Genomic DNA, 144179 nt, shown 5'->3' on the forward strand with positions numbered 1-144179 from the left:
TTGGGTAGTCCTCGACTTATGACCGGTTTAGTCCTCGACTTACGACCGGTTTAGTCCTCGACTTACGACCGGTTTAGTCCTCGACTTACGACCGATTGGGGGTCGCGGCATTAAAAAGGTTGAGAACCACTGGCTTAAAACCTTTTGCAAACTGCTGCCTTGCACTTTCCTTGAAAGGACCACCTGTTTGGAGTACTTGTGGGTTGTCTCTGGTCTTCTCCCTTTTTCAGACAGATACAAAGAGCTGGTCTACTCACCAGCTCTTCATTCTTCTATCCCATTGCCAGCTCTACTTTTCATTGAACCATCTTCCATCAACCATATTTTTTTTTCTTCCAGGAGTCTCTGCCCCCATTTTTAAAACAATTATTCTGTACAACTTTTCTGTTTCAGATATTTCATGGCGGAGATTTGAGACAAATGCTTACTACTTCTCTGCAACAGAAGAAAATTGGGAGATGGCAAAAGAAAAATGTGCTGAGCATGATTCTCACCTTCTCATTATTAATACCAAGAAAGAGCAGGTAAACTGTACATATTCCTGCAAGGAATAGCTTTATTCTTTTCTTGTATATCTTCTTTGTAGCACAACTGCCGCATCTTAACCTTTTCCCACTGCTTGCCTCCTGTGCAGAAGCTGAAAAAGGAAACCAAGTATCGGCACTTTAGTTAATAGCACTTAGCAATACCGTAGTACTTAGACTTACAGTATATACTGCTTCACATAGTAATTATTATTTAAAAACTTGACTTTGTGCCATGCTCATATATAAATACTTACCAGTAAAAAAATATTACTAATATTATTTTTATTTAGGCAGGAATTCCATAATCAGGACTAATGCTGTTTTGTCCTTGCCTCTTTTAGCCCAATGCTAGTTGTGTTCATATAGACACGATGAACCATAACTACATTTTAGCTTTGTGCATTGTGAAAATCAGTTTGGGTTGTTAATCTATATTTTAGTATATACTGGATTAACTGAGTCAACTGTGCTTCAGTTAATCATAGCTAAGTGCAACCACAATCTCTTCCTCCTCCACTTGTTCAAGTGCTTCTTCCCAGTTTCTGCTTCCTCCACATAGAACCATTCATTTAGATACATCAAAGTTACAACAGTACTGGAAAAAAATTGATTTACCACCAGTCCTTGCAGTTACAACCATTGCAGCATTTCCAGTCACAGGATCAAAAATTGGACACTTGGCAACCGGCATGTGTTTATGCATTGTCCTGGGGTCACATGATCACCCTTTGCGACTTTCCTAGCTTTCTTCTGACAAGCAAAGTCAATGGAGGAAGGTGGATTTGCTTAAATACCATGTGATTCACTTAACAAACATAGAAAAAAAGTTTTTAAAATTGGGCATGACTCACTTAACAACTGCCTTGCTTAGCAACAAAAATGCCACTCCTGGTTGTGATCATAAGAGGAGGACTGCCTAGTAGTGTTTTTCTTGACCAAAAATATTCTGGGTCCATACAAAGGCATTATTGGCATTCTCTGAAAATAAAAACAGTTGGCAGCTACGGGGATTTGTTTAAACACCTGTTTTATTTGCCTAGAAAGACAACAAATGTCAGCTACATCAATATGGACATTAGCCTGGTTGGGGGAAACAACCTTATTGTTGTTGTTGTGGAGAAACTAAGAGGAGGAAGGAGTATTATGTATGTTTGCTGCCTTGAGTTACTTATAAAGCGTTGGAATAGAGTTTTCTTGCATTTTTATGCTCCAGTATGGGATGGAGACAGCATTGGTTGCAGTCTCATTGTAACCACAGGATAATGAACAGGAGTAGTATGGCCCTACCTGTCCTTTTGGGCTTCTAGGTGACTTTTAATACCTTCAACCATAGTATCCTACCTGGACAATCAGGTTAGAGATTGTTGGCACTAGTACTGCTGATGTTACCTAGTTCAGGCAATTAAACATCTGCAAAAAAACAATCAAGCTCAGATGTCTAAGGGGATTCTCAGTCATCCAGGTCATGGTTATCCCAAAGGTGCTTTTTCAAAAGGCAACTGGACTTTCTTTGTTTTTCTTGAAGACATTTTGCTTCTCACCCAAGAAGCTTCTTCAATTCTGAAGTTCTGTAGTTCTGAAGAAGCTTCTTGGATGAGAAGTGAAACATTTTATAGGAAAAACAAAGAAAGTCTAGTTGCCTTTTGAAAACGCCCCTTTGGACAACCAAGCTCAGAGAGCACTCAGGACCCCTCGTTGTTGGCACGGTTTGCAGTGGTTCCACCTCTTTCTCACTGAGCAGTTTCAGACAGAGGTAATGGGGGATGAGAACTCAACCCATTGGTCATAATAGATGGCTGTCACAGGGGTCAGTCCTCCCTGTTTAATGCTTTAATGCTGTTTAATATTTGCATGAAGTCAGCGTATGAATTTTCAGGAGCTTAGGGTCCATTATCATCAACATGCTGGTGATACTCACTTTTACATTGCCACCCTGGGTAAAGAGTGTCAATATGAAAGTTTGGATGCAAAAGACAGAGATTGTATCCATGTAACATAGAACTGTTGTTTGCACATCAAGATTTGTTGTCAACTCCAATGTTGATCTGCCTGTAGTAATTCATGCCTTCACCACCATTTAGTTGGAGTACTGCAATGTATTTTATATCAAACTGATCCCAATCTATGTAGAAACTGCCACTGGTAACTGATCCAGAATGTGGCAGCTCACATACTTACTTGGTCCAGTGATGGAAGCATGTAACACTGATTTTGTGGGCCTGCACTGTCTCCAGTCTCCAGAGTCTGTCTCCACTGACAGTGGGCCTCCATTGTCTCCAGTTTCCAGTCTCTGGGGACTATTTAAGATCTTTCAGATAGAGGCCAAGCGAGTAGAATCAAAAATTAGAAGGCACTTCATTTCTGTGGCAGCACCAATGTTCTAGAATGGCCTCCCGATAGAAATCAAAGTCATCCCCCCCCTTACAGACTTTCAGAAAACTATTGAAAATGGAACTATTCTGGAAGCATTCTCTTAATTTAAGCATTGCACCACTTTTATTTTTTTCCCCTGTTTGCTTCTTGTCACCACTGAGGCTTTCTCACGTTATTTCTTTAAAAGTGTAGTATGATTTGTTAGTATATTGTATGCTGTTAAAATGCCAAAAATGCAAGATTATCTTATGGTACAAGAGATAAATAGATAGACAGACAGACAATTTCATTTGCATGACATATCTTTTCACCTAGGATTTTGTGACTCAGAATTTAAAATACTCCATCTGGCTTGGCTTAAGTGATACCGAGAAAGAAGGAACTTGGCGTTGGGTTGATGGATCACTACCAGTAGAACGGTATGTGTGTGTGTGTGTGTGTGTGTGTGTATAGATGATTAATAGATAGTCAGGGATTCTAAGAGACACACAGATTAGAAATTTGCTTACTGAACAATCTGAAATCATACTCTAACTTAGCAGCCCCCAACCTTTCTGGCTTGGCGGCCCAGCGGGAGGGGAGAGAGGGGATAGTTCCTTGTGAGTGGCAGGCGGACGTGCACAAACACGTGCAGCTCCATTTGTGTGAGTGGCAGGTGCACACGCCTGTTGCTCATGCAAAGGGAGCTTTGCGCATGAGCCCAAGCGGCCGCTGCTTGCACAAGCGGAGCTTTGTGTGTGAGCGCAAGATGGCCGCTGCTCACACAGGGGGACCTTCGCGTGTGAGGGAAGGAAGCAGCTGCTCATATGAGGGGAACTTCGTGCCAGCACAGTTGCGCACGTGCTCACGCCCTGCCTGCACAGCCTGGTTTCAAACAGCCACGGCCTAGTTGTAGGCTGCAGCCTGGGGTTGGGGACCTCTACTCTAGCTTGAGCTCTTTTGCAGACACTGAAACAAAGAGTATTCATTCAATTATTTACTTTTCTCACACCCTGGGTGACTAACAATAAAAATCAATGCTAAAAATTGCTATACAAGTATATTGTAATTGTTATACAAGCACATAAAAGTATCAACTAAAAGCTGAAGACTGGAGGAAAATTGCCCCTCAACTTAATTACCAACAGCTCTCAAATTGTTCAGAGATCACAACCTCAAGATATCCAGAATATCATGTCCAGTTTAGGTTGTCACAAATGGATATGATAAAAGTCGGAAAAGATGTAGATCTGGGCCAGTGAAATACCTGACCTATGTAAGATGAACAGTGGTTAATTCAGGAATGTTCAGGAGGACATTGTAGGAACATTCTCATAATTAGCTACACTAATTTGAAATTCTCCTATCTTGTCTCATTATGGTGCAGTCTAACACCCTCTTATCCTTTTTGGAGGATTTTCATTTGGATACCACTTCTGGATTTTGTGCTTGTGATTAAAAAAATGTATTTTTGAATTTGGTTTTGTCGTTTAGATAGATTTGCTGTTATAGAAATGGCTAGTTATATAATAATATGTAAAAACAAAAAGTTGAGGCTAGAGTGCTTTTACTTTGTATTGTGAGGTGTGTACCTCACACCTTCTCTTCCCCTTTCCTTTTCCCTCCCTTAATCCCCTATTTCTATTTTTTATTTGTATTTTATATTTTATATAGATCGTTCCTATTTACTTAATATTATTTTTATTTATCCAAACCTGGAAGTTCTATGAAATAGAAGGTATTTATGAAATTATACATGCTATGGAAAAACGGATAGATGACTGGCAAAAACAAAAGGAAATACTCCTTCAACCAGTATTTGGTTTGCAATACTATTCAAGTTATTGATTATACTTTTGTGTAATACCATCTCCCCAGGCAGTATAGATTCTAAATAAAGGAAGATATGATTGCAATCAGCAGAATTTAAGAAAACAATAATGAATTCTGCCCCGTTTTCAGGCGCTGGAGACAAGGTGAACCCAATAATGGTGGGCAAAATGATGAAGATTGTGCTGTCCTATATAAAGAGGGAAAGTGGAATGACATTCGCTGTGATATACAAGTTAAGTTTGTGTGTGAGAAGGAAAACGTCTCTGTGTATTGACTTTCCTTGTATGTGTCTCCTAATCCAAGAGGGTTTTTCCTTTTCCAAATTTGGTACAGAATTCCCAGTATAATATTTATGTGGGTAATTAAGATCAGCACACGTTGCCTATTTAGTAATTCTGTTCAAGCAGGACTTTTAGTGATAGCTCATATATACAGTATACCTTTCATAAAGTTTCTTCTCATAAAACCAGTCCTCTGCATGAAACAACTTTGTCACTTGTTCACTAAGACTGTTTTCAACATCACTATAACTTTGCTGAAATGCAGGTAGAGCAGCTTGGTAGGCAAACATTTAAAGTAAAATGAAAATTGTTGTATTCCCTAAAAAGATATACAATTCCCTACCTTCTTTTTTAAAACTCCAGATTATTTTACACTTTGCTATATACTCCCTAGGCTTTATTTCAGTTGACAGAGCCGTTTAGCAAAGCCATTTGGATTCCGTCTCTCCTACAGGTATCTTATTGTTCTGATCTAAGGAGCATCATCTGTAGCTTTTGGTGGGATAATCGCACAAAAATAATCTTTTTTAAAAGTGCCAACACCATTGACAACACTTCATTGGAACGGTCCTCCATTTTTGATCCAAGATTAATTCTTAAGAATAGAACTGTGGTGTGCACTGGTTAGAATGCAGTATTGCAGGCTAATTCTGTCAACTGCCAGGAGTTCAGTTCTGACTGGCTCAAGATTGACTCAGCTTTCCATCCTTCCAAGGTTGGTAAAATGAGGACCCAAATTGTTGAGGGCAATAGGCTGACTCTGTAAACTGCTTACAGAGGGTTGTAAAGTACTACAAAGCAGTATACAAGTATTGCTCGACTTACAATAGTTTATTTAATGACTGTTCAAAGTTACACTGAAAAAAGTGATTTATGACTATTTTTTACACTTATGACCACTGTAGCATCCCCATGATCACATGATCAAAATTCAGATGCTTGACAACTGACTCATATTATGACAGTCAGCGTCCTGGTTTATGTGAGGTTTTGCAGCCTTCTGATAAGGTCAATGGGGTCATTCCATGTCAAGTGGTCTGATTTCAGAAAAGTGCCCTGCTCGACCATCACGGATTTTGATGAAATTTTGTGTGAACATGCACACATGTCCCCAATGAACATTGGTAAAGTGTTACGTTTGTCGATGCAATACTTGTGGAGATATAGTCATTTGTTTGACCCCATACCGCAGCCTTCTACAGTATGACTCTGAGATTCCAGCAACTTTGAGACATAATATCTCTGGCAATATTTTGTTGAGAGAAACAAAACTTGGCCATCTTGTACAACTTTTTGTGCTCTATTAAACAAAATAATAAACACATTCTCACGAGAGATCTTCATCTAGATAATTTGGAGCAAAGTTGGCTGAAAATATTGTGGCTCAAAAAAAAGTTTAAAGTTTGGCTTTTTATATCTCTGGAAGGAAAGGTATGATAAACGTGAAACTTTGCGCATAATAACTTAGCAACACAAAGTTTTCAAATATAAAATTTCATTCTCCTACTACTTTCCAATAGTTTACAAATTGAGTGTAAAATTGACGTTTTTTGTAAAAACACCAAAAATAGGGTATTTTCAGCCCATTTTTACAAAATAAAAGACCTTCTGGAAACTTTGTTAAATCATTCTCATTAGAAAGAGCATGCTTCAAACCGCCTAAAAAAGTAGGGTTGGTTTTTCATCGCTGACGTATAAAGCCCTAAAAATAGGGACAAGGTTGGGGACATTGCTATGGCAACATCACATGTATTCTATTATTTTTTTTTGTCTTGTTTTACATAGACATCATTACTACTATTATATTGTGTTGGTCCATGGTGACATTGTCACTATCAGTTCAGGCACTTGAACCAGCAACCCCATCGCCATAGGGGGCATGCCTGATAGCTGTGCAACACCAGCCATGGATGTGTTTCTTGGTTTAGGATCCCAAGCCTGTAGTTTGGTTTCTTCCTCGAGGTTCCAAAGCCTTGTGTGGCTGCAACCCATTTGACAAACAAAATCACGTAGCTCAGTGGTTCTCAACCTTTTTAATGCCGTGACCCCAACTGGTCGTAAGTCGAGGACTGAACCGGTCGTAAGTCGAGGACTAAACCGGTCGTAAGTCGAGCACTAAACCGGTCGTAAGTCAAGGACTACCCAACTGGTCGTAAGTCGAGGACTTTCCCTGCCCAGGAGCGCCGCGCATGCATGGTTCCGCCCCCTGCGCCGGCCGAGGCATAGCTGGCAAGCGGCAGAGACGGAGCAGGCCAACCACCAGCTGGCCCAGCCCAAGGGAGGTAAGGCACCCGCCGGAAAAGGGGGAAAAAATGGCGGACAAAAAAAATGGCAGACAAAAAAAATGGCGGACAGCCTTGCTTGGCGACCCCCGTGAAATGGTCGATCGACCCCAAATGGGGTCCCGACCCACAGGTTGAGAACCACTGACGTAGCTAAACATGGCTGTTGAAAGTCGATCTAGCCATGTCCAAACTGGCGAAAACAAATGTGAAGCCAGGTCAAAAGATTTGTTCCAAGTGTAAAGCCAAATATGTTTCCATGGTCCAAAGCATGGTAGACTCTTCGTCATTGGATGACGAATTTAGCCGGATGTGCCCTGGCAAAAAGGATTGTGTTTCCGTTCGGCTTGATGGCATCAAGATTCACAAACAAAAGCGGTTGCTACTGTGCAGTCTGAAAGAACTGTATGTGGCATATCGAAACAAATATGGTACTGAAATTGGTTTCTCCAAATTCTGTGAACTCAGACCAAAGTGATGTGTCACTGTCTGTGCCTCAAGCACACATTCCGTCTGCATCTGCACCATTCATCAAAATATTAAGCTTATGCTACAAGGTGCCAACATTAAAGAGGACTACAAGCTGCTCATGGGAAAGGCAGTTTGCGATCTGAACACCAAAGATTGTATGTTGCTGCGATGCCAAAACTGCCCTGGTGAAGAGGCACTGATAGCGCATTTCGACGAAATATTTGAGCATTGGGATTTGGAAGAATCAATAGAATTCACACAATGGGTTCATACTGACCGCGAACTGCTGGAAACAAATGTTCTCACTGTTGACGGCTTCATTGAAAAACTTGCTAGCAAAATGTGGAAACTGACTGGCCACCACTTCGTTTCAAAACATCAAAGCAAATATTTGAAATCGCTGAAAGCTGGCCTAAAAGAAACCGAACTGATTGTACTAATGGATTTTGCGGAGAATTACTCATTTGTTGTCCAAGATGCTGCTCAAGGCTTTCACTGGGAGAATTCGCAAGCCACAGTGCATCCGTTCGTCGCTTATTATGTCGATAAAGATGGCGCGCTGCAAATTGTCAATTGTTGCATAATTTCTGATTCTATGCAACATGATACGGTTTCCGTGCACGTGTTCATTCGGAAGTTCATTGAGTTTTTGACGACTAAAATGAAGATTACAAGAATATACTACTTTAGTGACGGTTCAGCGGCGCAATACAAAAATTACAGAAATTTCGTCAGTGTGTGCAATCACAAACATGATTTCGAAATTGAGGCTGAATGGAATTTTTTCAGCACGAGTCACAGCAAATCATTATGCAACAGAGTTGGCGGCACGACTAAACGTTTGGCTGCTCAAGCCAGCCTCCAGCAACCATCAACCGACCAAATACTGACGCCGACAGATCTGTTCAACTTTTGCGACAGAAACATTCACGGAATTAAATATATATACATTCTGAAAGAAGAAATCGAAGAAAGCAGGATGCTGCAAGAAGAAAGATGGAAAGTTAGCAGCACAACACCAGTTTGTGCCAGTTGATTCAAATTCTATTTCTGTCAGCAAAGTTTCAAAAGACAAGATTAACTTTGTGGCCAAAATGTCCAATAGTGTTGATCCAAATTTAAAATTGGCCGATATATTTCCCGGTTGTTATGTTGCCTGCATTTATGACAAAAAATGGTGGGTAGGCAACGTCATGGAAATTTCGATCAAACAAAATGATGCGTTGGTAACATTTATGCATCCGTGAGGCCCTGCTCATTCATTTTATTGGCCTGCAAGACAAGATGTTTGTTGGATTCCAGAATCACATCTTCTTTGTGTGCTTCCAGCACCTTCAGTTATGTCATCATAACTGAAGGTCGACAGTATCAATTCCCAAAAGTGTTGCTAAAGAATGTGGCGTGTAAATTCAATAATAAATAAGCAATTGTTGGAATTTGGCAGTTCATACGAACAGTACGGACTTCGGCTTGGGAACCATATAAGATACCCACTTTAGGCTTGGTTCAAGTGCCTGAATTGGTAGTGACAATGTCACCACGGACCAACACAATATAATAGTAGTAATGATGTCTATATAAAACAAACAAGACAAAAAAATAGAATACATGTGATGTTGCCATAGCAATGTCAACTATGTCCCTATTTTTAGGGCTTTATACGTCAGCGATGAAAAACCAACCCTACTATTTTAGGGGGTTTGAAACATGCTCTTTCTAATGAGAATGATTTAACAGAGTTTCCAGAAAATACCCTATTTTTGGTGTTTTTACAAAAAACGTCAACTTTACACTCAATTTGTAAACTATTGGAAAGCAGGAGAATGATATTTTATATTTGAAAACCTTGTGCTGCTAAGTTATTATGCGCAGTTTCACGTTTATCATACCTTTCCTTCCAGAGATATAAAAAGCCAAACTTTAAACTTTTTTTTGAGCCACAATATTTTCAGTCAACTTTGCTCCAAATTATCTAGATGGAGATCACTCATGAGAATGTGTTTATTATTTTGTTTAATAGAGCACAAAAAGTTGTACAAGATGGCCAAGTTTTGTTTCTCTCAACAAAATATTGCCAGAGATATTATCCTTTCAAAGTTGTTGGAATCTCAGAGTCATATTGTAGAAGGCTGCAGTATGGGATCAAACAAATGACTATATCTCCCCAAGTATTGCATTGGCAAACGTAACACTTTACCAATGTTCATTGGGGACATGTGTGCATGTTCACACAAAATTTCATCAAAATCCGTGATGGTCGAGCAGGGACCCCCAGACCACTCGACATGGAATGACCCAATGGGAAAGCCAAAATCACTTAGCAACCATGTTACTTACTGAACAACTACAGTGATCCGTGGCAAGAAAGATCGTAAAATGTGGCAAAATTCACTTAAATGTCTCACTTATCAACACAAATTTTGGATTCAATTGTCATAAGTTGAGGACCACCTATATAACCCCAAGTGCTATTGCTATATTCCTCCAAACCCACATTAGGCAACCTCTTGAACATCAGAAATGCTCAAATGGAGGACCATCACTCACCAATAAGGCAGCCAGAGAGACAGGAATTTCTGACATGTTTCTGTTTCTGTATTCTTTTCAAATTTAGACTTAAGGTGCGTCAGTAAGCCACAAGCAACTACATAAAATTGAATTTTAATTGTAAACAATGCTACAGGGCTATTGCAAACTATTTTTCCTGACCAAGCTTCAACAGGCAAAGGACACTTCCAACTCAAGTTGGACTCTCGGTCGCCAATATATGACATTTTTTTTCACGGCGTTCTTCAACACGCGTCCCAAGGATTATAAACACCATTTTCACTTTGACTTGTCACGACAAGGCTTTAAATGTTGACAAATGAAAAGAAATAAATAATTCGTTGTACATTTTAAAAAATGCATTGTGGTTCGGGAATCCTTCCCCCCCCTCTCCACTCGGGTGAATCTGCAGGCGCCGAATATGGCCAGAACGGAACTCCTCCTGCAGTTTTCTTTCTGTCGCGCAGCAATGGAAACATTAAAACCGACGCCGCCGTTTGATCTGCAGTCAACTGCCCGGGAGCTCCGGTCGTGACGCGCAAAGGCCGTGAAGGAGTCCCCCGCGTTCTAGTCGAGCGCTTTTCAAGCGGACTCCACGCCCGATTCCGGTTCCGGGGGAGGAGAGGCAAACGGAAGCTAGACGAAGCAGGGGCGCAAGTCCGCGGCGGCGATGGGGGCTCATTTAGTCCGCCGGTATTTGGGGGACTCGGAGGTGGAGCCCGACCCCTGCGCCTTGCCCACCTTCGATCCCTTCCTTGGCCTCCAAGAGCGCAAGGAACGCGGTGAGCATCGCCGGGATGGGTCGCGAAGAAGGAAGGTCACCCCGCGCGGAGCTCCGACCTTCTTCTCCCTTTGCGAGTCCCAGGCTTGGCAACCGGGAGCTTTCCGGAGCTGCCTGCAAAACCACCGCGCATTTATCGCGCAGATTTGGCCAGTGGAAGCTGGGATCCAGAGGGTGCCAGGCTCCCTTGGTCCCCCCCCCTTTTTTTTTGTGTGTCCTCCACTGGCTTCCCTCGGAGTGATTGTGTTTCCCCTCTCCTGCGCCACCAGGGGCGCGCCACGGAGCTTGTTCCTCAGGTTGCCTCTTTTTCCACCCGGATTGCCTACAAGAGGCGTAGTTTACGTTCTGCTGAGAGCTAATTCGGTGTGGTGGTCAAGAAGCATGAAGTGGAGCAACCGGGGTCCTGTTCCTCATTCAGCCTACCTTTTCTCACGGGACAAAGTAGGCGAGCGTTGCCTTGGGTTTTTCTGGCTCTCTAGCACAGTGTTTCTCAACCTTGACAATTTTAAGGCATGTGGACTTCAACTCCCAGAATTCCACAGCCAGCATTGCTGGCTGTGGAATTCTGGGAGTTGAAGTCCACATGCCTTAAAATTGTCAAGGTTGAGAAACACTGCGAGGAGAGGATCACCTCTTAATCAGTGCATTGGCAGGAACCTGACCGATTCCGTTGCACCAAAGGTATTTTTCAAGAGGCAAATGGACTTCCTTGTTTTTCTGTGAAGACGTTTCCCTTCTCATCCAAGAAGCTTCTTTAGAAAAGCAAGAAAGTCTAGTTGCCTCTCGAAAAGCATCTCTGGGACAACCATGACCTGAATGATTGAGAATCTCCATAGATGATTCCATCTGCAAATTTCTGTCAAAAAATGAGAACTAAGTAATATTTTGAGCATCCACTAGATGCTTGCTTTCTTCCTTTTGTATTATAAATAAATTTAATACAATCATCCACTCCAATGGACTGGACTCTAGGGAGCTTGCAAAATATAATATTAGATTAAAACAATTTAAACTAACAAAGCTTACAAGTCATCTTGGATTAAAAACAGCCATCCAAACAAAGTACAACAATCCTCTCCTCTCCTAATACAGGCCTGAGAGCAAAGGGAGGTTTTCAGGGCTGTTCCAGAACCCCAGGAGAGAGGGTGCCCTCCATATCTGGAGGCAGTATTGTTCCAGAAGGTGGAAGGCTTTACCGAAAAGGTGCACTTTCTAGATCACACAAGGTGATAATCTTTAATAGAAGAGACCTAGAATTCACCCATTCTAGAATATACCAGGCAAGCAGAAACAGTGGAAGAAATTCCTGCCAGAACTGAATGTGAATCCTTTCTCATAGCCACATCTGCTTATTTAGTTATGTTTACATCCTCACAACAAGTCTTTGTAATAATTTGGGCTGAAAGATAATGATTTTCATTAGCTTTCATATGAATATTAGTCATTGTACATAATGAAATTGATTACTAGCCTTGGTGCAGATTATTGTTCTACTAACAAAACTGGTTAGAAGCTTCTTGCAGAATTCATACATGCAGCCAGTAATACCGTGTTTCCCTGAGAATAAGACCGGGTCTTTTTTTGGGGGAGGGTACCAAAATAACCATTAGGACTTATTTTCAGGGGATGTCTGATGTCTGCCTGTTCCCTCTTACCGTCTGCTTGCCTGCAGCCGCAATAGCTTACAGGGCTTCCCAGGGTAGATGCTTGGGAGGCGAGGGCAGTGCTGGTGGAACATGTGTTAAGGCGCGGACAGGTGGAAGCAGAAGGACTGGGTGGCGCAAACCTCCCCTGCCGCCTCCCTCTACCTGCCCCACTCTTTCCTTTTCACAACCTGTTTTCCTTGTTACCTTCTGGGAGGAGGCTTCGTGGTATCCGTGGCAGAACATCCAGATTCAGCCATAGTTTCATTCCATACAGCATTAACCTTGTGAACTCTCAAGCTTCCTCCTTCCGTTATATATTCAAGATGGACAGTATTTAATATTTATTTGCTACGTATATGTAGGGGTGTGGGTCTATACACATGTTGTACATAGTATGTTTAGGTGTGCGTCATGTATGTCTTTCACTTTGAGAGCGGGCAACTAAATTTCATTTTTGATGTGTGCCGTTATGCCCACAGTAAAAAATGACAATAAAGCTTATCTTATCATCTTATCTTCCTTTTGCAAGCAGACAAAGCTTCCAGATCCCGTCATTTCTCCGTCCAGGCAAAAAGTGTTTGGGTACCTATGGGACGCTTGGAAACTGAGCAAATCGCTCTGTTTCCAAGCACCCCATGGGCGCCCAAATACTTTTCGATGGACGGAGAAATGACTTTGTCTGCTTGCAAATGGGATGCTTAGAAACGGAGACAAAGCTTCCAATCTCCCTCTGGGCAAAAAGTATTTTGACTTCCCCCACCTGTCTGTGCTGCTCTCCTTCTCACCTGAAGGTGCGTTCTGCCGGCACTGTCCTCGCCTCTCGAGCATCTGCCTTGGGAAGCCCTGTAACCCATTGCTGCCGTGAGCAAGCAGAAGGTGGGAGCGGGCGGGCAGGCGGGTGTCTGGTAGGTGAAGGGAGGCAGCAGGGGAGGCACAAGTCACGGCCCAAGCCATGGGAGAATTGGGAGAGAAGGAGGTGCCTGACACCAAGCAGGAGATCTGCGTGGCAAAGTGGGGGCAGCCAGGACCGAAGAAAGCTCCAGCGGCAGATGTGGCTGTTGCGCAGCGGCGGTGGAGCCTTTCTCTGTCACTCCACCCTGGCTCCAAAAGGGCAGAGGGGGACCGGGTAAGGTGACTGAGCCTCCCCCACCCGTCCTCCATAGCATGGCAGTTTGGCTTGGGAGGGGAGTGAAAGGGAAGAGGCGGGAGGACAGCTGGGTCATTGAACGGGCAGGGTAACGTTGCCAAGCAGGGAGTGGCCTGGCTGCAGGGGGCCTGAGGTAAGCGGGTGCGAGGCACGTGGGGCAGCTCCAAGCCCCACCTGCCTCACCTCACCTCGTGGTGGCATCAGTGTGACGCACGCTCTCCTGTCATGTTGAGGTAGCGAGCAATCAGACGGTGGGACGTAGTGGGCGGGCTGTTAACTAGGACTTATTTTGGGGTTTATTTTTCGGTAGGTGCATGCCAAAAAATCAGTCTAGGGGTTATTTTCTGGGTGGGTCTTATTTTTGGGGAAACATGATAGGGTTATATTGCAGAATATCCTGCCTGCACTCAGATTGTATATGGAGTAAGGCAATAGTATACCTGCCTGAAATATATTGATATGAGGCTCAAAGATTTAAGTTTGCTTCCTCATTCTGGTGTCTTCAAGAAAGGCTAAATTCTCACAACCTAAATTCCCAAGTTTGTCCAGCTAATATCCAGCAGGAGAAGACGGATATAAAATGTTTCAATCCCATCTTCTTACATTTGCCATGCACACAATTCAGGGTAGCTTGCAGCACTTAACATTCCTGCTATTTAAATATCGTTAAAAAAAATCTGTATAACTGGAACAACCATATGTTGTAATCATTAACAATGCTGGGAAAGCAGACACAGTTTTAAATTCTCCTTAGCCCTAAAGCTCATTGGCTCTCTGGCTAGTCATTAGATGCATTTGTATGACACATAATAATACTAAAGAGCTGGAAGAGCTCACTTTAGCTATTGAGTTCAACACCTTTCTCCATGCAGGGATCCAAATAAAAGCATCCAGATAAAGACATTGCTATCTTCTGCTTGAACTCATCTAACAGAGGAGCTCATCTCTCTTTGGATAATCTGTTCCTTGCTCTTACTTTTAAGTAGATTTCTGTCTGAATCTGCCTTTCTATATCCTAAAACCTTTCTAGGTCATGATTCTGGAATGAGAAAGAACAAGTCATGATTTGAAATCTGTTGATACATTTGGAGAATATATTATAACACTTAGATTTATATTACTGCTTCACAGTGCTTTACAGCCCTCTCTAAGCGGTTTACAGAGTCAGCATATTGGCCCCAACAATCTGGCTCCTCATTTTACCCACCTCGGAAGGATGGAAGGCGGAGTCAACCTTGAGCCCATGAGTCTCAAACTGCTGAACTGCAGCCAGCAGTCAGCAGAAGTAGCTGCAGTACTGCACTCTAACCACTGCGCACGACCTCGGCTCTTTTATACCTTTTCATTGGCTGTCTTTTTTTACCCCCTTCAAGATTATTCAGCTCCTTCAATTTCTTTCATAGCACTTAATTTCTAGTCCCCCGATCATTACTAGTGTTGCTGTTCTCTAAACCTCTTCCAATATTTTTGGAATAAGTGTGATACATAAACTAAACATCATATTTGAGATAGGAACTGATCTGTGCAGAATAAACTGGAACAACTGTTTCATGTGATTTGGAAATTATACTTTTCTCATTGGTGGTGCAGCCTGAAATTCCATCTGTCCTTTTTGTAACCACATCACACTGCTAGCTCATGTTCAGTTTGCAACTGGCTACTATTCTAACCTTTCTACAAATACTTAGAAATACTCTCCGTCTATATCTGTTCATCATTTTCATAAGTGAAATTCTGCATTTGTCTATGTTAAATTTCATCCTATTACTGTTGGCCATTTTGATTCTCAAATTGCTGATTTTTAGTGGTCTGTGGGGTCCATCAGATTGTCCAGTCAGAGGAGTTAATATAGGCCAGAGCTTACTTGTTGCTTCTATTTTCACTTTCCTGTCTCCTCCTGTTCATCATCAGTCAGCTAGTTCATAACAATGCATCGGCTGACAAGTAGTTTATTGAAGGAAATGAGTGATAATATAATAATGTTACTATTAAAATTCAGAAATCTGACAATAGTGAATATTCAAGGGCATTTGAAGTGCAAATGAACATTTTTATTAGCAAATATGTGCTAATGATGTTATGGAATAGAGCACAAAAAATAACAGGTGATAAACAATTTTTGTATAAAACCTAATTTTAAAAGGCTAGGAAGACATATTTAAATGCAATTATAACCAGTATTTAATTTCCCCCCAAATAGGCAACTTCCATGTTCCTAAAGTCAAAAATAAAGCGTAGGTGCATTGTTTGCAATGCTTGGTCCTTGTTTCTTAATTTTTATTTAATAGATCGCAGTTATAGAAAGTTTTGCAAAACACTGCTCAAACTCTTCAAGATTTTTAATTATGCTTTTGTTTCTTAAGATATTAGCTATCACACCCAGTTTTATATAAGCTTTTCCATCCAAGTCAATTATAATAAAGACTTTGACAAGTACGTTTTGATAGACTAATTCAATTTTTTTCATTGAGCAACTTCTTTAATAAATTTTGGGAGTGATAGAGACATGATACAGTAAAGCACTTAATAAATATGACATTCTTATTGGTAAGATGATTAAGCCTGGGCTGAATGGCATTATAGCTGAATGATTGCATAGCTGATTTCAAAATAATACTCAACACTCTTCAATAATTCCTCATGGAATTATGTGGTCTGTAAATTTTAATTGAACAGGTGCTCTAAATTAACTTGCTGAACATGCTTTCAAAAACACCTTTGGCAGCATCTGTTAGAGCATCCCAAGTGGTTGATCTTGAAGAGCTTCCATTTAGATTTTAATCTCCCTTCTTTCCATCTTTTCCTCCTCCTGTTTTCTCCTACAGTGATGGTGGCAACACATCAAGAGATGAATGATGCCCAGATTCCTTACAAATACCGGGATTATTGTGCCCATCATTACATAATATGGATGAAGTGCAAACGTGACAAATATCCTTTTTCCATCAATGGGTGCAAACATGAGGATCATGAGTGGAAGTACTGTCAGCATCTGGAGTAAGTCAAAGCTATGCCTTTAGTCTAATTTGTTGCTATAGTTTGTCCTTTATTCTTCACTCTGTAAATTAACTGTGTTTCAGGGATTAGAAAGTAACCTGGATTAGAAGTGCTGCCTCTAAATATCCCTGTAGTTCCTTTATGAAATGTGTTCTGTTTCCACCATAAAAATTCAATGAGTCTTCGAAAAAGTAGCATAAGGTATTGGGGTGGGATGGGAGATTATAAACACTACCATGATGTGGATAGAGAAGAGATCATGATAGACAACCAAGTAGTTTTTCCTTAATGCTGATAAACCTTGATGTAATTTTAAAGCACTTTGCCTTGATGGACAAGGGCCATAATCACTGTATTGTCTAAGCATGAAGGTAAATCGTAAATGAATAATTAATCCATTCTTCTCTAGCATGCATAGAGAACTTTAAGAAAAATATCACACTAAAACCTTGACTGTAGAAGTCTGGGGAGCAATCTGTCTCAATGATAAAATGTTTTATACTTTAAATGTGAAATAAAATTATGGCATTCAAGCCAACTAACATGCAGCAAGAAAAGCCTGGTTTTGTAGGGCCAATGGATTTGAACTGACTTATACTTGTATCCTTTGTGTTAGCTATGTTATGCGCATGAAAGAATTTGAACGAGAACGGCGTTTGCTGGCTAGGAAGAGACGCATTGAAGAAAAGGCGAAAGTTACCATAGAAACCTAATTAGTTTGGGGTGCTTCTCCTTCCTCCTCTTAAACGAAACTTCTGGACTTGATATATTGAAAACAATAAAAACATTTATGTCACAGTTGGGTCTCAGATGTTCACTGTGATTCCTACGATATGAATGAATGCACACCTTGGACCTACAGCTAATAAATATTCATAAATGTCAAGGATCTGTAAGTATTTTCTTGTTGGGAATCCTAATGCTGCATTATCAGTTCTGGCAATTGTGCCAATGAGATGAGTCTAGTTAAGTTCAGATGGAACTGTACCATCTAGTTACTTTTATATTTTCTCTGTATTCAGCAACATAAGCTTTCAGTTTCATTCTGGATAAAGGCAGCTGCTTTTGAACATTAAGTTTGTATACGTTCTGTGCATTTACACTTCTTCACACACAAGCAAAGTTCCCTTTACAAACGTTGGAATTTTTGGAAATGATGAGTGCCGGAGTCCAAAGGCCAATAGATTATGCTATACACACAAGAATTGCTCTGCCTCGTAAGAAATAATACTAGAACATGGTCCAAATTGCAGGTCTGGGGACTGTACATCCTGATTGAATTATTTTATTTATCTAATACGGTTGTTTCTTTCCAGGAAGGAAACATTGGAGCAGTTCTAGTAGAATCAGGACATAAATTACTATAGTGAGGCTATCTTAGTCATAATTGATATACTAGCCTGAACTGCTGAAGGTGCCACGTGCCATTTGTGCTACAGAGGATAATTATGCCTGTAATGTCAAAGATGAATACAGAAGCGTTTCTTTGAATTAGATCTTCCAGGTTGAATCCTGTCTTTTATCTTGCCTGGACTGAGCATCTATTTTTTTGGCCTCAGCTAGTCCATTTCTATAGCCAGGCACTGACTTAGCATTTCCAATGCTTCCCTTTGGTGACAAAGGAAATAAAATGTGTCATCACTGTACTATGTTATCCACATACTGTATTGTATACCTTGATTAACTTGTGGAACCTCATAATATTAACATCATGGAGTAAGCGGAAATCCTTTAATGATACTTTCTGGAGATGTCCATCCATGGATAAGTGGAACCACTCTAAGGCTGTTCCACCTATATGAAGCTTAGATAATTTCTCCCAGAAGAATACCATGATTGCTGGGGTCAGGAGCCATCAAGAAGTGTGGCAGAATCAATAAGGTACTTACTATTCAGTGTCTCTCTCTTGGCAGAGAGAGCAACTGAAATAGTTTCAATGCCAAAACAGAGTCAACACTTCTACTGAACTGACCTGGAAAATCTATTTCATTTGTCTGACTCTAATCAGTCACCACACATTTTTAATACTTTGATCAGAAAGAATTTGTCACTCGCTAATGAGACTTTTTTTAAATGAATGGCATGTTTCTACGAGGATGGATCACTCCTTGTAATAAGAAATGTATGAACTGGACTCAGCTGAATACCCCTTTACGGTAGATGTGATAAAACATCAAGGTCAAGTGAAGCTTGGTTACCAGAATCCAACTAGGCACCTTGTACAGATTTTCAGGCTTTAAAACATTAGAATAACTGACCAGTTAGGGCCCTGGATTTTTGTACTGATTGAACTGCTAAGTTCATCTAAGCCATGATGATCTCGATAGGTTTGTTTTTTCAAACTTTAGAGCCAACAGGGGATTCTATATTTCTAGAGCTAGTTTGGTTTACCAGTTCAAACACCAGGCTAGAAAGTGAGAGACCATGAGTTCAAGTCTTACCTTAGCCATGAAAGCCAGCTGGGTGACTTTGGGCTAGTCACACACTCAGTTCAACCCACCTCATAGGCTTCTTGTGGGGGAAATGGGGGGGTTGGTTGGATGTTTGCCACCTTATTTATAAAAATAATAAAGGTGGAAAACAAACAAATACCCCTAGTTAGGACAGACTCCAAAAGCCATGAATTATGGTATTATGCTGGGCACTGCTGACAGCTGATCATGAGATAATACAGAGTATAGGTGTTCAAAATATTTATTTGAAAATACAGCTCATTAGTGATAAGTTTTTAATTCAATGTATTTATAGTCAGTCCTACTTGATGTGTCATTTTTCACATGAGTTATATTTTGTGGCATATTATTCCTCTGCTCATCCCTCTCCCACCTCTATACATCGAGATGAGAAAATCTGAACTGGGGAGCCTTATCCTGTGGACAACCTAAACGTGCAATTTGTAACATAAATCACACAGGACTCTCAAATCCTGACTTTAAATTTTCCTAGCCAGTAAGATCAATTCCATTCTCCTTATGCAACTATAATCTGTTAGGATGTTAGTGTTGTATAAGACTATATAGTTTCTGGTCCAATTAATTTCAAACCAAATGATATTATATCAAATATAACAGAGGTATCCATTTTTACCTATAGTCTTCCCCAATGTATGAAAAAGTCCTTCAATGTATAATTCCATGCTTTAAAAAAAACAATCTGAGACTGTCCATTGGCTGGATTATTTTTTATTGGTTAGTTTAAATAAAGTTCCACATGAAATGGATTATAGCAAAAAGTCAGTGGCTCATTTAACAGCAGCCTTGGAGCCTAGGTTTCAGATATCACTGCTCACATGCAGCATAACCTGAGACTATGACAAACATCTTGATTGTGGACATATTTGTTTCGAAGCAAGTTCCACTCTACTTCAGATGGGGCTTCCTCCAAATTAAATATACAAGTAGTCCTCTTTATTAGCTACTCATTTAGCAACCATTTGAAGTTGGAATGGCGCTGAACAAGTGGAACTTACGACCAATCCTTGAAGTTCAGGCCTTTGCGGTGCTCCAATCATGCGATCATGATTTAGAGACTTGGCAGTTTCTTGTATTACCACAATTGCAACATCCTGTCATCAGATTATTGCCATTTACAACCTTCCCTGCTGGCTTCCCAAATGCAAAGTCAATGGGGAAGCCAGCAAGAAAGATGGAATATTACTCTAGTAAGTCTCCCCCGCCCAAGCCTTCTTGCCATGCCAGGTATCCCACAACCTTCTTGTGCTCACAGTCTGTTGCACCAGCCACCACCTCCCCCCTTCCAACTCACAGCCTGCACCAACCCTCCCAGCTCCCCCATCCCCGGTCATTACATGCAACTCCTGCCACTTCCGACTTACAACTGGCAAGTCTTGAGGTAATGACAGCAAGTGGGAACTGCCAGGATTGTTGTCGCTAAGCGGTGTGGCCACCTGATGTTGCACTTTATAACCACATTGCTTAATAATGGCAATCCCACTCCCAGCTGCCGTCATAATCCAAGGACTACTTGTATGCAGTATCACAACCTTGGTAACAATGACAAACAGAAAAATAAACAACCTCCTCTCAAGAAGACGGTCCAATCCTCAGATGCTTCAATTCTGTAACACTGAATATTTTCTATAGGAGGAATAATAGGCATTTCCTTATCTCTAAGTGCTAGAAATAGTTATAAATGTCAAAGCAGGATCCACCCCCCCAAAAAAATTTCTCAGTGCACTTGTACATATATTATACAAATTGAATAAGTCACTCAAATGATGCAATTTGTAGCATTTACCTAAATACATTGGTATTAATCACTCTTCCATTTAATGGACAACTGGAAGAAACGCCTTCCCCCTTCATCATCTGATCCATTAAATTAAAGTTTCACTTGTATATCTCCATAGTTGCCCTGATGGTGTTTGTAATGTTCACACATCTTTCAGTGGGCCTGTATTACAGAAAGTTACACAAGTGTTGCTAGTTAGGCACAATATTGTATTTGTTAGACTTGCATTTCAAGAACCTCTTAACTACAGAAGTTAACTACTCTACCATCACACAAAAATGAGTCACTTCAAGCATACATTTCTACTTGGAAGATGTTGTTCACTGCTCATAAGATACTACTAAGAAAATGAAAAGCATTTATGCCAATTTGTATGGGGGACAGAACTATGTATCACCAGAGCTACTACTGGATCATAACTGTTTTCCTTTGCTTCACAGCAGGGAATTTACCATGTCATAATTTAGCTTATGGCTGGGATAATTAAATAATGTGTTCTACCCTTATGAAATTACTTATAATGTCATTCAATTAAGCCATTTTCAATTTTGATTTCAAGCACAAATGCCTACTAATTGAACAAGGGTTAAAAAGGGGCACAAGACCATCTACAAAAGAGATGAAGTTAGCATTGCCACTGATCTTAGTTTATTTCCCTCCAGAAAAAATATTACATTTTTTTAGTACCAAGCATCACTCCGCAATAAAAAAAATAATAGCAATAATATTTACTACTAGGAGAATGCCCACAACTGAGTTAATAGGCTGTGCTGTGCTTTGAATACAAATGCAAATGCAAAACAGTGTTCCATACCACACAGGGCCATGATCACTGCATCAGTCTGCAACTTCTTACAGCAGCCATGCCTTTTCCTGGTTTAGGAATGGCACCATGTGTTTCAAGGCATTTTTCTGCTTTCAAATCCAAAGTGCTGCACAAATGTAGTGAACATTTTTTTCTAAAATTATTATTAATAAGGACTGGAGTTAAGACTGCTATTTTACAGCCTCACTTTTGGCCAAAGTCCAGCTGCCTAGGCTCCATTTTATGGTACCTGCTCTTACAGATATGTTTGCCTTCATGGTAACTGTAGGGAGGTGTTGTTCTAAGTCAAATGTAGTTTTGGAATAGGGACAAAGGACAAAGATGATGGAGGAACTTTAAAAAGGAAGGAATTCCAATAAACCCCTCTCAAAACACAATATGGACAGTGAAAAAAACCCCGTTTTAGACTCCAATGTTAGCTGCTCAAGAAGATAAAAAAATGAAGCTACCAGCCCAGTTTGATATCTTAGTGCAGAAAGAGGCTTAGAGCAGAAAAGGGACGATAGGTGAACGTAGCGGTGGGTAATCTCGGAACTCCTTCAGGTAACTTCGGTGTTTTCCCTTTGCCCAAATGGTCATTTGAATAAATCCAACCAAGGAAAACAGAGCCACTGTTGATAAATAAAGTGTGAAACGTTATTAGGTGTTCAGAAAAGCATTTTCCCTCTGGGCAGAAATTTTTCTTTTTTTAATTAACACTGACTCCTTTTCCAAATGTATTACGTCTTTTAAAAAAAGACTACAGAAACAGAAAATAATACCAAGGATCTTTAATATATTAAACTGGATACTTGTCTTGGCGAATGCTATCTAATTTTGCCCGCTGTTTATTATTATTATTATTTTTATAATTTTTTTTATTTTTCTTTTTTCAAACAGACAAAATACACAATACACAATACATGCCCGCTGTTTAATACAGATACTCCAGAGCTAAAGCATCCCTAACAAATGGAAAGTAGATTTTGTAAAATAGGAGGTAAGTCCTCAGGATTACTAACCCAGCAAGAGGCAGCCTCTTTCATTTAGTACCATTATCTCCTATACTACGTAATGCATGAGAACATCTTCAACTCCTATGTGTGCACTGGTAAAACAAAATAAAGACAATGAAGAGACCAAGTAGGAGAGTGCATAGCTGCTGGCTTGCCTCTCACTGTAAGTAGAGGGATGAAGCTTACTGTGAGACAGAAGCTGTAATTTACTGAGCTCTTGTAATCTTATGTTGGTACCATCTTCGCTGAAAGGCACAAGAAATCTCTTCCGTTTTAAATTCATAGACCCTAATCTACTTGGCAATAAAGAACAGTTCTAATAGAAAAATTGGGAAGGATCAGAAAGAATAAAAATACGTAACGGTACTTCATAAACATTGCTTAATAAAATCCTTACTAAAAGTGACTACAGCAAAGATCTAACCTATTACAAGGACTTACCTGGAAGGCACTGAGTCATGATGGCAAAGCCAATCCAAGACCCTACCTGGAAAAGAAAACATCAAGACTATGTCAAGGAAAATATTAAAACTTGGTAGGCCTGAGCATTGCATTCTTCAACTAGAGCAGTGATGGCGAACCTTTTAGAGACCGAGTGCCCAAACTGCAACCCAAACCCCACTTATGCACCATCGAGTGCCGGGTGGGTGTGGCCCATTGGGTGGGTGTGGCCGCAGTGGTAACGGCAGACTGGGTGGGACTAAAAAGTTCAATCAATCAATTCCAACTTTGCAAGAACTTTTTTTTTCCTGCAAGAAGTTGAAATTGATTGATTGAACCTTTTTTTTTTTGCACGTGGTGGAGGCCTGAAAAGGTTTTATAAAACCCAGCTGAAGGCCTAGGACTGGGGCAACGGCATGCGTGCCCACAGAGAGGGCTCTGAGTGCCGCCTCTGGCACCCGTGCCATAGGTTCGCCACCACTGAACTAGAGTAAACATACAGCTCCATCCTACTATGAAGGATGAAGACCCAACTCGTGCACAAATCCTGACTGTGTTTCTGTACTTGCACTGAAAACTTTCCCATAAACTTTCTAGCCCATCTACAGGGCAGATTAGTCTGTAAGTAGAAGAAAGTACCTATCCTACTCTCAATTCAAAAAGCAAATAGCAATGTTCACACGAGTACAGAACAGGCCTGAAGATTTTGTAGTACACATTCTACACTCTTAGCTCAGGGATAGGTACTAGTCTTAGCACCCATGAAACCACTCTGCAAAACCAGAGTGAGAAAAATATACAAGAAATGAGAGTTTAACAAGAAGTTCCAAGGTCATTTTTAGTATATGAACTTAATTTTTAATATTATTTTATAGTTATTGATTTGAGATTATTGCAAGGCACCTTGAGTCTGCTAATTTAGTGGGATATGTTATTAAATATCTAAATAAATTTGGCAAACAATATGTACACAAGACAAAGCGCACACAAATAATACAAATAAAATATACGTCTTGTACTGATGGAACCTTAAAAAAATAAAAATGAGGATGGATTGACTACTGTAGTAATCTATAGTGCTTGTGGCGTGTTGGTACTGTATTTCTGCTTGAAGATCAAAGAAAAAGGCAGAGATAAGAACAGTCATGCGATTGGTGACTGACAATTGGTAGAAATTGAAATTGAAACGAATGTGTGCCAACCATACACGCTGACTTGTAAAGCGTGATGAATGCCATCGTGTACAGTAAGAGTATGTTGAGTGAACAGAGATGTGTGACAGAATTACTTCCAGTCACTGTCAAGTCCACTGACAGTTATCTCTTCCTCCTAATACATGTGAGCACGAGTGGTACTATTAGAAACAAATCCTAATGTCACAATGAAAATCAAAGCAAAATGCTCAAGACCCTGGGGCCATGATAGTGTTTTAATTCATGCCGATAGGAGAGATTTGCTTTTCAGGGACCGTGAGCTGAATTGTCTGGGTCACTGACTGTGTCATGGTTCCGACAGACAAAGACAAATAAAGCAGAACTCAGAGGTTTGCAAATTCTTCAAAGAACATGTTTATTAGCTACAAAGTATCAGCATGTCAAAAGTGAAACCAAGTCTGTAACAATTCTCCAATGCAAAGTTAAGAAATCCCACCCCTAAGGCTATGCAAGCAACTACGTTCCCCAATACATCTTCTTGGCGGGCTTTTCAGTCTTGGGAGCAACCGATGACCTTGGTTCCCACAGGACAAAAGTTTATTTAAACCAGCGAAGCACCTGGCAATCCCCCCCTCCGTCCTTTCAGTGTGTCAACCGAAAATGAATAAGGAAGATAGCCGCAGCGATGCTCATTTGACAAGTTGACAGTTTGTTGATATGATACACACTGTATCACACCAAATACATTTGGTTGAAACAAAGCAAAATTCATCAGTATGGATTTAAACTGAATCCTATGGGTATTAGAAATGTAAACCTAAGATAAAAATGTACACACTGTAGAGGGTGTAAAACATTGATGTAATTTATTTTCTTCCATTCAATTTTGTCTTGTTTTCAGAGACTGCCTGGACAACCGCCTAACCGGTTTTAAAAAATGGTTAGCCAATGCCTCTTTTCTAGGGCTGAGAGAAAGTGACTGACCCAAGATCACCCACTGTGCCAAAGCAGGACTATAACTCACAATCTCTCGGTTTCTAGTTTGATGCCTTAACTACTACATCAAACTGGTAGGACAAATCAGATTCACATCAGAAATGATAATGCCTCATAGCTTTCACTACCTGTGCACTAATGCATAGAAATCTAGAAAATGAGCCACGAGTCCTAGTACTAGAAGAAAAATGTGATTAAATAAATATAGCACAGACTTACTGGCATCAGTCACATATTAGACTATAGCAATTGAAGGGCTGTTCAAAATCAAAAACAACGAAGAGGAAGGAGACACTGGAGAACAAAATCAGCTTTTCAGTGAAAATGGCAAAAAGCCAACTATTACTCAGCTCCTATTTTGTCTCTATTTTCCCCAGAAAAAAGGTATGTGTATTCCACTGGTAAATGTAAAGACAACATGAACAAAGAGGCTTGAGGCTGACAAATATATTGTCTATTCATATATCTATATCTATTCAATATCTATTCATTTCAAATGAGTATACCTTTCATATTCCCTAAAATGCAACATATTTGGACCTGAAAAATGTTGCTGGTGGATTGACTGAACTCTGAGAAATTCTAGAGAATAGATGACATAAGACTCAATGACTCAGATGTGTTCCTATTTCAGGAACAGGGGAAAGGATCCAAGGGATTACACACTAATCTAATAGGTGGGAAGACTTGAGAGCTGATCTTAAAGAGATTAATCCAAAAATACATTGCAAACAAGGTAATTAAAATAATTAAAAGGCACTAGCGTGAATTTGGTAAGAACAAGTTTCATCACACTCATTCTTTTATTGGGTAATGTCCTTAGCCAATCTGGGAATGCTATAGATTTAACGTATCTTGACTTTAGCAAAGTCTTTTGACAGAGTATCCCATGACATTCTGATTATCAAGATAGTTAAGTGTGAAAGGGATGAAGTGACAAGTGGATACACAGCTTCTCAAAAAACAACTTCAAAGAACCATCTATGGTTTCTCTTTAAACCAGAATGATACATTTAAAGGGGTCCAAAATGGGCTCCTGGGCTCTCTTTACTCTTCCATTTTTTAAATTACTTGGGTAACTTAATAAATTTGAAACAATCTCGATAGGTTGCAGAAATGAATAGTTTCTGCTCATGAGTATGAGGTGGGTGCAAAATGGACAAAATCAATTGTCAAAATCAATCATTAAAGGAATATAATTTCCATTTTACTTAGACTCCACTATATCCAATTTATAAAACATAGAATCACAGGGATGGAACAGCATCCTTAGAGCTCTTCTAGCCCAAGCCCCTGTCTAAGGACAAATGGTTGTCCAATCTTTTCTTGAATACCTCCAGCAATGCAGCACTCACAACTCTGGGGGGCAAATTGTTCCATTGATTCTCACTGCAGGAAATTCCTCCTTATTTTCAAGTTGGATTTCCCTCTTGACAAGCTTTTATCCATTGCTTCTTGTCCTGCCCTCAGGTACTATGGAGAATAAATTAACCCCCTCTTTCCACTGACAGTCCTTCAAGTATTGGAAGACTGTTATCATGTCATGCCTAAGTCTTCTCTTTGTTAGGCTAAACATACCGAGCTCCCTTAATCATTTAACCTCCAGACCCTATCACCTCTGTTGCTCTTCTCTGTATTCTTTCTAGGGCTTCAGTATCTTTTTTGTATCCTAGTGACCACAAGTAGACATAGTAATCCAAATTTGGCCTCACTAGTGCAGTAGAAAGAGGTACTATCAATTCCCACAATCTTGATGCAATCCCTCTATTGATGCAACCTAGGACATTGACTATTTTTTTTGGGCAACTGCAGCACGCTGCTGACTCATACTTAAGCAGTGATCCACTAGGACACTAAATCCCTCTCATAGTTAATACTATTGAGCCTATTACTGTCTATCCTGTATCTGTGATTTGGTTCTTCCTGATTAAGTGCAGGATCATGCATTTCTCATCACTGAACTGCAGCTTGTTGGATGGAGCCCAATTCTCAAGTCTGTCAAGATCTGGAATCTTGAACCTATCTTCCAAAGTGTTAACAATTCCCTCCCAACTTGGTGTCATCTGCAAATTTGATGAGTGCAGCTGGGCAGCTGAAGATGATTTTAGAAAATGTTGAAGAGCACTGGGCCCAAGACAGAACCTTAAGGTATCCCTTTGCGTGCTTCCCTCCACATAGATGTATTTCCATTGAGGACCACACGCTGAGAGTGTTTGGTCAGCCAACTGCAAATCCACCTGGTAATGGTGGTGTCTATCCCACACTGTTCTATCTTACCAAGAAGTAGGCTGTGTCTAATGTATCAAATGTCTTATTTAAGTCAGTTCTGGGTATTATGCCTTACAAAGCATTCAGAGAAACTGTAACAGGTTCAAAGAAATTTAAGAAGCATGATCAAGGGACTAAAACAAAGTTATATAGTAAGGATTTGAAGAAACTGAGAAATTTTAACTTTGAGAGGAGAAGACAAGTATACTATCATATCTTCCTTCAAATATTTGAAGGATTATCATATGCAAGATCGCAACCTACTCTCTATCATTCTAGGACACAAAATAATGATTTTAAATTACAAGAATGAATGAATATTCTAGTTGACTTTTTTTTTTTAAAGGGCTTATCTGAAAGAATAAGTCAGCAGTGAAACCAATTACTGAGAGAAGAAATAAGGTCCACTTTGCTGGATGATTTAAGATGAAACTAGATTTCCATCTGTCAGGAAATTTTAATTTAAGTCAAGGGTGGAGGAAGCTCTTGAGCAACAAAAATTAATCATTCAATTAAAAGACAGGTAAAAGTCATGATTTTCAGACTATTTGCCTAGATACTGTCACTATACCTGTATGTTTCCTGTTAAGCAGAATTCATTAACAAAATACAGATTTAAATATCCATAATTTGTTCCAAAACTAAAACACAGCCGTACCTCATAGGTATAATTGGGGCAAGAGACCAGCAGGAAAAGCCATGTGAATGGGTTCTTCGTAGGGAGTGGGATCTTCCTAGTCTTTGAACCTGGAGGAAATCATAAGAATGTTTATTGAGACAAAGAACCAATTTGCATGCGAAAAAAAACCCTTATCATCTAACATTACGCAGAAGAGTTATAGAAAAGCATCAGACTTGTAAAAGTCTCCCTTCTCTTTATCAAAAGTGACAAAAAGAAGGATCTGTATACTTCACAGAATTTAAAAAAAGAGAGATAAACACAGAAGGATTCTAACATGATTTTAGCCCATAACAAAATAACTTCTCGTTCAGCCTGAGGTAGCTTCAAGCCCACTTCCCAAAAAAAAACCCCTGCAAAACTCTTCCTACCCAAACCTGACAGCACTCTCTTCTGTTCCTTGTTTGCCTTTCAGAGGTCAGGTGACTACCTCTGGGCATCTAAGGCTGACTTGTTATTTAAAGGCTCAGCTGTTCCCACTACAGAGCAGAGGGTGTTTTTAATACGGACATCTGCGCTTCCATTTGGCCCTTCTCTGTACTCACCAGCTGGGCGAAGATTCCGCAGAGCAATGTGAATAGAAAAGTTTCCAAACTGACAGAACTGCAGGAGGAAACAAAACCAGTGTTAGCAGGGGAGGGGCAAGAATTGATCTTTTATGCTTACTATCACCACCAGAAGCCAGATAATGGCACAAAAACCTCCCAGAGCTCACCCCATCCGCGATTCAAATAATTTTGTAGAAATATTAGGAATTTGCTTGGAAGAAAACACAAAACTTTTCATGTGCCAATATAACAAGGGATTTTTTTTTTTTATCACTCATGTCTTCTGGTCCCTAGCTCTGCAGCATCACCCCAGAAGAACTTAACAGCTCTGGTACTAATAAAGCTGTTCTACAATTGTGGAAAAATAAGTTCTGGCTCTAAGACAAGAAACTCAAGACTCAGTATTTTCCAGTACTATAACTAAATAAACTTTAAAAATACATTTGTTGCCTTTTTCCCTTCTCCTGCCTATTTTTTTTTCTCCTTTTGTTGTTTCCCTTGAATTTCTTTGGGGCAGGAACTTGTCTTCTCATTCTTTATAATGCATCACATACATACAATCAACAAATAAGATTGCACAGTATGAATATAGCATTTTTCTACAATTCTTTAAAGCAGTCAATTTTTTTTCCTGAGATCACAGAACTGCCTAATGCAGGAGTCAGATGAGTCCAAGAAAAAAGATGGCTGCCTTCAAAACTTGCAGTAGAGTGCTATATTCACATTTTTGCATGTCTAAAGCACCTTTCTTGAACTGAATTTGAACCACTGCAGAGTCCTACTAACATATTGGCCTTAAAACATGAGCACATGTGTAAGGGGAAAAAAACTTTATCTCCAGGCAATAGCAGCACGATCCATTCCCAAACCAGACTGCTTCATGGTCTTTCCATGCACCAAGAAAGAGAAGTATATTTATATATATTTTACTATACATAGTTCTAATTCCATTCTCCCAGATTTCTTTCAATTGCTACAAAAGGCAATTGATCTTTCCCTTATTTGAGGGAACTACCATGATTTGTAAAAAAAAAATCCAATATTATCAATCTGCGTAAGACTTGGTTGTGTACCACAAACAGGTAGTCATAACTTTTGTTTTTAGATAAACAATTTCTTGATTTTTAACACTTGACTTTGCATGGGAAAGCTTCCCACCTTTGATTGGCCTAGGCTCTGTCTGAGACATCTGCCTATTTTCTACTACATATCCCCTATTTTTCAGGTAAAGGGCTATTCCTCAAGAATCTACAAATTATTACCAGGAATATGATAAGCGCCAATTTCACTTGTTCATGTCCATATGCTGAAAAAAAAAAGAAAAAGAAAGAAAAACACAATTGGAGTAACTACAACTGGAGCGCCTAGAATGTTCCTAGAAGAAAAAACATTCCCCAATGATAGATCTCAAGATTTTCTAACTGAATGAAAGAGAATCTCATGACAGCAACTAGACAGTTATATGTGTAACAGCACATTAATATTCATAAGGAAGGGGAATTATATGGTAAAACAAACCAGCAAATGATACAAAGAATACAATTCACCTATACATTTTTGAAGGTGTCAACAAGCATGTTGCCAGGCTAATGCAAGAGATATTGTATACATGTATTTTCATAAAGCCTTTGACAAAGTTTCCTTACTAAAGGCTCATAATAGGATATATAGATGTATGGATTTCCCCCCCCTCTCTCATTACATTGGAATCCTTTAATGTGAGAAGATTTAGCAATAGAAGAGGGGGAAAAAATCATACCTAGCAGTGTTGAAAGGTTATTGCTTATTATTTTATTTAAAATATAAAAAAAATAGCAGCACATTTAAACGTATAGGCTATAATGTGAACTACAAAAATGAAACAAGAATATGTATAAAAATAACTTCAAATATCAAATAACTTTTAATATGAAATATCTTGATTGGGTGGCATATATATTTTAATTAAGACTTGAAATAATTTGCATCAAACTATATCCTGTGTTCTCTGCACAGAGTCCTATATGGCACATCCAGTATGCTGCCTATTCCCCATACTTTTCATCTTCATAACTTGTGAGATTTGTATAACTAACTTATAACAAACAGGCCCAAAATAATGACTTTGATGTCCAAGAAAGTATTTCAATGAGATCTCCCTAGACCTAGACTGAAACTTGAACTGTTTAAAAAGGAGTCAAGTCCAGAGCAGTAACTCAAAAAGAAAGCATCTCTAAGGGAAAGTATGTCAACTGTAATTCTACGTAAATTGGAAGGGAATGAGTGAGGCCACCCTTCTGATAGAAGTCAATTTAAAGAAAGTAAGGTTAGAGAAATTAGATTACATGAAATTACTTGATCTGAGTAATCCTCAGGTGGAAAGATAAAGAAAAAAATACAGATTTGTCCCTCAGCTAAAGAATACACTTATGTATTTTTCCATTCAAGAAGTTATTAGAGGCACTAAGAACTTGCTTTTTGATCTCTTGGAAATCTTGCTCTACTTCAACAAATATTTACTGTTGCTTCTGATCTGAAGAATTTTACCAGACATTGCTTACATATTTTTAAACTAGTATTTTAAATTAAAGGGCCTAGAAACTTTTATTTAAAAAAAGAAAGCTGGAATGCTGCTCAATTATGTATTTATTCCATTTCTCAAAGCTAGAAGTCTGTACCGCTCCAATGACTAGTTCATCATTATGTAAGTCTATTAGCACTCATTCAGTGAGAAGCATATTAGCTAGGCCACGGGTCGGCTCCGGAGCCTCATATGGCTCTTTGAGCCTTCTCCTGCAGCTCCCTATCCTCCTCCGCCATTTGCAGAGAGAGAGAGAGAGAGACAGAGAGAGGCACTTGCGCGTCTTCTCTCTCTCTCTCTCTCTCTCTCTCTCTCTCTCTCTCTCTCTGTGTGTGTGTGTGTGTGTAAAAGAGAGTGGCCTCACACTGTTCTCCGACAAGCTGACAAGCTTATTGGGTGGGGCTCCTGCCTTTGCTGTGTTTCCGCAGGAAGCAGCAGAAAACAGCCGCTCTCGCTCTCGCTCTCTCTCCCTCTCTCTCTCTCTCACACACACACACACTCACTCACTCACTCACACTGAGTGGGGGAAGGGCAGACCAAGGGAAGGAGAGAGCCAGCCCAATAAGAATGTGTGTCAGCTTGTTGGAGAACAGTGTAAAGCCAGCTTGCCAGGTGAGCAGAAGATTGGAGAGAAAAAGAGAGAGGGGGGGGAAGAGAGAGGGAGGGAGAGAGAGAACTCATGCACAGAAGCCTCCATTTCTTCTTAATTAAACTCTTCAATCAAGTCCCTCCTCCGGCGCGAGTTTTGTGGCTCCCAGTGTTTCCTTTTCTGTGGGAAACGGGTCCAAGTGGCTCTTTGAGTATTTAAGGTTGCCGACCCCTGAGCTAGGCAGAACCCCTTCTTATGCAAGCCCATTCTGAGATTCCCCCCTCCCCCATCCAAGTACACACTTCCGGTTAATTACAAGGAAAGAAACATTAATTTCATTTAACACTCAGTTTCTTAGAAATCAAATGGACTTCTTTAATCAACCGATATTCTTCTTTTCTTAGCTTACCAGGTGGGGTATACAATGGGTGATTGATGTAATATGCCATCCAGGCTGCAAAGCCCCAATAGTAAGTGCAATTCTGAGGAAAGAATTAAAAGTATCACGTTAAAGATGTAATAGACTAGTAATAGTATATCAAAAAAAGGACTTGCTGACTGCATCAGTTTCATTGCTCCGTGAAGAGACCCAGCAGAAAAGGAGGGCAGTTTTTAGTCTACAGCTATGTTGCTTGAAAATGTCATTACCTTGAAGATGTTACGTAAAGGCATTGTTCCATGGGAGAATCTGTGGACAAAAAGGGTCTCGAGGAGGCGCTTGACATAATGGAAAGAGTGACAAATGCAAGCCAGGCTAGAAAAGAAAGGAAAACAGAGATGGCTAACAATAGAATCGTTATCTTACCCCCCAAAATATATAGATGCTATTCTACTGTATTTGATTATCATCAGCCAAAGGATAAGGTATATCCACATTTCCAAAGTTAGTTAATCTATTTATTATTTACATTTATATGGCCACCCATCTCAAATTCTTCACTCTAAGTTGCTAGTAGCACATAAAAGCACTACATAACTATACATAACAATAAAAATACCTAATTATTTTTTTAAAAATAATCAGCAGTTCAGGTAAAAACCTAAATAACCAATCAACAAACAAACAAGCACAAGCACTGCATAAGCTTTGGAACACATCCAGCTTCCCAATGGTGGCTCAACCATGACTTTAAGGTAGGGGTGCACAATTAATTTCCCCAAGGGGTCACATGAGAAACTGGGACTCTTGTGGAGGGCTGTTACCACCCCACCTCCTGCTATTGCTGCCCTGCCACTTGCTGCTGCCCCACCCCCCACTGCCCCACTACCCTGCTCCCATCATCCTGCCTCTGCTATTGTGTCGCACCTGACGCCACTGCTGCACGCTGGACGCCTGTGGGCCGTAAAATGCCCAGGCCTGTTTTAAGACCTTACATAAGGCTAGCTGGATTGGGGCAAATCTAATCTCTGGGGGATAATGTTCTAAAGGTCCTCTTCTTGGGCCCTGCAAAATGATATTCCCTAATAGACAGGATTTTTAGCATCTCTCTCCTGCTGGGTATGATGGGATGGGTGGGTATAATTGGAGAGAGGTGATCTCTCAAATACTTGCCTTATGCCATGAAGGGTTTTATTATTTTGGCCATGTCATGGGATCAATAGGAACTCAATGGAAAAGACAGTTTTCAAGTAACTGAGCTGGAGAAGCTAAGATAGACAGAGAGAGTAGCAGCAGAGGCAGCAGAGGCCTTCAAGGATGATGGTGCATCTCATCCCAACCATGATTCCTCATTAATTACAGAAAAATAAAACTCCTTTAGGGTAGGAGGAACTCCACCCATGGAAAAGGAAAGAAAGTTTAAGAAAGAACCCACTCTTTGTGACTGAACACATATATTGCCTCATGGAGAATGCTTCTAGTAGTGAAGAACTTTAGTAGTAGGAATTCTATTATTATTCTATTATTAATTATTCTGTTCTATTATTGAGCTATCCTATTATTATATTTCCATCATCCTTAGACAAATAGAAGTGGAACAGGCTCGTCAACCATATGGGGACTTGTCCTCCCACTGTGAAGATGCAGACATCTTGTGCTATCTAGATAGATAATGCTGGACTAGACCCAGTAGATGGGATGCACATTAGTACTAACAATGTGAAGAAAAGTAGGCAGGCAGGCCTGGAAACCAAATTTAGATTGCTGGGTAAGATGTTGAAATTGAAGACTGCTGAAATGACTCTCTTGGAAAGTTATCTATTCTACACAGATTGCCAAATAGGCAAACAGAATTAAGTCATTATAATGCAGGGATGACATAATAATGTCAGGAGCAGCAGCTTGGACTTGTAAAATAATGAGAAAACCTTTAATATGTACAAAACCAAGCCTGTACAAAACCAGAATCAGAACAGTATCAAAATTCTGGTACATAATATCAAAAAGCTGGTGGGAAAACTTTTCACATGATTCTGATGGGAACGCCAACAAGATGTAAGGAGCGTGGGGTAAGTAAATGTTAATGGAGATCTAACAAAGTCTTGTAAGATACAAAAAGGAACAAGAAAGGGATGTCCACTGTCCTCTCTTACTTATTTTGGTTCTGGTTATTTTGGTTCTGAATAGAAATGACAAGATGAAAGGGTTGTAGGTATAAAATTAAAAAAAAACTTCTTTTTTTAAAATAAATGGTTTTTGCAGATGACTGGCTTTTGAAATAGCCTTTAAAGGGAGTTGAAATATTAATGGGAAAACTAAAAAAAATGGTGCAAGATTTAAGATTAACAAATAGAAGACGTTAACAAAAACATGAAAATAGAACATCAAACAGAACTGAAGAATAAAACAGGCTTTAAGACTGAGAAGTAAAATATTTGGGTATCCCTAGGACAAATATGAACTGTATGTTGTTTCAAAATAACTATGTTAAGACATGGAATGAAGTTTAAAAAGACATTTTAAAATGTAAGAAGCTACAATTGTAAGTGCTGGGAAGAATTTCTATTGACAACAATGAATCTCTTGCCTAGAGTATTTTTGTTTCAGACAATACTGTTTAGACAAATGATGTTCCATTTAAACATGGCAGAAAAATATATCTAAATTTGTGTGACAGAGAAAAAAGAGGGGGGGGGGGAGAGTATTGGAATGCTTTCCAACTTCTGTACAACTGAGATTAGAGATGATCAGTAATGGCCATGTTTGCTGTTCATAACCAATGTTATAAAGAATCTTGTAAATATACTTCAGAATACCAAAAGAAGTTCAGTATAAAAAAGTGTAAAGTAATGTTGCCTCCCCCCTCCCCAAAAAATTCAACTTTTAACTGTTAGCTAAAAGGGACCTGAGTGGAAAGGGAATAAAAAAAGAAAAGCTTTTGGAAGCTTTGGAAGGGTGGCGAGTTAATAAACATGACAACTTTGTATTGCTGCTGAAAAAAGAGAAAATAACGTGTTTGGAATTATTGGGAAGAGAACTGAACATAAAACTATGACTATAATAATGCCTTTATACAAACTTATGATAAGACCATCCCCAACAGTACTGTGTATAATTCTGGTCAAGACACCTTAAAACACTATTACAGAATTAGAAACAATGCATAATCAAAATGATTAGGGCAGCGGTCCCCAACCTTTGCAGCTTGGTAGCCAGCTTTGGGGGAGGGGGAGAGAAGGGAACTGGGCCAGGTAAGTGGCAGGCTGGCATGCATGCACGCAGACCTTGTGCGAATGGCGGGCCAGGCGCACGCACACAGCTCAACTTGTGCGAGCAGCAGGCCGGAGTGTACGCACACGAGTGCCTGCCAGCCCACCACTCGTGCAAGTTGAGCTGTGAACACGCCCGCGCATACTCCGGCCAGCCATTCATGCGGCCTAATTCCGATCAGGCCACAGCCTGGTAGAGGATAGAGTTGAGGACCACTGGATTAGGGCACCGGATGAGTTCTCTTATGAGAAAAGACTATTGCACTTACAGCTGTCACTTGCAATGAAGGTAATGATAACAATATATAAAATCATACATGCCAAGATATAGCCAAAGTGTACGTTTTTTCTTTCTCTCTCACAATCTTAGAAGGTGAGGTTATTGAAACTAAGTTCAGCGAGATTCAGGATTGATAGAAGGAAGTTATTCACATATTGTTGATATGTAGAATTTGCTATCAGGAGTTCTGACAATAAGCACCCAATCTGCATGGTTTTAAAAAAGTCTGGGCAGGTTTATGGAAGATCAGAGTATCGATGATTATCAATATAGAAAGCAACTTATTACCCCCTGAATCCAGTGGTGGGATTCAAATATGTGAACAACCGGTTCTCTGTGTGGATGCCACTTCTGGAAGTCCATTCTGGGCCTGGGCAATAAAAAATTAGCTACCGGTTCTGCCAAAGTGGTGTGAACTAGCTGAATCCCACCACTGCCTGAATCATAGCAGTGTGCTTTCAATACTGATTACTGGAATATATAAGTAGAAGGTGGCAGTTACTCCTACCTAAATTTGTGAGCTTCCAAATGCATCCAGCTGGCTATTTTATTATACAGAATGTACCTTTAGTCTGATGGAGCAAAACTTTATGTCCTTATGTGATATTTCAATAATACCCAAATGCAAAAAGGAATTCAATATTCAGACTAATTCTTTTCTGCCAACTCTAGAAATGTCAGTTGGAATACAGGGAAGTTTTCCTTTACAAGAGTAAGATACAGTATATGAAGGGAAATGTCTAGTCCTAGCAAGGAAGGAAAATGAATTAAGCTTGGGGCTGCCCTTCCTTGGAGAAGATCTCAATTCACTTAGTGGAAAAATATTCCAGTTTAAATTAAATGTAAGCAGTAAAATGGCTGTGGTGGCCTGTAAATACTCACTGAACAACAGAGTACTTGCTGGAGCTGAAGTCATATCTTGAGCCATAAATAAAGGGAACCCGGAAATAAAAGAGCAGGTAAATGAGGAGGGGCCCAGCATACTCTGTGAGGAATACCTGACAGAACAAAAACAGGATGTAGAAAGGCAAAAGGAATTCACAAGGAAGTGTTTTCTTGAGGAGAACTGAAATACCACTCACAGTCACCCAGCTGATCTGTGCACCTAAATCCCGGAAATACAGTGTTGCTGTTGTACCAACTGGCAAATTCTGAAGGATATCTTCATCCTTCAAAGACTTTCCCTCTAGAAGAAAGAGAAATCACACTGAAACTCTGCGGGACTAAGAATCTTGATTTGAACATCAAACACAGTAGTTGCTTGTTTGGCTACACAACAGAGAAGAAATTGTTAGCCTGACATTCTAAAGGACAAATATTTGTACAGTAACCCAAGATGAAAGATGCTTAATTATCTTCTTACTTTATTCGTGAATCAAACAATTAGCAATTAACTATTGGTAGGTAAATATTTCTTTCAAAGAGGCTCTTCTTGTGAATTCCCAAGCCGCAGAATGTTCACACCAATGTTATTCTCTAATACAATCTCATTCAAGTAAATACCAGCTTTTGTTTTGTTCTTTTCCAAATCTTTTACCAAAAGCTTTATCCTAAAGCGAGAAGTCAAGTATTAGAGGAGATATTTTAGCATAGCAACTTACTGGGATCTAGTCGCAGGGACTGCCGGGCTGGATACCATTGAGGGTCTGAGAAAAGAAAAAGAAAAAGTTTTCTTATAATGAGTCAGAACCATTAGCACCATCCATTGGCAGCACTCAAGAGCAATCTAGAGATGTGAAGGTAGACAAAAAATTATTTGCCCCAGAGTTTTCATGAGAAAGAGAATTTAAAAATTAGAGAAAAATTACTCATTCTAGATCAATGAATAACATTTCCAAATAGTGTTTTACAGTATAATCTATACATATTGGGTATATAACTAAACTCATAACTGTTACTATTTCTTTAAAGGTGATATACAAGTTTAGACAGATAACCTACATGGCCATATGGCAGCTGAAGCCCAACAGATCTGGAGAGCACTAGAAAATTGATGAAAACACAAACAAATCTTAGATCCTCTTGTCAGCTTCAGATTCCTTTACCTTTCATAGCAAGTAAAAGTAAAAGTAACCGGTCAAGAAATAAACCAGCATGAGGGGGGAAATACTCTTAATCTAGACATTTTTCTTTCTCAACTCCGTAAAGGGACAAAAAAGTTAAATTCATATGCTGAAGTCATTGATCTTTGAACAGTGATTCTAATCAAAGAAAAATAAAATAGTTATATTTTCAAAGATGTGCCATTTAAGTGATGTAATAAAAGTTTTCAATAGCTAATTTTATTAATAAAGTAAGGTGCTCTGCACTTACAACACTGAAACCCATCACAAAGATATGATAAACAACAAAGATGGTATTTTTCTATACATACGAGACTTGGTAAAGAGATTCTTGATTTCAGCTATGGTAGCATTGGGCTCTACCTGAAAAGGAAACACAGAAAAGGAATCAAAAAACCAATGGATACTGTTCTGTATAATCAAATAAGACTGCTTTGATTCAACTGCTTTCTAGCCTGACAAACAGGCAACAACAACAAAAATGCCTCAGCCATAACAAGTGCATATACAAATTATGCCTAAACTGGAAATATACCACCAGCTTGTATCAGCATGTTAAGCAAAATAACACCAGATGAGTCAATTAGAAAATTTAAAAAGCTGTGATGAAACAATACTCTCTCAGCACCCCAGAAACACTGCTAGAGATAACAAGTAAGAAATGTGCTTCTGTCTCACACACACTTCTATATTCTTATCAGCCTAGTGGCTTGCACCCCATCTAATAGGGTGGTGCAATAATTTGGATTCAGTCCAGATGGAGTCTTTGGAATATTGAAAAGCACGTATGCAACCATTGTCTGTGCATTTGCAACTTTTTCTATGGTTGCATGGCTGCTACAGAAGTTTCTCCACTACAGTCATGCAATCCTAGGGGGAAAATCCTTTAATGAGTTACAAACATCTGGCACATTCATGTTCCCACAAGTTTCAAAGAAAATCCAAAGCACTGCATACACCTAGCTTCTGGTCAATAGGAATCTGTTAGCAAAGGTATTAATCCCTTTATGTTGTTCACAATCACTTTTGTTAAGAACACAACATCAAGAATGTGGTTAGATGTTTTGTTCTCCCTTTCTTAGTAACCTTTGTTGCTGTTATTTTGTATAATTTATTATATCTATTTTAATCATTTTACAGTAAGAAGTGAATGTAAACTTGTTCTCTTCCATCTTGGAAGGCTATTTCTGTGGTCCAGAATAGGTTTGGATGAAATGACTTAACAGTCAAATGATAGTGAAACTAACTTCTTAAATCAACACTGATGTCACCAATACTGACTGCCTAATGTAACTTGAAGGCTAGTGTTCTTTACAGTGTAGTGGCACACTCATAAAATTTATAAAGCAACAAAGCAACTTTACTGCAACCAAGAGACTTCTCATGTAATAAAAACAATTAGCACGTAGACTGTGTTAATTATATTTTCATCCTGCCTGTCATATATATAAATGTTTTGGTCAACTAGAGGTATAGTAAGCATATCTAATACTCCTGCCTCTTATTTTCCCCCAGAGTATATAAAGGCATATTAATATACTAATACATAGTTCATTAATGCCAATATATAATTATAACAGTATCATGAGTTCAAAAAAGACACAAAAAGTTCTCAAAACAGTAAATGGTTCCTACTGTATATGATTTTTTCTTTGATGAAAAAATTTAAGAAGATATAAGAAAAGTGTCAAGTTGGGATTAGCTAAACTTCAAAGAACTGATCAATTCTTGCTGGAAGTTATAAATGTGTCTGGGAACTGTACTTCTTGGAAGCCATAACATGGAATGAATACTTCCTGCTTGATTCTTGAAGAACTCAAACCCAGCCCCAATAGGAAAGATATGCATGTGAATGTGAAGATACCGGTATCAATAGTGTTTACAATCAGAAAAAATAAACTACAAATGTTGTAAATTTTCATTTGTTTCTGTGTGCCAGAATATCTATCTATCTATCTATCTATCTATCTATCTATCTATCTATCTATCTATCTATCTATCTATCTATCTATCTATCTATCTATCTATCTATCTATCTATCTATCTATCTATCTATCTATCTATCTATCTATCTATCTATCTATCTATCTATCTATCTTCTCTTCCTCCCTCCCTCCCTCCCTGTCCATCCATCCATGCATCCATGCATCCATCCAAGCCAGTGCAACATAAGGATCAAAAACTAAGCATTAAAAGAAATCAAAAAGGGAATATGTCCATGGTTAATATAGGCTGGGAAAATCTTTGCAAATCTAGGCACTCTTCCAAATGTTTACAAATAAAGCTTTCCTTTTGTATTATCCAATGTTTTCTAAACATCAAAACCATAGACCAAAAGTTCATTTTTTTCTGTTCCATACAAAAAGTCTATAGGGGGTTTCCCCTCAGAAACAAATGTAGATATTATCTTTTCTCTAATGAAAGAAGTTAATTTAGCCATTTCTGCAAGTTTATTATCTTTTCCAACTATTCCTGCATTACGGGCAGTACTGAACCTTTCCACTTTTGAGCATTTTAATAATCTTACTTTTTAAAACTTCCTTTTTATGACCCTGTAAACTCTATTCGGGGTAGAGTTGGGGCAATTGGATGGAGCTGAGTGTTTACTGGCTGGATGTCCTTCCTGACGCCTAGAGGAGTTTGCATATTTTTTTTCTTTGTGCTTTGTGTTTCTAGGAGAGAAACCTCTCCCACTACCTAGGATTGAACTCTCAACCTTCTGAGTGGGAGGCGAGTGTCTTCACTACTAGGCCACCACGCTGCTCTATATAATCTCACTAACATTATATATATATATATATATATAAAACATAGTTACATGACTTTTTCCAGCTGTTTATTCATCAGTCCCCAGCCTCTGGTTTCAACTGTATATTAATCTTCAAAATCTTTTCTGTTTAAAGTTTTAGAAGGTAAGAATTTTGGAGAGAATTTTATAAAATGGGTGACAATGATCTATAATTCAAAAACAATACAAACTGAGGTTAAATATTTGGATATTATTATGACAAATTTGAATAATTATATCTGTATTAGCCATTATTAGACATAATATCTGAATAATCCAGGAATATCTCAATTCTCTTCCAAAACTCCTCTGGATTTGGGTATAACTGCTTGGTAATTACTGCTGCCAGCACTACTTCTATTGGGACATCTTTACCTGGTATTATCTCTCCTAATCCTGACACATGAGAGAGATAGAACCCCTGCAGCCTATAGATTTATTTCCAAGTTTAAAAAGAAAAAAAATGATAAAAGTGAAATTTATGCAGGTTGAAGTGACTATGTTATATGGCACAGAAGACATTTTAAAGATTTTGTATGGCACAAAAGCATGCAGGATATACGTATGTGAATGCTATGTAGGTGAATAGGAAACAATTAATGCCAGTATATAATTATAACAGTATCATGAGTTCAAAGAAGACTACAAATAGGTTTAAACTCTTGGCTACCTTATTTTTTCATCCATGTGGAGCAGGTGGAAGTTGGGGCTCTGGGCAGTTAGGAATTGATGACATACTTACTTGAGATGAATATGGATGCTGCTTATTCTTGTTTTGCTGTTATTATTGAGTTGAAAGAATTTTGAAAATATATGCTCGTCTTTTTTCTCTGTGGCTGATTTATTGTTATATCCCTTTTGTAAATTCCTTATATTTGCTTGATTAAAGTGACTTAAAAATGCTTGTGATAAACTAATAATAAAATGGGTGTAGGAATGTTGTGCTGGAATTCTGAGTTGCATTTTTATATTTTTAGAATTTTTAGTCATTATGCCTAGCAGCCATACATTCACACACAGAAAAAAGGTTAACTTATTGATTTGTGCTGCCCTACTACAAAATAGTACAGTAAGGTCAATGCATGGCTATGGAAGACAGTAGCACTTTAGTAAAGAAATCTGTTACTGGGACATAAGACTAGGGTCCAAATGCCATACATGGCATACAGCAAAGTGGAAAAAACTAGGATTATGTTTTGCTGACAACTATCGCTATTTGGAAGTTACTCTAGTCTCATCTCTATATTTAGTCTCTTTGCTTCCTCAACAGTTAATGCAGGAGTCTCATTTGTCTGAAAGGATTAACAATACCCATAGGAATCAAAATGAAAAAGGGCAAGCTGCTACTACCACCCAGTGCTGACACAAAACTGAACTGCCATGGTTAGTAAATCTTTGGGACAAAAAAAAAAAAGAAGAAGAAGTGAATTTCCCTCTTTGGTGCTCTCCTTCTCCAAATCTGTTTTTCCTTTCCTTCCTCATAAAACATGTTTCTTACCTTCCCAGTTTATCTCATCCAAAGAATGTACATTTCAGAAAGAATGTCTCTCTGATCCATTTTATTCAGAAAAAGGACTGATAATGCAAATGCAGAGAGCCATTTGTAACTAAGGGGTCACCATATTAAGGGTTCAAAATCCTCCCTCTAATCAGATTGGCTAGCACTTTTGGATGGGATTTATCATTCTTTGCAATGACAAATTCCACCCAGTAGAACCGTGTCTGAAAAATTTACCTATCTTACAGATAGTTTTGGTACTGGGTCTTTGAGTTAGTTCTTGAGCCAAAATGCACTAATATCTATTTTATACAAGAGTCCTTACAGTCCTGAATCTTTAAAGATTGAAAAATTGGCCAATAGGAAATGTTCTGTGGACTGTATTTTTCGAAACAAACAAAAAATTTGAAGTCCACTCATTTATGTTTCCTCAAGCCAACTAGATACATGCGTAAACAATTATAACATTTTGTTTCATTATCTTCTAAACCAAAACAACTTCCATATTTTGGGGATTCGAATATATCCAAAATCTGAAGATGGATCTAGTTACAGTGATAGACATGCAGATCCAGAAGAATTATTTTTTCTGGTAAGTTAACCACTGTCAGTGATTATGTAAGAATGAAAGTGGGATTGAAGATAACAAACTGTTTTCAATGCTTTAAATTTCTGTTTTTCATTTATAATACAAATCCATTTCCATGGAGTTAGGGTTCATGCCTTTGTTCCTTACTTAGGGTCCACATAGAGAAGTATCACATCAGCATTTTTTTTTAAAATAAAAACTCTACTGTTGGTCACATCATATGCTTATTGTTCTCATAATTCTAGAGCTGTCCTACAAAAGGTCTTGATATCAAACAGCCTAAAAAATGAATAACACATTCAGATCAGAAATAGGTGGCCATGATTATAGAGCAAATTGGACTTAAACAGTATATCACACAACTGCAAAACAAAAGTATTTCTTATAATTTTGCAACATGCGTATTTGCATGTTGATAGCAAATATTGATATATTTTGCAATTGACTATAATTTCTTTGCATGAATATCTCACATTGCTAACTACGAGTCCTGCATATGTAGATCTTGCTTTCTAACTGAAGTTCTGACTTCATGTATATTTCATTCAAGCTTTGATTTATGGCAGTTTTTAGTAAATATCTCACTTTTTCAGTATGAAAGTACAATACTATATTTTTTAAAGACTAAAGCAATTCTAAAGTTCTGCAATGACAAAAAGCCAACTTCAGCTTCACATCCCTCTTCCAAGATTAAGACCCTTACCTTATCCAGGAAGCACAGCTTTTCCCGGTTCTTGGCATCCAGGATCTCCACCTCAAAAAAAAGAACACCCCTTTTAGATTTCTTAGTAGAATGATGTGGCCCTAAATCATTGATATTTCTTTTAAGAGGTGGACACCCCTCCACAGACAACAATCTCCCATCCATGCCTCTTCACAAAGCAACAAATCCCAAAGAGTAGGTTCAGTTCAACAAATTTGTTCACAATAACCTTCCTTCCCTATGATCAAAATTTAATTATGGATCATTTCTGATCTGTGTGAAAATTTGAGTCTCAAAAAAAAAAGAAAAAAAAAAGCTCCTGCTGAGATTAATACTCAAGGTTCAGCCTTTCAAGCAATTCAGCTCAGCAAATAAGGGGCCTTCCCTTTTAGTCTATTCTGTAGGTTGTGTTCCAAGGCGTAAGTCGATAGCATGGTAGCTAAACCACTACCCTTCTCAGCTAAATATAAAACTGAGCCCAGCAAAAAAACTTCTTGCAAGCAGCCTCTTGGAGAGTTAAGTCAGATCAGGAAATGTTAAAGCCTTTTATTTTTATTTTATTTATTATGAAATTTATTTGCCACCCATCTTGTTTCAAAGTTAACCTTTCATTCAAAGAGACCATGCCAACACATTCATGTTCAGATTTCACAAGCCATCTTTTGGGGAGGAAAAGATACTCGGAAAATTCTCCCTTCAACTGCACATTAATATAGGGGGGCTGCTTGGCAGAACTAACAGTTTCTAGGATCTTATCCAGCTCTCTAGTGATATTAGAGCCTAGAATTTTTCTCTGCCCAGGAGACCAGGAGTTCCTGTTACAGTAACACAATAATTGAAACAACAACAATTCCTAGGTATTTTTAGGGGTGGGGAGAGAAGTGTATCATGCTAGGACAAATTACTTAATGCTTGCTGTGGCACATGGAGCTGCCATGAATATAATTGGAAATTTCAATAGATACAAAAGATGGCTGCTAAGATGTGGTCAGAAACAAGGCAGTCAGCTTGTGCGACATCAGTCTACAGTGGTTTTATATGTTAATGATCTGTTTCTGGGCTGTCCTAAACACCCTTAATAATAGAAGACATTTAAAAGAAATCTACTACTGGGTTCTCCTAGCAACAGGGGGCATGGCAAGTTTGGCTGACTTGGTCTCAAGAGCAGGAAGACAGAGCAAACCCATTGGTGGATTCTCCATCTCCTGTGCTGGAGAACAGCCAAATTCTTTACAATTCTCTATTGCAATATGATGTATCAAACATCCACATAACTTGAATTATTTCTTAATGCAGAAAATATACATGAAAAAACACATTGACTAGAACTTGTTTACAATAACTATAGATTGTTTGCTGTTTAAAAATAACTAATTATATCATTGTTTTAGAGATATTTCCTTACCAGAGTCCTCAACGCTTTCAACAATGGCAGAGCTTCTAATGCAGGGGTGTCAAACTGCCGGCCCGTGGACCGGATGCGTCATGGCAAAACCGTGCCCACCCCATTGCCGCCAATGGAAAAAAGTTGCAATACGTTGCAACACGTCACGTGACGTTGCGAGTTTGACACCCCTGTTCTAATGTAATTGAAAAGTTATTAAAGGGAGATATTCAGAAATGTATATGCCTTGAAAGTAGCCCACGTTGCACTGTATATCATAATCAAACATCAACAATTGACTTCAGGAAATATTTTATGACATTTTGTATGATGTTATAATATGCTTTATAGTAATTTTTATGATATAATTTTTTTTATAAAATTTGCCAAATTTCAATTCTACAGGAAACATGGGTCCAGGATTTTGGACGCATTCTGTAAGTTAGCTCATTTGAGGTACCATAGTTCAAAAAGTTTTTCTCTATGATGCATTGTTTCACCCAGTTAAAGGTTACAGACACAAGAGTTTTAGTAGTATATATATAAATTTGTAGACTAATTAACAGAATATGCTGAAATATGACTTAAACTAGTTATATAGGACCTAATAACATAAAAGGTTACTTTTACTTTTTAATAACTCTGTTTCAGTATTTCTACTCAAGTTTTGAAATCAGATTTTTTTGGGGCAATTTTAAGATTGCACAATAGTCTGTCTAGAAAAGTGTGTCAAAGTCCTTTGTAATATACTTTTAATCATGCTTTGAGAAGATTTTATTTCAGAAAAATTTTCAATATTTATTTTGTAGTTTGCTACTGTTTTTATCACTATTATCTGTGAGAATGAGGACACCAAGTAGATTTAAAAATGATAGAACTAAAAGTCTATATTCTTATTTCTTTGTATAAACACAGTGCAACAGACAGGATTATAGACCCTTCCCAATTACTTTGCAAAACATAAGGTGACCAACTCTTAAAATGAGACTATAGTATGTGTTCATACAGAATACCATGCCATAATTATTATAATATACTGTATATGCTTATTCTTTTCAGCAAATACTTTGTTAGGTTGCAAGCAAAATTTTAAAAGTTTACCAGCCTGAACAGACAGGTAGTTCTCACTTACCAACTGTAACTGGGATCAGTGACTCTGTCACTAAGTGATGTAGTCATAAAGTGAAATATCATGTAACCACACCCAGCTTACATTCGAATCCCATGCAGTTGTTACATACAATGTCATAGGACCATGACTTGTGATTTCTTGCCAGATTTGCCACTGACATGGTTTGTTGGACGCCAATTGTGAAAATCACAAATCACAATCATGTGTCTGTGGGTTACTGCCACCAGTAAATTAAAAATCCACAATGGGATTCTTTTCTATTTTGTTATGATTTATACACTTTACTTAGCCACTTTAATTATATGAAACCTCCATCTTCAGAGTCTATATACTTCTTTATGTCCGAAGATAAGGACACAATATTAGGGGGGAGTGCTGTTATCTGTTCAATGTTATAAATTACAGGTATGTTATGAACTGGGCTGATCTTTAACTTAATTGTTCAGAACTCTGTTACTTCTACTGGGTCCAATATACCCAGAAGAAGTAGAACCACTCCGATATAATGACTCAATTTTTCAATATTCATAGATATTCCAAAAATATGCTGTTGCCAGCTATACAAAAAGCCACTGAGACACCTTGGAGGTCAAAAATACTCATGTTTCAAGTCCTAAGTCACCTATGAGAATCAATAGTGTTGACTACCTTAACTAGGTCTCTCAGTCCTTTCCCTGCTCACTTTAACTGGCAGAGTTTAAGATCATAGAGAGCAAACATAGCTAAGTTATCAGGTCCTTAAAATTAAATTATCAATCAATCCAAAGGAACAACAATTATGATACTCCAAAAAGCTTTTTAGAAATCAAAGAACCTAGTCCAAAGAAAAATAAATAGAAGAATGTAAAAGCTATCTCCCTGTCTGTTAAGTATGCACCATCATATGTCGAAAATGTCCAAGATTGCTCACATGATCTCTGGAAACTTGATGTGTGAGAGCAGAGGCCATGAGGGATTTAAACTTTTTATAGCAAGTTCATTAGGTCAGGTTATGTTTCTTCTAAAAGTGAAAAGGATCCAATAAAACATTGAAAATTTAAAAAGGGGATCTGCAGTTTGATATTAAGTCTAACATGAGCCTTACTATCATTTCCTGTTCAAACAAAATGAATATTCTGTTTAATTACAAAATACTAAATTCCAATACCCGATACTAGTTTTCTTATTTTATTTCAGGCCCTAGTTTATTACTGTGAATAAAGCAACAGGATTCATCTTCTACTCTGATACGTTAAAATACCTAGAGGACAAGCAAAAGTGAAAGCATGTAGGAGCTATTATTTTGACACAGTTTTAGCCCAATGAGTGACAAGTCCTTTGCAAATCAGCTGTAATTATCTTGCTGTTCATCAAACTGGAAGTGCAATACAGGTCATCCTCAACCTATAACCATTCATTTAGTGACTGTTTGAAGTTATAACGGCACTGAAAAAAAGTGACATGACTGTTTTTCACATGACCATTGCAGCATCCCAATGGTCACGTGATCAAAATCTGGATGCTTGGCAACTGGCATGTATTTATGACAGTTGGTCACGTGATCCACCTTCTGCAACCTTCTGGAAAGCAGAGACAATGGGGAAGCCAGATTCACTTAACTGTAGCAAAAACATTGTAAAATGGGGCAAAACTCACTTAACAACTCCAGTGATTCACTTAACCCAGGGGTAGGCAACCTTGGCTCTTTTATGACTCGTGGACTTCAACTCCCAGAATTCCTGAGCCAGCATGGCTGGCTCAGGAATTCTGGGAGTTGAAGTCCACGAGTCATAAAAGAGCCAAGGGTGCCTACCCGACTTAACCCAACCAAAATTTTGGGCTCAATTTTGGTAAGCCAAGGACTACCCGTAATTGGGCCTCAAACGTTTGCTAATGTTTGTCTCTTAATATTCTATGCTTTCAGAATAAGGTTACTAACAATGGCAGGATCTTGAATTAGATTAATCATACTATTATACTTCACTTTACAAAGCTTTTCTTATATTAAATAAATGTAGCCGTCACTCCTCCCAAAAGACAGAAACATAATCTCCTTCTTCTCTTATTTATATAAGAGCTTAGCTCTTTGAAATTAAGAACTGTCTTGAATGGGACAAACATTTGGAGTCTGTTCAGTATGTCCAACAGATACCAAGGACTAGCTCCAAACAGGGGTATTAATAGAACTGAGCCTCAGAGAGGAATGGTCACTCTCATACCTCAGAGCTTCTAGAACAAAGAATTTATTCCAGTGGAAAGCAACACATAGATCATGCTGACCAAATTAAACCATTGTAAACTACAATCAGTTGCGCAGCAAGAATTGAAGATAATATGATCTACTAAGCGAGAGAGTAAAGCCTTAGAAAAACAACTGGATGCCAGAGAAATGCAAGAAACATTAGAATATATTGAAAACAAAGCAGCTGCCAATTGAAGCCTCACAGTAAGTCTGTGGGAAAAATTAAAAAATCACCATGAAAGTAAGAAGAACTACTAATCCAGACAGAAGCAACTATACAAAAAAAAGCAAGAAGCCCAGGTAAGTAAGTGTTGTTGGGGTGAAGGGTGAGGGAAGCTAGTGGAATATAGAGATCAACATGTGAATTGCTTATCCTAATCAGACCTGCATATACTATAGCACACATGTTACACAAGAAATCTTGCAAATAAGTTGCAAACAAGTTGCTTGGCTAAGCATTGAAGTGAAAATAAAATATAAAAATGCAAAGAGGCATACAGCACATAGGTAGGGTCGTTTTCCCACTATGTAGCCTCAGCTAAAATTGATGTCACTTACAATTCAACACTGAAAACTTTCTAGAAGGCCATTCATAATGAATGTACATTTGAATGTAACATTCCTTTCATGGATGAACTGAATTTTCAGGTGTCCAATTTGCCAACTTTGACCACAGAGATTAAGGATTAAATAAACCTGTACTTCAGCACACAGAAATTCTCTCATAGACAAAATGTTCCCAATTGGCACATCCAATTCTGTACTCAAATGTTGAAATAAATTTAAATAGCTGACTTTGTAACAGCTTACAAAATTCAAGCACACAGTTTAAATATTAATTCTAGTTTCGTAGAAACATTAATAACTCTCTACATCTCTTTAGAGAGACCTGACTCATAAGACGGGTTCACAGACATGACATTTCAAGGTGTGACTCTTCCAATATATGCCCATCTAATCACTAAAATTATCAGAACTTTTCTTTCAGATTCTCTAGAATGCTGCTGTTCAGTGGGATAAATTTAAATTTTCCAAAGAATAGCTTGCTATGTATTTATAGTATAGCATTTATATTATCTAAAAATGCTGCCTTGTGTCTACTCTGTTATCTTTTTAATTCCTGCAAAGATCTTTTTGAGTTCCCAGAGCTTTTAATTTCAGAGGTTTCTTTGTCAAGCTGCATTTATGTGTTATTTACTATGACTATTTCAATTGTTGCTCTAATTAACTGTAGTTTCTGTATACATTTAACGGGCTTTATTTACAAAAAGACAAATATACTGCAGAAGTAAATAAATCTGTTGTACTTAGTGTAGGCTTATGCAGATAACTAAAAACTTATTAAATGCGTATAATCTACTACGGCTGTCTCTGGGAGAGATTAAACATATGCATGGCAAAGTGGCCACTGGCCATCGCACACTCAATCTACTGGAAGAAAGAAAACTGCATCTAAAGTTTCATGGAAAATCAAAAGCTGGATCCAGTTCCATAGTCCTATGGCTAGTGCTTTTAAAAATTCAAGATGAAATTGGACAAGCAGACATAAACAGCAGGCATACCCAGAATCTTTATGCCTGTAAGTAGTATAGCTATAAACCATCCACTCTGGTTTGTTCTGAGGTCTTTATTTGAATATAGCACAGAAGCAGCAGCTGGAGATGGGGGGAGGGGGGCAGAGAGTATATGCTGGCTATGACTACTACATGTGCATGTGCAGTTGCCTAAGATCAGTATGAAGAGTATCAGAAAGGAAATTATGGTTTTGCTCCCTCCCCCTTGCTCTCAGATGCAAGTGAAGACAGTGCAAGAATGTGGTAACAGTATCTCTTAATTCCCCACTGATTGAAAATATTAACAACTCAAACTTGTGTCAGACTGATTCCCTGCTGTTTCTCTCCATCTAACACATTCCCAAAGATACAACTGTTAAGAAGTTTATGTCACAAAAGAAAATTTCATTACTTAATAATTTCATTCCATAACTGACATCAGTTCTTCAAGATACACAATCTACAGTCAATAGCTAAATCAAAAACTAGCAAAATTCCTTGGGCAGTTTTACTTTGGAAACCAAGGTAGCTAAAATATAAAAAGAAATGTGCACTTTATCATAGCTCTAGCGTTCTTGGAATAGTTAGGAAAAGATAGTTGGCAGAAGTCTGGACAATTTCAACACCCTTCAGTAAGAGTGAAGATGTGAAAATAAGTTAGACGTGACCTTCCAATTTATAAAAGGGACAGTAGTGGGGCAGGTGCCAAGAGGCTCTTTGAAAAACATTTGACACCTTTCTGATTAACGCGATGAAGCATCTTTGAGATGTAGCAAGATGGTAATTGACGTTCGGTCATTATAGTGACAGCAAAGATAAATAATCTATAAGCTGACTAAAGAAATGTATGTGGTAACAGAGTAGTTCAACATATTATTAGGGTTGGTTGCACAACCAGCAAGATGTTTAGAACAGATTTGGCATTTTAATCCACCTATCACAGTGATGGCGAACCTTTTAGAGACTGAGTGCCCAAACTGGAACCAAAAACCCACTTATGCATCGTCGAGTGCCGAGTGGGCGTAGCCCATTGGGTGGGTGTGGCCCATTGGGTGGGCATGGCTCATTGGGTGGGCATGGCTGCAGTGGTAACTAGGTGGGACTAAAAAGTTCAATTAATCAATTCCAACTTTGCAAGATCTTTTTTTTCCCCGCGAGAAGTTGAAATTGACTGATTGAACCTTTTTTTTTTTTGCACACTGCGGCAGAGGCCTAAAGCGAAAAGGTTTTATAAAAGCCAGCTGAAGGCCTAGGACTGGGGCGACGGAGCGCGTGCCCACAGAGAGGGCTCTGAGTGCCGCCTCTGGCACCCGTGCCATAGGTTCGCCACCACTGACCTATCAAGTCCTTCCCAAGGACCTGCGATAGGCAGAAGTTGCTGTTCGATGATGTAAAGGTATTGTCACAGGATGTAAGCTGTTCTGGGTAATGTTGCTTTTGCAATTGACTGGTGGTGATTTTGTCAATGCCGATGCCATTCAAATGGTGCTCCAGATGTTTTGGGATTGCACACAGGACACCTATTACTATTGGTACTATCTTTGCTTTGGGGTCAGTTCCAGTCAGTGTTGACAGAGGGAGAGAGACCCAGCCCACGACCCCCACTTTGTGGGATACCTCAGGGTTCAGTTTTCTCGCCTTCTATTTAACATTTAATGAAGCCACTGGGTGAGGCGATCTGTTGGTTTGGGATCAGATATCATCAATATACAGATAATACCCAGCTTTGGATGTTCACCCTAGGCCCCTTGAGTGATGCCATGAATGCAACATGGGCTCCAACTCAACCCTAGCAAGATTGAGTGGCTATGGATATTTGGACACTACAGAGACAAGGCTCTTCCATTTTTAGTTCTGGATGCAGTTGCATTATCCCAGACAGACCTGATGCACAATTTGGGGGTCCTCCTAGAGTCCTAGTCTCATGACTCCTGCTCAAAGAGCAGCTGGTAGTTATGGCAAGGAGACCCTTTGCCCATCTTTGGATGGTGGGCCAACTGCACCCATTCCTGGTCCAGGAGAGTCTGCTTACCTTCACCTGCCCTTGTAACCTCTCGTTTAGATTACTGCAACAAACTCTAGATGGAGCTGCCCCTGAAGAGCATTCAGAAACTTCAACTGGTGCACTTGGCACCATTTACTACTTGTGCAGCCGCATTCTGCACCAGTGGGAAGTTTCCGAACGCTCTATTTTCTACTGACTCTTGTTATTTCCAGGCACTTGACTCTCCAATCATGTGGCAGGGAGTTGAATCTCTTCTTGTAATTAATCCAAGCTACATTCAAGTTGGTTTCCCTTCTCTTGCAGTTTTTCAAAATCATCTTGTCCATTAGGAACTAATCTTTTGTTCTTCTGCTGTTTGGGCAGTTTTCCTTTCTTCTCAGGTGGAAAAAAACTTGTTTTCAATTAAATGCTTTTGGACTGCATCAACTATCACACCAGTTAGCAATTTGAACATTGTTGGTAAACAGGTAATTGGCCTGTAGTTTCCTGGTGCTTCATCTTTTGCTGGATCTTTCATTATTAGTATGTTTTGCCAAATGTTAACCAATCTTCAATTTGAGCTCCTTGCAATATGTTGTTAAAACTGCTTGGCAATTACAGGTAATCCTTGAGTTACGACAGTTCATTTAGTGACCATTCAAAGTTATGACATAAATCTCCCCCCAGGTACTCACAACAGTCCCGAAGTTACGAATGTTGCACCATGGTAGTCATCCCTCTGGGCCTCCATTTAGACCTGGAAGACGTGCACTCCCCTCCCAGCCTCCGTTCTTGGCGGCAAGGGCTTTTTGCAAAGACGACTGGAGCCTATAGGGACCCTATAGGTACCTGCAGGCCTTGGTAAGTCTTTGTTCAAGGTGAAACTACAGCAGAGAGGCTGGAGAGGAAACCGCTCCCTTGATCATCGAGATCTATGTAAGGTAAGTCACCCGGTCGGGCAGGATGGAGTGGAGGGGGAAGCATGACATATCTCGGTGGTTCAGGGGAGGCCTTGGGTGGTCAGAAGCACTAGCCTCCCCCTGGCCTTCCCCACCCTGAGATACCTCGCACATTTATTTCGATTAACAAATGCGGGAATGAAAGCAGGGAGTAATCACGTTCAAGTTACATGATTCACTCCTACGAATCCTCAGGTTACGAATGTAATTGGCAGTCTCCAATTACATTCATTACAGGAGTACCTGTAATGGGTAGGGGCGAGTCAGAAGTTTCAACCAAAAACCATGCAGATCATCTTCCCTTAGAACTGATCAATTTTTGATCTTCCTTGCCCTATTCTGAACCATTTCTGCTTTCATTTTTTTTTAAAAAAAAATCTTATCCACTTCCTTTATCCAGGCTGCATTCTTGTTGTATTTTTTTGAGTTGTCTCATAGTTGTGCCAAAACTACACTGTTCTCCTTTGCCAGGTATTGATTGGTTCATTGCAATCCCTCCGTTGATGCACTGATGTTTCTGATTTGAGTGAAATTGGAGATTCTGTCTATAGTGTGCACGTGTAGCTTCCTATCTGTTGATCTTCTTGGCTGTAGGTGTTACTTGCTGCTTTATTATTTCTAGTGGTTTCTTGCTCTTACTTGTTTGTAGGTGACATTTCTTTATCAGGTATTCTTTGGTTTGCTTGTTCTTCAGCTTTTTTTCTGTCATCTACTCTAACTTCCTCACATCTGATCTTTGCATGCTGATCTTATTTTTCAACCAATCTTCTTCCATTTTGGTGGTGCAGTTTAGCTTTTTTTTTTGTTTGTTGATTTTGCATTCAGGGTATTCAGTTATAACTACAGTCAGGCTAGACATTAATTAATTAATTAATTAATTGACAACTTTGAATAGCTTAACTCTTTCTTTGGAACAAATGTCAATGCAAACAACCTTATTCTGAAGTTTTTGTGCTGTTCTAGATGCTCAAGCATTCTTTGTTTCAATTCCTCTTATTTATTTATTTTTGGTTAAAAGGGCTTTGATCTTTCTGAGGCAAAAGCAGAGGAGAGGGTGCCAGGTTTGGGAATGAAAACGATTCAATAGTTATGCTAGCTTCTTCTACTACCAAATCCCCCTGGTTTGCCTCTACAGTCTGAGCTACATCTAGCAAGATTTTGATTTGTTTGCCCTGTGTAGACCTTTGCAGTTCTTTCAATTCTGCTTCTGTAAATATTTTTATTTCACATTATAAATTGATGTTGATATGCTAGCCTTTGCTATTTCTGATTGTAGATGTTGCTCTTTCCAGAATTGGTACATTCTTTTATCTTTTCCTTCCTTCCTTCCTTCCTTCCTTCCTTCCTTCCTTCCTTCCCTCCCTCCCTCCCTCCCTCCCTCCCTCCAATATTTTTACAATAATTCAAGGTAATGAACATCATCTTCTCATTGGATTTTATTTATAATAGCAGATTATTATTATTTTGTTTTCAGTCTTTGTATATCTGTTACAGCTAAATAACCTTTCTTCTAATAGTCCCGCAGCTGCAGTTTCTGGTTGCTCAGACAACAGTCTTGTAGCTCATTTGTCACCATATGTCCAGGAACTCCAATATCTAGTGTGGTTCTTGTTGACTTGGATGATGACAAATGTCATGGCTGCCATTTTGCTAAGCTATGCATCACAAGCTAACAGCCTGACATCAGTAACGGGGGGGAGGGGAAGCAGAGAGAGCAGTGGGGTGTGTTTTGGAGAAGATGGGGATAGCCACGTAACACCTACTGCAAGTCATTAAAATAACTGCATTATTTCTTGAGATCACAAAGCTGCCTTTCACCAGCAGTGAAAAGATGTGCTTGCTTTAAGGCAGGGGTCTTCAAACTTGGCCCTTTTATGACTTATGAACTTCAACTCCCAGAATTCCTCAGCCAGGCACGCTGCCTGAGGAATTCTGGGAGTTGAAGTCCACAAGTCATAAAAGGGCCAAGTTTGAAGACCTCTGATTTAAGGACTTGCAGAAGATGCTGCATGAACATCCAAGTGGTCTGAAATGTCTTTTTGCCTTTGAAACCAAGTGTTGCAAAATCCAACTGTTGGATTCTTATATCATTCTGAATGTTTTAACCCTATAACAGTTATTGGAATAAGCCACAATATCTAGATTCATATAACAGACTAAATCAAAATCCAACAAGTGACATTATAGTTTAGTAAACAACAAATATAGCATAACAAGGGAAACCTGTATTTTAACAAATGAAAATCCACATTATTATAGAACTTAAAATAGGACAGACTACAGCATAACACTAGTTCCTATTAACAGTACAGGGATATAGATTTCAAGCCTTTCTCCATTTGCCCTTTATCTCTTATATAAACATCATTTTACATGGGCAACATTTGCTTATTGAGTCCACAAAGTGAGATAAACTTACATCTCCCTTTGTTTTATTGGAATAGTATTAGTGTTCCTGTCTTTAAGCTACAAATAACAAGTTGCAAGACATATAAAATCTGACATGTTTCACTGCCCATTCCATCATGAGTGATAAAAATTAAGTATTATTACCCATTTTAAGCCAATATGGACAATTCTCCCTCCAATTCCTAGCTCGTGTCCTCTACTGCTGTTTTGTTTGTCTCAGATTATAAACATTCCAGAAGTATGGAAGATACTTTTCAACTTCTGTATACAGATGGGGAGCTTTCCCCTGATCTTTTTTGGAGGAGGTTGCAGGAAGCACCACAGTGGATGTTAGCATTTACATAATTTTTTTGCTACCTACAAAAGGCTGACATAGGGTTGATGCTGTGTAACGTTTGCTTGCATTGTTGCCCAGAAGCACTACAGCTCCCTCTTCAGTTCTTCGGAACTAGGGGAAATCATCATTTGTGTTCATTCACAGATCACTGTATGTGCATGTGAGCTCCTTCACGATCCTTTTCACTTCCCAGTGCTTAGTCTTTAATAAGAGGAAGGGTGCAGAAGTTCATAGTTGCTAGTCCCAGATAATTCCTGGATCACTTTAATAATTTGGAAATGTTTTCTACCAGCTAATGACATTAGGAGGGAGAAAGGGAAACAATCATTTTCATCAACATACTTGCAGGATACCAATCCTGATCAGTGAAGCAAAACAGATCCAATAGATTTAGAATACAGATAGGCAATGGAGGCAAAAGATCTCATCCTGAAATAGTTTTCTACTGATCCATGGATTAATTTTTCAGCAATAGGAATAGATCCTATGTTAGGCTGGAGTGGGGTTTGGTTTTTCTGCTAAATATCAGTTTGCATTTAGGGGAGGGGAAAAAAACCCAGGAAAATACTGGAGATCTTATTTGAAAGGCACATTCTCCAAAGTTAAGCTAACAGCACCCTCTGGTGTACAACAAAACTTCAACAACTAAAAGGCCTACAGTTGATCTGCAAAGCAATTCTCAGTTGGCTTACACATAAGATATACTGTTTGCTGACAAAATGTACACCACTGTAGTAGATAATTACCTCTTTTACTTAAATTATTCAAACCAGGGAAACTCAACAGAACTGTATTAAACACTTAGTAGATGAAGGGTTTGAAGAGAATAGAAAAATATACCCTTATCTTATGTCATCAGGGTTTTATCCTAAATTAGAAGGGTGGAAAGAAAAAAAAGACAACAGGGAGGGGGGGAGAGAAGGGGACAGAGAGCCTGGGGGAGAGGAGTCAGCTGGAAAAAAGGAGAACAGGAGGAAAGGAGAGGCTATAAAAGGAGGAGGTTTTGGTGGGAAAGGGAGAGAAAAAAAGACAACGGAGAAAAGAAAAGGGGATGGAGAAAGAGAGACGGAGAAGAGAAGCTTCTTTAAGACAAGCAGAGGGAGAGAAAGGGATAGAACAGTGCAAAGATTAATGTCAGAGAAACAGGCACAAGTTTCCCATTAAAAGTGTGGTAAGTGGGTATACAGATAATCCTCAACCTACGACAATTCAATCCAAATTTTATGCTGCTAAGTGAGAAGTTTGTTAAATGAATTTCGTCCCATTTTACGACTTTTCTTGCCACATTTGTTAAGTGAATCACTGCAGTTGTTAAATTAGTAACACAGTTGTTAAGTGAATCTGGTTTCCCCATTGACTTTGCTTGTCAGAAGGTTGCAAAAGGGGATCACTTGACCTTGAAACATTGCGACCATCATAAATATGAATCAGTTGCCAAGCATCCGAATGTAAATCATGTGACCCTAGGGATGCTGCAATGGTCACAGGTGCGAAAAATGGTCATAAATCACTTTTTTCAGTGCCGTTGTAACAGTCACTAAGCAAACTGTTGTAAGTCAAGGACTACCTGTACCTTATCACATTTTTTTCGCTCATCAAGTTTTTGACACCTTGCTAGGCGACTGGTGGTACTCGAATATCGTCATATCCTAAAAGTGGTACAATCTGTGAAAAGGTTGAAAAGCCCTGCTCTAGATGGCCTATTTGATCTTTTGTCTTCTTAGCAAATGGTTATGTCTGGAGAAATAATATTCTCCAAGGAGTCTTTCCCAACTAAATACCCTCCAGGGTATTGTGGAAGAGATATTAAATACTCAACTACTCAGTATTCAGACAGGGCCATTTGAAAAACTGCTGAGCTGAGCAGGCAATGCAAAGAGCCAATCTTAGTACTGTTGCACTGCTAAGCATATATCCATTTACAAGACAGGTGCAAAGGCTACTCTTGACCTCAAGGCTGGAAAAATATACTGAGCTGTCCAGATCATCTCCAGATTGTAAGGCAAATGTGCAAAGGTTGTATTGCAAACAACATTTAAAAGTTACAAAGTGTTCTTGAGAAAAGAAAAATATTGAAGTAATCCATAAAAGAATCTTTTGCTCTTTAAAAACATTCCAAACACCTAAATAAATTTTAAACCATGCAACTGTGTCCAGGGCAGAAGCCTCCTAGACAGGAATTGGTCATAGTATTAAAACAATAGAGACAACCATTGAACATGAATGTTATCATTCAGACTTACTTTGCAGTCTATACCGATATTTTCTTAGCTAAGTAGTATTTAATTTCTACATACATCTGTGTTTTGTAGAACACAGAAAGGATAGTGTGCACTATGGGATATATTCAGCTGGGATATAAAGTGGATTGCTAAAGATCCAACAAGGACATCAGTTGCAGTTATTACACGCTTAGTAATTAGATGTAGCACAAGAACCTAAGTCTATTATATCAAATAAGAGAAGACCTTCAATGAAATACAAAAGCCTTTTGCAAAGCTCCCCTATTCTACTTTCATAAATTAGCACATGTTCAGTAAATGGAGAATTGGGAATTTTTTTTAGCATAATCTACCAGGAAAAAATAAATATCTGCTCTGAGAAAAAACTAATCAAGATTGAAGAAAGTTGTGTTAATTTAAAGTTGCTATAAGAGCCCTGTGGCACTTGGGAGATATTACTAATACACAAGTGCTGGTTATGTTTTTAAGATGTATATCTGTTTCTTTCTGTCTTGGAAGCTGACTGCAAAAAATATGAAGGTTCTGTAACATGTTCTTCAAGTACACTATCATGCATCAATTTTCAAGATAAAAGAGCAATCCTGAACAAAAAATTGTAGCAATCAATAGTATGCTGTAACATTCTATTCTCTCACCTATAATTATTAGTAATTGGGTCACCCAGGCTACATCTTAAGCCCATATAACCCAATATAACAGTTACTTGTCTTAAAAAAAGACAGGACAATTTATGTTCTTACTTTCTCTCCCTTACTCCTTTTCCTCTCAAACTCTATATTGCTTAAATCAGTTATTAATGTACTAGCAACAGTGTACACCATGTTAAGCATGTTAGTTTTAAGTTCTGTTAGTTTGGGGTGTTTTGATGGCTTACTACGTTATGTAAACACAGATCATTTGTTTTGCTTGTGATTCAAACTATTATATTGTGTAAACCCAGAAAATAAATTCATTAAACCAGCCTAAGCATCTTATCTGAACATAGCAGGTGACACTAATTTATATTATTAAATGAAATACCCTTCTTTTCCACATTACTTTTACTTTTAAGGAATCCAATCAATAGATATCCATTATCCTAAATATCTGTATTTCCACTCAATGACTAGTCATATGAAAAAGACATAAAAAGTTATAAAAACTTAAAATTAAGAGAGTACTTTCCTGCATAAAGTAATCAAAACTGTAACAATTCTGCAAATCTTTGGGAAATGTTAAGGTTCCAGTTCAGTGATATACTGAAAAAGTATTAAATTTAATATTCAATAACATAAAGCAATGTAACACATAATTAACTTTGTACAAAAATAAATTAATAGTAAGGTTTGCAATACCTGTTTAACGGAGCAAGTTAAAACATTAACATATCAAAGCTGCCTTGCACAATGACTTTTAGGTTCTCTTGAGTAATCATGTCAAAAGCAACAGAAAAGACAAGAAGTCTATTAAAGAAAGAGCAGAAAGATTTGGAGATTAAAAAAAAGAATCTATATACTGAAAGTATAGTATGTATAGAAACATGCACACACAAAATAATAGTAAATTATTTTAAAATTAAGATTTCTAAAGATGGGTAAGTTAGGGAAGATTCAAGGCAAAAGGAAAGGGGATGGCAGAGGGTGAGATGGTTAGATAATGTAACTGATGCAACAAATGTGAACTTGGGCTAATTCTGGGAGAGGATGGAGGAAGGTCTGGAATGCTACGATCCATGGTGTTGCGAAGGGGTGGACATGACTTAGTGACTGAACAACAAATGTGGCAACTCAATTTGACACTACTACCATTCATTGAATATGACCCTCCAGAAATATCATTTTTGTGTTTTGGAAAATGTAAAGACACATCGAAGAATATATGCAGAAAGGCACTGTTTCCATGTCAATCTGAGCGCAATATGGACTAGGTTTCTCAAGAACTTGATGATGTTCCATGACAGATAATACCCAGCTTTGGATGTTCACCCTAGGCCCCTTGAGTGATGCCATGGATGCAACATGGGCTCCAACTCAACCCTAGCAAGATTGAGTGGCTATGGACAGCCCCAGGCAAAAAAAAAAAAGCGTTGACTTGGACACAGCCAATTTTTCTATCAAATGAAGCTTTTTGCCTCTTGGCCAAGGGTCTTTATTTTTCTTTAACGAACAGGTTCCACAGTCTGAAGAAGTCTGAAAACCATTCGATTTGGAGCCCTACTTTTTCCCCAAAGAAAATTCAGAATCTCTTTGGAAAGAAGCCCAATCAGATTCAGTGATCTGTTCTACAGAGTCAGAGCTGCGATCAGTACGAAGAAAGATCCAAGTTATCGCACCTGGAGAAAGAGAACACTCCAAAAGACCAACAACGGATGTGGGATTTTTGGAGCCTTCCTTCACAGAGCAGTGGAAGCAGCCTGCGAGGCTGAAGAGGCCACTGTCCTGCAGAAGCAAAGAGCAGGCCAACGAAACAGAGAAGGGCTACTACACACGCTTCACACTCGATTAAAAGCCCATCTTCTTTCCCTCCAACTCCCAGCGCATGCTTATTCAAGATACTACACATGCGTACTTTCCCTCTCGCGCTTTCTACAAGGTGGAATCCCACGCCTGCGTCGTACCCACCGCCTCCCTTAGGTCAGAGAGCGAGGACCCGATTCTCCCCTCTGACCGTTGAGCCCGAGGCCAATGCCGCACGACCACCACCCCCCCATCAGCCCACGCGACGCCCTCGAACTCCAACCGCCGCCCTCACCTCGTAGTACTTCATAGCTCCGCGCCCGTTTTCGCTCCCACCAGCTTAGCACCCTTTCTCCTCACGTGACAAGCTCCAACTTCGTTGAAGGAGGCGCGGCGCCAAGAATTATAAGGCGAATCACAGGGGTTCCTATCTCGGAGGGCCCAGCCAATTAGACGCGCGCCACTCTCCCTCCCGCCTCCGTGCCCACCTCCAAACGTCACCATGGCAACTTGTAGCGCGTGACCACACCGGACCCAATCGGGTGGCAAACGGGTAGAAGTGGCATCCCGTCGAAGCAATCGTAACATCCGAGAATTGATCCAATCGCAAAGCCGCAAACAAATATAGATGACCTTCGGAAGGGTTGCGGCAGGTGATGCGGTGGGAGCTGAAAAAAAAGAAAAGAAAAGAAAAAGATTCCGAGGGCAAAGTTCTCCTGGGCGCGCTTTAAGCGCTGGAGAGTTTTATTGGAAGTTCCTTCAGGGTCGGCCGCGAGCAAGGTCAGGTGATCGGGATGAGAACGGTTAGTTCCGTTCCTATCGGTTGAAAGAGGTGTTGCTGTGTAGAGTTGTTCTACATCGGTTTTACACTGGAATAAGTCTTACTAGATTACAGTGTTTCTCAACCTTGACAATTTTAAGGCATGTGGACTTCAACTCCCAGAATTCCACAGCCAGCATTGCTGGCTGTGGAATTCTGGGAGTTGAAGTCCACATGCCTTAAAATTGTCAAGGTTGAGAAACACTGTACTAGAAAGAACAGTTTCTAAGTTCCACCTCAGCAATTAGCAAATTAGTTCGATGCCAGTCAGGTTGGCTCGATTACTGGCGGTTCCGTGTACAAATACCAATACCTTGGCCTCGTTTTGGTAGCAAGTCGCTCTTCCATTCTGTCCATCAACCTACCCAAACCCGTAATTCGAAGGGATCCAGTTTTTTTTTCTCAGTCAAAGCTATTTTCAGAGTCCACCTTTCACAGTCCTATGTTGCCCCTGGACTATTAATTTAACCATTTTGACTTACCTTGTTGTAAATATATGCTTATCCTTCATGATCCTAAGTTTGTGATTGTCACTGCTTTCCTTCCTAGAATTTATTCCCTCTTCACTTTATCTGTTCTTTAGCCCAAGTAAACAAAATTATTTCCCACCTTAATTTCTTCATTAAGTTTAAATTCAGAAAAAGTGGAGGGTGGCGTTAATTTTGTCTTCTTAATATTTATCATTAACTTAGATTTTTTTCCTTTTCCCTTTTTATTTCCATAATGAACTCTTCTAAATACTTGCAACTTCTAAATTGTGTTGTCAGATTATTTTAACATTTTGGATACCCAGGTTTGATTCTATCTGTCATCTCTTTGAGTTCTGCCGTTCTTAAACTGTATTCATTTTGTAAGTCCAATATGCAACAGACTACTGCAATGCACTCTACATGGGGCTGCTCTTGAAGAGCATCTGGAAGTCTCAACCGCTGCACAGGCAGCAAAGGGTGTCAGATATCCAACATATATAACATCATTTTTTTAATGAATTGTATTGGTTGCCAGGGTGTCCCAGGTACAATTCAAGGAGCTAGTTATCATCTTCAAAGTCCTCCAAGGCTTGGGGCAAATTACTTTAGGATCTGTCTAGGCCCCAAGTGTGTTAAAGGATTTGTTTCCTGACTGTATTACCATCCATAGTAATAGTTTTATTTAGTGCCACATATATATTCTTTGTAATTGCTTTAAATTGATTTTATGTTTTATAATGTTCACCACCCAATGTCAGCACCCGACATTGCAATCAAATCAACAATATGCATCTTATCTTTTTCTTGTTCTGCACCACTGCATTTTTCTAGTTCAGTTCTTACTCTTCCATTTCCATATTTCAGAAGAAAATCCACTGCTCTGACAACCACTAGCCTTAATGTATTTCAGGGTCTAGAAATGATCTACATACTCAAAGATTTTATTTTAAGTTGTGAAAGGTAAATGCTGTATTATCATCTTTTTATTATTCATTTTATAACTCTTTGATTTCATGCCCCTGTCTTTTCTGAAAAATGGCTCAAACAAATATATATATTTATGTACATTTCTGTTTGTAAGGTCTTGAACCAATTTTATGCAGTGGTTTGTTAACTGATATCTTAACCTTTAAAAGTTTAAAGGGGAAAATACCCATATGTTAATTAATGGGTTTCCCAATGATTCTATCTTCTTGTCATTACATGGAGTCATCTGGTGATGAAATCCTTTAAAATGATGCCTGGGAAAATCCTGTGATCTAAGAATATGGGCAAGCAGGAACTAGTACAAAAATCCACCTGGTGATTCATACACACCCAGAGCTGGGAATGGGCCAATAGTATTTTGTGTGCTACTCCCATCTATTTTCATATTTAGTTAGCATCAGAAATCTGACATAATTGTCAGAGAAAATAATACTGGTTTTTCACTTATTGAAAGTTGATGTTGTTATACTATTTTATTTTATTAATTGTTAATTTACTTGAATGTTCCCTTCAATGATGTCTGACTCTGAATAGCTTATAGATTTCCAAACAATAATATTAAAACTAAACTAAAACTAAAACTTAACAGTGTAAACCTAAAAGCTAATAACCATGTGATAAATACCCTACCACATGACAAGCAATTACAAGACCACTGTCATTTGCAGAGAGTAAAATGGTTCCCTCAGCTCTAAAGGGCCACTAAAATAGCCAAGTCTTAATGGCACTGCAAAAAACTAACAGGGTCAGAGCCTGACTATATCAGGGAGAACACTGATCCAGAGAAGAGGCACATTCTGGTGAGAAAGAAGTTCCCTGAGGATGGGTTCCAGCACGAGTCTGAAAACTTGGAAGACTAAACCTCGGTGACAACCCAGATTGTATCCTGCAAGAGACATAGTGACTGAGAGGCCTAACCTAGGATTCTATAAATGACATGTACAAATAGGACATGGAAGAATCCTTTTCTTTCAGTTGCTAATGCATGTGGAGAGGCGTTTGCAGAAGACAGTCCTGCCCCAGTTCTTTCACAAGAGCAATCAATGTAGATTTAGTTCCATACCTGTGTTCAGCCTGAACCCTGCCTGAAAAAAGTCCAGAGAATCCATTTCCTTTAGAGCCCCCTGCAACTGCAGCTCTCACTACCCTCAAGAACTTTCTCTGAAAAAAGTAAGTTGGATTGTTTAAAATAGTTGGGTACTGTGATAGTTTCTTAGTGAGTAGCTCAATGGGAAACAAAGGAAGCCACACAGAGATAAGGAGCTGACACCATTAGCAACCAGTAGGAAATTGCAAACAAGATTTCATTGTCAGATAACAATACAATACCGAATTGTCAAGATAATCCACTAATTATGACCTGCTACTAGGGAGAATACAAGTCAATTGATTTTATTCACTTCAACTGGATGAATCTACAATGTACAAAAAAAACTTTTAAATATTGCTTTTGTAATGTAGGAATTCAGGAGAAATACATAAGGCAGTGGTGGCGAACCTATGGCACACGTGCCAGAGGCGGCACTCAGAGCCCTCTCTATGGGCACACACGCTATGCCCTGGAGATGGCAACCATCCCTCTTCAACCAGGCGCCCGCTAACTTGCTGAGGTCCCACATGGCCGGATGTACAGTATCCCAGCACCCATGCGCTCACTGGCCTCTGTGTGCAGGGACCGATGGTGTCAGGCAGCAGCCGACCCGGCCCCTGCCTCACCTTGCCCTGTGACAATGGCACCCCTGCCCTGCCTCGCCTTGCCTCGCCTCACCCCACAGCACGAGCCTCTTGCCCACCGCCCCACCTGCCAGAGACCCCCTGGATCTCCCCCAACCCTGCCCGGCCCCCACAGGCGTCCCTCCCCAGGAGCAACATCCAGGTGATCATGCCCACCTTGGCCACACCCACCCAGTCTGCCATGACCACCACAGCCACGCCCACCCAGTGGGCCACGCCCACCTGGCACCCAGCAATAAATAAGTGGGTTTGGGGTTGCAGTTTGGGCACTTGGTCTCTAAAAGGTTTGCCATCACTGACATAAGGATTTTGTATTGCAGGAATGTCCAAGAAATATTTTGGTTGTTGAATGTAGTACTCTTTAACTAATATGAGATGGCAGGAAGCAAGATGAAGAAGAAGACTTAATTCTATTTTGTAAAACAGCCGCAGCCCCCAATTTCCCCCTCCCCAATGTAGTATAGCAGCATACGAAATGAGGACCAGGATCAGAAAATGAGTGCAGAACGATCATTTGAAGGCTTGTAGAAGGAGAAGCAGTCTCTCATTAATTTTAGCTCCTTTCCTTAATCCTCTTTCCTTAACAAATGCCCTTCATGGATACTGAGATCAGAAAGCTATTTCAAGCACACATAGTATAGATTCTAGAAACAGGTGAAAGACTGATAAAGAAAAATAATATAACATGCCAAAAATGAGTTTTTTTTAGAATTCTTGTTTAATTCTCCCTATCCCAAAACTGCAAAAAGCAAAACAAAACAAAAATCTAAGAAAACGCTATATTTTAAATTAGGAATTAGAATCTCTTTCATATGAAAGAGCTGCCGTTGCTTCAGATCAGTGTAATAAATAGGTCTATAACGAACAGGTTTCCAGTATTAAAGAACGTGTGAGTGTGTGAATGAGTTTAAAATAAAAATATTTTAAATAAACACCTCAGCAAATTCTTTTCTTTCTACTTCATCTTTTGATTGATAAGAATAGCACGATAACTTCTTCCATGTGGGAGAATTCCTTTTCCTTGTTTTGCTTTGTACAATTTGCTCTTTTGCCTATTTCAAGTCTCTGTTGTGCAATGCATGTTGGTGCCTGTTTGTCTGTACAAGTGGAATATCTGGAGGTATTGCAGAGAAAAGGTGGTCTTTTGCAAAACCATCATTTAAAGAGTTTGCACTGAGCAGCTGTTTGGTGATTACAAAGATGTTTTTAGTGGAATTTAGACATCTAAATTAATGTCCACATCTATAAAAATACAAATAGCTGATGTTCAATTATATGCATTCTAATTCTTGATTTCCAGTGTAATTAAGAACTTGATCAAATAACTTAAAAAATCTGTACATTAACTATGGCAAGTAACCATACTGTAGGTTCTGTGATATAACCAGATAATTAGTTATAAGGAAAACTGTAGAATATAAATATTTTACGTATGTTGTCTCATTATTTGTAAAAATGATTGTGCTCTTTAATATTTTTCTAAGCATTTCTTCCATTTTCTTTCCCATGGAATGATTCATTGCCCATATTTTTTTAGGGAGCTTGAACAACATATCCAAGTACTGTAGTAACTTCTCTGTGATTAAAATATAATTGTTGTTACCACAACACAGAGATAATATGCAGAATTGGTGGCTCCTCCCTGACCATAAAGGCTAGAACTGTTTAAAAGTATGCTGTAGTTCAGCAAGATCTAAGATACTACAGATTCCCCCAGTAAATGAAATTAGTCCTTTTACTCAGGACAGCTATTTGAGAATAAAGCAGCATGAATTTCATTATAATTATTAACATCTCTATGAATTTTTCACTTTACATTAGTTACACAAGTATCTTTGTTATTATTTTTTTTAAAAAAAACACCTGTACAGTAGTAAATTATACTGAGAATTCTTACGTCTTAGCATCGCCTACTATGCTTTAGAGGAGCATGTTCTAATTTTGAACCCATTGCGAATTCAGCATTCAGCTATTCCAAAACCAGTGGTGTTGAGGAATCGGCACTGGCCTACATTGTAACAATGGTATTAAATCCTTCTTGCTTTTGAAAATCATCCTATATAGAACAGCGGTCCACAACGTTTCCAGCTTGGTGGCCCGGAGGGGAGAGAGGGAATGGTTCTGTGTGAGCGGCAGGCATACATGTGAGTGTGAGCCGCTCCATTTACACAGGCACCTGCCGTGCGTGCAAATGGAGCTTCACATGTGAGTTCCTGCTCGCACAAGTGGAGCTGTGTGCAAGTACTCGCCCGCCGGTTGTGCGCCTGGTTCCAAATGGGCCATGGCCTGGTAGTCAGCCGTGGCCTGGGGGTTGCAGACTCCTGCTATAGAAGACAGTCATCCTTTTAGGGGAATGTTTATTTTATATGTAAAATAATATCCTTGATACTATATTAATATTATTTTAATATACTATATTAAATACTATATGCTATTCTATAATATAGTTGTAATTTCCTGGATACTATAATCGCTTTTCTTTGGGGACTGTTTTTGCTCTGTTTTTGTATAGTGAGTATACAAAAAGATCTTATAGCAGCTGATTTATCTACCAATTTTTGAATTCTTGAGGGCTGTTCTGAAGGAACCAGTAACAATTACTGTAATTGTTACTGGTTACTGGTTACTGGTGCTAAGATTATTGGTTTGTGAACTTATAAGAGCTGTTCGAAACATTCCTGACTAGTCCATTTACTGTATAAACACTTGAAGAATTTCCCTACATTATATTAAATGATTGTGCTTGGTCGTATTGTGAAAGACACTTCTCAGCTTGTTCCTAACCATTGTACCAACACAATCAGCAACTTTTTTTCCTGTCATATCTCATGACATTGTTTTCATCCTTATTCTAACCCCATATCTCAAGCATTTTCAAATTGTCCTTAGCCGTGCCAGCTATAAAGTAGTATTTTCTTCTTAACCAGACAAAATCAGGATTGGGAGGAGTGTAAAGTGAAGTGGTAGGAGGTTCTACTACTGTACCAAACAACCATCTGCCTGCCTATCAGCTGTTAGTTGGCCTACTTTTAAAGATGGGTGACTTTTAGCATTCATCTGAAAAAGTGGTAAATATGGATTTTCTAAAGGAGCCTGAAAAATAATTGGCAGGTGCTAGAGGTCGGGACATGTTGTGAGACAGGATCTCTCCTATTTGACCACATAACACCCTGAACTCTCAGTGTTTTGAGGTTTTCCTGACATGTGCTTGTAAGCCAATGGTCAGCTCTTCACTTCCCTTGCTACCTCTTCTAGCTCCTATGATTCCAAGGCCCTTAGTTTGTGCAAACCCTGCAGTGAATACTGACAGAAGGTATTGATCTCATCTGTCAAAATTCATGTGTTTCTCAATCCTAGCCCACTTAAGAACAACAGATCAATATTTTATGATGTTAGATTATGATGGTTACTTGGTGGTTTGGAGGAGGGGAACAATATTGGGGGACTCCACAATCTCTTTCCTTAACCTGCCCACTTCCTAGTAAATGAAGACTCCATTATTTGATGGCATTCTTGGTAGGATAGGGATCAACAGCATAGGCAGCATATTTTATGCTTGTATAGTTTTCTGTTGGCTGAAGTATTGGTAGGTCAAAGTTCAGCTGACCCACTGGAGGGATCAGATCTCCATCATTCTTGGCTATATTGTGTTAAAATAGTATTTATTCCTTTACTTTGACACTTCTATGGGTAATCTCAAATTATGTAAAATTTATTATGTTTGGTTAGTTGGCGGGAAATCAGATAATTGCAGTGATTTGAAACATGGGCAGTTGAGCCAGGATCGGGATTCAGCTACAAAGATAAGAAATATATTTATTTGTTTGTAAAATTTATTGACCACCCATCTTGCCACAGAGTAACTCTGGGCGACTTACAATCTTAAAAAAAGAAAAACTATACAAAATCTTAAAAGACATACATACATACATACATACATACATACATACATACATACATAAATTTCATGCAAGTACAATGTTCTGCTGATTCTAGAATGAGTAGAAGGCAATGTAACACTAATGGAAATGGGCTCTCACCTTGCTTATGGTGCTTTAGTAGAAGGCATATTTCCTCATATTTCAAAAAAGCTTTGCTAATCTAATTTGTATTTGTCCAAATATGTGAATAGAGTCATTTGTTTTGTTAGCATACAAAATCAAAGAATTAAATAAATTATTTGTCCTGTTTAAAGCGCCCCATCTACCGTTCATCCAAAATTCTACTAATCCAGGGTAGCATTAGCTTAATCCTGTGCTGAATATTTTAGAAGAACTGCTGCTAAGACAAATTATACCACATGAATGGATTCAAAAATATTATTAACATTAGCAAGTTTGAGCATTGCAAGCATGAACATGCTATAATACCATCTTGGTTTTTCAATTAAACTACTAACCTAGTGAGTTGCCAAATGACTGTTTTCTCTGTTACTTCCAGTACCACACCTTGCTGACTCAGTTCTACTGATATGTTTCTAAGGCTAGAATTCTCCACTTTTAATAATTCCACTCAGGTGTCTATAAAGTTCTCAACTCAGGTTCACCTATGAGTCACATAGGTAGAAAATCGGATGCACAGAGAAGGGAATTTATATAAATGGAGTGAGATTCAAAGAGTTTAGCTCATTATCCTCTAGTGTAATCCTGAATCTTCCAAACTAGATACCTATATTTAAACTATCTAAGCTAAGATCAAACTATGATTTCATGTCTTGCCTGACAAGTCTAATTAGAGCTTCTTTATAAATGTGAAAAACTGCCTCTTTTTAAAAGACAACACTCTTTCTTTCAAAAAGACACTAACTTCTTTTGGATCCAGTTGATCAATTCTCTCTATTATAAAGGCTTGACAGAAAAGAATCAGTGCAAGTTGAATTTCTCCAGGTGTTCTACCAAAATCCTGAGGCTGCAAAATCAGAAAAAAATGCAAGCAATTTTAAAAGGAAGTATTAAAATGACATTTTGGATTTTATCTAATCTGTAATTCAAAGATACTTGCAAAATATTTTTTTGGAATGCAATTTTCTTCTTTGTTCATAGAATGTTATGGGTAACTATAGGTGCACATTGCCTTATTGGTAAATCCCTACCTCTTCTATTCCTCTTTCTATCCTTATTATTTTTATAACTTATCTATCTATTAAGGAGGAAAAATGGAATAGCTGCACTTTTAAAATGTTAATGGTAAGTGCTGTCTGTCTGGAAGCAACCCAAGTCAAAATGAATTCAAGTGATCGATCAGCAAAATGCTTTATGGATAATTCAGATATGACTACAGTATTAAGGACTCGGGCCACCAAGCTCCATGGACAAGATATTTGTTAGCAATTTCAAAAGTGCTGATGGACAGAATAAATCAGTTATGTTTACCACAATTGCTAAGAGATAATGATGACTTTTTCAAGATGTCTGCTTCTAGGACTCAAATCCAATCTGATATTAACAATTCTTATAGAGTAAAGTGCATACTTGGCGGTGAATCTGGTTGATTAGGCATTAATCCAGAAAGCAAGAACTTCTTCCTCAGCTCAAGCTCAAAAGATTCACCTCTGGATATTGAGTATAAAAGAGAAAATATAAACCCTCCATCTTGTTATTGCTTGATGTTTTGGTATAAGGTCGTTTCCTCAGTCCAAGCCTGTGGTTTTCTTCTGCACATGATTCATGACCGTGATTCTGCTAGTTCTCAATCTACGCTTTGAACCTGGGTCTCAGACAAAGAGAGAACCTGTTCTTGTTCAGGTTCTGTTTCCTTTTTAAAAGGATCTTTCTCTGATTTTGTCTTATTTTCATTCCTGCTTCTAACTGCCAATGAAAGCAAAGGAATCCAAACCAAGGAAAACAAAAGAGTAGAATAAATCAATCTAAAGTTTACACTGTTGAAACAAGTGGCAGCAACACCTTCAACAAATATCAAAACATTCTTCAGAAAGGTGCTAGCTGGGTCTGCAACCACCACAGAATATCTACAAACATCACAGTTTCTTAACCAGGTCTATAATCTATTTGTATCCAATATTAAGCATTGAAACTTAGGTAAAAAGATATTTCCAAAGAGCTGATATGCCAAAGTTTTCTCCTTTATTGCTTTTTAATGCCAATTTTTTTAGGACAAAAGAAACTTGGTCTGAGGATGCACACAGGATAAAATCCCTGTAATTATCAATATTCATCATTGCTGATTTAGACATGGCTGTTTTCTTTAAATTGTGATAGCTGCTTTATCTTATCAGACAAATATTATATAATCTGTGGACATTTGGCAGAATTAATCTTGTATCTCATGGTGTCAGATGAAGTAACTAAATGTACAGTACGCATTAATTCATTTATTGTTTGAAAATACTTCTCTTCCTAAGCTGTCTTTGGAGGTTTATGCTCAATGAGCATGAAGAATTCATTTTTGGCTCCTGTTAATATTTAGCACTTTTGTCTAAGCAAATATATATGTATTTAACAAACTCACAATTTATTTTGAAAAAGTATAGATAGAAAACTTTAAATACTGAGAAATTTTCACTAAATAGCTCAGTCCTTCAACTAGAGGAGAGACTGATGCTGAAACTGAGGCTGTTTTAAACAAGGATTTTAAAATGACAAATTACAAGAAAGATGTGGAAAAATATATTAGACCGAATGCATAAATGAAACTAGTTGAAGTCTTAATAATTAAAAGGATTATACAAATAAGAGTGACTTGGATGATTTTCTTATTCTGGATTTACAAAACAGATCTGTTAAAGTTTTGAAGAATTTCTTGAGAAGAGATAGGAGAAAATTAAAAGAAATCAAGTTTTGGGACACTACTTAATGGGATTAGATAAGATTGTTAAAACCAAAGCGAAGAAATACAAAGTTGGTTTATTTAATCAAGATTAAATTTGTTGTTTCCAGTAACCCTTAATGGACTTTTATAAAGCAGGACTGAATGACAAGGATTTAAAGATTTGTTTATAAATAAAGACAGTGATGAGAAGAAGACATTTTTGTTGCATTTTCAGAGAAAATGATGTTATTGTGTTAAAAGGGAAGGAAGAAAATGTAAAGTTAAATATATACATTGCTTTTTTTCTATAAAAAAAAAAAAAAAAAGGTGCCAGAACTCACACACGTCATACAACCCGCCTTGCCTACCCTACAAGGTTCCATCCAAAAAAGGTGCCGGAACTCCGTTCTGGGCGCTCTATGAGAAAAAAAGCCCTGAATATATATATGTTATTATTTCTTAGAACCCTTAATGGACTTTTGCTGACAAGGATTGAATGACAAGGCTTTAAGAGTTTCTTTATAGGTAAAACACGAGATCTGAGGGGAAGAGATACTTTATTGTATATTCAGAGAAGGTGATAAGTTAATGAAATTGTAGTGTACTTTTGTGACGAAGGGGGAAGTTATTTCTTTATATCCTTTTCTTTTTTCTCTATTCATTTTTCTTTTTTATATTTTATCTTCTACACTTTCTATCATTTCTTTTCATTATTTTATACTTTTTAGTTTGTATTGATTTTTTTATCTTTGTAATAGTAAACTTTAATTAAAAAATATAAAAAATAAATGTACATATTTGAATTCTATAAAAAAACCATAACATTCCTTTTCCTTGTCCGTAAACTTTACAAAGTTCATTAATCTATCTCTTTTCTAATTAGATTATTGAAATATGAAAAGATTAATTAAATTAATAATTAATTAATTTTTCAGGGAATTCTACAGATAACAGCAGCCGTTCAAATACCAGGTCAGTTGCTTGATCACTTTCTCGAGACGTTCTTCATGGACGCCTTTTGCTGTATGTGTCATACAGCTTATGATTCACATAAATGTATCTCCAGACAAAGTGCATTTCATGTATTTTAAGCTTGCTATTTTGGAAATGATCTTGTTTCTAAGAATATAACTAATTAGCAGTTGCTATCCTCTATCTCAGTGACAAATTTTTAGTCTGCATTTTCACTCAGGTCCTTATGGTAACTTGTCCTGGCATCTACATAAACATACCCAAATCTATCTATCTATCTATCTATCTATCTATCTATCTATCTATCTATCTATCTATCTATCTATCTATCTATCTATCATCTATCTATCTATCTATCTATCTATCTATCTATCTATCTATCTATCTATCTATCTATCATCTATCTATCTATCTATCTATCTATCTATCTATCTATCATCTATCTATCTATCTATCTATCTATCTATCTATCTATCTATCTATCTATCTATCTATCTATCTATCTGTACACACACACACATACCGAGTCACTTGTAGTTTAATGCAGCAATAGCATCCCTTAACAATCCAAATCACCCACCCACCCCTCGTATTTACACAACCTTTTCTTCAACTCACCCACAAATGAAACAGCCTTAAATTATCACTATTATTATAATACCAGAATAAAATAGTTTTTTCCCTTCATTATACCAGTTTCAAAGTGTGCATAATGTGTAAAATTTTGTCACTTGGGGGCAAGGTTAAGTACTCTGTTATGGGTATCACCAGAGGAGTGTTGGGAGTTCCTTATGAATGCTGGCCAGCGCCGACCTATACCACCTTCTTTTCCAGGATGGCCGTGTCTTTTTGCACATTCCCTTTTACTTAAAATCTACCACCTTCTTCCTCTCTATTTTTAAGCTTCCAACAAGATGGAGTAGAGAAAACCAGACTTCCCCTATTTTATCTGAAAAATAGAGGCTCATTTGTGCAGTTCCATATTATCAACACTCAGGAAAGACTAGGCCTTCACTATTTTTTCAGGAGAAGAGGAGGCCTGTTTGTGCAATTTGATATTAAAATACTCTGAAATGCCATCAGGTGAGATTTTCACCTTAAGATTGCACTACATCCACTTTTCCTTACTGCAGTGTTTAAAAAATAATTAAGGATTATTGAACTGAGCCTTTGTTGTTTATTTGCTCCTTTCCTTCTATTGACTATTTCTCTCACTCTCCAATTTCCCTGAAGAAAATTGAGAAATAACCAAGGAGATTGCACATGTTCAAAACTGGAGGTGAAAATGTATCATTTTGCCAATAATAACAGTCACACTCACTAATCAGGCAACATAATTTGACAATGACTTGGAACAGATATTATATGCAGGTTAGGGACTAGTAATGGAGATTGTACATACTGTTTCATCATTGTTTTATAAGCCAAATTGATGCTTAAAACTTATTTTTCAGTGATACTATATAAAGATGATTAAAAGGACTGATGTACTGTATAATGGAACTTAAGAAATAAATAACATATGTGTATATTTTTCTTCTGGTTATACCCAATGATAAAAAAGAGTTCAGTTAAGATGTACCAATCTTGTCCTTAAGAAGGCTTTTTAATACAGCAACTGGGTCTGCCTGATATTTGGCACCTCTTCATGAAAATTAAGCTGATGTAGCTGGTTTACAGTTTCTCATTCCATCTTTCTCTGGGACAGTAAGAAAGCAAGACAATTACATGGTTAGGACTACATTAATACATACCATCAGCTGTTTTAATCTATTCTTGAGATCTGCAAGACATGCAGAAGAATTTTTTGTCTATTTTTGATCAGCAGCTGTTCTTGGAAACACTGAAGTTAAGAAAGAGAAGAGCAAAGAAAAGCACTTGGGATCAATGAATTGAGCCAGTTGTCAAGCACCCGAATATAAACCATGTGACCATGGGGATGCTGAAAAAGTCATAAGTGTGAAAATTGGTCATAAGTCACTTTTTCATTATTGTAATTTCAAACGGTCACTAAATGAACTCTTTTAAGTCAAGGACTACCTGTATTAGTACAGATTTGAATCAATGTCAGAATAATGTAAAAAATGCAAATTAATATTGACTTTAATTGAATCTGGGAATCATTTATGAAAAAGCCTGAAAGCAGTTCCCTTGGATCAGCCTTAAATTGATATTTAATCCATCAGGTATGCTTAATGTTTGTTTTGTGAGGTTCTGCAAGTTTTATTCTTAAACTTAAATCTACATTAAAAGACTGAATAACATCTTTTGAAGATTCAGCATTCTGATGACACATAGCTCACATATGCATTTTTCCTCAGAGGCAGTATTTTATTTGGTTAGTTGTGATATCTTGTGTGCAGGAATTTAAGGCAGCTAACATAGTGTTCTATCCTATTTTTTCCTTATGCTGGCAACAACTAGCAATCTATCTCACAAAGAGATAGGTTGGACTGTGAGTGACAAGCCTAAAAACCAATCACCGACTTTCCTTCTGGGGTGTGAATTAAAATTTGAAATTCTGCAATGCTACTCCAGCACCTTAACAGTTCAACACAATAGCTTGATAGGCCCTTGACTGTACTAAGGGATGTGATGACAGACAAAAAAGTGAAACTTGAATCAGACAAGATGGAAATGCTATTATTGGACATATTATCTGTGGAAATGATAGCATTCAACATATTTTCAGTTTAAGTTCATAGTTTTGAGATTGCTTCTAGATCCATTTAAATTATTAGAAATATAAGTGTTTTCCATGGCACAAAATCAACATTTCTGTATGGCACTGAGTATGGATATTTGACAGGTTCATCGATATCCCAGGATAGTACATCAAACATTGTTCCCCAAAAAATCATTACACTGTGGTTTTATAGATTTTTACAGTACTAACATTTAAGCAATCACTTAATCCATATAACAGTTCCCTGCAGGCAGGTTATTTCAGAGAAATACTTGTATGTTTCTTATCCAGAAATTTGGCTTAAAGGACTTATTCTGCTACACTTAGAAGGAAATGGAAATAACTGCTGCCATTATTTTTCCACTAACCTGTAATTATTTATTAAACTCAAACTTATATGTGGGACCCCTTTCTCCACTTGTTTCTGTGTGGTGTACTAGATCAGGCAAGGTAGGCTCATTTATTAAGCAGTACTATGCAGACTCAGGAAGTGTTTGCCCTTCAGAATCTCATGCCCCTTGGAGGTTTTTTTCCCCTGACCCTCCTGGCATTTTGCAAATCCTTCAACAACTGTATGTCCCCTGGGAATGGCCGTATAGGTTAGGTGAGCCTCCACGACTACCACTAAGTTATTCTGTTAGTTTTTAATTTTGTGTTCACCTGCAGTCACAACTGAAATATGGGCACCTATATAAATTGATATTATAAACAAAATGTTACCTTGATACAGTTACTGTGTTAATATTGTTTTTCATTTTCTATTTGTCTTTGGCCCAGATAGGATTTCAGAGGTTTTAACAGAAGCACAATATGAGGCAAGCAGAAATCAGATAATGGCATATAACTTCAAAAATCTTGCCAAGAAAGCTGCAGTGACTTGTCCAGGCAGCCTCCAGGAGTCAATACTGACTTGAAGGTACAAAAAAAAGCAGTTTTCTTTTATTGAGCTTGTTTCTAGCAACTTGCTTTGGGATATGAAAAGGGCAGCAAGTGTATTTATGATTGCCAACGACATACTTTCAAATACTTTTCAGGCTGCCTTAAATTTCAAAATAATTTAATTGCAGTGACAAGATATTTTGTGGGAATTAGGGATTTGCTTCTCTGCTTCAGGTAACAAATAACTGGCTTTTCATGTAGGATTGTAACTTGAATTCAGTTTTAGTTGCTAGCTGGCTGGAATATGTAAATCTGCAGATAGCATAGGTTTGAATGTCCATATTGTTAAGTGCCCTCATCAGTGGTGTATTGAATCTTATAGTTATAACTCCTGCTTTACAGATGCGGGTCACACCTATCATTAGTGATGCAATGGTTAGCCATAAATGACATTTATTATAACAAGGGTTTTAAAAACTGCTCTTGTGTATTTTGTACCGTTGTCATAACCATCCAGTGGAGCTCATGATTTCCCAGTTGCTGCTCTCCCGATGGGTTTCATTTCCAACTTCCCCAAGGCCCCCTCTAACGAAATTCCATTCATAGGGCACCGGACTGGAGAAACTGGCATAACATAAGCGAAACTGCAGTGAAACGTGTCTGTTACAAGGTTCTCTGAATCTTGGCTGACTTGAGGTTTAAGAAAACGTCGGTTTCTGGGTGGAGCGGCTTCCTCTCGATTAATCGAATAGCAATGACCGGAGGGGCTCGGTGTTTTCTGAAAAGGGTTTTAATAGAAGAGCTCCCGGGCGAGCCTCCCGTGACGTCGCCCGATTCGCCCCCGCCCGGAGACCGCCCGCCCGCCTGTAGAATTCGGAAGGAAAACAACCGTTGACAGCAGAGCAGTCGCTTATCTCCTTCGCTATTAAGTTAGAAGGCGGACTCTCGGCAACCGTTACTTCCCCATGTGTGACGCACGCCGCGTCTTCATTGGGGCAAGCGTTCGAAAGGGTCGGCTGCCATTGGAGAAAGCAGGACGGAGAGGCGGGCTTTCGGGAGAGAATGTTGTGGCAAGCTCTGGAAGATTCCTCCGCCCGCCATATAAACTTGGAAGGGGGAAGCGCCTCCGAAATTACAGCTCGAGTAGACGAGCGAGCGGGGTAGGGGGCCGGCTGCTTGAGGGGCTTGGCGAACGGCGATGGGGAAAGATTATTATCGCATCCTGGGCCTGGCCCGCGGGTCTAGCGAAGACGACATTAAGAAGGCGTATCGCAAGCAGGCGCTGCGCTACCATCCTGACAAGAATAAGGACCCGGGAGCCGAGGAGCGATTCAAAGAAATCGCCGAGGCGTACGACGTGTTGAGCGACCCGAAAAAGCGCGAGATTTTCGACAAGTTCGGCGAGGAAGGTGCGTGCCGAGAGCCGGGCCCGAGGAGTGGGGGAGTCGTGTTGAATAGGCGGGAGGGGAAATCGAGTCTGCAATAAATTGGGGGTGGGGGGGGTGGGGGGGGTCTAGGACATGTAGCCGCTCATCCCAAGTTTTTTTTTGGGGGGGGGGATCTAATTGGTTTAGAATTGGACTGTCTTTTTAGACTAGCGAAATTGCCTTAGTCTTTGGTCTATTCTCTAAAGAAAATTGAAATCGCCTGGCTCACAAGTGTAAATCGCAGGACGCAAGGAAAAAAAAATTCCTGGTTGGTGGGCCAGGAAAGCAGAATTAAATCCCCCCCGTTGAATTTTTTTTTTTTCCCTCCCGGAAGCGAATGAAATTAGAAAGTGAAACTTTAAAATGAAACAACTGTACTCGGGCAGGGGACTTGAATAAATGTTTTCAGCTTTGAAATATTTCACCTTTAAAATTTGCTTAAGCCAAAGAGTCTCCTCCCTCCCTTCGGCTGTAGTTTCTCTGACATTAAAAATTTCTACTCAGCTGTTTCCCTTGATTGCTAATAATCTCGTCCTCACCCTGAAAGAAAGCTGCTAACTTTCCAGTTTGCTATTATAATTGTCAGATCTAGCGTTTAGCTCCTATTCATAAATACTCTTTTCCCAGCGGCTGTGGAAAACGACCGTGTTGGGACTAATTTCCCAAGGAAGGGGGAAGGAGGGCAAAATAGTGAAGAACAAGAAAACAAGTTCTTTCATTCTCCCTTCTGGAAACTGGCCAGATGAGTTGCCATCTTTGAATTGTTCTGATTGTATTAAGGTCACTCCTCAAAAATCCACCATTACTTTACAGGTTCTTCCTGTCTAGGAAGCTTACTTGAGCCAGGTGGAAATGCTTTGTGTAGAAAAGTAAAAAATAATATAATAAGTTGCAGATTTTCTCCTGTTTCTAATGATTTTATTTACACTAATAAAGATTGCTAAGTGTATACTTTCTGTCAACTTTCTACCTTGTGGCGTGTATATTTTAAAGAACATCATTGCATCCCTAGCATTTATAAAACAGCATTTAAAATGGACACTCCTCCTATACAATTTGTACAGATTTGAGATAGCTTTTCAGTACTGGCTTCCATTGTCTTGCTTACTTATATTCATAGTAAATGCTCAGCAATTTTCCTCTGAAGAATTGGTAAAATATGTATTCACTGCATATATTTGGGTTGCATGACAAGCTGTCTAAGATAGGTGGAGCCTTTCCTGCAGTCTTCTAGTAGTAGCTAGAATATTCTAGCATATTCTTATGCTAGTGACCTTTCCAATATTTTATTTGTGCTGAATGTCTTTTTTCATAATTCTTAAAAGATGCCTATTGCTTTATGCAATTGAGGTTAAAAATGAACAATAATTTGTGCTATATCTACAATAACATTCAGTTCAGGAGACTGTGAAAAACTAAAAAAGGTTTTTTGCTGATGTTATATAGTTGAATCATGAACATGGTGAAAAAGGGAATTGTGAGAGAAAAATGGAGGTGAAAATTTGAGGCATTTCTAAGATTAGCCCTATTTGACATTCTCAAAATAAAAATACTAAAAAGAAATTTTGAAATGGAGCACATATTGCAATATGAGACATCGGACATGAGTATTACTGGATGAAGTGTATTTTTATGTTTTCTATATTTCAGGATTAAAAGGTGGCGGTCCCAGTTGTAGTGGAGGAGGTCCTAATGGTACTTCATTCACTTACACCTTCCATGGAGATCCTCATGCCATGTTTGCAGAGTTCTTCGGTGGACGGAATCCTTTTGATACCTTTTTTGTTCAGAGGAATGGGGATGAGGACATGGATGTTGATGATCCTTTTTCAACTTTTCAAAACTTTGGCAATATTGGTTTTACTCGTAGTCGTGGAGGACATGAAAACATCCGCAAGAAACAAGATCCTCCAATCATCCATGAGTTGAGGGTGTCGTTGGAGGAAATTTACACAGGTTGCACCAAGAAAATGAAAATTTCACACAAGCGTCTCAATCCAGATGGGAAAAGCACACGTAGTGAGGATAAGATTTTAACAATAGAAGTAAAACGAGGGTGGAAAGAAGGAACCAAGATCACATTCCCCAAAGAAGGAGACCAAACACCAACCAACATTCCAGCTGATATTGTTTTTGTTCTAAAGGACAAGCCACACAACACTTTTAAGAGAGATGGGTCTGATATTGTATACCCAGCTAAGATCAGCCTCCGTGAGGTAAGTTAAAAAGCTAGATTTGTCATTTGAAAGATGAACTAGGTAATAAAATGTCTGAATTACTGCATATTGAAATAGATTGTTTAATTTGGATAATCCATATATAACTGTAAGAATAGACTTGTTGCAACTTTAAATAGCCCTTAAGAGTATATACTCTCAAGACACTGGCTGCATTATGGAACACATGCTGGAAGCGTGCTTCATATTGCTATAGTAGCTTGAACAGGAACAATATTAAAGTATATTGGTATACATGTGGCATTCAGGTCTTTTTTGCATTTTCTCTTATCATGAAATCTAATTGAAGCCATTGTCAAATGAATGAAAATGACATGTTCCCTAGTTTTTCTCATTTATAAAATATGTACTGATTTATGTGGTTTATTTTTATATACAGGCTTTGTGTGGCTGCACTGTGAATACACCAACATTAGATGGTAGAACCATACCAATGATATTCAAAGATGTTATTAAACCTGGCATGAAGCGAAGAATTCCTGGAGAAGGCCTTCCATTTCCCAAGAATCTAAATCAGCGAGGAGATCTTATTATTGAATTTGAAGTAAGATTCCCAGACAGAATTCCACAGTCTTCCAAAAGCGTCCTAGAACAGATCTTGCCAATATAATAAGACTGGCACCAATTGGACTGCACTACCTCTAATATGGAGGATTACAGACTGGAATCAAGATTTCAGGGTCTGTTTTGGCAGTGGACATGAGAGTAACTCTATGCTACAAAATGTTTCAAAGAATCCATTGAAAAAAGAGTATTGCACTGCTAACTGACTTTAGACCCAGATTGCCTTTGCTCATAGCATTTATAACCGGGAACATTTGCTGAAAGAAACAGGAAAACATCTCAAAAATTTGAATCTGAGTATGGCAACCAGTCATAATTTCTGCTTCATCTATTTGACAAGCCCTAGTCAGACCATGCCCATGCATATTCTCATTAGAAAAAAATGAGACTAAAATCTAAACTGGACTTCAGAAGTAAACATCTTCAATCTCTTGTCTATGTTGTATTGTGTTGTCTTTGTCTTTTACATTATTTCCTGAAGGGGGATAGGCTATTTTTAGTAAGTATTCAGATTTCCAGCTTCCTTGATATTCCTATGGTACTCTTTAAATAGTACCAAATGCTGACATTCTGGAAAGAAGTTGTTCATACAGCCATAAAGATTTGCCTCTTTCAGAAAGTTGAATAGGGCTTTTTCTAATACCAGGCAGCTCTTGAACGCATGCAAAAAAATTACAGGAAACCATCTGATTTACAGACTTGCCAGAGAATTTTTTTCTATACAGACATATTTATATGTCCTGCTAGAGGACTTAGTCTAAACGAACTGAATGTATCAAGTCTGTCAAATTTACAGTTGAAAATTTTAATAAAAAGACTTTGGAGTCTTGCTTATTGATATCTATGCTTAAAATATTTGTTTTGCAGTTTTGCTCCTATGATTATTAAAAATTTGGTAAATGCCTAATTAAATCTGATGATTGCTGCAAATTGACAAAATAGCAGATACTTAAAACTACACATGAATTGTCACTGTTTTCTGTCATGGGAAAAAGACATTGTGTAATTCTAAATCTTTTTTTTTTTTTTTTTAGAAAATTACTAAAAACCATTTGTTTTGTTCAGATTGAATCAATGATAAAGAGAAATAATCTTTACTGTAATTAGAATATAGTTGTAGCTATCTAATGAATACAGATTTTGTGCTGCCAAGTATTTTGAACATAAATTCCACCAGGCTCTTTGATCCTTCAGGAGGATTATTGCAGAAAAGTAATAGAGATGGTTAAGAAATCTAGTCAATTCTTCCAAAAATTTATATTGTTTCATATTCCCAATTAGATTATTGGTAATTTAACACTTGACTGGTTTGGGAAAAGGACACATTGTCATTCACAGACAGCTAACATTCTAATGCTAATACTAAAAGTACACACTCCTTGTTTGTAAGGATTTAATAAATATAAATTCCAAAGTGTCATATATTTGGTATCCGTATCAAAGTAAAACCTTGTGCCTCTTCTTTAAGGTAGTATACATGCTTTATATAACAAGGACTTTTTGGTATTTAATTGGTTTAATGACAGATTCTTGCTTTGAGAGAAATTAACAAACAAATGTATGTTGGTCTTCTAGCTGTAGTATGTACAGCTAGGTGCAGCAACAATACTTCATCATACAAGTTGATGAATCATACAAATTGGTGAAGTGCCAGTGTGTATGACATCCTCCTATTTAAGTATGTACCGTGGAAACTGGGTGGAGGAGACTTGTGAAATATATTTCTCATAGCTTGGGGTCGGCCATAATATTATTGTTGATAATATAGCCAGCTTTGTCTATTGGTTAAAGTACCATGCTAAAAAGGGGGAGACCATGAATTATGGTCCCACCTTAGCCATGAAAGCTGATCTTTGGCCAATCACTGTCTCTTGGCCCAACTCACCTCCCAGGGTGGTGGTGGTGAGGAAAATAAGAAGATACGTTGGATATGTTTGCCGCCTTGACTTGTTTGTAAAAATAATAAAGGGATACAAACAAAGTAGATAAATAAAATACAAATTTAAAAAAAAACCAAGTGTGCAAATGGCAATCATCTGACCACAGGACACTAAAATCATAAGTGCAACTAGCCATTAAATTACTTTTTCAGCACTATCATAGCTTTAATTGCTAAACAGGGTGGTGGTGAAGCTAGATTACCTATAGCAGACATGTCAAACTCACGACATCACATGATGTCGCAAAACATATTGGAGCTTTTTCCCCATTGCCGGCAATGGGGTGGGTGTGGTTCCCCGGTGACGCGTCCGGCCCACGGGTCGGCATTTTGACACCCCTGACATATAGTAACTTATCTAAAATATGTCAGCTGTTTATTTGTGGGTGTACAATATTTCAGTGATACATATCATTCTGTAAACAGGTCCTACCCAAAAGTCTTCTGCTATGCCTGACTCTTCAGTGAGATACTGAACTCTCCAATTTGAATTTGACTCCAGGTGACTGCTCAGATCATGTGGTTGCTTAGCAACAGGGAATGATTTCCCACTGACGTGTTTTTTGTTTGTTTCTTGGTCTAGCTTATAGACATACGGTTTCCTGGTGGTCTTTTTTCAAAGTATAAACCAAGTCTAATCGTTAATTTTGTAAAGGTCACTATAGTATCTTGCCCAATAGCTTTTGTTTAGACTAGAAACTGAGCTATAGTAAGGAAGTTTTCTAGCTATTATTTTACACTTACTGGTATTTAGGGTATAACTGTCAAAGAACTTGAAGCTTGTGTTAAATATATATATTTAAATGGTGGCGTCAAGAACATTTCAACTACATGTATAGACTTGTTTTTATGTTGAATGTATATGGTATGCACACAGAAGCTGAAGTACCTGAAGTACACTGTTGATTTTACTGTATGTACAATGACCATACATGACAGCTATGCACAAAAAATACTTTGCATGTGAGTTGTCATTACAAGAAACATTCTCAATGAAAAAGGGATAAAAGACTTAAGTAGAATTAAAGTTCTGAAATCAAAGCTGTACAAAATAACAGGTTCCAACAAGTTGTTAGGCTAACTCCAACTCATTTCTAGTACAGTATATGTGCAATTTATTTATTTATTCTGCATCCTAAGCAATCTCGGAAGTAGTTAAGGCTATCATTACTTACTAGCCAAAACATCCTGCCCAGTTCAAAGTCCTGGTAGAATATTAAATTTCCTGGATATTGGATTACTGGGTCACTATTTTTATGTTTCTCTGCTTGGCTACTAAAACCATCTGAAATCTCTCCATCTATCAAGTTTAAAAAATGGCTACTAGATAGAGCTTTTCAATGGTACTTACAGGGTTTTTTTGTCCCTTTAGAGCAGCGGTTCTCAACCTATGGGTCGCGACCCCATTTGGGGTCGATGGACCATTTCACGGGGGTCGCCAAGCAAGGCTGTCCGCCATTTTTTTCCCCTTTTCCGGTGGGTGCCTTACCTCCCTTGGGCTGGGCCAGCTGGTGGTCGGCCTGCTCCGTCTCTGCCGCTTGCCAGCTATGCCTCGGCCGGCGCAAGGGGCGGAACCACGCATGTGCGGCGCTCCCGGGCAGGGAAAGTCCTTGACTTACGACCGGTTGGATAGTCCTCGACTTATGACCAGTTTAGTCCTCGACGTACAACCGGTTGGGGGTCGTGGCATTAAAAAGGTTGAGAACCATTGCTTTAGAGAGACTTACTAGCAGTTCAGGCCCAATGAGAAGATTCATTTTTCCAAGCTTTTTAGCATCTAAATATTAGTTAAAATATTAGTTTTCTGTTATTCACTTTTAGATATAAAATTGTATTTTTATAGTGTGATTATTTTTGTACTTGCAAAATTAAGTAAATAGTTTGCTGTGTTACGATGCAGTAAAGCATTTAAGCAAACAACTCAATGCCCCTGGCTTAGTCATGGAAAAGAATGCAGCAATAGGTGATAATTATCAGTGTTTAATATTACACATAGTCCTCGACTTAAGACCACAGTTGAGCCCAAAATGTCTATTGCCAGGCAAAGCAGTTGTTGTGAGTTTTGCCCCATTTTATGACCTTTTTGCCACAATTGTTAAGTGAATCATTCCAGTTGTTAAGTGATCAAGATTGACTCAGCCTTCCATCCTTCTGAGGTCAGTAAAATGAGGACCCAGATTGTTGGGGGCAATAGGCTGACTCTGTAAACCACTTAGGGCTGTAAAGCACTGTGAAGCGGTATATAAGTCTTAGTGCTAGTGCTATCCTGAGGTTGTTAAGCAAATTTGAATTTCCCATTAACTGTATGTCGGAAGTCAGCTGGGAAGGTTACAAATGTTGATCACATGTTCCTGGGTCCGTGCAACTGTCATAAATAGATGCCAGTTGCCAAATGCCTGCATTTTGATCACATGACCATGAAGATGCTGCAAAAGGTCATAAGTGAAAAATGATCATAAGTCATTTTTTTCAATATCATTGTAACTTCAAACAGTCACTAAATATATGGTTGTAAGCTCAGGACTACCTATATCCGATATTGATATAAACAGGTTGGTATAAAATCATATGTGTAGTAGAAGGGCAAGGATTATTCCAAAATGTAACCTACTACATGAAGTAGAGCGATAGCAATATAGATGTCTAGATGTATATTTTCCCCATTAGCTATATTCTAATTTTCATGAATTTAAAGCAACTATTGTTTCTGTAGGTTTATAAGTCTAGATTATGATTTAACACTGTTTCAAAATTTGTTCCATTTACAGCAAGCTAAAACCTTAAATGTGGAAATTTCAGTGTTGCATTCAATTCACTTTAAATAAAAATGACTGATTTCTTTTACACACACACACACACCTGAATATGAATATTTAGGCACTCAATCACATGGTGTGTTTCAATTGACCCCAAAGTAAACCAAACTAGGAATAATCTTTACATGGTACAAAGTTGCGCATGGCGTATTTCCGCAATTTTTAATGCATACTTATTGACGTGCCATTGTTTATAGATTTAAAAATGGAATATGGCAGATGCAAAGATTTGTACATCCTCTACCAATTTATTTATTTTTTTGCGGCATTTCCTTTGCTTGGAATAACAGCTTCCAAACATTTCCCGTAGTCATGTTAAATCTTGTTTTATTTATTTGAGAACTTTGAGATCAAAGCACATTTGTGCTTAGAAATGCAAATGGTCAGGTCTGTGAAAAAGAACCCACAGATTCCATGGCTTCCCCATTGACTTTGCTTGTGAGATGCCAAGAGAGAAGGTTGCAAATGATGATCGCATGACCACAGGATGCTGCAACCACTGTAAGTGCAACTTGGTTGTCAAGTGCCCAAATTGCAATTATGTGATGTGATATTGCAACAATTGCAACTTCAAGGACCAGAAGTATCATTTATTCAGTGCCGTCTCAACATTGATGGTTGCTGAACAGGTGGTTGTTAATCAAGAACTATCTGTACCTCCATAATGGAATAAAAATAAGCGCAAAGCTCATGATGTTGGAACAAGTGCCATCTCTCTCTAGCCAAATTCCCATCTGTGAACAAATGTTGCTCTCAAACCAATTTCACTCTTCACCCTAACCTAGTTTATCAAATATGAATTTAAAAAAAGGCTGGCTGAGAGATACACGGTATATCCTGAAATTCTTGGAAAAAAAGAATAGAAATTTCATAAAAACTATTGTTAAGGAACCAATTCTCAGGACAGTGTTCCTACGCTTGCAAGTCCATCCTAATCTCAGGTGCAATTGACCAGGTCCATACATGAAGGTTCAATTAAATTCATTTGTTTCTAAAAGCCTATGCACAGGAATCTTCTCAACTCACTGTGGATAGCTGCTTAGAGTTAGCTAAAGGTCAACAGAACTCAAGGGGAATTAGACTTAGTTCTCTTGTGGCTATGTAGGGATTCTAGACTGATCCCCCTTTTTGCTCCACCTTCTGGTTCTGCTATCCCTTCTACACCTATGCAGGTTTAAAAGATATTGATTTCATTGGTTTTTCTTTTCTCTTCCCAAATCTAGTACTAATTGGGACCTTGACATATGTCCATTCTTCAAGGTAGACCAGAGTAGAAAGCCAAAGTCATATATGTTAGTACTAATTTTGTTTTAAAAAATTAGAACAGAGACATTTGCAACTCTGAATACACTTTCTTTCCCCTCCCCCCATATCTTCATAAGAACTTGGGAGGGACATTTCCCAGATGCTTTCTCAAATTACAGGTACAGTGCATTCCTGCCCAGGACTCAGATTTCTTACACCTGATTGTTGTCTTGGTTGCGGCTTTCTCCTGTTCTTCAATGTTATTCCTTCTGCCCCATTACACATATATATTACTTCATTTAAAGCCTTTTTATGCTACTCTTCAGTTCAATAAAGTTGCCCAGTAATAAGAATGAGCTGCTCAAAGCCAGGTCCTGAGGGATGTGGAAAACTTTGGTTATAAGTATTTGGTTATCCTCAGGCCTTGAGTTAAACTGGGTGATGAACCCTTGTATAGTATTCTGCTTGTTAAATGGCTGCTATTTTTCCCCGGAGTTTTTATGTTTGTCTTGTTTTTCTATTTTTCTCTCTTATTTTGTAAGCTGTCCAGAGTCGTAGCAGATGGGGTGGCCTATGCATTAAATAAAAAAAAAATAGTAGAGGGAAATGTGTGATGCTTCCTGTTTTATGTTCTGCTTCACGAGACATCCTAAAAAAACCAGCTTCACAAGCCAAATCTGGCTCCCCCGAAAAATGAAATTAAATCGCTGCATCTGCGCCGCTTTCCTGTTCCTCCACAGCCCGCCCGACAAGCAGCAGGTACAGACAAGGCGTCCTCCCTTGACTACCTGGTTTTCTCCGGCTCGCCCTTCTGCTTTGTCATTAATACTCTTGTGACTGTAGCGACCGAATTGGCCAGTAGAAGGCTACGCAACCACAAACGCAAACTGGGCGTTGTGGTGATGTTTCCTAGGGCGAGACATTACCCCTATGGTTTTCCTAGATGGTACTTTCCGTTGTCCCCCTTTCCAAGGTGGTACATCCCTTTCTCTATTCCACGCCTTAATCTGCTCCATTCACAGCACCTTGACGAGGGGAGGGAGGAGGAGGCTGGAGGAGGGAAGTTGCCATGAAGCCCAGGAATGTTCCGGGCTCAAGAGAGCCAAGCTCGGTGATTAGCCAGGAAAAATGCGATGTGCTCCTCAATTGGTTGGGAGGCGGTGTTTTAGGTCCCGCCCTCTCTTGAGGGACAGGCAGGCGGTGTCGGGCTGTAGTTCGGCTGAGGGACGGGCCCGGAGAAGAAACGGACTGGGGGGTAAGGAAAAGGGGAAAAGAGGCGGATGGTTTCACGGAGAACTTCGAGAGCGGGAAGGGGCTTCAGGCAGGAAGGAAGCGTTGGTGGGGCTAAAAGCTGGAGAAGGACCCGGGCGTCCGAGCATCCGTTGCTCTTTCCCTACTCTCCCCCCCCCCTCCCCAGCAAGCTTCCTGCGTGTTTGCACATGTCGAAAACCCGGCCGGGGTTGCTTGGATACTCAATCCGATGAAGTGCATTTGCCCGCGAGCATCTTTTTTGGGACAACTGTCAGTTGAGGCGAGAACTAGGAATCGGAGAGCTACTGAATGGAAGTTGTAGATTGTATCGGGTTTTGTTTTTTTTTGCACTTTAAGTTTCTTTTTCTCACACTTTTGAGGGGGGGGCACGGATGTGGATAAATTAAAGTGAGCGTCCATGGTGTAAATTCTAAGCAGATGTTATGGTCCTCGGGTTACAGGCAGTGGATCAAGTTAAATCAAGGGGGGCATCTTAATTAGTGGCTACTTTTAAGTACCCACATTCAAAATGTAGGGAATTTTATGTTTAGCTTTTGCTGTCCCTCATACTTGTGGGGTAGAAGAATGTACTGGCAAGATACCTCTGTTCTCATTGATGGGAGGATTATGATTGACCTTCGTTTTCCTTTAATTGTTGGTGTAAGTATAGAGGTAACTTGGTAGCTACACCCAAATGCTGACTCGTAGAGGAAACCGACTTTCCTGTCTTTCCTAAGAAACTGAACAGAAAACCAAACGTTGTAAGATTTGGGTTAATTTTTCACAGTGTGTTCTGTACAGCTTTCCAAACTGTCGAAAATTTCCATTTCTCTTATTTATCGGTTATCCTTTCACTGAATTCTGATTGGATTTGTAACATGAATTGCTGATCATAACAAGGATTCTCTCTTTCTTATAATTATGCTGTTTCAGAAGTTGAATAATGCCTATAGCCTAGTAACCATTAAGCAATAATCCATGCTTTTATTTTACCCTGTATGCTAAGGTGAGTTACATTTTATTTAGGTAAGGTAATAAGTAGTACATAGTTCTGACTTCAGATTTCCATATCATTTGGCCAGTAACTTACATCAACCCAATGGTGGTCAGACCCAGCCTGTAGCCAGAACTACACATTAGTTGGGGATTGTGGATGATTTATTCTTGTGATTCCATGTTTTTAATCTCTGCCTATATGTCGTTCTCTCAGAATCCTTTCTGACTGGAGCACGATGTAAATTGTAGTAAGTAAATAAATACATGAATAAATGTAAATTAACAATTGAATATAAAAGGACTGGCCTTCTACATCTTGAACAATCGCTTAGCTTTTAAATACCAAGTTGATTATCTGTTTGCCAGAAAATCATGCAAATATCTAAAATTATTTCTGGAAGATTTCCAATAAAGATTTGATAGAGCTCTCAGTAGTTATGGGGTAACCTTAGCAGCCTTCTGCCAAGTGTTTTTTTTTTCTTGCCTTCTCCTGTCACCAGTTTTTATCCATATTAACCACATTAACCATTTAATGTTCTTTTCTATTTTTCATCATTCCAAATTCTTTGAAATTTTTAAGACTTTGAAATCAGCAAAATATTTAGGAAAGATGTATAAATATGATATAACTTTCTAATAATGTGCGTTTTTATAGCATATATGCTATGTATTCTTGCATATAGCTATAATGCTCCTAATAAGCTTTCTGTTCTACACAAATGTCTACAAGATAGCTCATCTTTTCTCTGGTTTCCCATCCAATGTCTATTTGTTTGTCATGAGGAGGTCATTCACCATTAGTCCCTGAGTCAAAAAAATATAGCTACTCTAGCCAGGGATATTGTTTGTTATCTTTTCTCTGATAATTCAGGGAGCAACAATTTAGCATGAGCTCAGTTGAGATTTAGCCATCATTTTTAATATTTGTTTTTAAGTAAAACAAAAAATAGCTTAGTTGAAATCCTGAAATATTCCTTTCCTACTTTGCATCACAATATATTGGTATAGCTAAGACCTTTGCTCACATATGTTTTAATGACCTAGGTCCGACCTAGGATAAAGTCACAGCCATAATGTTCTTATCTTATTAGAGAGAATAACAAGGCTATCTGGGCTGCAGCTCTGCTGATAAGCACTTGAATGGTAATTATGGAACAGACTGAATTATAATAAAGAAAAAAAATTGTATTTCCTTAAATATTCTGCCTAAATAATTTAAAATATTACTATTCTTTCATTTTGTTCTTAATACATAAAAGATTTATTTATAATATATTACTCCTAATATTAATTTTCCATATTTACAATTTCTGTATATTAATAAGAAATGGTAGTTTCTCTATTTTGTGTTTATTAATGGGCATATTAACATAAATACTCATTTATATTGATGCAGTTTTATTAAGCTCTGTTATTTCTCTTTCTTTAGTCCTTCAGGAGTAATTAAAATATTAAGTCCTAAAGGAGTCATCTTGTTTATAAAATCTAAATGTTAGTAGTAATATTGGTGACAACAGCTGGTAAAGTTACCAAGTTTTTAAAATTTAGTGAGACATCTCCATGTAAATAAGCAGGCAGGAACAGAATGCTGGGGATAGACAAAAACTAAAGGTATCTATCACTAATAGATGGAGATGGCATCAGAATGAATGTTTAACATCAAATTGGATTGAGAAACCCATATTGAAGCAGAGTTTTTAAAAAAAGAAAATAACAGTTTTACTTCATATCTTGGAGAGAGGTTTTTCCGTGGACTGGAGGGGACGTGGTTTCATGTACTGTCTGCATCCCACGGATGGTGCTTTGCTTGTTTGTGCGGACCGGTTTCTGGCAGGCCACAGCGTGGTCCATGGATCGGGGGTTGGGGACCCCTGATCTATTCTAGAGCAGTGGTTCTCAACCTGTGGGTCGGGACCCCATTTGGGGTCGATCGACCATTTCACGGGGGTCGCCAAGCAAGGCTGTCCGCCATTTTTTTTGTCCACCATTTTTTTTGTCCACCATTTTTTTCCCCTTTTCCGGCAGGTGCCTTATCTCCCTTGGGCTGGGCCAGCTGGTGGTCGGCCTGCTCCGTCTCTGCCGCTTGCCAGCTACGCCTCGGCCGGCGCAGGGGGCGGAACCACGCATGCGCGGCACTCCCGGGCAGGGAAAGTCCTCAACTTACCACCTGTTGGGTAGTCCTCGACTTACGACCGGTTTAGTCCTCGACTTATGACCGGTTTAGTCCTCGACTTACGACCGGTTTAGTCCTCGACTTACGACCGGTTTAGTCCTCGACTTACGACCGGTTGGGGTCGCGGCATTAAAAAGGTTGAGAACCACTGTTCTAGAGTATGCATTAGCCATTAAAAAAGTGATGCTGGTTGGCTAGTTATCTAGTGATCTCACAGCCATCTCTATTACAGATTTTAAGCAGGGACTTGGTAAACATCCTTTCAGCTGTTAATATAGGTAAGGTAATTCCTATTTCAGCACAGAATATTTGTCAGATTGATCTATTTGAGGCTTTAATTTGTTCAGAACTTAGAATTCTAAACAAATTCATTACGGATGAATTTCTTCAATATGGAATGTCAACAAGACTGAGTGAACAGCTTTACAAGAAGTTCATGAAACAGTTCTTGATTTCTTTAATTTCCCAAAATTATATCTGCTTCGGGCACCCCAAAACTTGAAATTCAGGACTGCTGTACAGAAGTTGAAGGCTGGAGGCATTAATGTCTGCATTATGGGGAGAATATGTCAACACTCTATATCTGCTGTCTACACCAATTAATTCAGCACTTTGGAAACTTGACATGAAAAAAGTATTTAGAGTTAATTTAAAAATGTATAAATTCCTATAGTTCTGTTGGATTCATTTCAGAATGTGGGTGTTGTTAGGTGCAGTTTTTAGAAATGGAAGCAAAGCTCTAAATTTGGGGAGAGGATCTTGAATAAAATGGGTTTAAGATAAGATCTTGGATGGTGTGCCTGAGTTTAAGAAAGCAGCCAAGGAGGCTTGTAAATACAAAATACTATTATTATATCTAGGACCTGAACATGGTTGGATATGTATACTGGAACTTGCAATATGAAATGAGACCAAATTTTGTTGGATAATTGTGATGTTATTTGAGGGTAAAAAGGCAGTGCTTAGATTGTGCAGTGCTTTGCCCTGTAACTTGGCTGAATTCTTTATGTGGAACATAGTTTGGCTATGTTTCCTTGCCGTCCCACCCTCTAAGGAACTCCCTGGAGCCAGTTTCTCTGCTTTGAATCAACTTGCATAGGTGTTCTCCACCCTGATTTGTGAATAGACAGATTGGAAGCTTTTCTCTGGAATGGAGCCTACTGTGACACTTGCAATTCTCACTGTTGGGGGGCACATAGCTTGCAGCTGTACTGGTTCTTGTGTCCTGGTAATTTCTCAACAACAGTAACCACCTTTTAAGGAAGGACTCATATATTTGGAACAAAGATGTGGTTTGCCTCTATTATGGTTGACTTTGATTCTACAGTATAGTAACATATAATTTGTTTTCTATTTACAACTGCCAGCACAAAATCTTGACTGTCTCTGACATTGTTTTAAATATTGGTTTATTATATCTGGTGGTATTTACTTAACGAGCTGTCTCTGTGGGGGTTTTTTTAGTTGGTCTTTTCTTAACTAAAGGGAAGAACTCTGGAATCCTCAATTATTCCTTAGGAATGATTGTAAAGTAGCGATTAAAAGGAACCCCCTGAAATCAGGGAATGCTGGACAACATGTTTTAGAAATTATGGGAATGATAGTGCTATAATAGAGAATGAAATTAAAATGAATGCTCTAAAAGTCTAAGAAAAGTTTTACAGAGAGTAAAACACAGCTATGTGAAGCTTCCTTGACTATTTAATGCAAATGTTGTATGATTGATGCAGAGGTTCCCAACCTGATCTGTGGACCGGCATCAGTCTGTGGCATACCAGAAACCAGGCTGTGCAGACAGACAAAGCCCCATCTGTGGGATGAAGGCAGCACACAAAACCACACTTTGGAAAAACCTCTCTCCATGGAACCAATCCCTGATGCCCAAAAGGTTGGGGGCTGCTGCATTAATGGATAAGCCTTTCAGGAAAGTTTATGGTGATATTAGAGGGGTTGAGCCTGTGAACGAGCTTTTACTTTTGTATGCAGAAGAAAAGTTTTGGCTGAGAACTCAAGTTAGTTGCAGCAACCGTTGTCTTGTAAATTCCAATGAGGAATAGAAATATGCACCTGAAAATCAATATATCAAAATAAAGGGATCGTGTTTGAAAAGAAGACAGGGTGAAAAATGCAAGTTATACATAAAGGATAAAACTAAAACAAATAGATGAATTTGCTTGCCCTGTGTAAGATATGCATATACTGGCAGAAAGATTGTGGAAATATGTGATCTGTTGTGAGGAATGAATGCTGGTCAGGGAAGAAAAGTGTATGTCTCTGGGAATGTGCTTTTGATCACTTTACTGTGTAGAAGTGAAAGTAGGGTATTCAGAAGAAACATACAGCAGTACTAAACTGAATGCTGGGGCAGAATGTGTGTAAATTTAGAAGGGATGGGGTCAAGAATAAATGAAGGACGAAAGAATGAATGTGGGCTGAATACAAAAGTGGATGGCCAAAAAGGAAGAAGTGTTTTGAAGTAGTCATCCAGAGAGATTGAATAGCACTGGGTTACAAAACAAATATATGAAAAAAGAATTGGTATATTTCTAGAGGGAGTGTTGGGATGTTTAAAGAATAAAAAGTGATCTATGTTATGGACATGATAGAAACAACAGTGAAAAGTTATGTGCATTAGCGATTGACTTTGGAGTAAACCAGATTGAGCTATATTTCCCTTTCTTTTATCTCATGTCTTTCAATTGCTATTCCTTTGCTTTGCTTTTCTTATAACATTGATTACTATGGAAGGGAAAAGTGGATGGTTACATATGTATGTAAATGTACATGGTTTGGAACACAGACTAATAAATATAAACCCAAATTAAGATTCAAACAATGGCTTCTTATATAGCGAGTATAAAATTAACGCAACTATTTAAGAGTGAAAATGTAGTTATGCCGGCTAGTCTGTACATTTTTTCCATTGTTCTAAGGATCCTGTAATATGGTGCAGGAGGAGTTAAATATATTAGTGCATAAGAATAGATCTCCGCTTTCAGTCTAGTATCTTATTTTCTTCTCAGAGTCACAGATTTGAGATGGGTGACTATAGAAAATAAATTTTACATCTAACAAGATGCAATCAATATCTTAGTTCAGGTATATATGAATAAGACAGAGTGAAAAACCTTGGACACTCCCACTGCTGATATGACATTGCTCACTTAAGGAAGTGTAGCCTTTGAAAATGAGTGAGGGGAAGAGGTTCCCTTCCCATACTTTGTGGCATTAGGGTCAGGTTGGTCTATTCCTGCACGAGAATTAATTGCTCCACGTCATTATTATCAAGTGATAAGCATTCGTGTGTGAACCAGCCCAGGCTACAAGAAGCAGGCAAATTATCTTGTGATTAATTATCTAAAGGAGGAACTGTAATTCACAGGAAAATACATGTGTTATATGTAACAAGTCCCAGATTAAACCCCAGGAAATGCCAATAAAAAGGCTCAGCAAATAGCGCAATTTCTTTGCCTCAAACCCTAGAGGGCTACTGCCAGTCGCAGAAGATGCTGTGTAGGGTAATAAATACTCTGACCTACCATTATATATCATTCTGAGAACTCCTTCCTAAGAGTTTCATCCATATAATTAAGGTTCTCTTGCCAAGTCTATATTCTCTAAAAGATACGACCATTGTTTTTTGAGATGTCTCGGGTATTCAATTTTGCTTGTATTCTGTAAATGAGGAATTATTACTTAACTGTCTAATTTCAGTGTGCCTTCCTTCAAAGCATTTCTGTTTTTCAATTATGGTACTGCAGTTTCCTTATTGCTATAAGTGAAGTGCAGTCCTTCCTTCATATTTGTATTGAATGTAACTTGTAAAGAGAAATCTTCCTGTGCCTGAGGAACCTCTGTTGTGTGAGCTGTATTGGTTGCGATACCAGTGCAATTCAAAGGTCTGGTAATGATCTATAAAGCCATACATGGCATAGGACTGGGTTATTTGAGGGACCTCCTCTCCCCAGTTATATCTTCTTGCTGTTGTTAATTGCGAAGTCGTGTCCGACCCATCGCGACCCCATGGACAACGTTCCTCCAGGTCTTCCTGTCCTCTATCATCTTCTGGAGTCCATTTAAGTTCACGCCTACTGCTTCAGTGACTCTATCCAGCCATATCATTCTCTGTCGTCCCCTTCTTCTATTGCCCTCAATCTTTCTCAGCATTAGGCCCTTCTCCAGTGAGTCCTTCCTTCTCATTAGGTGGCCAAAGTATTTGAGTTTCAACTTCAGGATCTGGCCTTCTAAAGAGCAGTAGGGGTTGATCTCCTCCAGGACTGACCAGTTGGAATGCCTTGCAGTCCAAGGGACTTGCAGGAGTCTTCTCCAGCACCATAGTTCAAAGACCTAAATTCTTTGGCGCTCAGCCTTTCTTATGGTCCAACTTTCACATCCATACATTGCAACTGGGAAAACCATGGCCTTGACTAAATGCACTTTTGTTGGCAGGGTGATATCTTTGCTTTTTAGTATGCTGTCTAGATTTGCCATAGCTTTCCTCCCCAGGAGCAAGCGTCTTTTAATTTCTTGGCTGCAGTCCCCATCTGAAGTGATCATGGAGCTCAGGAAAATAAAATCTGTCACTACCTCCATTTCTTCCCCATCTATTTGCCAGGAATTGAGAGGGCCGGATGCCATGATTTTGGTTTTCTTAATGTTGAGATTCAAGCCAACTTTTGCACTCTCCTTCTTCACCCGCATCAAGAGGCTCTTTAGTTCCTCTTCACTTTCTGCCATTAGAGTGGTATCATCCGCATATCTTAAGTTGTTGATATTCAGTTATATCTACCCGCCCCATTAGATCTGACAGAAGAGGCATACACTGGATCCCATCTATAAAGGAATGTCATCTGCTGGAGCCCAGGAGGAGAGCCTTTTCTGTCGTGATTCCCATCTTTGAAACATTACACCCTGGAGATTAGATTAGCCTGATCTTACTGGTCTTCTTAAAGGCCATGAAGACATTGTGTTTGATAATTATATTGAATGCTGTGAATGTATCAAGCACAGAAAATCACAAGTCCAGGCAGTACAATGTTCTTTACAAGAATCTGGACTACTAATAGTCAAAGCAAATTGACGGTAGATAAGAATCAACAGAATTCAAGGTGGCTGGATTTGTGGGCACAAAGGGACAAGGCTAATGACACATTTGAACCCCTCCCTCAGGCTCAGCCTGGTCATCTACAATAAGCAGCTGAAAAGCTTTATATCTTATTATAGTGGTTTTAATGGTTTTAACATGGCTGTATTTTTTTTCTTTGTATTTTTTATTGTTTTCTGGTGTTATATATAATTGCTGTAAACCACCCAGTCATGTATGTGAAATAGATAGCTTTATATATTAAATTTTAAAAGATTTAAAAGCCTATAAATAAATACATGTAAATATTAAATATATTTAATTTAAATGTATTAAAGAAATAAAATTTTAAAAAAAAATTGACTGTAATTAATCTCATCCATATCTTATCTACCTCTAGGTCAATATCTTGGTAGCTGATTCTTACTAGTGGCTGGACACATTTCCCTCATGCCGCTTGGACTAGGCCGCCGGAAGAAGGCCCCCCCTTTGGTGGAAAATGAGGAAGCTGAGCCCATCCGCGGTAGCCTGGGTGGGATGGGGGTGGGTGGTATGGGTGGCATGGCAGCACTTCAGCCTGGACTCCCCCCTCCACCGGCCAGCCTCCGTCCTCGACTTGTGTTCCACACCCAGCTAGCCCATGGAAGTCCCACGGGTCGGATCGAGGGCTTTACTAATGTCAAGGAACTGTACAGCAAAATTGCAGAGGCCTTTAATATATCCCCAACTGAGGTAAACACATCTTTTGTATTACCTGATTAATGTAGGCTAATTGCATGTGTGGTAGATTTTATATAAGACCTGATCTATGGGGAAATAATTTTGGGTGAACTGGGGGTGTTAATATATCTGCTTGTTATCTAGATACATATCTTGGAATCTAGATGATTGTTGGTGATCAAAGGTCTCCTGGTCCTTTATTGCATAAATCGGGTAGGCAACCTTGGCTATTTTATGACTCGTGGACTTCAACTCCCAGAATTCCTGAGCCAGCCATGCTGGCTCAGGAATTCTGGGAGTTGAAGTCCACGAGTCATAAAAGAGCCAAGGTTGCCTACCCCTGGCATAGATTGAGGGAACAGCTATATCCTGCACCCTCAATATCTCAAACAATATCAGATTCTTACTGTACATCCTTGATATCTTTCTAGGTGATGTTCTGCACTTTAAATACCCACAAAGTGGACATGGACAAATTATTGGGTGGTCAGATTGGCCTGGAAGATTTTATCTTTGCCCACACAAAGGGCCAGAGGAAAGAGGTGGAAGTGTTCAAATCTGAGGAGGCCCTGGGCCTGACTATCACAGACAATGGTGCAGGCTATGCTTTCATCAAGGTAATTTTGAATGGTCACGTATAGCCTCCTGTTGAATTCTTGCTTTGCTCTTTGGAGTGGTAGGATTCTGGGTTGTTGTTTTTCTCTGTCCATTGTTTTGGTTGCTCTGTCCTTCAAAAACTACAGTTCTGAAAAACAAAGGTCTTCAATTGCTTATAGAAATCCAATCACAGCTAGTTTTTTTTTCTTTTTCATCTTTCTGAGAAAATGTTTTTTTCAAAGTGAGCCCAAAATGACGTGATTTCATAACAAGGCCTTTCATGGATAATGTATTTGCTGAAGGCGTGTGAAATTATCAGGTCCTATTTTTTTTTCAATGCTATACAGAGATAAGTGGATTTGTAAAGTTTAAAGCAGCTACAATGAGGCTTTATTGGGTCCAGTTTTAGTCTTTCTCTTCTTTTCAGGTAACTGTACTTTCTAACGAGCTTCTAAAGACAGGAATTATTTGCATTGATTTCATATGTTTAATCCACAAAAAGACATTGTGATTACTGATACATGCAGTAAATATATAAAACAGAACATGGAGAGTCTTCTCATTCAGTTCTAATTTGTAGTCTCAGGGAGGAGGAATGATATTATCCTGCTTTACCAGATATTAAGAAAAACATAGCTTTAGCAGATCTGCTGCCATAAATTCCTGGGGATTAATATACATTCATCTCATTCATCCGATCTTTTTTTTTCTAAGACTCTGTCTAAGGGCGTGGTATTAGTAACATGGCCTTCTTTCAAGGTGTGAATTATTGTGGGGGATTTTTTTTAGAAGAAATGAGTAAAGTAGACTGGTTGGGCCACTACCCGTCTTCCCTGTGAGTCAGTTATAAGTGCAATTATGAATCACGTTTCTCAAGTAGAAGTTGCAGGTTCAGCTCTGAATTAGAGTAATGCATAACCATTATTTTAGAGCATCATACATCCTAAGGTAAAATAGAGAGTTGTTGGATGCAAGGTTTACACTCTTAATATTGAGCTTGATTTCTTTCTGCTCATATATATTTAGTAACTTGAAGGCCTGATATAGAGACATTCTCTGTGCAATTCAAAGAAATGCCAGATTGTGTACAAAGCAAAAAGCTCCATAACTAGGCTCTTGACAAAGCTTTTACCAAAAAAATAACCTGGTAGAAGAAATGTGTTCAAGAGAAGAGTAGCTCTGCCATTACAGTAGTTCTGATTAAATGAACTGCTTTGTTTGTCACTTAGTCGGGAGTATGTCTCTTGTTTGGGGAACTAGGATTGTAAGGCAGAGGTCCCCAACCTTTTGGGCACCAGAGACCGGTACCATGGAGAAAGGTTTTTCCATGGGCCAGAGGGGGTGTGGTTTTAAATACTGCCTGCATCCCAAGGATGGAGCTTTGCTTGTTTGCTTGCTGGCATGCTGCAGACCGGGCGTTGAGGACTCCTGTTGTATGGAATGCTACTTTCATCTAGTTTGTTTTATTTTTTTGGTTGCATTTCATTCTAAGTTTTTCAAATTATCTAGCTTCAAGAATTTATTTGGTTTGTATCTGCATAGTGATTGTTCATTTGTTTTGACAGAGAATCAAGGAAGGGAGTGTTATTGACCGAATCCAAATTATTAACGTTGGAGATATGATTGAGTCCATCAATGGTCAAAGTCTCATTGGCTGCCGGCATTATGAGGTTGCAAAAATGCTCAAGGATTTGCCCAAAGGTCGCACTTTTACTCTGAAGCTGACTGAACCCCGAAAGGCTTTTGGTATGTATATATTAATAATGCTGCTAATCTATTGTGAAAATAAGTGAAAATATGCAGCTATATTTCTAATCCAATATGTTATTGCACATTTTTATTTTAAACTGCCTTGAGATGATTTTATATAGGAAGCGATATGAAACTGGATGTAACATAATATTAGCTCTAAACCAGGGGTGTCAAACTGCCGGCCCACAGATCAGATGCGTCATGCCGAAACTGCGCCCACAATGGGGGAAAAGTTGTGATACATCGCAACACATCATGTGACATGGCGAGTTTGACACCCCTGCTCTAAACTGTCTCAGATGAAAAAATAGGCAAGTCACAGAAAAGCAAATTAGCAGTACACATATTTTCTCATTGACATTATTTATTAAAGTTATAGTTTTGTCCAGATGAACTATATTGTCAGAAATGTTGTGATGGCTGGGCTCTTCTTTTCAGAGTTGATCCTTCGGATCACCGGTTGGAAATGAGGAAAATAAACTCAACTGACCATAAGGTTTGCTTAATGAGAAAATTGACAAAAACAATTAAATCAGGGGTATGTAATATTTTTAAGAGCAAAACTGATCATTTCCTTGGCTGATCTTAAGAATTTAAGCAGAGTCAAGCTGGTTAATCTTTAGAAAGTAAACCATATGGAAATAGTTGGGTAATAAGCAAGTTTGGGAAGTTGGAAAAATATTCTAGAAGGATACAGTGGCAAATCACTGTTGGTATTGTTGCCAAGAAAACTAAAGAATATCTATTTTAAGTTCTGTATAAAATAGTGCTAACAGCAGTGTGGAAGAATGCATGGTGTTTAGTTTTGGATTGTTCTAAAATTGCCAGTAATTTATTTGTAATATTTAAGTAATTTGAATTGTTGGCAAATTTTAGCAGCATAATCTAGGGAGCTCCAGGTATTTTTTTTTTTTTTTTAAAAATAGTTTGGTTGTAGATGTGTCCCCTTAATTTATCTATGCTCTGTATTCTGATGAGTAAAGTTGCTGCTCTGTTCCAACCGCAAAATTATATAATTTCTTTTTAATCTTCTGTGTTATATCCATGTAGGAGCAAAAAGGCAGTATGTGATATAAAGCTTAAAACGGGGGTCTTCAAACTTGGCCCTTTTATGACCTGTGGACTTCAACTCCCAGAATTCCTCTGCCAGGCACACTGAGGAATAAAAGGGCCAAGTTTGAAGACCCCTGGCTTAAAATAAGGTGAGAGATACAGATGTAGCAATGAAGTAGCTTCCTGATATATTAGGTATTTTTTCCCCTTCGTTATTTCACCAGCACAGAAAGAACTTGGGTACAATTATACTGGAGTTACTCAAGACTTTTCTAAATAAAATTCTCATTAGGACTTGATTTTCAAAAATGTGGAATAGGTATAAAACAAACATGTTAGCCCATTACGCTGCTTGTTCTCATTATGACTTGATTTTCAAAAATGTGGAATTGGTATAAACACAAACATTTCAGCCCATTATGCTGTTTGTTCAAAACATTTTAAAGCATTCTTCCCAAATCTGAACGCACCTGTTGTTTACATGGGTGGGTATGCCAGTAGTTGTAGCGAAACTTAACTAGGAAGGCTTTTTAATAATAATAATAATAATAATAATAATAATAATAATAATAATAATAATAATAATATAACAACAACAACAACAGTAGTAGTAGTAGTAGTAGTAGTAGTAGTAGTAGTAAAGTTGGAAGGGACCTTGAAGGTCATCTAGTCCAACCCCCTGCTCAGGCAGGAAACCCTATACCATTTTGGACAAATGGCTGTCCAGCCTCTTCTTAAAATTTTATAGGCCATCTTCCTCAGGGCTTTCCTCTTGAGTTTCCAGTGCAGCTCAAAATTAATATTTTTTGAGAGCTTTCTTTTGAGTACACTGACAGACATTTGTGTTTCATGTTTTTCTGACTTGATGTTTTTTTTAGCAAATAAAACATTTTAAAGACTTAATTCCGTGAACCTTTCATGGCAAGTAAACTCAGAACTCTCTAGAAGTTGGCAAGTATGTAATTTAATAAGATAAAGTTCATATGGAATGTGTGACAGGGTTCATTAACTTCAACAAGCCCAAACTAAAATCATATTTTGGCTTGTAGAATGTGAATGTCTGCTTTTGTGGTTTCTAATTCACAGCTTCTTCTTTAGTGTTTTGAGTTGAACCCAGTCAATTATTTATTTAAAAAGCCATGATTACCAACACTGTGACTTAGGGCAATGGATAACAGGGTAGTAGATAACGTAGCCTATATTTGAGTCCTTTACTACTGATTATTCCTTGTTTTATAAATTGAACTCAGTCAAGGATGTAAATGTTGTTTACAACATTTACATCCTATGCTGAAATACATATAGCTAGATTATCATCACAATAATAATGAAATTAGGAAAAAATGCTGTATTGCATTTAATTCAAGATTTTATTTTATGAAACAAATTTATATGGCTGCCAAACTCACACATGGTGACTCTTAGGCAGCTTACAACATGGTTTATATCAAGGAACGTGAGGTAGTTCCTTAGTGTGAATGAGTTATTTTTACTGGCACTCAACTTATAGGGCAAATGGAATTTGGCCTCTTAAACAGCATGTGGGCCACATCCACAAAACTCCTTTGCTGTGTTTCCATTCCCTCCCATTCCAGAGCTTGTAAAAGAAAAAAATCAGGCAATCAAATTTTGCTACACCTACAGTATTCCCTTACCTTGCACCCCATACAGTTTTAATATTCACAGTTCTACACTGTAATTGGTGGTTTTCTCTGCTGAAATATCAGCGCTGCTCCCATTATCCAGCATATGAAAAGCGTTCTCTAGTTGGCAAGCCTAAGCCTTTGATCACTCCACGCATTGCATTTTTTTTCCTTTTCCCCATCACATCATCAATAGATTGAACTTTATTTTACAAGCCTAGACATTATAGTTTGAATGGATAACTATTTGTCCTATTAGCCACTAGTTGGGGTGGTTGTATGTCTTGGCTGGCATTTAGCAGTCATCTGGATTCAGGCAGATGAGAAGCAGTCAGCGGATAAGCGCAGCTTGAGTTTGAGAAAGGAGTTTAGCTGTTGAACTAGCCAAAGAAGCTGGACTTTCCCTGAGAACAGCAGCCACTGGAAAGGGAACGCCCAACCCACACAGGTACGGGAACGGAGTCCTTTAATTATACTTTTAAATGCTTGTGTTAAACTTGGCATAGGTTGGTGAGTTTCAGGGCTTCACACTTCCTAGGTTGACCAATGCAAGAAGCATTGTTTAAAACAGTGGTTCTCAACCTGTGGGTCGGGACCCCATTTGGGGTCGATCGACCATTTCACGGGGGTCGCCAAGCAAGGCTGTCCACCATTTTTTTTGTCCGCCATTTTTTTCCCCTTTTCCGGCGGGTGCCTTACCTCCCTTGGGCTGGGCCAGCTGGTGGTCGGCCTGCTCCGTCTCTGCCGCTTGCCAGCTACGCCTCGGTCGGCGCAGGGGGTGGAACCACACATGCGTGGCGCTCCCGGGCAAGCAAAGTCCTCGACTTACGACCGGTTGGGTAGTCCTCGACTTATGACCGGTTTAGTCCTCAACTTACAACCGGTTGGGGTCGCGGCATTAAAAAGGTTGAGAACCACTGGTTTAAAAAGAATGCATATGGAAACGTGATAAGTGGTTTCCCTTGAAGCCAATACAGCACAAAGAACTCCAGAGACCAGACTGAAGAAATGGCCCTGTAGGAATTCTGCACAACCAATTTTGCCGTGTCCAGCTTGGGACTGGGTGTATCTTTTTTTTTTTTTTTTTTACACAATGTCTATGGAGATTCTCAGTCATCCAGGTCATGATTGTCCCAAAGGTGTTTCCCCCCCCCCCAAAAAAGGCTACTAGACTTTCTTGGCTTTTTTTTTGTCTTTGAAAAAGTTGTGCTTTTCATTCAAGAAGCTTCTTCAGTTCTAAACTGAAGAAGCTTCTCAGATAAGAAGCGAAACTTTTTTTTTTAAAAAAAAAAGTCCAGTTACTTTTTGGAAAAAAAGCCCCTTTGGGACTTTTCCTGTAGTCTAAAATTTTCTCACTTGCACAAGATTGTCAGCTGTCTCATCTTTAAGGATCTCTTTTCCAAATATCCTATAAAACATACGGGGATATATGTAGGGATCTGCTCTGGGAACATATTCCCTCTAATTTAACCTTCAATAAGTCCTTCTTTGAGAATATCTTCCCAAATTAAGCTGTCAGTAGGTCATACAAATTTAAGGGAGGGAAAGGAGAAAGAGGGAAGACGAGGTTCTTAGAGATCTTCCTATGGGACTTTTAAGTACAAACCTTGCTTGTCTCTTACCATCCATGGGAGAAAGAATTCAAAGAAGAAACAGTCCTGCTCTTTAAAAATGATGAAACAATATGTAAATAATGCTAATATCTGAAGCACTAGGTCAGGGGTAGGCAACCTTGGCTCTTTTATGACTCGTGGACTTCAGCTCCCAGAATTCCTGAGCCAGCCATGCTGGCTCAGGAATTCTGGGAGTTGAAGTCCACGAGTCATAAAAGAGCCAAGGTTGCCTACCCATGACCTAGATGGTGGAATGACATTTCTGGTACTTGATCAAAGACAGGAAGGATACAAAATATGGATACTTTTCTCTCAAAAGTTCTCTTAAAGTTGAGAAATCCTACAGTACATCTGTCCCATTTAGAATTATAATGCAGCAACATTTTCTCACCAGCAGAGGTCAGGATGGCATCATCCTACACAATAAAAAGTTGTCTCTCCCGCTCCCCCCCCCCTCTACCCCGTTATTCTGCAATAGAAAGAAATGTTTACTTTGAAATGGTCAGCCTTGCCCGGTAATAACAGAACGAGACATCCTGTTTCGCACAATCGGATGGAGCAGATACAAATAGGAATCGTCTTGAGTGACTGTGTTAGTGACATAGGGCTATCGCTGATGGATGTGGCCAATACATTTTTAAAGAGGAAAGCTTTGAGAGAAGCTGCACGCGCATTTTTAACGACACATTCTGCTAGCGAGACGTTCGCCGAGGATGGGCTCCAGCATGAGTCCAAAAGCTCAGAAGACGAAACCTCTGGTCCCAGTGAGTGACTGGCCCAGATTGGATCCTGTACGTTTTTGAAAACAAGAGTGTCTCAAGACCCACTTCTCATCTTCATTCCATTTTCCTCAGCTGGGCAAAAAAACGTCAAGGGTGAAAAAGAATTTTCATTCTCTTAAACCTTCATTTGATTGCCTTCCTCTTACTCAGCAACATATACTAATACATGTGTGCACACACTTTCTTTGGTGCCATGCTGATTACATTTGGGAACTTGGCTGACAAAGCCAGCGAAAATCTGGGATCTCAGATCTAAGCATCCGCCATGCCGTACTGACACCTCTGTAACCTTAATAAATGCTTTTAGGTTAATAAAATGCCTAAAAGTTCTTTTAAGTGTTTCGTTAATAAGACACATGACACTCTGCTTCTCAATCTGGAACTTTTGTTAAGCCCTGAGGAAAAGATACCATGGTTAGCAAAGGGGATAGTGGCAACCCAGAGGGAAGAAGGATGGGGCAGTCGCCTATAGATGTCCCGCCGAATTCTGAGAAGCGATCTACATTAGCTGAGTATGAAGCCAGGAGCATTCTAGCTTTGGGATGAGGCATGCAGGAAGCTCCTTTGGTGAGGATGTGTGTGTTTGCATGTGTTTATTGAGTATTCTCAGGAGGAGCTGGATCCTCTTTGATTATCAGTATTTGCTGTCATTTAATTTCTCTGTCCTGGTTCTATTAGGCTAGATATTATACAAATTATTTGGTCCTGAGTATTTTCTAGAACCTAACCTGTTCCATTTAATAGTGCCTGCTACATGATCACTTTTAGAATAGCTACAGAATCTAAGAGTTGTGTATTTCCAGTTCACTCAATATTTATATTGCTTCCTTCCACTACTTCGAGTAAGTGTTCAAGTTTCTCAGTACATCTGGATTTGCTCTTCAGCTTACCCAACTCTTCAGTTGGCCTCTACTATTGCAGATTCCTTCCTACTTGAGTGACTCATTGGATGGTTCTGGGAAATATGATGGTTTTTGACTGTTCACTTTACTTCTTCATTGGCTGAAGCTATTGTGCTGTATGTGCATCAGTTTTTCACCATACCTGTCCTCTCTCCTGCTGAATGAATATTTGCTAAGTCTGCAGGAATGTTGTGTTTATTGCTTCTTCATCTGTTACTCCTGCGTAAAGGTTATTAGCCAGGAATAGAATGGATACCTTTTCAAATGAAACCTCTTATACTGTTTGGTTTTTTTTAAGCTAACCAATTCAATCACTTCTGGGCAGGTATCTTTGACCGTAAGAGAATTGAGCTATGAAATGGATGCCTTGGTTTCAGACAATATTTCTTCCTTTCTCAAAAAACTGTTCTGGAATGTAATATATGCTGCTAGTTTTCTTTGTCCAAAATAGAACATTGACCATATAGTAACAGCGACCATATCGGACCATATAGGCCCTCTTTCAAATATCTTTTTGAAAACTAGTAAACTTAGCATGTTCATACACACATTTATTTGCTCTGTGATCAGAATAAGAGATTTGGACAGCAACACTGAATTACAATATTATAACATAATGAAAAGTAATTTAAAACATTAAAACTACACACTAGTTTCTCTTCAGGTCACATAAATATTTCATTTAATGTGTTATGAGTGGGAAAAGTATCTCTATACATACAACTATATTTGAATACATCTGCCTGAATATATGTTTGCAGCAGTTTGCAAGCATAAACCAAATTTCTACATTTCAGTAAATGCCATAATTGTTTAATAGAATCTCTCTGCATCTCATATTTTAACATTTTTAAACCTTTTTTTTCTCCTTTTTCCTCTCTCCTTTCCTTTCCCATATTCTGAGATGTGGTCATTCTGAATCTGGTAATTGATAGTAAATGAAAAGCTGGTGACTAACAATCCAATGAAAAACTGATAGCTACAGTCTGAATTAGGCCAGGGTAAAAGTAATCAAGGGGAGATTTTCTTAAGTCTTAGGAGATGCTGCCTGTCAGAGGGATCACATGTGCCTAATGTATCTGTGGAATATAACAAGGCCCTTGTAGCCATCATATGTTCATTCTGTGGCAGAGCTCTTCTTTCTGTGATCTTGGTTTCCTTGCAGCAGTGTCATCTTTCTGCATTACCATTTCTGACCTTCCTTTCATTCAGCCACTAACCCTTTTAGTAAAAGCAACAGAAAAATATCTTAGAGAAGCCACAGGAGGAAGTAGAGGCCTTCTGTTCAGATTCTTGCATCAATTTCTTTTGAACCAACCATGAGTTATTAAAGCAGCACATTATTTTTAACCATAGCAGGTCTTCTGAGTAAAAAGTTCTCATCGCAGGTTACATAAATATGTTAGGGTTAGAGGAGAAATATTAGAATTCTCCCTAAATTTGGATTCCAGCATGCCCAGTTTCAGACTTGCCCAGGAAACAATACACCCCAGCTCCAGCAAGGGAAAAAAAAGTCACCATACGTCTCAACACGTCACGTAACGCAGCGAGTTTGACACCCCTGCCTTATACAATCACATCTGCACACTAAGCTAAAACCAAATAAGCTGCATTTTGGCTAAATAAATATGTGAATCCCAGACATTGTACTTAAGCTGTGATTCTGGTTTAGCCACAATGATTGAGTTTTCAAAACAAAGAAATACACCACATTTTCGTGTAGTTTTCAGAGTAAAGCAACACATCACATTTTGGTGTATCCTTTGTTTCTCCCTTTGGATGAGTACTGTCCTGGATACTTGTCGGCTGTCAGTAAATTGCAATGAAAAGTTGTTGCTTGGGTGCCCAGCTAACAGTAAAGGCAGATACCAAGCCACAAATGTTATGAAGCCTTGTTGACAAGTTAGGATTGCACTGGTCTCCAAGGTGTTCCATTTTGTAGCAACAGCACAGAATTAGGGAACCAATAAGAAATGACCAGGAACATTCTAGATCAGGGGTATCAAACTCACCATGTCACGTGAAGTGTCACGACATATTGCAACTCTTTTTGCATTGCCGGCAATGGGCTGGGCGTGGCTTCAGTATGATGAAACCAGTCCGCAGGCCGGCAGTTTGACACCCCTGTTCTACCAAACAGACATTGCTAACAGACTAAGGAAAAGAACCAGGCAGAGCACAACTCACTTAACAAATGTCTCACTTAGCAGCATAAATTTTGGGCTCAATTGTTGTCGTAAGTCGAGGACTACCTGTATTAACTTGTTTCACTTGTGATATCTTCCCCATGGCATGCTCTTTTATTACTATTTTACGATCTCTGACTTTGGCAATAAGAGAATGCATAACCATCTCCTGGCCTTTTATGTCCTTTGGAAGAACAGATAAAATAAAAGCAGTATTACCGCTGTGCATGCCTAAACAAGCAAAGCACATAAATGGTCTTGACTTCCAATTCCTCAGAAGTAGCCTATTCAAGTGTATGCTTAGTTAGTATACACAACACACCTAAAGCTCATGCTATGTTTTTCTCCTCTTTGGTTAGATACAGGAAGAGGCCATAGAGGGAAGGGCTGTAGAATGTGGTATATGTTTTGCACTTTGCCAGCTCGGTCCCCCAGCACTGTTAGATAAGGTTTGGAAAGAATCTTATATGAAAGAGCTGCTGTGAGTCACTACAGGTAAGGCCAGATCAGGTGAACCCAGTAGACTGAAAATAAGTAAAGATAAAAGAAGCGTATTGATCCCTAGAATCAAGACCGGGTCTGTTAACTGTTTTCTAAATCGGGAGTTATGCTGTTAGCTGATACAAAAATGTGACAAAAATTCAGGATCGTTGTAAGTAAAGTGACACTATAGATTCATTTTTAAAAGAAAGGTCTAGAGCAGGGGTAGGCAACCTTGGCTCTTTTATGACTCGTGGACTTCAACTCCCAGAATTCCTGAGCCAGCCATGCTGAGGGGAAAGGGAGAGGTTTCCAAGCTGAGCCATGCTGGCTCAGGAATTCTGGGAGTTGAAGTCCACGAGTCATAAAAGAGCCAAGGTTGCCTACCCCTGGTCTAGAGGCAAGAAGAATAAATGCAAAACTTTCACTCAGGGATATTCTGTTACCTTTTCTTACGATTTTAGATTCTGAGTTTGTAATTACATTAGTAATAGATCTTGCAGAGGTTTCTTCCACATTTACTCTATCTTTGACAGAATTTCTCTAGTCTCTAGCAGTTCTGTGGTGGGGACATGAAAAGCTACCCTTCAGCCCAATTGCCTGTTCCAGATACGATTTTAAAGTCTGCTTGGCACTTGATAAACATACTTACCCAAAGATTGCTGTAATCCTCACATCGACTTTTATGATGTTTATTTTGCAATCCGGCAACATGAACTATTCTCGAAACATCACGCCGAAGCATTTGTATCTCATCCAGCTCCATTCCTAGAATAGCGTGTCCTTCCGATCCCAATTGGAACTTTAACCGGCCAGTTCTTTTTCCAAGACCACACACTGAGTGCTACCTCCCATAATTTAGAACAGATTTAGTGCTTCCTTTAGGGGGCAAGATAACATTTGAAAGCTTCAGAATTTGTTTCACTCCCTTCCTAAAGCTGCTCTAGAGAGTCATTGTTGTACAGGTAGTCCTCAACTTAACAACAGCTTGTTTAGTGACCGTTCAAAGTTGCAACGGCACTGAAAAAGTGATTCATGACTCTTTTTCACATGACTGTTGCAGCATTCCCATGGTCACATGATCAAAATGCAGACACTAGGCAATCGATTCATATTTATGACGGTTGCAGTGCCCCGGGGTCATGTAATCACCTTTTGCGATCTTCTGACAAGCAAAGTCAATGGGGAAGCCAGCTTCACTTAACAACCTTGTTGCTAACTTAATAACTGCAGTAATTCACTTAGCAACTGTGGCAAGAAAGGTCATAAAATGGGGCAAAACTCACTTAACAAATGTCTTGCTTAACAGCAGAAATTTTGGGTTCAGTTGTGGTAGTAAGTTGAGGACTACCTGTATACCAGTTTCTTTTAAAGTGGTGATTTGAATTAGTATGAAGATTACTTTTTAAGGAAAAAATATTTATGTAAATGTTTGATACAATTGAGTACCACAAATATAATAAAAATAATTCTCAACTTTTTCTCCTTTTTTGTGAATACTTTATTGCTTCAGTGGATAGCTAACACCAGTCACTAGGTTTGAGAATTAATGTTATGATATGTTTCTTAATTTGCTCTCCATTTGTAGTTTATACCAGTGGTTGCAGAAGAAAAAAATGTTTTATTTGATAGATTTGAAATCACTTCTGTATCTGCCCTCCTATTTTTTAAAACTTAGAGTCTGTCTTCACAATCTTTTTTTTAAGGGTTAATGGGACAGTGTTCATCTATTGAAAGTTATGTTTTCTGCTAACCCGAGAGAAATTAAGGAAAGAGGACAGAACATCCCATGTCAGAGGGACAGATAGTAAGCAAAAACTTTCTTAAACTACAAGTAATGGTAGAAAAATTCTCTTTTGGGAGCTGGCATGTTCAAGGCCTATATTCAAAAGCCATCTTGTCTGGCAGATATTTAAAATCAGATTCAGAAGAAACATATTTTTGCTTTGTTTAAATCTTGTTTCTAGATAACTTTTATAGTAATCTAATTAGGATAGAAATGAAAAATGCCAGAAATAGAACATATCTCAGCCTTAAGAATATACAGACATGTTTTCCTTTATCGTTTGTATTAAATTGTGAGGGCTTTCTCCATAAGACAGTTACAAATAGCAGCAATTTGCCAGAAACTAGTTTTAATTTTTGAAAATGAGTTACTAAATATTCTGTTACATGTACAATTAAGGAAGAACAGTTCCTTTGCGGATTTCAAAAGAGCTTATGACTGGGGAGAGGGGAAGGAAAAAATATTGCCTCAAGAACCCATAGAAATACATGTTAAAAGAGAATGACTGTGTAAATAGAATATTCTCAAGTTGGATCCTTACCAGTCATGCTAAATAGAATTGCAGAACAATATCTGATATTTTTATTCCCTTTGAAATGAAATGTTCCCTTTGAAATGAAATGTGTTGGGTTCATCCTTTCCTTTCCTTTTTTTTTTAAAAAAAGGATTATTTATATTGTAATGTATCTGGAAGCCAGAAAATAAATTCTTCAAGTACTCTAATAGGAATCACTTTGAAATGAGTTGTTTCAGTTTTATAAAAAAAAAAAAAAGAAGAAAGATGTTCAGTCAACCAAACCATTTTTTAAACAGCTACATGCGGAGGCCAGGCCCTCAATTGCTACTAGACTGAGTGCAAATTAGTGATGGCAATGAAGATACAAGAGATTGCAGAACAAGGGAAATAGCAAGGAGATTAGGACTCTTATAGCTCATAGTTTCACCACATCAAATCTTGTTTATAGGAAGTGAGCAAGGACACATTTTAGTGCCAGTTCTATTCCTCTCCAGCAAGCCTTGGCAGTGGTAAAGTTATACTTAACTGAAGGATCCTTCTAAATTTGCCTTGAAGTTGGAAAGAATCTGCTAAGGCTACCCAAAGGAAATGGGGACTGCAATTTGTCAAGGAATACACATTCTTTTCATAGAAGATACACAGTGATACCTGGAACCACGACAAGTAACTTGTGCAAAGTCTTTGTGACAGCTTTCTTTAAATATGCAAACATTTCCATGTATTGCATTTACTTGAATTTTTTGGTCATGCTTCCTTTGGTTAATTATAGAGCTGGATTTTGGCCTTTTTCCTTTCTGAAGAGATGTGGATCCGTTGGCAAACTATATATTTCCTTTTTGTTCCACTGGAAGCAGCACTCTCTTCTAAGTTACGATGTGTGCTCCAGGAACAACTTATCTCTTAGGTCCAATAGGTGCAGTGCCTAGGGCCCACAAAAAAAGTGAGTTCTACAATTTAGTAATGATGATGTGCAATAGACATAATTAATCTGCAACTCTTTATTATTACAAGATAATATTTAGATTATTTACTATTCCTTATTTCTTTGTAAAAATATGACAAAAATATTGAACTCATATAAAATATAATTTGTAATACCATTTTTAATGGAAGGAGGAGTCCATAAAGGCAAAAGTGCTGTGGGACCACAAAAGTCATTACTTAGCTTGATGGGTGCCACATCATCTTTGGCATAGGTCAGTGATGGTGAACCTTTTAGAGACTGAGTGCCCCAAAACCAGCCCTTCCCCGGCCTCGCCTGCTCCACCCCCCCACCCCATCCCCACCCCACCTGCCCCCCCNCCCACCCCACCTGCCCACCCCACCTGCCCACAGGGCCACTCACTGCCTCCATGGCCTGCCGCAGCTCGCCCAGGCGGCCCAGCAGTGCCATGGAGGTCATGCCCTCCGCCCGTGCCCCACAGCATCAACTGTGTGTGATGGGACGTGAGGGCGGAGTCCTATCCCCGCTGCCTGACTGCCATGTCCTTGGCTGCGCTCCTCCACGCGGGCCACACTTGGGGTGACTCTCTTCTGAGGGGGCTGCTGGTGAGGGGGCCATAGGGCGAGGCGGGGCTGGGGCGACAGTGCACGTGCCCACAGAGAGGGCTCTGAGTGCCACCTCTGGCACGTTTGCCATAAGTTCACCACCACTGGCATAGGTACTCCAATTTGTCGTTACGGTGATATTCCCTTTTTAAGTACACTCAGATTTACAATAGGCCATGCCAGAAAGAATTGTATAACTACATGTACTTACTGGGGTAAGTAAACTTGATGATTATTATTATTATTTCCCTATTTGGAATGAGTGAGGAATGAATGTGGAAGACCTGCAGTAGATAGTAATTTTTTAGAAGTGTCACTTAAAAATCAGATTCCCTGACATTCCACTCTTCCAATTGTGGGTATATTATCCTATGATTGGTATTGCAATTCAGATACTTTTTTTATGTTTTGCAGATCTTTTCTTTTCTGTTTTGATTGGTACACAGTATGTTGTCTCACATATTTTATTCCAAGTAGCCTTCCCAGTACCAACGACAGTGTGCACTTACATTTTTGAAATATGATTTTATAATGCTCTTTCCAGGCTATTATAATTAACATTTTTGAAGCTGCATTTTTTTACTAGCAGTCACTGATACCAAAGGATTCAATGTTCTTTGCTGGGGATTTGGACTCCTTTGAGTTTAAATTCATAAACATTTCACTATGCCAATAATGTAAAAACTTGTCCGGGTCAGGGTCTATGTACATGATGGTGTTTCTATGATGTTAACAAGTTAACTGAAAACCTAATAAAATATGGGTCAGCAGTGGCACGCCCCAAAGTTTAAAAATAACACTTGTTTATGAACACATAATACTGACTAATGATAAATAAGCCCTTTTCTTGCTGTTCTTGCTCGGGGACAAGAAAGTAAGTAATGTTGGTTTTTAAGTTGGGGTTTCTGTTGTGCAAACCAAACAAAGGCTCAGCAAACATTTTCTTATTCTGTTCTAGATATGATAAGTCAAAGGTCCAAAGGAGGCAAAAACAGTGGATGTGCTCAACTTGGCACAGGAAGGGGTACTCTGCGTCTTCGGGCCAAGGGACCAGCCACCGTGGAAGAACAGGTGTGTGTTCCATGGTCCCAACTACATTGGTCAGAAAGATAAGTAGCTCTGCTGAGAAAGTGGAGCTCTTTCTTCCACCCAAGGACAAGACAGAGCAGATAGCTACACAGCTCTGTTGAGAAGGATGTCCTGCAACACACCAAGCATCACTTCTGCTGCCTCATCTTTCTATGCCTCACTTTCCTTCCTCATTTCTGTGTGGCAAAAAAAAAAAAAAAAAAAGTGGTGGGAGAGGGAGCGACTGAATCAGCAGTAAGCAATAATAAAGTCTGGCTTCTCTACCCAACTTACATTTGCGGATCTTGGATCAGAATTCTTCCCCCTTTCATATTGTTCCTTTTAATTCGTTTTTCCTGTCTCTGTTTTGCCGCACTGTAACCACCATCAGTTCTGTCTTACTGGGTATAGTTATATGGATTGGGTTTTTTTCAGCTAGCAGAAAGGGAATATTGTTGCTATTTTGGCAAATATGTTTTTTTTTCCTTTTCACAGCCCTCTGCATTTGAGGAAAAGGCCATTGAGAAGGTGGATGATCTTCTGGAGAGCTACATGGGTATCCGTGACACAGAGTTAGGTAAGCTTTTTTTTTTTAATCTGGATCCTAATTTACTGAAGGATGGCGAGAAGTGAGTTGTGGCTGTTCACAAACTACTCCTACCTGTTTTTATTCCTGTGCTTAGGAATATAAATAAATGGGAGGGTTTCCTTGTGTCCTTCCTTAGATTTATGTTTAGTTCTATAAACTCTATGCATATAGCCCTATAAAGTGTTTGGCGATAGAATTAATGCTTATTTCTGATTTTTTTTATTCCTCTGCAGCTGCTACCATGGTGGAGTTGGGCAAGGACAAGCAAAATCCTGATGAATTTGCAGAAGCATTGGATGAGCAGCTGGGTGATTTTGCCTTCCCCGATGAGTTTGTCTTTGATGTCTGGGGAAGCATTGGAGATGCCAAGGTTGGGCGCTACTAGGACTGTAAACATACTAGACCCCCCCTCCCACAGAAACTATGGACAGACCAGTGGTGCATCTGGAACACTACAGCGCCCTCCCCTTGGATGCTGGGCCCACTGATTGGAAGGGGTCCTAGAGCAATAAGTAATCTGCATTATTGACTGGAGTGTAATGTGAACTGGGGGCAGAATTTCTGCTGCTGTTGCTTGCTTCCAGCCCCCTCTTGCTGGAAATTCCCTCAGCCCTGGGTACAACCAAGCCATTCAGTTTGCTCTGTTTTCTACTCTGAGCTAGGTGCTACCAGTTGCTTCATACAGTTTGCTATTCTTAGAGCGGTATGGCTGCTGCATGTTGGATTTCTAAGTTTATTCTGGTTTGAGAGCAAACATAACTGGAATATCAATTCAGATTTAGATGGATGGCAAGCAGTTTTTGTTTTGAGCATCAGATACTCTCCATGGGAACTGAAGGAAGGATGGACAGAGTTGGCTTTTTCAGTTCTAATAAAACTGGAGGAGAGATCCTAGCTCTGCATATTTGCTCAGAGCAGGTTGGTGCCTGAGGAGACACACTTCCTAGTTCTTCTGAAAGCTTGATCACCCTTCACCAGTTCACCTGTCATTTGTGTTGGTACGAGGCACATACAGACAGCCCCTCCCATTTGGGAACATCTCATTTCCTCTCTGTCCCCGTGACCCTTGTGACTTACTTAGGCATTAGCTAGAAGGTGCAACAGTGATGCTTCTGCTCAAGGTTAGCGCAAACTAGGTTAAGAAATAACTTTCTTTCCATCCCATTACTGACATGTATTATATGTGTATGAGTGGCGATCAGTTGTTAAAGAGATTCCAACCATGAAGTATCGCTGCTGATTCTGCTAGGCATCAACTGCGGAACTTGATCTGGCCTCAAGTATTGTGGCTGGAAAATAATTCACACACAGTCAATCGCTACAGAGAGCACATATATAGCATACATACTGTATGTAACATCTAACCCCCGAGTACCTGTCCTTATGGATTGGGCCTGGCACATTCTGCTGTTTGAATGTTACACTCTCAGAGCCACGTGCAGTTTTCAGCCTCATCCACCTTGCCCTTTTTAGCTCTATATTTGGGCTTTTAATCCCTGGCAACTCGTGATGTGTGGATAGTACAAAGGCTATTGTGTGTGTTCTTTCAGGGGATGGCACTGTATTGAATATCATTAATTCAATGGCATTTTCTCCTCCACCCCACTGATTCTAGGATATTCCATTTCTAGGCTGGCTGTAGCAAACTCTTCTTTTCAAAAGTAGGGTTGTTTTTTTTTCAAAATTTGGGGACTGTTTCCAGGAGGAAGGGCGACCGCAGAAGTTCCTTGTTGTCTAGGTATGGGCATACCCTTCTTAATGTCTGTCTGAACTAATTTTGTCCTGCTGACCTACCTCCTAGGGTTGGCCCAGTTAATTTCTTGTTATTTATATTCTTTCAACCATCTGCTCATTCTCAAATTCTGGGCCTCTCCCCTGTGCCACAATCCATTACTGTAATTACTCAGTAGTTAAGAAGATCTTCGCGTACACCTTACAGCCTCAGCTCACCTACTGTATCTCTAAAACACTAATTCCAGGTAAGATGTGGAGCGTGCAGACCTCTAGATCATACCTCAAGCGCAGAGCAGGTGAGGCTTCTGCTAAGCCTTGCTGTTTCTTGTGTCCTGGCACTGGAGACCTCTTAGGGAAGCCAGGCACCATGTCCTCCTTGGGCATACTTTTGTATTCTGCGAGTAAATTGTCTTTAAGATAAAATATATCAATACTATTAAACTGTGTGCATGGTGGTGTGTTTAGAACGGTTACTTATAATGAACAAACCGACCGATAACAATGGAAAGAAGGCAGCGAACCTGTGGAAAGGGTTGGAGAATCTGTATTACATATCGGGAAAAGAAACGTATTCAGAGCAGTACGGAAGAAACCAACTGCAGCCGACGGAATTTTGTCTTTATTTTATTTTAGCTTTTTTTTGCAGCCTTCCCTTGAGAAACTTTACTGCCCTTTATTTTTTCTCAAGCTTTGGAAATTTCCCTCTAGACCTGTGCTCTGTAAACAGCTGCAGTTTAAAAAGGGCGTGCATGGGACGGCAGCAGTATTTTGTCTCTTTGAGTTGGCATATCTCCTGCTCATGTGGAGCAGTCTGTAGATCACTGAAAAGGATTCTATAGGTGAAGCTGAACCAGAGGATCTGTTGCATGGAGCCAACAATTGCATTTTAATGGGCCTTCTGGGATTCTGCCACAGTCCTATGCAATGGACTTGGGGTATTTAAAAGCTATTTTTTTCACATCCTTCCTTTCATATTAATTCTACATAATATGAGTCAAACATTAAAGTTATTGGAGATGTTCTGAAGAATCTTTTAAAGATCTTATCTTTTAGAATGCTCTCTGTCTTTAAATAGACACTCTAAAAGGGAAGCATTTATTTCCAGAACTGCTTTACAAAAATCAACAGCATCATGATCTTTGACCACAGGCTTTCTAATGTAAATCATGACACGTATGTAAAAAGGATAGGCAAGAGGCAAAAAGCAGATGCTGGCTCCCCAGCGTCTGCCAGCTTGAAGAGAAACCATTAGAGGAGACTGGTGAAAATGAAAATGAGTATGGCCCAAATCAACTGAAACACCCCCCACCCCACAATCTAAAGCAGGGGTCTCCAACCCCGGATCCGTGGACCAGTACCGGGGTGCGGCATGCCAGCAACCGGTCCGCACAAACAAGCAAAGCCCCATCTGCAGGATGCAGGCAGCACACAAAACCACACCCCCTCCAGTCCGCGGAAAAACCTCTCTCCACTTAACCGGTCCCTGGTGCCCAAAAGGTTGGGGACCTCTGGTCTAAAGGAAAGACTAATACTGCTTCCCCCTCTTTTCTGCATCCTTTTTAAAGTGGCTTCTGCTAGAGGGCCTTCTTACTACCCAGCTTTTCTACTGAAGCCACTCCTTGTCCCATAGAGGCTACAGTGCAGATGGATGTTAGGCTTTGCCTCAAATGCTTCTGCCAGCATTTGAGTGGGACTATCAGCTGTGCCTTTGAGAAGCCCAGAGCAGGAATAAACATACTCTGTTGCTAATTAGGTTTGGGCTAGGAAATGGGATATTTCCCCCCATGGGAGATAAAAGAACAAACAATGAGGTAGGAAGAGTCAGTTTGTTCATTTGTTTCAGGATGCACAAGATGAGATGGAATTCAGGTCTAATCAGATTCATTAGGCTCATGTGCCAGATGAAATATTTTTCCATCTGTCAAGAGATTAGCACAGTAGAGGAAGGCTGGGAACACCACAGCTCCTAGTCTGCTTCTGAAAGCATTGGGGTAGGGTTGGGGCGAGGACCCCCCTATCCTTCCCCTTTCATTTAAAGTCACTAGCCTCCAAAATGTGTTCTAAGAATATACCGAAGCATTTGGGATGGTGTTTATTAAACTTGTCTTCACACATCCTGATTTTGCTTTATTTGCCATCTACTTGGGTCCATTTAAATTTATGTATAAAGACCAAATTTGAAGACTGCTGGAAATTGGTGGGACTGTCAAGTGTTAGAGGTTGTGTTAGAATTAGCCTGCTCTCTGTACACTCCCAACACCAAGGATTCCTTGCATAGATGCATGGCTGTAAAAAAAAGCTTTGCTCCAGCTAAGTGGCTCACTCTGAGGGGGGCTTAATCCTCATGAACAGTCCTTGTCACGCTTCACAGCATTGTCTTGATTGAGGCTTAGCCAGATGATATGTGGGTACCAGTTGTCCCAATGGATTTCACAGAAATGAAAACCATCCATTTGCAGGAGCCCAGAACGGACAAGTGCTTTGGGGCAGTTTTTAATCCAGAGCCACTGTTGAATAGCCTCTCCACAGGAATTAGGTTACAGCACAATTCCTATTACCTTCAGTATGCCGGATGTGAATTATAAAATTGATAGTTGAAAAGGCTGAGTCTAATGGTGTGAGATTCTTTAATGACCACAATCTTTTCAAGAAGAGCAACTGTTTTAGTGTCTTATATGAAAAAAAAATCTAGTGGCACCTTAAAATGTTATAGAATATCATGTACAGCAAATCTTTTTAGGTCCTAGCTCACTTCCCGTTTTTATTTTTGCCATTCCCTCCCTGCTTGTCCCAAACAGCACTTCTGTGAATATCATATGTTCTCACAGAGCTGAACTCTGTGCATCTATGATGTGGAGTAGATAGCCTGATGGTTTAGACCAGGGGTCTTCAAACTCGGCCATTTTATGACTCGTGGACTTCAACTCCTAGAATTCCTCGGCCAGGCATGCTGGGAGTTGAAGTCCACGAGTCATAAAAAGGCCGAGTTTGAAGACCCCTGGTTTAGACCATCATAAGGACATTAATTTTAAATTGCCAGAAAACTGTTGGAAGAGTGTCTAAAGACTAGGTGACTATATGAGAAAAGACTGGCGTTCTGATTCTATCTGTGACCATCTATAGATACAAGAGAAAGTTCTACTAAATCACAGAGGCAACTCATATTCTTTTCATGAGGCTGGGGTAGGGAGCACAGAGCAAATTCCAGTTAGTCTCATGACTGGGAACCTTTTTTTTTTTAACTGGCAACAGCCTATAACTCTTTTACACGATGATGAATTCCACAATTAATCTTGCTTTGTAAAAGGTAGCAGCAGCAGCAAATTTTATTGTGTCCTCAGAATATTTCCTTCCACAATAGTGCAGGAGGAATTTAGGATTCAATGGGAATCTGGTACATGATAGGTTAGCAGTAACTATTCAGATACCACTTACAAGCCCTATTCCTCGGGACTGTGAAAGCAAGGAATCATTGCAACTTAACACTGAGCATCGGGTGGAAAATATTTCCTTGCAGGCAACCACCAGCTTGGAAGAGATTGATAGATCCTGCGTGATAACTGAGTCACTGAGCACATTCCTAGGGGGATCTATTTTTATTTTTTTTTTGGTCTCATATAGATTACCTCTAAATGCTAGATAAACACATAATACAGCTGACACAGAATACAATCCAGATGTGCACAGCAGTTGCCTGACTTTTAGTCTCCCAGCTGGAATTGGCAAGCAACCTGCTCACAATTATTGTCTGCTGTATTGGGTTATCGTTTCCATTCCCAAAATCTGCCTCCATTCTTATTTTTCAACAGCCTGTTGAAATAAGCAATTTGAACACTAGCCACTCTGTTCCTTGAGGATAAATGCGGTGAACGCGCCAACACTGGAAGTTTTTAAGAAGAAACTGGACAGCCATTTGTCCAAAATGGTATAGGGTTTCCTGCCTGAGCAGAGGGTTGGACTAGATGACCTCCAAGGTCCCTTCCAACTTTATCATTATTATTATTATTATTATTATTATTATTATTAATAGTAGTAGTAGTAGTAGTAGTAGTAGTAGTAGTAGTAGTAGTATATAGATTTCATGATGTGGTCATGAGAATGGCATAGGGTCTCCTGCTTGAGCAGGGGATTGGACTAGAAGACCTCAAGGTCCCTTCCAACTCTGCTATTCTAATTGTCAGCCGAAACCCTTACAAGTTACACATACGAAAGCTGATTCTAAGAACTGATATTTGATTCTTCTCCCTGAATTTTTCTTTCTTAAGATGCTAATATTTTTGAAAAGAATAAGAGCAGCTAACATTTGTAAACTCAGCAGAGGTGCAATTTTTCTGCCACAAAACAGTGCCTATGGCAGCCAGCCTATCATGCAATCAAAAGACGGGCATAACTCATCTGTTCTAATTGAATTCTGCCTTAAAAGTGTTAAGTTTCATTGACTGGGATGAACCTGTCTTCATATTACAGGATTTTAGGGTTTCTGATGAGATTGATCACCATCAAAATTAAGATCCAGGAGAACTTCAATCATCAGCATATTCAGCTTGTTCAGACCTTCAGATATCTCTTCAGAGAAAAAGTTGCTTTTTTAATATTTTTCTTATTTTTAGAAATAAGTAGGCAAACATTCCTAATACTCCTTCCTTCTCCTATTTCCCTCATAACAACAACTCTGTAAGGTGAATTGAGCTGAGAGTGACTGGCCCAAAGTCACCCAGCTGGCTTTTATGCCTAGCTAAGACTAGAACTCACAGTCTCCTGCTTTCTAGCCTGGTGCCTTAACTACTAGACTAAACTGGCTCTTCTTTTTGAATCCTTCCTTGATCATAAACCAAATCTCCATCTGCATCTTCTAGGAGGACTATCAGCCCTTCTTGACACAAGCAAAACAGAAATTAGGTTGAAAAGATGCATATGCTGTATCAACTAACGCAGACATGGCCACCAGGTGGGGCCACTAGACACATTTCAAGAGTAAGGTAGTAAGCCAAACCCTATAGAAGATCTGGCCCAATGCACATATATCACCTGAACAGTAAGCCTGCTTGTACAAGTCCTAAAGGAACTGCCTTCCCCTGGGGCAATCTCGTATTCAAAGCTAACACTAAATTAAATTCTTGTAGCTCCAATGCAGCCTGTTTATTCTGAAGTTGACAAACTGACCTTGGAGCAGACTTCGAACCAGATTCTAACTACTGTACAATCAAAGAATTCAGCATGAAATCACGCATCTACTTATCTTACAATCTTTAAGAGGTATGCGGAACTGACTACACATTGGATAATTTAGTAATATGCTATTGGGCCAATTTCTCAGTTCTGTTAAGAACGCAGGTATCCTTAAGCAATGAAGTAATTTCTTACCCTGGTTCTTCATCTATATGTAGACAACCCCCAAACTACATGCAGCTACCCACAAAGCCGTTCCAAAATGAGACACGAAAGTGGTTGAAGTTTGGCTGATCTTATTTTTCCTTCAGTGCATAAATACTTTCCTTGTAAGTTTACAACTTCAAAAGTTTACAACTTATTACAAAATCTCCATAGAAGAAACTTACTCCAAACATTGCCCATGTCAACTTTTCAAGGCCTCATGCTTACACACAGAGAGAAAGAGAGAGAGAGAGAAGGGTATCAAACTCGCAGCATCATGTGACATGTCGCGATGTATCGTGACTTTTTTCCTCTTGCCGGAGCTGGGGCGTGACGCATCCGGCCTACGGGCCGGTAGTTTGACATCTCTGGTATATAGTCTCTAGGCTGCTTGCTAAGCCTTGGCTAGAAGGATTTTGGGGGGCTCAGGTTGAATTGAAATAAAGCTTGCTAGGTCCCAAAGCCGTCCATTCCACTGGCTATTGCAAGAGCAGCCAATCTGAATGAGAACAAAGCAAAGTATAGTTCTTTTGAATACTGAAAAAACAGTTGAACATTCTTGCTTGTAAATATCATACTTAGTTCAAAGATTCCTCAACCCAGTGAAATGCAGATCCATTCAAGACTGGTTTCTTACACAATAAATAGTTTAATCTGAACAGTAACTGGGAACTGTATCCCATTGCAGCTTCAGGGCATTCTTTTGTGAAAGACCAAGGTAACAAATAGTACCAAATGTGTTTTTTTTTTTAAATTCTACCCATTTACTCATTTTCTATGCATACACATCAATTCAATATTCTTTATATAAGGGAAGAAAGTCTCACTTCCAGAACAGCCCATCACTTTTGTCTCTTCTAATGTTCAAGGCATCTTTCTTACAAAATAATGACACTTCATTAGTAAAGAGAGACATACTCCCAACATCCTTTGAAGGCTGACTTGCCAACGTTTCAGACTCTGTTTTATCCTAGATTGTAATTTACAGTAGTTTGAATGCCACGAGATGCACTCAACCTTTATGTACACAGCTTTTATGCACATATTCTACATTACTGTAATGTTTTGTATTTATATTCCGGCACTTAAGTATGGCATAAGAATGATGCAACAGGTAGGACACTGCCAGGGAGAAAGAGTGAAGTTTTATTCATGTGGCCCATAAAATACTTCAGGAAAAGTCAGGCTCCACAAAACGACGTTTGTGTTTTTAGGAGTCATGGTAAATGTCTCCAAGCTGACAACTGAAAAGGTGGATGCTGCTCCAATCTCTTTCTCTCCTCTGAAGTCCAAAAATACATTCTGCCCACCTCCTCCTGGTTTTGCTCCAAAGTTGGCTCCAGAGACAAAGGTCATGGCTAAACATTAAGACTTTGATCCAGCTCTGGCACAGATAAAGCATAGGGCCAACTTGCCAAGTTGCTCCTAGATTTATGAGGTGGAATGAGACATCAAGATCCCATGTCACTTTGGGTCTGAGAGACAAGAAGCCCTGCCTTAAGGAACACTTCCCATTCTGGCACTCACACCTGGGTTTCAGTTTTGGCAGAAGGATTCTGGAGGAAGGGAGGGAGAAAAGCACTCCTAAAACGAGGTACACCAGACGGACCTGTTCTCCCCAAAGTTGCTGATCCTTGCCAGGATGACAAAGGAAAACATTGGTTTGCAGGCTGTGTGTTTAATGTATCCCCGTCTCCTCCCTTGTAATGATTCCAGAACAAGAAATCTTAACGTTCCTGTCATGAGTGCAAAGAAAAGCCATTTTCTTCTCCCAGAATGGACTCTGCTCTGTTAATAGGCTGGGGGACTTTGATAGACTTGTCATCTCTCCTCATTTAGCCAAGACTGTGATCCAAGAGTCCATCAGGCTTTAACAAAATGTAAAATGGGATAACTAGTATTGATGGGGTCTTGGGAAGGAAGGAAGGAAGGAAGGAAGGAAGGAAGGAAGGAAGGAAGGAAGGAAGGAAGGAAGGAAGGAAGGAAGGAAGGAAGGAAGGAAGGAAGGAAGGAATCTCAAAAGGATGACAAAAATGAACTGAATGTGAAATATGACAATTTGTGAGGAAAGTTCCTTATGTGGACATTCCTCTCAGTCCACAAAGCACAGCAGTACAGAATCTGTCCCAAAGGAGGAAGATGCTGGAGTTTTCATTCTTTTGTGGGTTTTTTTGGAAATGCAGCTGGCTGTTAGGAATTGAAAAGAAAGGTATCTAACAGCCTGAAATTGATGTAGCACTGAATGCCTTCAGTTGGCATTAGCAGCCATTATCTTATTTTCTTCCCCTTGGCACAGATTATAGGAGCAATGTCAAAGGAAGAAGAATATTTGTCTCTTTCTCACTTACTAAGTGAGAAATGCAAGGGCATTTAAGTCAGCTAGGCTTCTTGAAACACATTTCCAGATTATCAGCAGCTTTGTAAGAAACCAGGCACTAGCCTTGAGCCCATGCAAGATAAAACTAAATCTTAAATACCATTCCCTCTATTCAGTGCACATAGAAGTCTATGTTGGCTAGATTCCTTCTTGCTTTCTGAAAGATTTTACTCATAACTTGGGGAAAGGGGCTTAGATTCCTTTCTTCTCATTTCCTAACAGCCAGCTGCATTTCCCCAAGAAATATAATTCTTTATTGAATAGAATTCTTTATTGGCCAAGTGTGATTGGACAAACACAAGGAATTTGTCTCCAATGCATAAGCTCTCAGTGTACATACAAGCAACAAGTGATAATCATAATCGTAAAACACAATCATCATAAATCATAGATACAACACTCAGTGATAGTCCTAGGATACTAAAGCAATCAACATATATCATAATAGGATACTAAATAAAAGCAATCAACATAAATCACGAGATACAACAAGTTATAGTCATAAGAATCTAAGGAAATAGGTAATAGGACAGATGAGAAGGACAATAAGTAATGCAGCCCCACGGCATAAACAGTGTTGTGGAAATTAGTTGTTTAACAGAGTGATAGCAGGGGGGGGGAACTGTCTTTGTGTCTGGTTGTTTTGATGTGCAATGCCCTGTAGCGTTGTCTTGAGGGAAGAAGTTGAAACAGTTTACGTCCAGGATGTGAGATGTTTGTAGATATTTTCACAGCCCTCTCTCTGGTTCATGCATTGTACAGGTCCTCAATGGAAGGCAGGCTGGTTGCAATCGTTTTTTCTGCAGTCCTAACTATCCGTTGAAGTCTGTGCCTGTCTTGTTCGGTTGCTGTGCCAAACCAGACAGTTATAGAGGTGCAAATGACAGACTCAATAATTCCTTTGTAGAACTGTATCAGCAGCTCCTTGGGCTACATTTTGTATTTATTCCTGTCCTATTCCAAGGCTGACAGAGTTTTAAACATGGAAGAAGTATTAACATTTTCAGGGCTTTCATCTGGGAGCAAGACATCCTGACATCCCACTGAACCCTTGATAAAAGTGCTATTAATAATAGCGCATAAAAATTGCTTAGGAATAGGAATTGCTTTCTTAGCAGTGAGCCACCCAATGATTCGTCTGCTTTCATGCTTCTACCATCAGTACAATCTGCAGAAGTTAGTTGATGGTGATACTATGAAAACATTAATCTCCTGGCTTGTCCAGATCAAGGGCACTGACAAAAATAGAAACAAACCAGGCAGGGTTTTTTTTTCTCTTCTCCCCCCTTCCCCCCAGTTTGGGAACCCTCCCCACAATTCCAGGCAGCCTATAACTACTAGCTGGAAATATTTGAATGTTCTCACTCTGCGGGAATCCTTTGGTTTATGGTAAAGATAGCTATGGCATTACTTCTTAAAAACAGAATTAGTTTTATGACTCAAGATCAGTAGGCCTCCAATCAAAGCGCCTCTTCTCAATTCCAGGTAATGCCTAGCCGGTCCATGAACAACCTCAAGCAAGGATGAAGATGGCCAAAAGATCTAAATTGAAGCCAAAGTTAGAATTGTACTACATTTCCACTGGGACTTTCGAAGACAGATGGATGGATGTTGGATAGATAGATGGCATTGCAAGGATGGAAAAGAGAATGCTGCCCATATTATTGCAGATGAATTGGACATAAAGTGTGGGAACACGTGGTAGCCAACCACATGGAAGAGTAGCATCAAAGCCCCATATAGAAATATTTATCCTACTGCAAAAATTCTGAATTTTTGATTCCTAGGGAATCCTATCTGCCTATCAGGATTCACCCCGTGTAAATGCATAGGTTATATCAACTCCAACTCCACTGCAAATGCTTTTTCTATACAAATGTAAGAAGGAGAAAGCATTGCATTGAGTCTACTTACTCACAGAAGACTGTACTAAACTGGAAAAAAAAAAGCTAAGTCTTCCAGGTCTCACTCTTATACCAAGAGAGAAAATCCTGTGTTCGTCCAGAGGTTGTTGGACTACAACTCCGATCAATCTAGTCAATTCAGCTAACATAGTGATAATGGAAGCTGTAGTACAACAGCCTATGGAAGGGGCAGGATTTTCATGAACACTATTTCATTTTGTCAAGTGAAACAACCATTAGGTCATCTACTGATGGTTAGTCAGTCATTAATAGGGCCATATTATTGTCAATAATTCTCCCCTCTAGATCTTTATATGGCTCAAAACCAAAGGCTGTAGCTTTGATTGGTTTGTGTTTTTTCTTAACTTTGATTCCATAATCTTTCTCTGATTATTATTGTACTCAGTTCTCAGTAGATAATCTTTCTCTCAGATCGTAGAACAAATCACTGAACTGTACAGATCAGTACGCGTTGTTTTGCCTAACTAAGCAAGCTACTTGCCAGCTGATGAGATTCTCTGACCATTGTTCATTATCTTTCACCACAAAACCACAAAATGGTTTTTGATATCTCTTCCTATCCCAAATTGAAAACCTGCCTCATTCACTCTGGGGTATCTCACATCTATCACTCCTAGAATAGCCAATGTGAGATAAATAATGGTGGCTTCTTCAAATGGCATGTCTTACCTCTCATTAACTCACATCAACTTTATTCCCCTTCAGTAGATGGTTCCAGTTACTGGTTTAAGGTGAGATACAGGGAAGATTGGGATTGCTTGTGCTACATAATTCCTTCTCTATACCAGAAGTCCCCAACCTTTCGGGCACCAGGGACCGGTTACATGGAGAGAGGTTTTTCTGTGGACCGGAGGGGGCGTGGTTTTGTGTGCTGCCTGCATCCTGTGGATGGGGCTTCGCTTGTTTATGCGGCCCAGTTTCTGGCATGCCGCATCCCAGTACCGATCCACAGACCGGGGGTTGGGGAGACCCCTGCTCTATACAACTGCATTATCCAACCATTTCATAGTTTAGAGTTCCATGGCAGACAGTAAGCGTCATGTGTGGAACTGACAGCATCTGTCCCCCATTTTCATTCTGACCAGGAGATTTTGATTTCAGTCATTATCTGGGAACTGATATGTAATAAAAACTGATAGAAACGGCTACTCAACCTACTTCAAGAATTATGAAAAGAAAGACAAACACATTTGTTTTTAGAATATAAAAATCCAGCAACTTACTGTGGGTGAAGGCAGTCGTTAAGAATATGAAAATGTCACAGTGCAATTTGACCGCAGGTCCATCAAGCCTGGAATTCAATGTCCTATGAAATGACTTGGGAACTTTAAAACAAAAGTTAAAAACTGGATATAGAAGACAGGGATATGTATTGCAAATAATATCTCAGAAAATGGCCAACTTACTAAGTTGAAATATCTTCTGATGCAATCATGAAGGGGTTGATGAGATGTTGACTACAGTACTCAGTTTCTCTTTATCAGGCGAGTGCAGACTTCCCTGAAATATGTTGCCTTCCCTAACAGCTCACAGAAATTCCTGACCAGCACTTCCAATATCTGCCAGGGCTTGCAATGCAGGCTCCAACAACTGGAGGGACATAGGTAGGGAGATCTGGGTGATGGCACAAAAACAGAGCTTATTCAGACCTTGTATGGATATAAATCTGAAAACTCATTATTCACACATATCATTCCAGTGTTTTAAGTAGATTTATAGCAAGCACACATTTAAGGCAATGAATTATAGGCACGGTTGAAATGCAGATGAAGATCGTCTCAATCCAGAGCAGATGTGGGTGGCAGAGAGAGATGAAATGATGAACAAATGGCAAGATATTTAAAGAATGACATGCTAAAAAGAGCTAAAAGAATTTATAGCTTAGCCTGGTCAGATCGCTGTTGAGCCTCGGTGATCACCCTTTGATAATCGAGAATCCCAGGATGGTAAGAAGCAGAATGCTCTGGGATCTCTTTGGATCAGGTTGCATCTAGGCGTCAGTAAGTGCCAGGATATTTTAGGATTTAGGGGAGTGTGAAAGGAGCTATAGAGATGAGTAGAGCAGTCAATGCTAGGCAGGATGGACAGGTAGACTAAGAAGTGTTTGGGGACAGAACTAGAGGTGCAGAAGAAGCAAACACCCTCTTCTCCTCTTGAATTCAGCTCTATCCTGGAACATTCCCCTTTCCCTGTGGGTCCCTCTGACTTTGACAACCTGGATGAAGGCAGGCAGAAAGCTAAAAAGTGCAGCATTTTTCAGTGTCAGGGAAACCACTCCCCTCATTTTTCCTCTTATTTATCACAGGGGCATAGTCTATGATTGAGAAAGAAACCAGAGAATAGTCATGCAATGGTCACTTTTTAAAATCATTTTTGTGACATTGGGAGTTTGCTCCTTCATAGGCCCAGCATCCATACAAACACAGGTCACTTGCCTCTCTGCTGCTGGGTGTGTGTGTGTGACAAGCTGATTGTGCTCATTCTCCTGAGAAAGGAAAACCTCTGGAGTAAGAAGCACTGCATTGGCAGACATAACAGGACAGAAAGCAACCTGGGTGACTACAACCCAGCACATGAATCCACTGAGTGCTGTTGACTGGGAATAGTTAGAAAAACTGCCCTGCCTGGTCCCTCCTCCCACGTTCAATCATGCCTCCATCCACATATGTATGGAGAGACTCAATTCTGGAGTTCTTGTTTGTGGGGAAATGGAAGGACATATTGATTGCGCTTCCATGTTTGCAAACATCACGCCTTGATCTCTGGAGTGTGATTGGCATTTATAATTCATTACTGGCTTTGAACCAAAAAATGGGTGGTTTTGAACTTCACGCTCACTGCTCATCATGGTTTGGAAATGTTTTTGTACACCACTAATGATTTAGAAGGCTGCCCAAGGAAGTAGCATTACTGGCAAAGGTGAGTTCGCACTCTCGATGGTGGAAGAGCCAGCCTTAGAAGAAAAACATACATTATCTTGGCGTTTGGACTGATGCTCTTCTTACAGAGGCAGAAATACTTGGCTCTACTCCAGAGTATCCTTTTCCAACACATCATAGACCCAACTTCAAAGAAGCCCTGTGAAATCTCCTAAAATTAAGGATACAATCCAGGAAAAAGAAACAAGCATTTTAAAGCTTACAGATTCTCGTAGAAGGGATTTAAACTATTTATAGAACCAAAGGAACCTAAAAACCCTTAAACATTGCATGGAATGTTCTTTAGCCATAAACAGTAAATACGTTTTAAGAAAATGGAAGAGTTTCAATAGTTTTTCCAAATTTGCAGAATCTCTGGGTTACCAAATACAGAGGATCCATACTTATATGAGGGTACAGTTTCAAAGATATGCTTTACTCTAACAATATTCCAAGCAAAGTACCACACAAAAATTACTCTACCAAGTTGCTGTGTCAAGCAACACAGGTCCTTCTTCTGAATTGCAAATGAAGATGTCATGTTGTTACCTCACTTTATATGTTGGCTCTGAGGTCTCTAACATTGGGACTTCATTGCCCTGTGTTAATCCCCAAATAACACAGAGAGCAGAGCTGGACCTGAGATCTACACTGTGTACAGTATTTCATGTATGTCCTCAATGTATTAATTCTCAGAAATAAAAGCTCTTACTAATCTGGATAGGATAACAAACTCAGTTTTGTCTGGTTCTACAATTTCAATCAGATGCAAAGCTCTCCCTGCCTTCTCCTCTCCCCTGTGGCATACAACTTCTTCACATGAGCCTGAACACGACGGAAGGCCGCTTTTGCAAGAATCAGGTGCTAAGAATTCTTGTGTGTCTACTCTTAGGGGTATAGGTAATCCTCAACTTATGACCATTTGTTTAACAATGGTTCAAATTAATGATGACCCTGGAATATTGCTTCTCCTTAAGCCTGAAATTTCTTGGTGAAAAACTAATTGGTGGGGAGCATGTGGGGTGCAGTTTGGAAGGCTGGCTGGGAAACCACTGTTTTCCTTGTTGAGGTTCCAATTCCCTGGAGGAGGTCTGGGCAATCAGATAATATTGCAGAGTCTTTCACACTTTTCTGCACTTTTCTTACTTGATTTATCTTACTGCCATAAATAACCAAAGTGCATACAGGCAAATCTTACAACTCTGGCAACTTATAACAAACATCCAGAGAATAATTGCTTGAAAATTACTGGGGTTAATTTCCAGGACTTTATGCAGCGGGCAGTCTCCTCATCAATCTCTGCATCTGGGTCGGAGCAGGCCCATATGCCACTCACTTTCATCTAGCAAAAATAAATAAATAACGTGATGTTTATTAAACCTCAACAAATACCCAGACGGTTAAGTGGCAAAATGGGGTAAAAGGCAGACCAAGGGAAAGCAAGAGAACTAATCTCTTCATAATGCTCAGAGGTTATAAAAACGTAATCACTGAGGCTTAACTGGAATGTGTTGTGTAGGAAGGGTCAATCAAAGCTAGGAAGAAACCAGCATGGCAAGAAAGAAGAAGTTTATCCTAATGAGGAGAACTAAAAGGCAGGCAAACTCTGGCAAAGAACATGTAAGTGATTTAATACAGAAGAGAAAAGGGATTGTTCCGTATGTACAGGTAGTCCTTGATAGTGATTGAGCCCACAATTATGGTCATTATTTTCTGCCTGTCATTAAGTAGGTCACATTGTGACAGCCTTTAGGTGAATGAGGCAGCCATAAAGTGAACACCACAGTCATTAAGCAAAACACTGCGGTCATTAAGCAAATGCCACGATTATTAAGCAAACCCATTGTTTACTAGGGGCAGTTTTTGTCAAAAATCAGAAGTAAACGCTGATTTCCAGCAAAAATGTTGTAAATTGTAGTCATGTGACCACAAGGCTATGTAAAACAGACATAAATGCAGCCCAATTGCTGAGTGGCCAATATGCAGTCACATGTCTGAATTGGGTGGCTCTCAGAACTTCAAATCTGGGTTGTAAGTACCTTTTGGGAGGGTCTATTATAATTTCGAATGGTCACTAAATGACCAAATGTAAGTCAAGGACTACCTATAAGGAAAAAAAAAAACATGAAAGGAACAAGGGATGTTTTCAATATGCTGGAAGCGGAAAAGCTGCCATTAGAATGACAGTGGTCCTCACCATGTGGATGGGGATTGTAGAGAAACTGAAGGAATTATTGGTCTCTGCCTTTATGAGATAAGATAGGGCAAGGTCCCCAATCCCCGGGCCGTAGACCAGTACCGGTCCATGGCATGCCAGCAACCGGGCCGCACAAACACACAAAGACCCATTCGCAAGATGCAGGCAGCACACAAAACCACACACTCTCCAGCCCGTGGAAAAATGTCTCTCTGTGGAACTGGTCCCTGATGCCCAAAAGGTTGGGGACCTCTGAGATAGGGGACAAACGCCTGAACCAGAAGCAGAACTGATCTTGGGGAGAGAACTGGAACAACTAAGTCAATTTGAAATAATGAAAGAAGATATTCCAGAACATGTTGAGAGACTAGCATAATTATAAATCACTGGGGTCCTGGTGTCTCCACCCAAGAATCCTTAAAGAATTCAGATGTGAAATTGCTAACCTCTAGCTAAAATTATATTATTTATCATTCCAATGAGCCACAGGACCAGATGACTGAAAGGTATCAAACATGACAGGAATATTTAAAAAGGAATGCAGCAGTTCTGTATAAATGATAATCAAAATAAAACTGACATAAGGAACTAAGCCTCATTGAAAGAAAAACTGCACAGGCTCTACAAAGATACATCCTGCTTTGCCAATCGTTTTGACTGTTTTGAGTGTCGACGAATGAATGGAGGTGATTTTATTGACACAGTTTGGATTTTTCAAAAACCCTTTGACAAAGTTTTTGAGTAAACTTAGTGACAGTAAGGACTTCCTTTCATGAAACAGATAAAAAAATACTATGAATTGAATTTTTTAATACTACTACTACTACTACTACTACTACTACTACTACTACTAATAATAATAATAATAATAATAATAATAATAATAATAATAATAAAGTTGGAAGGAACCTTGGAGGTCATCTAGTCCAACCCCCTGCTCAGGCAGGAAACCCATACTATTTCAGACAAATGGCTGTCCAGTCTCTTCTTAAAAACTTCCAGTGTTGGACCATTCACCACTTCTGGAGGCAGGTTGTTCCACTGATTAATTGTTCTAACTGTCAGGAAGTTTCTCCTTAGTTCTAGGCTGCTTCTCTCCTTGATTAGTTTCCACCCGTTGCTTCTTGTCCTGCCTTCAGTTGCTTTGGAGAATAGCTTGACTCCCTCTTCTTTGTGGCAACCCCTGAGATATTGGAACACTGCTATCATGTCCCCCCTCGTCCTTCTCTTCATTAAACTAGATATACCCAATTCCAGCAACTGTTCTTTATATGTTTTAGTCTCCAGTCCCCTGATCATCTTTGTTGCTCCTCTCTGCACTCTTTCTACAGTCTCAACATCTTTTTTACATCGTGGTGATCAAAACTGGATGCAGTTCTAGAAGGATCTTTTTAATCTGGATGAATGGTAAAGCAAATGAAAAATGCCATTCCATTAAAATAAACATAAAGCAATGCTTGCTAGGACCCACAAAACACAACTTTGTACCCATTGATAGGGCCTGAACTGCCTGAAAGGAGGGGAAAAAAATCTTCAGATCTTAGTGGCTAATCTAATTAAGAAGTGAATTTAGTGTTCAGCAGCCGAGAGAAAGGACATTCCATGCTTGCAATTATTAGGAAAGATTGAAAGTAAAAATGCCAATGTTGTAATGCTGTTATACTAATCTACTGTAAGTCTACATCTGGAATGCTGTGTACATTTCTGGTCAACACACTTGGAAAAGGTTATAAAAGAGTGTGGGAAAGGTTCAGAAGAGGACAAAGAAAATATCAAGAGTCTCAAACTTCATCCCTATAGGAAAAGGTTAAAATCTTTGGAACTTGTTAGCTTGGGAAAAACGGGAAAATGACAGAGGATATGATTGAGATATATAAAATGAAACAAGAAAACGTAGGCTAACAGTTGTCCAGGGAAGTTGACTGGCAGATCTAAAATGGGCAGCAGAAAGCACTTCTTCCCAAAACACATAATTGCCCTGTGGAATTCATTGCCATGAGGCACGCTGATGGCCAATAACTTGGATGATTTTAAAATGGGATAAATTTGTGGAGGGCTATCAGTGACCACCAATCTAAAATATTGAATGGTACCTCTAGGCCAGTGGTTCTCAACCTTTTTAATGCCGCGACCCCAACCGGAGGACTAAACCGGTCGTAAGTCGAGGACTAAACAGGTCGTAAGTCAAGGACTACCCAACCGGTCGTAAGTCGAGGACTTTCCCTGCCCGGGAGCGCCGCGCATGCGTGGTTCCGCCCCCTGCGCCGGCCGAGGCGTAGCTGGCAAGCGGCAGAGACGGAGCAGGCCGACCACCAGCTGGCCCAGCCCAAGGGAGGTAAGGCACCCACCGGAAAAGGGGAAAAAATGGTGGACAAAAAAAATGGCGGACAAAAAAAATGGCGGACAGCCTTGCTTGGCGACCCCCGTGAAATGGTCGATCGACCCCAAATGGGGTCCCGACCGACAGGTTGAGAACCACTGCTCTAGGCATTATACCTCCAAATATCAGTTGCAGAGTAAAAATAGCTGGAAAGAGTTACATCTCTCTTTCCTATTTGGGGGGAAATCATAAAGGCTGTCTTCCTCACTCACAGTGGTTGACCACTGTGGAAAATACTAACTGCAAGCTGACTTCAGTAGAGTTCATTCCATTCCAATGTATTGGTATCACCACCCACTGAATACAGCTAGTCTTTTATAATGAGAAATCCATACCGAAATCTATCTAGAAGCCATACATTTTATTTCAAATTCTTGAGTCAATGCTTAAGAAGCAGGTAACAGCAGTGACCAAATGAATTTACACAAATTCATCTTGTGTGCCAATTGTGCCCATTCCTAGATCAGGAGGCACTGCTGATAGTCACTCTTGCCTTAATCACTTCTTATCTGGCTTATTACAAAGTGCCCTATTTATTGCACGGAAAGTGGCAATAAATATAGTTTTGAACTTCTTACAGTACACTGGAATTGGGTATGTCTAGTTTAATGAAGAGAAGGACGAGGGGGGACATGATAGCAGTGTTCCAATATCTCAGGGGTTGCCACAAAGAAGAGGGAGTCAAGCTATTTTCCAAAGTGCCTGGAGGCAGGACAAGAAGCAACGGGTGGAAACTAATCAAGGAGAGAAGCAATCTAGAACTAAGGAGAAACTTCCTGACAGTGAGAACAATTAACCAGTGGAACAACCTGCCTCCAGAAGCGGTGAATGCTTCAACGTTGGAAGTTTTTAAGAAGAGACTGGACAGCCATTTGTCCGAAATGGTATAGGGTTTTCTGCCTCAGCAGGGGTTGGACTAGATGACCTTCAAGGTCCCTTCCAACTTTACTATTATTATTATTATTATTATTATTATTATTATTATTATTATTATTATTATTATTATTATTATTATTATTATTATTATTACTATTATTTGTGTGACACCACTGTTTTGTGAGCTGCACTGTCTTCTAGTAGGTTTCAAAGTGCCAGATGTCATTTATAAAGCCTTACATGTCCTGGTTACTTGTAGGACTGTTCATCCCCTACCTGCAGTTTCTGCCTGTTCCATCAGATCCATCAGGATGGCTCTGCTCTGTGAAGCAAGCAGAGCAGCTGGCTGGACTAGACAACCTGCCTTCACTGTTGTTCTCTGTCTTCTTTCTGAAACCTGGATGGTCCTGATTCTGCTGGCCTTCTGAAAGGCCTTTTCCCTCAGGCATGGCGGCCAGAATGTTAACCGAACCCAGCATGTGGTGTTTGTTGGTTTATGCTGTTGGAGACTTTCTCAGGCTATTGGAAAGTTCCTTAGGGTACCTTGAATGGGTTTTTAATTGAACATTGTTTTCTGCTGTATTTTTATTTTTTTTTTTTTTTTCTGTTCACCTCCTAGACTTTCTTTGGTGAAGAGGGGGTGGCCGTGTAAATTTGCCAAATAAATATATAAATACTGGCTCTTTCCAAGCACTACACAGAAAAATACTAGACATGGGGTAGACTTCCGGTCCTGCGCAATAGCGACTGGGGGCAGGCTTGTGGACTGCCGCACCCCTGAGGCCAACTTTCGTCCTGCCTGGAGACCCTAATGGGTCCAAGTCACCCCAGAGAGGCAGCAAAGGAAGAAGGGTGTCCCGGCGACTCTGGAATGATGGTGGTTGTTCCGTTCGTCTTGGGGAAAGCCTTCTAACCCAACAGGAGAAAGGCTGTATTTCATCGATCAGCCCAACCTACTTGCAACCAGAGTCCAAAAGAAGTAACCAGCACTACAGTAAATAGCGTGCTTCAAACTGGGTGAGGAATCTGATTTTTCCTTTTCTATTCTATACTTAATTTCCTGGAAAAGATCCCCAAAAAGCAAAATACCTCCGAAAGTGAAGGAGAGGGACTTCTGCCCCATTCTTATAGTAATGGAAGCAGCGAATTAAAATTTCTATGGAGGATCAAAATATATGTTAGTGAAATAAATTTATAAACTTGAAAGCTAAAATTTAACTTTGGGCAAGTTTAAGATTGTTGAATGGTTAAGACTCTCATTTTAAAGACCATTGTTCATATTGAAAACTAAATAGATGCTGACACTAGTGGTGGATGAAGATTATGACAGCTATGATTTCCATAGAGAACTTGCCAAAACCTGGGAAAAGCTAATCTGTGTTTGTGACCTTTAAAGCTTTAATAATAAAGAACAGCTGTGACAAAAAAGGACAACAATCTGGGCTGCAGACAAAGAGAGAATCTTTTTTGAACTCTTTGGATTACAAATATCTATTTAACCGGGACTCTAAAGCTATTTGCAGATAAGAAGGAAAACTCCAACTTTTGGCCATCATGGATCAGAGACATGTAGACAGAACACACCAAGAAAACATAACTACCTCTCTGGAGGAGATATATAGTATACTGCAATTAATTCAAATAACACTGAGTTCAAATCACAAAGAAATCCAAAATAACTTTGAAAATACAAATCAATCTATCTCTAAGTTAATTTTATAACAAAAAAACTTCCAGGAAACAACAACAGAGAAGGAGCAGACAAAACAAATAAGTGGATATAAAATTGAAAATAGAGACTCAAAGACGGAACCTAACAAAGCAAGAAAACATGATTTAATCCTAGTGGGGGAAAAATTTCAAGAAATGGGAAAAAAACAACTCATCTCTTAAGACTACAAAATAAAACTGAGAACAAAAAAACAGATTGGATAAAATGGAAGGTAGAGATGTTGAAAACATCAGAGAGAAAGAAAGTGATAAGAGAAGCGAAGAAGGAGAAAGAGAAAAACATTTTCAAGAAACATGGAAAGGCAAAAGCCTCACATAAAGACACTTTATTTGATTTACTTCTTATACCTACAGCAACAGTCATGAATATATGGAAAACCTTTTTGATTCAGCAAAACACATTGATCAAGAAAGATACTGGTCAAAGGAAAAAGATCAAAATGAAAATTAAGAAAATAGATGATGGGATCTACCAGAGAGAATATTTAAAAAAGAAACATTTGTTTGAATATGGTTAAAGAAATAGAAAAGATTCTGAATACATATGTCATTCTAAGAGAGATGAATTCCTTAAATTATACAGCAGGGGTAGTCAATCTTGGCTCTTTTATGACTCGTGGACTTCAATTCCCAGAATTCCTGAGCCAGCTTAGCTGGCTCAGGAATTCTGGGAGTTGAAGTCCACGAGTCATAAAAGAGCCAAGGTTGACTACCCCTGTTATACAGTATGCTTTCCCCCTCCTTTTTATTTTATTTCTTGATATAACTAATATAATACTGCTGAAATGGCCTAGATGAAGGAAATGTTTTAGATATTTAAATGTGTCTGAATTTAGGGAAATTATAATGTATAAAAAAGAAAAAATGTTTGAATAAGAAATAAAGGATTAGATGACTAGGCACATTAAATGGAATATTTAAAGATTACATATATTTTTAATCATGGTTAAAAAAAATAAGAAATTTTGGAAATAAATATATATTAGCTTAGGAGGAATATATATTTTATGTTTCTTTACTCTTTTTATGTTTCTTTACTCTTTTTATGTTTTTTTACTCTTGCTCTCTTTTCCTTTTCTTTACTGTTTTTACCTATTCTTTAAGAAATGTAAAAGTGTTGAGATGGTTTATATGGGAAAAATGGATTTAAATATTTAAATGTAATTAACTATTGAGAAAATCTTAACCAGCAAGTATTCTTTGAACTTTATGGGAGAAACAAATCTAAATAAGGACTGTAACAGGATATAAGGTGAGGCAACCAGAATGATTAGATAGAAAAGAAATATTATATTGATGTGATCATTATTTCTAGGAATATTGGGAAAAAATCATATATGTAACTGTTATGTATCAAAATAATAAGAACTGTATTATTTCAAGGTTTGCAAAGAAGACATTTTGGGGAAAAGGGGAAATCAACTAAATGTACTATGTGGATTATGGATTGTAGAAACCAATTGTTAATGATTTTTCTTTACAGATGTAAACCCAGCAAACACACTGTTTACCAACTATTAAGTGATTTATGTTTTAAAAAATCAATAAAATATATGGGGGGGGGGAAAGAAAAATACTAGACATGGTCCCAGAACATTTTCTTCTTATTGAGTACCTTTGATGCAGAGTTGATAATAAATGGGGCAATCAGTATAGGCTCAGCCTTGTGAGTCATTGAGCCTTCCCCACTGGCCCCTGATGACAGAGCAAACATGTCCTGGCAGCATCATTTTCTGCCATGGCCTCAGGAGGTCAGTCCCCTCAAGCCCTCCCCAGTCCAAGAGTGAAGCAGTCTTAAGTCGTCCTGAGCTATTCTGTGCTGGTGATACAATGGTGTTTCCCTATTAAAAACAGCCTCCAATGACAGTTACAAAGCTTTTTAAAACGTTATTTGAAGGAGAATCTGAGCGATGCTCATTAGCCATTTTACACTGATGAGGATATGTTTCTCCTGTGCAGTTTCTGGCCAGCCTCATCTGGTTCATTCTCTTCTTATCTACTTAAAAGGTTGGATCCAGCTATATAGCTCTGACAGTCCATTAGTCAGACTGCACAATGTAGGCAGTCCTTGCTTAGTGATCACAACTGGTGGGATTCAAATATGTGAACAACCAGTTCTCTGTGTGGATGCCACTTCCGGAAGTCCATTCTGGGCCTGGGCAACAAAAAACTAGCTACCGGTTCTGCCGAAGTGGTGCGAACTGGCTGAATCCATCACTGCAACTGGGCCCATAAACCCCATCTCAAAGCGATGGGGTTGCTAAGCAAAACATCATAGGACTGCAACGGCTTATGACATCACTTCCAATTTCGGTTGTTAGATGAGGCATTGCATCACACAGCATTTGTGATCTTATTGCCGGCTTCTCCATTGACGCTGCTTGTCAGAAGCCAGCCATACAGTCATTATTATATGACTGCGGGATGCTAGGAAATTTGTACATAAAAGAACTGGCCATAAAGTTACTTTTTCAGTGCTGTTGTAACTTTAAACAATTGCTAAACAGGGCAGTTGTTAAGTAAGGTCTACCTGTGGGGGTATACTGGCAGCTGGCAATACTGTAAATGTTTTGATTTGTATGGTCTTTACTGGTTTGGTGCAAGACAAAAAGAGCAAAGGAGCAGAAGCCCCACCCCCAACGCCTAGAACAGAACATGGAGAAATCTGAAAGGTGATATTCCGTGCCTACATAAAGAAAGGAAACAAAAGGAAGGGCTGAGAAAGGCTTATAAAGGTACTTCTTTGGGATTTAGTTCTACTCATGATTGTAATTTATTTTTATTTTTTTTACTCAGTTCGGGTTGTGATAGAATGCAGTAAAAGAGGAAGGACATAGGAAAAAAACTTAGAGGTAATGAAGAATCCTGAAATCAAACTGGCTCCATTCCAAGCTACAGTGGTGTGATTAACCAATATAATTTCTCTGTCATTTGGTGATGTGTGGTGGAGAACCAGCAGAAAAATCAGCCGATCACTGTCAATATAAGGGGACATTATAAGGAATGAGAGGAGACATGCTAGAGCAGGGGTCCTCAACCTTGGCAACTTTAAGACTTGTGGACTTCAACTCCCAGAACTCCTCAGCCAGCTTTTGCCAAGTTGCCAAGGTTGAGGACTTTTGTGCTAGAGGCAGGATACAGATAGGCAACAAGGTAACAAAAATCACACCGGTATCATTAAAACAGCATTTTAATTCCAAAGCGGAAAAGGCCCGTGGAATACCTTGGATATTGGAATGCTTTTGAAGGAAGAGCGTTCTGCTTTGTGATAAATATGTCATCCCTTGTGATGGTGATGGATGGATGGACAGACGGATTTCTGAACAACTGTTAAGATTAAATAATACAACTGAGAAATCATGTAAATATTATTGGTGCAAATATATACAGCAGCAACATTAAGACCACCAACATTCAGTTCACGGGCTAGAGCCAATGTTCCAGAAACAGCCAAGCTTGCTGGGATTATTTTCAGTTTTGCAGCATGCTTTGGAGGAAATAATGCTCTACGTTTATTGGGAGAATGTCTTCATCCTGGTTTTTTAATTTTCCACAGAGCAAAAGATTGGCTCCGATTTTTATGATATAACTAAGCTTCTTTATGTACCTTCCCACCAATTTGGATTTGTGTGATCTTCCTGCAGCAGTTTATTAAGTGGTCCACTGTTTCTTCATCTTCTTTGCAGAGGTGACATTTTCTATCTGGTTTTGTATGCATTTATTTTACTGCTTAAAGCAGATTTCTCTCTTCCAAGAACATGTTGCAAGTGCAAGCATATCGCCTGCCTCATCACTTCCTTCTACAGGGAAGTTGGCTACCTTATGGCATCTGCACACATTAGTTCTTACTTCTTGACCCATACAGAGCGAGCATCCCTCTGCAGAAGCCACATGGCACTGTCCTGTAATCTCCATTAGTAAACATATGGCATAAATATTAGGCAGAGTGAATGCATTTCTGTTTATGTTGCTTTGATGTACTGTATATATACAACTTCTGCAATAAAGCCAGCTTTGTTTAAGATAACACAAAATCTGCTTTGTGAGGGTTTAGGAGGTGGTAGTATTCTGTGCCAAAGCTTCTTGGGATGAATGATGATATTTTCCCATTCTCTTCCCACGCCTCTCTTGCTACACAGTTATATTTATTTTTCATTGCTCATGCACATGTTACTTAAAATCTGTGTACCGTGGAATTTTTTCGAGGTTGTCCAAGGAATTGTGTTCTCTGGAATCCTGGTTCATTTCCTCTTAATTAGGGCCATTATTGTGCGTGTTTTCTAGACTTATTTTTAGCAGTGACTTTTTTTTTCTAGAATCCATGTTTCAGTGTATAATCTGCTCCCAAGCATTGTCCTTGAAATCTTAGCATCAGGCAGTCACAGCCAAAAAATGCTATCTTGATGGTGCTTTTATCAGATAAATGCTCAGAAGGACTAATAGATTTTACTAAGACATACACATCTCTTACTTTTCATTTCTATCCCTAATCTGTGTCCCCATTTCTTCAATTCCCATTTTTCTTTTAACCTCTAAGTATTTTTCATTTAGTGGGAAAATACAGAATAGTTGCACGTGAGGACTTTTGATTTATAAGGCTAAGAGCTGCCCTATTCTGCCAGTAACAATAAACTGGCCAATTTGTCCCAATGATCTGCAAAACTCCCTGGAGAAGGGAGGCGGCAACTCACTTTGGAATTGAATGGGACCAGGAAGGACTCTGCTTGGAAGGGAATTCTGCCAGAAGAGCCGGAGCCAGTTCCCATAAGACCAGCAGAAAGCAAAGATTATACACAAGAGTATTCACAAGACAGGACTTCCTGAGAAAAGAAAAGTTGTTCCAGCAAGTTCCAGAACCCAAGAGAATACGCAGATGTTCTAGGCCAGGGGTCCCCAACCCCTGGTCTGTGGACTGGCACTGGGCCATGGCATGCCAGAAACAGAGAGGCGCAAACAAACAAAGCCCCATCTGCGGGATGCAGGCAGTACATGAACCCATGTCCCCTATGGTCCACAGAAAAACCCTCTCTCCATGGAACTGTCCCTGGTGCTCAACAGGTTGGGGACCTCTGTTCTAGGCTTCACCCTCTCTCTAAGCAGCTCTTCAGCTGAAAGGTTTACAATCTCCCTTGGAGACTTATAGCTATTTAATTCTTTCCAGACAGGGTTACCAAAGAGGTTGTTGAAACACCTCAAGCTTGGGGTGGCTGCGGTTGGAGGGGTGGGCTCTGGCATAGACGTTTCAGTTTAGGGAGGGAATACGTCTGCTCTTTCGCTGGGCTCAGATCATGCCTATCGGCACATGAACAGCTGCAAGGTTCCTGGGCCTCCAGAGGTTTTTCACACTTCTGCTTCAGACACGGTTTCCTGACCATCACTGGAGACAGGCCATAACAAGTTTAACCACAGCCCAGCTGCGAACTGACAGTCTCTAAACATGTCTGAAGGAGCTGAACTCAGAAAACATTTGATTTAATTCAGACAATGTGACACTCCAGATTTTAAAACTGACTGCGCTCCAACAAATAATCATGACAATTATGTAATGACAATAAACAAAGAGAATGTAGGGAATGTATATGTTAATTGGCTTTTACTTTTAGTAAACTTATCCATAGGAAGGCAACCAGGATAATGGTGATCCAGAGACTTGGGAAATGGAAATATGATATAAGGACAAGATTAGCCATTCACATAAAATTTATCGTCGTTGGTTATTATTATTATTATTATTATTTATTGAATTTATATACCGCCCTATCTCCCTTATGGGACTCAGGGCGGTGAACAGGCAATAATAAAAACCACGATAAATATACACAAATTTCTGTCTAAAATCAAATTAAAATAACAGGCCTGCTGTTTTTTTTGTGGCTAAAAAAAAAAAAGTCTTGTTTGCTCAAGTAAGCTCAACTTTTAATGGTATTTAAATGGCTGCCTATATATGCTCAAACAAATTTCATGAGACTAGTCTAGTCGACTACATTACATTGTATATTCATTTTTAATTATGGTTGGTCTTGGAACTACTTGGGTAAAAATACATTATACACAATTAATTAAGAGAGAGAGAGAGAGAGAGAGAGAGAGAGAGAGAGAGAGAGAGAGAGAGAGAGAGAGAGAGATGGGGGGAGGGAGAGGGAGAGGGAGAGGGAGAGAGTTCTGGACTACAGCTCCAGCTGAGAATGGGGGAAAATACAGCAAAAGGCAAAATAAGTCCTGCCAGCATCTTGGAATTTAACAAGGATGAGAAACAAATAAATAAATACAAACATACAAGTGTTAGGCTCTATTTCCAAAATGGTTTGGCAGATCCAGGAAAAAGAGACTTCTCATCCACATCTACCTCCACTGTGAGTGGCAGAATCAGCCAGCCCTTTCCGATGTGCTGCTGAGTCACTCTCCCCAGGTGGAGTCAGCATGGCTCGGAGAAGGGGAGGGAGGCTCACTGGGGCCGCAGAGAAGAAAATACTGCTAGACCTGCAATGGAGGAAAAGCCTTTGTGATTGTTTTTCTTAGATGCCTGATAAAGGAAGCTCTGAACTGTGTTCGGCAGGTTAACATTTAATGGCTCTGAACTGTCATCCTCAATCTATCAAGGAGATTTTTATATCTGAAAACCTGGCTAACTAAGCTAGCCTGTGTTACATATAAATAAACATCATATCTCGGATAGGGAGTTAAAGATGTTCTTTTAACAATGTGCAAGCAAGGCTACCTCAGGGTTATGGGTGGCTTATTTTTCCAGTCTTCAGTCCATCCTGATGTAATCAGACCATTTATGAAACTTACTAGATCACAAATCGGAGAAGGAAAGAAAAATGTTCTGGTATATATGGAATAGACCCTCCAAAGAATATTTGTCCAATCTGATATGCTGAATTTCTGTAGGCAGTTTGGACTAGGAGTGGGAAGACCCAGGTTCAAATTCACCCTCAGCTATGGAAACTTATTGACTCCTTCTCAACCCACCCCACCCCATAGGAGTATGGATGAAGAGATAAAATGAAACGAGATCCCCGTGGAAGCCACTTTATGCTCTTGAAGAAAGTAGACTTCATCAGCATTATCATCATCATGAGCAACCATTACATTCAGTGCTTTTATTAAGGGTTGAACATACCTTCAGGGAGTCTTTGTGTCTAATGTTATTACAGACAGTAACCCAACACATATAATGAACGAGGTTTGCAGTCTGATCTCGTATTATATTAACTGTGATGTGGTATACTGTTGCTTCATTAATGGTTTTTAAAGTCTGTGTCCTCTTCTGTGTCCTTTCTTTGACTCATCCTTAGCCTACTGCAGAGGCAGCTTAGAATATCTGTATTTGTTCTATTGTTGATAACAGATCTTTCCTCTTCTCCCATGATCTATTACTGTATACTATTAATGGTCCTGGTCATATGGTCAATGGTTAGGTTCTGCTGGCTTCCATTGGCCATTTGAGACTGTTGCAGGCAACTTTATCTACTGTCCTCACCCCTTTGTTACTAATCACTGTCTTCCATGGCTGTTTTCACATGGACTGCAGGAGTGACTGCATACCTGATTTTGTAAGGAGATAATAGCAATAGCATTTGACTTATATACCACTTCACAGTGCTTTACAGCCTTCTAAGCCTATTGCCCCCAACAATCTGGGTCCTCATTTTATTGACCTTGGAAGGATGGAAGGCTGAATCAACCTTGAGCCAGTGTGAGAATCAAACTGCTGACAGTTGGCAGGATTAGTCTGCAATATTGCATTCTAACCACTGCGTCACCATGGCTCATAATGCATATTAGCACATTCTGTAGTGCTTACCAGATTTTGTTCTGAAGTGCTTGTTTGGTCTACGTTACCTATTCTCCACCATTTCAGCTAAAAAGGGCTTTTAATGTAGCCATGCTTTCTATGTTCTTGTTATTTTGTGGTGGGCACCATTTTGCCTGCTCCTACATGATTTCCCCTGCTTCAAACAGGCTATATCCAGGTGCTGCTGGCCATGGCCATTTGCTAACAGGACTGCCATTCGATTCACTGTTTTCTGTTTGCACTATCTTGGAACTGGAGTAAAATTGTCAAGAGTTCTGTTTCCTCTTTTAATCCAAGCAATACTCTTACGGGCAGAGGAAATGGGAGAAAAGGACTGGCACTCCTCACAATCCTTCCACTGCATCAATGGCCTCTCACTTGGGCTATTTCTGAACATGGGATGGTTCTGCTGCACTTCTGGAAGAGCACTAAACTCATGTCCAAAAATAACCTGGCTGACAGGCTGATGGAATGGATGAGGAGTGGGATGAAGTGAGAAGGAGATCGTTCCAATGTGCTACAAAAGTTTCATCCTGCTTCACCCTGCACCTTCTTCCATTTCACTATTCTATTAGCTGGATTGTTTTTGGACATGGGTTTAATGTTCTTCCAGAAAAGCAGTAGACCCCAGTTCAGAAATAGTCCAAATGACAGGTCTCTCTATACAGTCAACCTCTTGGATGATAACCTATCAACATGTTCAAAGAAGAAGATCAAGGCAAAATTTTGATGCCTTGTGAACTATGTGTGCTGACCTGGAAGATGCATTTAGTTCTGCTGGTAGAATTTCCCCAACCTCGTTGTATAGGGCTACCAGACTGAGCTGCAAAAAAAATCTAAATAATCATAACAGCAGCATAGAGTTTGAATATTTAGTATCTCTTTGCGGGCAGTTAGCAATGGTCTGGATTTTTGCATTCCAGATGTGGTAGCCCTATCTTTGTAGATCATCATTAAGGATAGGTCTACAATTCTCTGGAAAATAGAAGTGATTGTTTTATCAGCCTGGCTTTGCAAAATAAGATACTTGGCACCCAATCCTGCATGCAGGACCCATATATAATGTTCATGTATACAAAAACATAGCCAGAGCAGCCAAGCTGTGAGTCATGGTTAGGATTTTTATTCTTAACCCAATCTGGTGCAGAGAAGAGTCTTTTCATGCTTATCAACAGGCCAGGCTACTCAAATTGACATCATAGGATTTTGATCATTGTCCTCTACTTCTACTTCTGTTCACCTAGGATCCCCAGGGCTTTTCCCAATTTCAGTCTGTGGTGTCTTTGCAGTTGCTTTATCCTTTCAAAATCTCCCAAGTACAGACTCTCCAGGTTTTGTAGAGCATTATCTTTGTGGGTCTACATCAGGGGTCTTCAAACTTGGCCCTTTTATGACTTGTGGACTTCAACTCCCAGAATTCCTCAGCCAGGCGTGCACACCTGGCTGAGGAATTCTGGGAGTTGAAGTCCACAAGTCATAAAAGGGCCAAGTTTGAAGACCCCTGGTCTACATAGTAATGTTGCCCTTGTGTTCTCATGGCATACCAATCAATACTAGAGATTTACAGGCGCTTAGTTAAAATGCTTTTTTATTGGGAAATCTTGGAAATTATAATTCCATGGGGAAGGACTGCTGAACAGAATAAATGATTTATTGTCACAAAACATATTAAGAAATGGTTTGAAACTTTAATAAGTAGATAACCCACAGGTTCACTTTTGGCACATATTTTCCAAGTGTGACAGGCTCAGCTGTCAGAAAACGGATGGGTAGTTAGAATTTTTAAGGGAATCACCCACCATTTTCAGTTAGTACCAGGTAAAGAAAGACTAATTTAAGTATATCTTGCTTTGTTTTTCTTTTTCTCACAAACATTTTTACTCCTTGTGAGAATCAACACTCCTTCCTCAAGCAGATGAGATACTGTTAATTACATCACACCATGAAAGAGACAACAGTTTAATGCAAGTTTCAATAGCCCTATACTTTGTAACAGGCATTTTATTTGAGCTGGCCTATTCATTAAAAGTATATCAAGAGGACAGGTGATAATAAAAGTTTAAATTATTTCACAAGTGAGGAGTCACATTATTTAAAACTTAGTAGTAATACCGAACATTAAATTTTATCAAATCACTATCTCAGCAAAATTCTACCTAAGAGAGAAGGGTATAATAATGGGGCAAAAGA

At 39.2% G+C, this 144179-nt stretch overlaps 4 protein-coding genes across 5 annotated transcripts; 3 read left to right on the top strand and 1 right to left on the bottom strand.

Annotated features, from left to right (window-relative positions):
* Positions 1-10897: 10897 nt before the first annotated feature.
* NDUFB7 (NADH:ubiquinone oxidoreductase subunit B7) lies at positions 10898-17750 on the top strand. Its single transcript, XM_015821559.1, has 3 exons — positions 10898-11075; positions 16693-16864; positions 17481-17750. Exons 1-3 carry the CDS (start codon positions 10964-10966, stop codon positions 17575-17577), a joined length of 381 nt encoding a protein of 126 aa, XP_015677045.1. The 5' UTR covers positions 10898-10963; the 3' UTR covers positions 17578-17750.
* A 4079-nt stretch (positions 17751-21829) lies between these two features.
* TECR (trans-2,3-enoyl-CoA reductase) lies at positions 21830-60769 on the bottom strand. 2 transcript variants are annotated; one of them, XM_015821561.1, is made up of 13 exons: positions 60693-60769; positions 43741-43791; positions 38474-38525; positions 37701-37745; positions 37182-37285; positions 36982-37097; positions 32820-32925; positions 32581-32653; positions 30285-30328; positions 29020-29077; positions 28454-28542; positions 23378-23423; positions 21830-22552 (listed from the first exon to the last, which is right to left on the bottom strand). In XM_015821561.1, exons 1-13 carry the CDS (start codon positions 60705-60707, stop codon positions 22425-22427), a joined length of 927 nt encoding a protein of 308 aa, XP_015677047.1. In that variant the 5' UTR covers positions 60708-60769; the 3' UTR covers positions 21830-22424. The 2 variants fall into 2 exon arrangements, with proteins under 2 accessions (XP_015677047.1, XP_015677046.1); XM_015821560.1 differs by lacking the exon at positions 60693-60769 and having other exon boundaries at positions 43741-44043.
* A 15973-nt stretch (positions 60770-76742) lies between these two features.
* DNAJB1 (DnaJ heat shock protein family (Hsp40) member B1) lies at positions 76743-80779 on the top strand. Its single transcript, XM_015821562.1, has 3 exons — positions 76743-77122; positions 78791-79356; positions 79757-80779. Exons 1-3 carry the CDS (start codon positions 76912-76914, stop codon positions 79985-79987), a joined length of 1008 nt encoding a protein of 335 aa, XP_015677048.1. The 5' UTR covers positions 76743-76911; the 3' UTR covers positions 79988-80779.
* A 6392-nt stretch (positions 80780-87171) lies between these two features.
* On the top strand, positions 87172-114908 carry GIPC1 (GIPC PDZ domain containing family member 1). Its single transcript, XM_015821563.1, has 7 exons — positions 87172-87196; positions 95845-96176; positions 96596-96781; positions 98327-98507; positions 111982-112094; positions 112587-112668; positions 112914-114908. Exons 2-7 carry the CDS (start codon positions 95895-95897, stop codon positions 113063-113065), a joined length of 996 nt encoding a protein of 331 aa, XP_015677049.1. The 5' UTR covers positions 87172-87196; positions 95845-95894; the 3' UTR covers positions 113066-114908.
* Positions 114909-144179: the final 29271 nt, after the last annotated feature.

Source organism: Protobothrops mucrosquamatus, unplaced genomic scaffold (assembly GCF_001527695.2).
Source record: "Protobothrops mucrosquamatus isolate PMUCROS unplaced genomic scaffold, P.Mucros_1.0 scaffold1349, whole genome shotgun sequence".
Classification (NCBI taxonomy): domain Eukaryota; kingdom Metazoa; phylum Chordata; class Lepidosauria; order Squamata; family Viperidae; genus Protobothrops; species Protobothrops mucrosquamatus.

Bases quoted from the DNA above. Each gene is read 5' to 3' on its own strand.
- NDUFB7 (XM_015821559.1), top strand. From the start codon at position 10,964: ATGGGGGCTCATTTAGTCCGCCGGTATTTGGGGGACTCGGAGGTGGAG. The intron at 11,076-16,692 runs GTGAGCATCGCC...TTTCTCCTACAG, and splicing joins CCAAGAGCGCAAGGAACGCG to TGATGGTGGCAACACATCAA. The intron at 16,865-17,480 runs GTAAGTCAAAGC...CCTTTGTGTTAG, and splicing joins AAGTACTGTCAGCATCTGGA to CTATGTTATGCGCATGAAAG.
- DNAJB1 (XM_015821562.1), top strand. From the start codon at position 76,912: ATGGGGAAAGATTATTATCGCATCCTGGGCCTGGCCCGCGGGTCTAGC. The intron at 77,123-78,790 runs GTGCGTGCCGAG...TCTATATTTCAG, and splicing joins CGACAAGTTCGGCGAGGAAG to GATTAAAAGGTGGCGGTCCC. The intron at 79,357-79,756 runs GTAAGTTAAAAA...TTTTATATACAG, and splicing joins CTAAGATCAGCCTCCGTGAG to GCTTTGTGTGGCTGCACTGT.
- GIPC1 (XM_015821563.1), top strand. From the start codon at position 95,895: ATGCCGCTTGGACTAGGCCGCCGGAAGAAGGCCCCCCCTTTGGTGGAA. The intron at 96,177-96,595 runs GTAAACACATCT...ATATCTTTCTAG, and splicing joins TTAATATATCCCCAACTGAG to GTGATGTTCTGCACTTTAAA. The intron at 96,782-98,326 runs GTAATTTTGAAT...TTGTTTTGACAG, and splicing joins CAGGCTATGCTTTCATCAAG to AGAATCAAGGAAGGGAGTGT.
- TECR (XM_015821560.1), bottom strand. From the start codon at position 43,905: ATGGATGGGAGATTGTTGTCTGTGGAGGGGTGTCCACCTCTTAAAAGA. The intron at 37,746-38,473 runs GTATGTATAGAA...TTCTTTTCTCAG, and splicing joins GAATCTCTTTACCAAGTCTC to ACCCTCAATGGTATCCAGCC. The intron at 37,098-37,181 runs GTGAGTGGTATT...TTGTTCTGTCAG, and splicing joins CACAGATCAGCTGGGTGACT to GTATTCCTCACAGAGTATGC.